Genomic DNA, 144,179 nt, shown 5'->3' on the forward strand with positions numbered 1-144,179 from the left:
TATTTTCATTAATAAACCATTTGATATTGTATTTTTTGTAGGTATATCATATCTGAATCTATTGTTCCTGTGATTTGCTTTTATAAAGGAAAAATGTTGAGGACAGAAACAGATATAAAGTATATTAGGGATGAAGCTGTAATTGTCCCTTTGGATGTGCCTGTTAGTTCAACCTACGAACACTTGTTATCTATGATATACTCGAGAACTGGCATTGACAAAAAACAATTTCAATTAGTCCTCAATTGTCGATATCCTTTAAAAAGAGAAAATAGGTTCCAACCTTGTCCAATATGGGATGATAATAGTTTATCTTAAATGTTGAAATTGGTTAACACATTTGGAATGGACGAAATTGAATTGTATATTGAACAAGTGCCAGTATAACCACGGGTGAGAGGGCAATTATTAGGTAACTTCACACAATTATTACTCAGACAAAATGATAATGTTGAGGAATTTGAGTATGGTTGTGGACCTAGTAGTGCCCCTGTTGCAATGACTTATGAGTGTAGAGCAGATGAAGATGAAGAAGAATGTGAATCCCAAGAAGGTGATGATCAAAGTGAGAGAGCAGAAGATATTCAACATGATGGCAATGGGGTGTTAGAATTTATTGATGAGGAAAACAATAATGTTAATGTTGTTTCATCTTTCTTAGCTCTTTACAAAGCAATGGAAGGTGAACAAGGGAGATATGTCTCTGTGGATGGGGAAGGTTGTGATATGTCAAATAACCCAGATCCTGAGGACCCAATAGAGTTTTCCCCTGTTCAGTATCACTCGGCACCATCATTGCAGTTTGAAAATTGAGAAAACATTGGTAAAGCAGTTTCAAGTGACTGGACGCCATGGGGGAACACTAATATTGGAAACTCAGGTGGAGAGTTCATGGTTGGCCAAGTTTTTAGTTCAAAAGCAGATTTACAACATGCTGCGAAGTTGTACTCTATTAGTGCACATCAAGAGTGCATTGTTGTTGAGTCAACTACAAAGTTGTTAGTCTTAAGATGCAAGAAGGCTAAGCAATCTCAATGTCCATGGAAACCCAATGTTATGGTTGTAAAAGGTACAACTTCATTTGCAATCAATAAATACAATGGTCCACACAAATGTGTAAATCCTTGCTTGAATCGAGTCCATCAACAATTAGATTCCAACTTGATTGCTGCTCATATCCAAGGAATGATTAAGGCACAATTCACATTGTCAGTGGCTGCTATTCAAGCAAGTATTGTGGAGAAATTCGGATACCAAATATCATACAAGAAGGCATCTAAAGCGAAGCTTAAAGCTCTTACAAACTTATTTGGTGATTTTTATAAGTCATATGCAAAGCTGCCACATTTTTTCATTGCCTTAGAGCAGGCAAATCCAGGATGTGTTGTTATTTCAAAAATATTTCCTGGTATTATGGAGAATACAGAGATATTTCAGCGAGTTTTTTAGACATTTCATCCATCTATTGAAGGATTCAAGCATTGTCGGCCTGTACTCAGTATTGATGGTACACATTTGTATGGTAAGTATAAAGGCACTTTAATGATTGCTATGGGTTGTGATGGAAATAATCAGTTATTCCCATTGGCTTTTGCCCTAACAGAGGGTGAGAATATTGATAGTTGGGGCTAGTTTTTGACATGTATTAGAACCAGAGTAACTCATAGGAGGGGACTTTGTGTTATATCAGATCAACATCCAAGCATTATGGCTGCAATGAGCGATGTTCATCTTGGTTGGTCTGAGCCATACGCATATCATAGGGTTTGTATGCGTCATCTTGCCAATAATTTTATGACTCGATTCAAGGATAAAATATTGAAAAATCTGATGTGCAGAGCAGCCTTAGCAACCAATATTGAAAAATTCAATAAACATATGAACACAATTGGGAGGATTAATGCAGCCGCACAACAATGGTTGGAAGCAATCCCTTTTGAGAAATGGGCGCTCTCTCATGACGGAGGTCGAAGGTATGGCATCATGACTAGAAACATGTCGGAGGTGTTCAATAGTGTGCTTAAAAGGGCTCGTAACTTACCTATAACTACTTTGGTTCAATTGACATTTTTTCGGCTAAATAGTTACTTTGTTGTGAGAAAGGAACAATGTGCTAATCGACTTGCTTCAAATGAGGAATACACTCCATGTGCCGATGCTAAGATTAAGGCAAATGTGGTTAAGGCGGGATCTCATGAGATTGTTTTATATGATCACATCCGAGGACAATTCCATGTGAAGACTGATAAGGGTACTAAGAGTAGCTCAATTCGTGGTCGAACATATCGCATCAACTTACAAGAGTATGCATGCACATGTGGTAAAACACTCATATATGGTTTTCCCATGTAACCATATTCTAGCAGCATGTCATTTTCGTTTAGTTGATTTTAGACCACTTGTTCAACACTACTACAGTACACAATCGTACTATAATTCTTGGGAACCCTTGTTCCATCCTATTTTCAATGTATATGAGTGGCCTCCTTATGATGGTCCGATTATCATGCCTTCTGAGTCAATGAAACGTGCATCAAGTGGACGACCTAAATCGAGTCATTTGCATAATGAAATGGATGTTAGAGAGGGCAAGACCTCTATTACATGTGGGTTATGCAAACAAAGTGGCCACAATCTTCGTTCTTGTCAAAACAGTAATAGAATTGATTAGACTATGTGATTTATGCATGTAATTTTCTTGGATATTGTGATGTAAGCTACTTTGATACTACCTTTATGCAATTATTGGCTTTGGTTTGATTATAAATATTGATGTTATTTGCATAATCAGGTTATTTGTATTTGGAATAATGTCCATATTATAGGGGATACTTTGTCAAAATTTTGAAATTTTCTATTAAAAATGTTAACAAAATGCTTAATTGTATTTGTATCTCTATTTTTAATTTAGACTAGTATGACTTGTTTATTGGTCATAAATAAATTGATGTACTTAAATTTATAAAATTGATATATACTTAATGTAGGAAAAACTCCATAAATTTTTAAAAATTTTCCGTTAGAAATAATTTTTTTTTTAAACGATAAGTATTGTTTATTTATCTTCACAATTTTGTTACAGATATGGAGTATAAAGGACATAGTTCTGATCCAGATCCATTAGATACGTCTGTTTTGGTTCTACAGGATAGACACAGGTCTCATTTAGTTAACTCTGGCCAGGTATGTATATGAAAACACATAATATCTCATTAAATAATGGAAAATTTTGCAGTTTATTATCTAACTGATATATTTGTATTTTTACAACTTGCTTCAGTCTTGACTTGTCGACATCATATATCTAGGTTTATGCAGGAGTGGGAGATGGATTCTCGTCTTTGACCTTATATTATTCGATCTGGATTTTATGGTGTATACCGTATTGGACACATTACACTAGATTGGGGATTGATCACTAGTCTAGTTGAGAGATGGCGTCTTGAGACACACATTTCACTTACCTGTTGGGGAGATGACCATTACTTTACAGGATGTTGCTGTCATATTAGGACTTCGTATTCATGGGCTTCCAATCACTGGCACATGTGACATAGATTGGTCACTGCTATGTTATGAACTTTTAGGAGTGACTCCCCCTACATCTGAGATTAGAGGATCAGCGATATCGACACGATGGCTATGTCACCAGTTCTCTCATCCACCAGTTGATTTAGATGATGCCACATTAGAGCAGTATGCACGAGCTTTCATATTAGGACTCATAGGTTCAGCGCTATTTACAGATAAGAAGGGTACCCACATCCATATGTGTTATCTCCCACTGCTTAGAGACTTGACTCAGACATCTATGTATAGTTGGGGCAGTGTAGTATTAGCACACTTATATAGGGAGTTGTGTCGAGCGAGTTTGGATGGTGCCACCGTTATTGCTAGATGTGTCACACTATTACAGGTATAATTAATTATTCACATTAGATTAAAATTTCTAGTTGCTTCAAGTTTATAATTTAAGTAAAATTTTAATGTTATATTTTTTTTCCAGTTGTGGTCTTGAGAGAGACTCCACGTGGGTCGCCCCGATTTTGGTCGACCACCAGCCCCTCCAACAGCCCAGCATTTAGAGCATGATGCAGCCGATGATTTACTAGATGAACAGTTAGACCACGGATTACAGGATGAGGCATTGTTACACAAGGGTTTACCAGCTGATCCGTTAGGATGTAGGTGGAGAGTACCTTTATCATGGGCTCAAAACCCATCACGTGTGTTAACATTTTATCGAGACCAGTTAGATGCACAGACCCATGACCAGGTACATATAAGATGTAATGTACTATTGTTAACCATATAAACCTGTACTCAGTATTAATGTCAAATGTTGATTTTAATAGGTTTTATGGGAGCCTTACATGGGAGACTTAGTTGTCCATCTTCTGGAGATATCTCTAGCAGACCAGGAGATTTGGCGGACGATGTCACCTCTTATTTGCTTTGACATTGTTGATTGGCATCGATCGGAGCGAGTGCTGCGACAGTTTGGCCTTCAACAAGGGATACCTCCATCTTGTTCCATAGAACTAGACCTTCATTTTGTGGATAGGCAAGGACAACATAAGTATGATTGGGGAGCATTCCATGCACAGTATATTACCTTATGGGGTAGTCGTGAGGAGCGTATTGCGACGGCACCACCTATGGTGGGTGTTATGCAGTTTCATGATCCATATATGGAGTGGTACCGACATATTACATGACGTTTGATCACACCCCCTCTCCATAGAGATCAGATGAGGTATCATAGTACAGTAGCAGCTAGTCAGTTATTGGTAAGATTTTTTAATTTATAAATGGTTTATTAAATTATAATTAATTAAAAATCATTTTTGTTTGTTTAACTATTTTTAATTTTTTTTATTTTAGATCACTGGTATGGTTGAGATTGCTAGTTGATCTGCTGGGCCTACTTCAGTTGCATTAGGCGACATTCATCGGATTGCTATTGATATTTTGCATGTTATTGGAGAAGAACATCGCATACATTCACTCCGTCAGTCGCCTACATCATCATACCCATCCATGAGCCCACCTGTGTCAGCCACTACAGTTAGGATGCAGCCTATTCAAGGCCGAGGGAGAGGTAGTAGACGAGGTGATGGGTGAGCTAGTCGACAGCCTCGACGATCTATGCATCCCCCTAAGACCATGTTAGCACCATCCACATCATCTACCCCATTTGCACCTGAGGCTTCCACACTTCCCCCTTCACCCCCACCATCACTTTCACCTAGACCTTCCCCCTTAGGGCATGTCGTATCAGATACCACTCTACCATCACCTGTATTTCCTACCACAGAGGCCACTATACCTAATGTCACTATACCAGAGACTACCCCACTATCTACTAGTCTGCCATCACCTCTACCTTCTCTCGAGGAGACTACTACACCACATGTCACCTCACCATCATCACTTATATCTCATCTGCTCGAGCCCACTATACCAGACGTTATTGCACCAGCTACCATTACAGCATATGTCATTCTTCCATCTCCTATATCACCTCTTCTAGATGCTACCATATCAGATATCATTGTACCTGAGATCACCCCACCATCTACCACTTTACCATCACCTACACGTCTTCCCATAGAGACTACCATGCATCATACCCTTACACATGTTACACAGTTAGATGTATGTCCACCTAGAAGACGTCGTGGTCCACGTAGACGTCGAGTCTTGCCTCCATCAGCTCCATCTCAACCTATACATACTGAGACATGGCAGATTGCACAAATAGATTCCATAGAGATGTCTCTTTTATCATAGGCGTCCGCAGAGAAAGAGGAAGACCCCATCATGTGGCACTCATTAAGGACCGTTTTTTAGTTTTTGTGTTTATTTTCATTTGCATTATATTGTTAACTTTTTTTTATTATTATGAACAAATTGTTATATATTTAAATGAAAATATGATAAATTTTAAACTTAAATTGAACTTATATATATATATATATATATATATATACCACTTACATATAGCAATCTAACAATCTAAAAAATTGGTTTTAGGTTTAAATTTAAACTAATTATATTTATAACTAATTAGTTACAACAACACTATATTGATATAGAAAAAATAATGTATTAAAAAAAATTTACAATCTAAACCTCCAATCAAAATAATTTTAAAAAAAATGAACATTCACATGATTTAAAATTTGAACTTAAAAAATTGGTTTTAGGTTTAAATTTAAAGTTATGATCACCAACTACTATTTTGACTATTTTAAAAAATAAAAAAATAAAAAATCATGATGACCAATTACAGTTTTGTGATGTGAATACCCACATGAATAAGACACACATCACATTGAAAATTATTTTGAGAATAAAATTATTTTATGAATTTTCTGTTTTAAAGAAATCATTTTTGTCCAAAACTCCAATTAGTATCCAATAAGAAACATTTTTCTTATTATCAATGAATTTACAAAAATATTCCAAAAGCATTTTCATCTATTTACCAAAACAATTAAACTAAATAGTGAATTGATTGGAAAAACAAAGGTATTTTCTTTCTACAATTCTATATTTTAAGAAGTGGAAAAACAAATTCTTTTAGGTTGGCATTTTAAGTTTAACATTTTAAGCCTTTCCATTCCATTTTGATCCCATTTTGAAAGGAGAAAAATGGGGAAAAAAATTATTTTTGTTGTATTTAAGTAATTTTCCAATTATTTACCCACTTGAAGTCATATTATATTTTGTACAAGTGCATAATTGCCTTTAATTTTTGCACAAAGTTACAAAATAATATAATATTCTTCATTATGAGGATATAAAATAGTATATTTATAACTAATTATATTTATATTGAGTGTAGTGCCAAATATTTTAATAAAATTATCAAAATATATTTTTATATCAAATTAAAGACATCAATTATTTAATTTCATATATTACTATTCTTTAAATAATGAGATCAATTAAAGTTAAATATTTTTATTACACTACTTACATATTTTTAATCAATATAAAATCAAAATAATATAATATTTTATTTAAAAAAAATAAAGTTAAATATATATATATATATATATATATATATATAAATATATATTTATATATAAAATTAAAGTTAAAGTCGTAGTTAGTGACTACGGCTTTGACTGTTTTTAAAAATAGTCAAAGTTGTAATCACCAACTACAGTTTTAAACTTAAAGTTAAAATCGTGGTTGGTAACTACGGTTTTGACTGTTTTTAAAAAGTAAAACCGTAGTTATCAACTACGGTTTTATGACATAGCAATTTACATGGCACAGACACATTAGATTGGGCATTATTTTGAAAATAGGGGTACTTTATGGATTTTTTTTTAAAAACATAGTATTTTGGGTCACAGCTCAACAACCAGCCTATAACCCAGCTTCATAAATCCTTAGTTACCTTGGAGAAAACAAGGCAAAATGCCAAGAAGGCTATGCCAATTCACAAACTAGGATCCGCTTGGTCTTCAACTTTTGCTGAAATCGGTACCATGAAAAAGGAATTAAAAATTAAAGAGGGTGAAGTTTGTTTCTTGCTGAAATAGGAAAATTGGAAAATTTCTTCTATTCTTTCAATTAAAAAGCTCCTGTAAACTTTTTTAGTATAGTCTATTAGATTTTAAGTATGATTTGCAGTTATGAATGAAACAAGGTTACAATTAAACTACTGTTCCATGCAATCAGCTTATTGAGATACATCCGCTTTGTTTCACTTAAACTTAGCAGGTGTTTAGTAAAACTTAATACTTATTACTTAATAACTTAAATTGATTTTTAAGTTAAATTATACTTATTACTTCAAATATCAAGGTTGTTTGATAAAATTAAATTAACATTTATTTTAAAATATTGAATTAACATATTTAATCCATTAGTTATAATTAATGTTTATTATGAAAAATTAGATTAATATTGATTTTCATTCATCTAAAGTAATAAATCTATTTTTAAACATCTATATTTAAAAGTATTATAAACTTATAAGATAACCTTAAAATATTTACTAGAAAAACGAGTTATTGATTTAGAGTCATGATTGTTAAATATATTATCATTAGACTTTGATAAATAAGACAAAAAAAATTAACTATTTCAAAATTATTTTTAACTTTAAATTGTAACATTAAATTATTTTATCAAACATACATAATCGATTTAATAACTTAAATTAATAAGTCATTTAAGTTGATTTACCAAACACCCTCTTACCCGCCGGTTTCTTCAATAAGATCAACCAATGACTCCAAAACAAATGAAACAATATTTTTAAAAAATAAATAAACAAGCAATAATTTACACTTCATATGTATTTCTTATCCTCCATCAAAACAGGTGGAACAATTGTTAATAAATAAATAAGCTTTCTAATTAATTATTTCTTACACTTTTCGTCTTTTCTTTTCCTTTTTCCCCTTTGATATGTAACATCATTCACTAAAAAAAATAATAATAATAATCATTAAAAAAAATGGGGACACCCTCAGAGTTGCCAAAAGTACTAATTACATAGGGTAAAAAATCATAAAGAAAAGGGAACAAAAGAAAAATAAAGGGAAAGCAGGAATTCAACTCTAGTTTTGGCACGTCTTAACCTGTTCTCAGTCCAAATACAGATGCTTCTCATCAGCTTCAACCACCAAATCGTGGTTCCCACATTTATTTAAATAAGAGTGTACATCATAGAAATGTTGGAAGATGCTTGGCCACACATCAATAAAACATGTTCAGAATGATAAGCAACTCTCATTAGTGGCATTAAAATACAAGGGATACAAGCTTAAAGCTGCTGCTTTCTACTATTTCATCAGCATCAGTTTTTTTAGACAACCTAATTACAGACAATGGCAGCCACTGAACAAAAATCTAAAATGCAACTGCAAGAAAGGAACATCTCTTAATACAATCCCATGAATAGCACGAAAGATCAACAAAACAAGTATAGAATGTACAGAAAATTAGTTGGTGAAGCAGGAATAATACGTGTATATCCCAGTAGAAAAAGGAAGATAACTTGAAAATAAACGGAGGAAAAAAAAATGTGAAAGTAGAGACTTAGGCATGGCGTACTAGTTTTATGTCTTCAGTCTCTTTTGTGATTGATCCGAGTCCTCGGCACTGCTTGCATCCCTATGATGTGCAATTATATGATTGCTAGGAGGGGGGTTCTCATGATCCTGGATCAAAATGAATTAAAGAAATAAATAAGAAAGATCCACAAGAGAGGAACTTTTGTTAGCTAACAAAGTCCACAAAACAGCTGTTAAACAAGAAAGCTGTTGAAACAAATCAGACATCTTTTCAGACCTAAAAAAAAAGGCCTGAAAATTTCTCCTGCTGGTTGCAGAATGTAAGAAAATAAAAACAGTTTGAAATGATAAAACGGTGCCATTAGGTGAATCCACATTTTCATTATCTTTCACTGTTTCTGGCAATGAAAAGAAGCATATAAGAAGTGTATCATCCAGAACCATCCTTCTGATATAAAATTCTATTTTTTGATATGCTTTTAGAGCATCTCCAATGCTTAAAGCTAAAATAGCAATGTCAAAGCTATTTTTTAGCATTCACAATTATTCTCTAATGCAAATGCTAAAATAGAAGTGCCAAATTGAGCACACCACTCCAACACAATGCTAAATCTAATGCTAGCGTTATTTTGGCATATGAAATGGCAATGACAAAAGTAATGCCAAATTTGGCACAAAAAATGGCATTGCCATTTTAGCACATGATATAGCACCACCCATTGGAGCAACAGCATTGAAGGCAAGTACTACATTTTGAGAATAGCATGCCTTTTTAGCATCCCATTGGAGGAGGCTCTTACCTTAGCAATGGAAGTCCCCGACGGCAGTCCTCTATTTGCCCGCTTTCCAAGATCAATCTGTACTGAGATACTGGCCTGTGACAGATCCACACCAGAACTCTGCAGTGCTTGTGTCAGAGTATTTAATAGCCTGTTCACCAAAAAATACCTCTAACTTCAGCACTTACCCTAGGAAATCCTTTCAAAGAAAAATGCTGTAAACATATGCCAGTAGGCACCAGTAAATATAGCTGTCCATTAACAAGAAAGTCTGAAGGCATCTGTTCAGCAAAGCTTTTTGATTGCCTAAAGCTCTTTTGACTATCAAAGAGCTTTACAGTATCTTTAGTCATACACTATGCCCCATTTGGTGCAGCTCTTTGACTGCCCAAAAGCACATTGTGACTGTTAAAGATCTTTAAAGCAGGTACACTAAAACATTTTAAAAGTAAAAGTTTGAGGCATAAAGCTCTTTTCAATAAAGTTACCGGCAAGATGCATTTGCAAGAGAGCTTATAGGACGAGGTTCCTATATATTAAATAGAAACTGTTATATAGAACTTTTCAAATAAGAATTTAACAAGTTATATAGCTGCCTCAAATAAGCCATCAAGCACTTTAAAGATCTTCAAGGCCTAAAAGCTCTTCTAAGTAAAAGTAGGGGTGAGATGCTTTAGCAAAAGAGCATGAAGAGCTTTATATAAAAAATCAGTTTCAACCAGGCATTTCACTAGAGAAGCTACAGTTGTAACAAAGGGGCCCTAACCTTAAACAAATAATCATGTTGGATCAGCTACCCCTAGTAGTTTCATGTTAGATCAAAGAATATAAGCATTTCAATAAATTTTTACCCCCATAAAAAAGGGAGAAAATTTTAGAAAAAAACTTAAATATGTGAAAAAGGAAAAGAAGGGAAGCAAAGAAGTATTAATGAAGAGGGGTGAAAAAACAACACCGAATTTAAACATATTTTATCAAGAAGTAACCACCAAAGACCTGAATTGCCTATGGCATCCGCTCGGGCATATGTTAGAATCATTGCTGTGAATGTTAGAACATCAATCCAATACTGCCTTAAAATAGGAAATAAGGAGAAACACATTACATGCCATCTAACCCTACTATTAAACTCTGTGGCAAACTGGTGGGGAATGTATGGTTCCAGAGGACCAGAGCAATGAAAGAGATGAAAACTGCCAAAGATTAGTGATTGTATAACTTTAAAGATAACGAAGGAACACAAAAAATTGAGCTCTCTGTCACAAAAATTGTATCACTTTCAATTCAGTCCTTTTCCACTTGAGTTGCAAGAACCACCTGACCCCTAGCATTTAAATTTAAATTGCTGTAAATGCGAAAACAAAAGGTACAGCTTGACACAAATTTCATACAGTTTGAACATTTTACTAAACAGATTGCTATATATCTAAGCTAAGGGGCTCAAATCAGCCTGTAGAAGATTATTCCTTTTTTTCTCCAATAGGAACTTTTTCTGGTGGTGTCACCTGGAATCAAAACTGAAACTTCCCTATCCCTGCCCTAATACCTTGTCACCTAAGCCATGCCTCAAAGGTTAAAAGATAATTAAAATTGATTTTCAAATATTATCTTAAGTTCTTCAATGTTTTCAGAACCAGACCGGTCATTGAATCAGAAAAGTTACCAGTTCACAGTTTAATGATTGGACTGATGGTCAAACCGCAGTCGAACCGATGATGTCATAAATATATCATTTATATATTATATAAAATAAAAATATGTATAATTAAATTTTTTAATAATATTTCAATTAAATCATAAAAGATAAATATAAATATATTAATATTTTAAATTTTATTAAATACAATGTGTATAATATTTAAGTTTGAATATATATATATATATAAGATAAAAATTATAATATTTAATTTTATTTCTATGTCTACTTATTTTATTAATTTAAAATTTTTAAAATGATTATTAATTAATTTATATTATTCTCATAATTATTATTATATAATTATAATAAAAATAAACATGATATATACAAGTATATTGTACAATCTTGGTTGAGCTGCCGCATTTCCACTTAAAGGACCTGCGCTCAAATCTCTTCCAGCTATTAATATACCTTGGAAGTAGGAACACAGCATGCCTTAAATTGGAAGTTGGAACACAGATCGCAAGGCAAGCTTATTAGTGGACTTGACATCATCAGACTTTTTTCTGTGACTGGTTCTTTAAAAACCAGGGGGTTTGTCTCGGTTGACAGTCCAACCGTCGTTTTAAGCGGTTCATGACCAGTCCAATCCATTAGTGGCCTAACTCAGTGAACCGGACCGGAAAGACGGCCAGTCCGGTTTTTAAAACAATGGTTCTCTTTCTCTAGCAATAGCACATATATAATACTGAATCTAGAACTCATGTGGATAGAATGTGCTGCGTTAAATCTAGAACTCACCCAACTCTGCCAAAGCTACTAATGGAATGGTATGTGACACATAGAATTCCTTGTAACTATAGTAACAAAAACCAAAGATTAAAACTAGTTCCATGGTTATTAAGAGGTGAAAGCCAAAATGAATGGATTTATGCAAATGAGTCAGACCTTAAAAAATTGCTGCACTAAATATTTCCAAAGATGAAGATGCGTCATAACTAGATTAAGAATATGCACAAAGCAAAACCATCAGCTAGACACATACCCCTGAGAATAAGCACTTGAGATGCTAATTGTGCCTCCTTCTATCATTAGCTCCTCTTTTTTACTAAGTGTCTCACTAGTGATGGGGCAGTCAGCCGATTGTGCATCAGAAACTGGTCCCTGAAGAGGATGCACAAGCCCACCCTCACTTTGGACAGGAGCAGACATGTTTGACTGTAAAGATATGGGCATGACGATTGCCTTGTTAAACTCAGATTGGTGATCCATTGCTTTGCAGGTGGCATCCCTGCTAAGGTCAGATTCTACTGGATTCTGTGCCTTCACAAGCATGGTTGAAGTAATATTGATGTTATTCTCATCAAACTTCCCAGAAAATGCCGAGCCAGGACCAGAACCATTATTTATGGCTTGAGGGTGACCAACAAAACTTTGAACACGCCAGTGACTGTTTCTCTGTTTCAAGCAAAAAAAGAGGGCACTCGATAGGTTAGCCTGAGGCGTCTTTCGAATGGGAAAATGAGCCCCTTTTGTGATGCATTCTCCAAATCTTCTTCACCAACAAAGAAACTAACATAGGACATACATCATACCACAATTCAACATGCCATGAGTCACAACCACAGCCTATTCCTCCCAAAATTCATAATTCACAGTCACACATACCTAAAAAGGAGTTAGTTTTTGGGAAAATGCAGAAGCAAAAGCCAACTGATCAGCAAGTGAAACCCAAGACAAACCCATGCAAACACAAACAATTAAAAAGAAAAAAAGAACAAGAAGGCCCTAAAATGGATTTAGTTTTTGGGAAAATGAAGAAGCAAAAGTGACTTCACCAATGGTTGCAAGTGAAACCCAAAGACAAGTCAATGAAACAACAAAACTAAGAATGGCAAGCATAAAGTAAAATGCTGAATAGAAATATTAAGCTCACATCAGGGAATCAGAATCTGAAAGAACTCTTCTTCAGATCTAATTCCATTTTGATTGCAAATAAAATTCAAGACAACTGAATGAGAACATAATGAAACAATAAATAGATAAGAATTAAGCACAAAGAAAATGCTGAATAGAAATGTTAAGGCTGACATCATGGAAATAGGACTTCAATGAACTCTAAGTCAGCAACTCCAAAACAACTTAAGGAATGCCAACATGAAAAAACTCAAAACAATGAGATTATGATGGAAGCATCATATTAAGCTACCGACTTCCTTAAAAGATTAAACTGTTATGATATGAGCCCACGATGTATACGAGGCTAACAACTTCTCTTACATGCAGCCTCATACCCACAAGTGGAGAGACAAATTAGCAGTTATGGATCATAGATAAATAAAATGGCAAATAAACAGTAGGCAAGACTTGAATTCAAGACCTCTAGTTAAGCATAGCCCAATACAATGTTAAGCTACCAAATTTCATAAATACTTAAGCTGTTAGGATATAGGCTCACAGTTTATACCAGAGCAACACCTTAAAATTACAATCTGCCTGAGCATTATAGTATAAATCATCCAAGAAACTGGGGAAAAAACAATCTCTAGATTGATTCCAAATGTTCACCATTTAGCAGATTCTTTTATAAATTATAAAGATCTACACCTTTTCATGAGGGAATTTACAGCTTTTACGTTAAATAATTTATATTGATTGTCCCATACCAAACTTAACATTTATAAATGTTTAGAAAATGTATAAAACTATTCATATTACCTGATTAGTATAATGTTTCATTAATAGCATCTTTATGCAGAGGCTGCTCCTGAAATTCCATCTTAGAATTCCAGGCTTCCCTTAAATTAGTAATATGTAGACCAATTCTTTTGAGGCAACAAAGACTATGTCTTCTGTGTATTCAACACCTAAGAATGGGGCATCCACACAAGCATGCAGGTGGATCCTATGCATTGACAATGTGTAAGGCCAAGTTCTAAAATCTTACCCATGGCATTAACTTTGTGGGCTCTGGAGTCAATCCTTGGTATGACCCTTCATACTTTTGTACCTTTTCCTGTAAATATTGAACATACTCAATAACCTGCACAAGCACATACAACTTCAGCCAAAAAATTTAAAGCATAGAAGAATTCTCAACTAATGGAATAAATATGTTATATTTTATCCCTAAATTGAATGATGTACCTCTAATAGGAATGACGCTGTATCCCTCTTTTGATCACTATGGGGTATGAGATCTCTCAATATCTGAAATCTGAATTGAAAAAAAAGGTTAACATTCATTGAGTACTGTCTATGACTGCCTCCATAGAAGTTAGAAACAAAGATTAACAACAAATTGAAACATCTGGAGACCTTTCCTATATCCATCCTTGACCTCTTGATCAAGCAATTCATAATACCAAGTACTGTTTATGAAATTCTGAACTTAAATCAGTTTGAAGTTTAACTGCTAGTTGACTTATTATTGTTGCACATTTGTAACATCTAGTCAGATAGTTGTTATACAGGTATTCAACAACAGCAAAAGGATGTACCACACAAAGAAGATACCATGAAAGCTCCATTGGTAGCATTTCTTTTGTCCATTTCTAGTCATATTATTCACACAATGGTTATGTTATAACAATATGTACAAGAAAGCTATTCACAGGAGATGAACAGTCAACAAGTGAGTGTTCAAATATTGAAGACAGTGATATTAAAGGAGGTAAAGGTTTTAGAGTGTTTTTGTGGAGGGGAGGAACATTCTGGAGGTAATCCTGGTTGCTAATGAATGTATTGATTTGCATCTCAAGAATGAAGAGGCTGGACAAGAAAAGATGATTCAAAGTATCGGCTAAGTTGTCTCCATGTTGACCATGGCCATGACGACGAGTCCAATATGCAAGTTGATAGCATGTGGTGTAGAAATAACTCAGTTTCAACTCAAATATGAATCACTTGACCAACTCATGGACAACTTTACTTATTTTCAAAACAATTATTTTTACCAATCACCTTTTATCATTTTCTTTTCAAGATATAGCGATTATTAAAAATTGATATTGGGTGTAGAAATGAGTACAGTAAAGTTCTAAAAAAAATTTAATTCTCAATGCTAATAAACCAATTCAAATGCATGCTTTCACGCCTATTTAGATAATATTAAATGTGATAGATGTTTTGTTATTAATTTGTTGAGTCCATCTAATTAATTATTTTTCTAAAACTTTTGTTAGTTGTTTTAGAGGTTTTTAAACCTTTTGAGCATATTGTTCGTAACACTTCATACAGGTCCAAGGTAACTCAAATCCTAATGAGTCAGCAACCTATACTGCAACTTTGAACGATGTGTGGAAAAGGTGAAATATCATGCTAATACATTGCCCTACATGTGTTTCGACAGAGATCAATGGGATGGATCAGAAGACGTATCACAACAACCAGATAATAGATTTTTGTAAATGAAGCTCTCTAACAAGCTTTCTTTAGCAGCTCTAGGTATCCGTGGCAGGAGGATCCATTATATCCATTCCAGTGTAGTGTCTTCATTGACGTGATCTTCAAACTGAGAGCTAAGGAAATAGAGGGTGGATTAATGTAGGGTTTTCAGGTGGGGATTAGAGCAGGGAGGGAGAAGTTGTATCTCATTTTCTTCACACAGATGAACTTTTTTACTTTACTGGACCAGTCCAGATACTCAGATACCTCATATGTAATTTCTTATGTTTTGAAATGGGTTCAGGACAAAAGGAAAACTTGGAAAAGAGTATAAAGAGAGGTGGAGGATGTCAATAGGTTGCAAACTTCTTTGGGATGCAAGGCTGGAGAAATAAGGTGAAGGCATTGTGAATCTTAGAGGAAAGATTTTCCAATCTTAATTTAGAATGCCAAAGATACTTTAAGTTCCCCTTGGAATCACCATAGTTAATTTAAGTTGAGTCTTTTGTTAAGATTCTAACTTACTTAACAATTTACCTTTTATCAAGTTTCTATTTCTTTTAGTCTTCTTGTTATATTAGGAAAGCACCTATTTCTTTTAATGTCATAAATAATATAGATTTTTCTTAATCTGTTCCTATTTTTGTAAGGGAAGATAATGACTTAGAAAAATTACCCTCTTAGGAAGAGAGTTAAAGAGTTCATATATACCTATGTAGTCTTTCAAAAAATAAAATAAAATAAATGAATTAATAACAGTGTATAGCATCTATTATGCTTCTTTTAAGGTATGAGTACTTTTTTCCTTAGTGAGATTGTTTAGGTACTCTGTGATTGCCAAGGATTCTCATTTTTTTGCTTTTCTTTTTGTTTTTTTCTTTTTTTTTTTTGACAGGAAACAAAGAAATATATTGATAGAATTAAGAAGTACAAATGAAGGATGAGAAATCCTCCCACAAAAGCAAACTAAACAACAAGAAAACAAGAACAAGAAGCTAAAAGGTAACAACAAACAAACTCTCTTAGCTAGACCACCCTGTTGGAGCTACACACTACTAGCCAATCTAGTTGCAACACATTAAGGAGAATACCCTTAAAACCCATAGAGCAAAAAGCCCAAAAAGCAAGGAAGTGAATGGAATCCCATATATTCTCTGAACTCCTAGCTTTATCCTCAAATATCCTAACATTTCTTTCCCGCCACACAATCCAAATTAAAGCAATACACGCAGTTTGCCACAAAACTATGCCTCTCTTGGATTTTCCAAAACCTTTATAACTGATGGTCATCATATCAGAAATGCTCCTCGGGGGGACCCAATCCATCTTAGCTATCTGAAATAATATGTGTCACAACCCCATCGTCAAAGAACAGTGTAAGAAAAGATGATATGTCGACTCTCCATGCTTCATACACAACTTATAGATGTCAGGACTAAGAGCTTTGTAGGGTCTTCTCAATTGTAGTAAGTCATTAATATTTACCTTCTTATATGCCACTAACCAGACAAAGGACTTGACCTTAAAAGAGACTTAAGAATTCCAAACAAAATTAGTAGGGAAAACTAGAGATAAATCATAAAGGTGGGACAAGGCTAGAAAAAAAGTTTTGACTGTAAATAACCCTGAAAAAGATAAAGATCAGGATCTCGCATCTGAAACCAATGGGGATAAGTGCAAACAATCAAATGAACGCATAAGGCTTTGTAAATCTTCTATTTCAACATCTAAAAGGTTACAACGGAAATTAAAGTTCAAAGAGAAAGGACGAGCAGAACTGAGAATTGAAGATATGAGAATATTTTTAGTTGTGACTACTCTAAATAGTTTTGAATATCGGAGTCCCAAAGGTTGGTCCCCCCACCACAAGTCTTCCCAAAAGCGAATTCTTTCTCCATCTCCTACCACAAGCCAAGTATACTTGGAAAAATCCTGGAAGACTTGTGCAATAGCCTTCTAAGGGCAACGATGTGACCATCTGACTGTAATGTTGGCATCCCAACCATTAGAATGTGTCCCATAAATGCTTAGAATGACCTAATGTCACAGAGTTGAACTCTCCCTAGGATACCTCCACAACCATTTCCCTAAAAGAGCGAGATTCCTAAGAGAAATCTTCCCAAACCCCAATCCCCCTTTTGCCTTCGGTTTACACACTACATCCCAACTAATAAGATAATCCCTTTTACATTCCCCAATCCCTGACCAAAGGAAATCCCTTTGCAATCTCTCAATTTTTGCAACCATTGAAGCGGGAATCTTAAACAAGGATAGAAAGTAGCTAGGAATGTGGGATAGGCATAAATGGATAAGAGTTATCCTACCTCCAAAAGATAAATAAACATTTTTCCACCCATCTAATCTCCGCGAGATTCTCTCAATCATTGGATTCCAAAAGCCACGAGCCTTTGGATTCCCTCCCAAAAGAAGACCCAAACACTAACAAAATAAACTTAAGAGTTTGCAGTTCTTCCACACATGTGCTAGAAAAGAAGACGGTATCATCTGCGAATTGCAAATGGGACACCCTTGTTCTATTCCTACTGTTGAATATAATGTATTTATAGTATATTATCTTTCCTTGTTAATATAGGTCACATGTATGGTAGTTAGGACTCCTAGCCTTGTATATATATCTCTCAATTGTAAGTAGACATTACATTAATGAGAATTAAGGTTTTTCTCCTTTCTCTCTCTCTCTTTCAACATGGTATCAGAGCCAAGGAAGAAAACCTAATTCTTTCCTGTTTCCCGTGTCATCAACTCCGGGAAACCTTCCGGTGACTGTGTTTCTTTCCGGTCACCCTCCCCATCTCCCAACACTTTCCGGTCAGTCGGATCATCGTTAGAAACCACTCACCGCCGACGAAATTTTCCGGCGAACTTTCCGGCGAACTTTTCCGGTGACCTATTTTTCCGACACTGACCATACCAGAAGGAGCGCCTAGAGGAGATCTCCAACTTTTGTGAAGGCACCGGCATCAAAAGAGGATCCACGCGCCGGCCACGCGCCATTTTCCGGTCGGCGACTGCATCTCATGCGCCGGCGCGTGAGGGCGCGTGAGGCCTTTTCCGGCGACGCGCCTCCTCCTCCAGCCTCGCCTGCAGCCGACCAGCATCCCTACCTACCTGGTTCTCCCATCCGAGCCCTGCACGTACCTCTTTTGGGGATTTTTGTCTCCGTCAGCCCTCCAAACAGCCTTTCCGGCGAAGTTCCGGCTACTTTCTCTCCACCCCAATCCCTGCACGTGCCTTGGGAAGTGTTCTTCTACCTTTCTGGTGGTACCACGTCGCGATCTGAGGCCGTCTCCCTTTTTCGGTGGTGCCACGCCGCAATCTAAAGCCGTATTAGGGCTCTCTTCGATCCAAATACGTGAATATGACCACCAAAAATCAGATCTTTACCTCTGTTATCTCTGGATCTCCTATGATTACCTCAGAGAAATTGGTTGGCAGTGAAAATTATCTTTCCTGGTCTGCCTCTGTTGAACTTTGGTTTATGGGTCAAGGATATGAGGATCACTTGGTTACCCAGGAGGCAGATATCCCTGAGGTTGACCGCGTACAGTGGAGGAAGATAGATGCACAGTTATGTAGTGTATTATGGCAATCGGTTGATCCCCGGATTCTTCTTCATCTTCAGGCCTATAAAACTTGTTTTAAATTTTGGACTCAGGCCAAAGGATTATACACGAATGATATCCAGCGTCTTTATAAGGTGGCTTCTGCTATTGTCCATCTCAGCCAACAGGACTTGGATCTATCTACTTATATTGGTCAGATTGCCTCTCTTAAGGAGCAGTTCTTGACTGTGATGCCTCTTACTCCTGATGTTGGGGCTCAACAAACACAGCTTGACAAGTTCTTCATGGTCCTTACTCTTATTGGCCTTCGTCCGGATCTTGAGCCTATTCGTGATCAGATTCTTGGTAGTTCATCAGTTCCGTCCTTGGATGATGTGTTTGCTCGCCTCCTCCGTATCTCGTCCACTCAGACTTTGCCATCTGATAGCGCTTCAGATTCTTCTGTGTTAGTTTCTCAAACTACCTCTCGAGGAGGACGCAGTGGTACCCGAGGTAGAGGCCAACGTCCTCATTGCACCTATTGCAATAAACTTGGCCACACTCGCGATCGTTGCTATCAGTTACATGGAAGACCTCCTCGCACTGCCCATATGGCCCAGTCCTCTGATTCTCCGCTGCCTCAGCCTCCGAGCTCCTCCGCATCTCAGACATCTCAGGCTTCTATTGCCTCTGTTGCCCAGCCTAGTAATGCCTCTGCCTGCCTTACCCACACATCTTCTCTTGGACCCTGGATTCTAGATTCTGGAGCATCTGATCACCTATCTGGTAATAAGGATCTTTTCTCCTCTATTACTACTACCTCTGATTTACCTACTGTTACCTTAGCTAATGGTTCTCAAACTGTGGCTAAAGGTATTGGTTTGGCCATTACTCTGCCTTCTCTACCTCTCACTTCTGTCCTTTATACTCCTGAATGTCCTTTTAATCTTATTTCCATCAGCAAAATCACTCGTACTCTTAATTGTTCTATTACCTTTTCTGATAAATTTGTGACCTTGCAGAACCGGAGTACGGGGAAGACGATTGGCATAGGACGTGAGTCTCAAGGCCTCTATCACCTCACCTCAGATTCATCTCCTGCAGTTTGCATTTCCACTAATGCTCCTCTCCTCATTCACAATCGTCTGGGCCACCCTAGTCTCTCCAAGTTCCAGAAGATGGTTCCTCGTTTTTCCACTTTGTCGTCGCTTCCGTGTGAGTCATGTCAGTTTGGGAAACATACTCGTGTCTCGTTCCCAAAGCGTTTGAATAATCGGGCAAAGTCTCCTTTTGAGCTTGTCCACACTGATGTTTGGGGTCCTTGTCGGACTGCGTCTACTTTAGGATTTCAGCATTTTGTCACTTTCATTGATGACTATTCTCGATGTACTTGGTTATTTTTAATGAAAAATCGAGCTGAGTTATTCTCTATTTTCCAGAAATTTTATACTGAAATCCAAACCCAGTTCAATATTTCTATTCGTGTGTTACGCAGTGACAATGCCAGGGAATATTTTTCAGCCCAATTTACTTCGTTTATGTCTCATCATGGGATTCTTCATCAGTCTTCTTGTGCTCATACTCCTCAACAAAATGGGGTAGCTGAACGCAAGAATCGACATCTTGTTGAGACAGCTCGTACTCTCCTCCTCCATAGTCACGTTCCTTTTCGTTTTTGGGGGGACGCTGTTCTTACCGCTTGTTATTTGATTAATCGTATGCCCTCCTCTGTCTTACACGATCAGATTCCTCACTCCCTTCTTTTCCCTGACCAACCACTTTATTTCCTTCCTCCTCGTGTCTTTGGTTGTACTTGCTTTGTTCATATTCTCACTCCTGGACAGGACAAGCTTTCCGCCAAAGCCATGAAGTGCCTCTTCTTGGGATATTCTAGACTTCAGAAGGGTTATCGTTGTTATTCCCTTGAGACTCATCGATACTTTATCTCCGCTGATGTCACCTTCTTTGAAGACTCACCATTCTTTTCCACCACTTCTGAGCCTCTTCCTGTTTCTGAAGTCTTGCCCATTCCCATTGTCTCCCCACCTGATGCTATGCCCCCTCGACCACTTCAGGTTTATCATCGTCGCCCTCGTGTCGTTGCTCCTCTCCCTTTTCCTGAGGCACCTGCTGACTCACTTCCTATTCCTTCGGCTTCACCTGCCCCGGCTCTGCCTTCTCCTAATGACTTACCCATTGCTGTTCGGAAAGGTACTCTCTCTACTCGTAATCCTCATCCTATTTACAATTTTTTGAGTTATCATCGATTATCTTCACCCTATTCTGCTTTTGTTTCTGCTATATCCTCTGTTTCTCTTCCAAAGAGCACCCATGAAGCTCTTTCCCATCCAGGCTGGCGACAGGCAATGGTGGATGAAATGGATGCTCTGCACTCTAATGGCACTTGGGATCTTGTTGTTTTACCCTCTGGTAAATCTACAGTTGGTTGTCGTTGGGTCTATGCAGTTAAGGTTGGTCCTAATGGTCAGGTTGATCGCCTTAAGGCCCGCTTAGTTGCTAAAGGCTATACTCAAGTTTATGGTTCTGATTATGGTGACACATTCTCACCTGTTGCCAAGATTGCTTCTGTCCGCTTGCTTCTCTCCATGGCTGCTATGTGTTCTTGGCCTCTTTATCAGTTGGATATTAAAAATGCCTTCCTTCATGGTGATCTTGCCGAGGAAGTTTATATGGAGCAACCTCCTGGTTTTGTTGCTCAGGGGGAGTCTAGTTTAGTGTGCAGGTTACGCGGTTCTCTATATGGCTTGAAACAATCTCCTCGAGTATGGTTTAGCCGTTTTAGTTCTGTTGTTCAAGAGTTTGGCATGCTTCGCAGTACAGCAGACCATTCAGTTTTTTATCATCATAACTCCTTGGGGCAGTGTATTTATCTGGTTGTTTATGTGGACGACATCGTCATTACAGGCAGTGATCAGGATGGTATTCAGAAACTAAAGCAACATCTTTTTACCCACTTTCAGACCAAAGACTTGGGGAAACTCAAGTATTTCTTGGGAATTGAGATAGCTCAATCCAGTTCTGGTGTGGTCCTTTCCCAAGGGAAGTATGCTTTAGACATCCTGGAAGAAACCGGTATGTTAGACTGTAAACCGGTAGACACACCTATGGATCCGAATGTCAAACTTGTACCAGGACAGGGGGAGCCTTTAGGAGACCCCGGGAGATATCGACGGCTCGTAGGTAAATTGAACTATCTCACCATTACTCGTCCAGACATTTCTTTTCCTGTGAGTGTTGTTAGTCAATTCCTACAGTCACCATGTGATAGCCATTGGGATGTCGTAATCCGTATTCTTCGATATATCAAAAGTACACCAGGCCAAGGTGTATTGTACGAGAACAGAGGTCATACTCTCAAGTTGTTGGTTACACAGATGCAGATTGGGCTGGCTCACCCACAGATAGACGTTCCACTTCAGGGTATTGTGTTTTTATTGGAGGTAATCTAATATCTTGGAAGAGTAAGAAACAAGATGTAGTGGCCAGATCTAGCGCTGAAGCCGAGTATCGAGCTATGGCTTTGGCAACATGTGAACTCATATGGTTGAGACATCTTCTTCAGGAGTTGAGATTTGGAAATGATGAACAGATGAAACTCATCTGTGATAACCAGGCCGCATTACATATTGCATCCAATCCAGTCTTTCATGAAAGGACCAAGCATATTGAAGTTGACTGTCATTTCATTAGAGAGAAGATCGCATCAGGATGTGTTGCTACAAGTTTTGTCAATTCAAATGATCAACTAGCAGACATCTTCACTAAATCTCTCAGAGGTCCTAGGATTAAATATATTTGTAACAAGCTTGGTGCATATGACGTATATGCTCCAGCTTGAGGGGGAGTGTTGAATATAATGTATTTATAGTATATTATCTTTCCTTGTTAATATAGGTCACATGTATGGTAGTTAGGACTCCTAGCCTTGTATATATATATCTCTCAATTGTAAGTAGACATTACATTAATGAGAATTAAGGTTTTTCTCCTTTCTCTCTATCTCTTTCAACACCTACCAACACCGAAGCCTTCCAACATACTTCTTTCCTCTGCTCTCAACATCATTCTACTCAACACATCAGCGATGATGGTAAACATAAAAGGGGATAGAGGATCACCTTGTCTTAATCCTCTAGTAGCCTTGACCCACCCTTTAGCATTTCCATTCACTAAAATTGCATAAGAAACAGATGACCAGCAACCTCTCATCCAGGACCTCCATCTAGGACTAAACCCCTTCCTATCCAACATATGATCCAAAAAATCCCAATCTACATGGTCATAAGCCTTTTCAAAGTCAATTTTGAAGACAACTCCTTCCTCCCCTGATCGTCTTTTCTCATCCACTATCTCATTGGCTATTAGAACTGCATCCAAAATTTGTCTTCCTTGAACAAAAGCACCTTGAGTAGAGTGGATAGTTTCATGAAGTACACCTTTTAATCGCCCTGATAAGACTTTGGCTATTATCTTGTAGAGACAAGTGATCAAGCTAATAGGTCTAAAGTTGAAATTTTTTTTTTGTCTACCTTTTTTCTTTTCTTTCTTTTGCCTTTTTTAAGCTCTCATCCAATTATATGATTTGAAAGCTTCTATAATGCTAGAAATCCAAAGATATCAAATCACCCTCTGTTAGGTGTAAGGAAAACTGTTAGATGAGGGTTGCAAGTATTTTACAGGTCAATTTCTTTACAGTCAGGGGGGTGGGTGTGGGGAGGGGTGGTGGCCACAGAGACTTGCGGTGATTGTCCACCTTGGGAGCTTCTTAGGCTTGTCCAAGTTGGTGGTAAGTAAAGATGCCACCACTATGAAGTATAAGGGAATGTCAACTATAAGGAACCACTAAAATCTAAAGTCTACTAAGAACTTCCATGATAGGGAATTTCAGATGGATGATTCATTTTTTAAGGCTATTTACAGAGTAGAGATATGGGTAAAAAGGGAGGGGTTGTTCACTCGAAAGCAAACAAAGGACAGTGAGCTTTTAGTGAAATCCTTGTTTAATTAGAAGCACCGGGAAATTAAAGAGAACTGTACCAAAAAAATAAATTGTCAATCATCTTCTAATACATTGGTTGATGGTCTAAGAATCGTAGTTGATGATTTCATACTTTTTGGATGTAAAGCGGATTATCCTAAAGGGGACAGTGAAATTATTGGCAAGGAAAATTTAAGCAAAGTAATAGGTTGTATTTGTGGAGGACACCCACCACACCCCTTCTTTGCATTGCTTGAAAAGGGTCTTTTAGGAGGCTCAAACTTGAGCATGGAAGCTTAAGGAGATTGTTCTTTTGGTATGATACATGTGGATTGTGGAAGCTATTGTGGGTCAAGTGTTGGGGTTGGATGAAAGTTGTCTTCTTCATGTGCTCTTTCGTTGTTAGGTGTAATGTGTATACTTACTGTGTACCTGCTCTTTGGATTGCTTTTTAATATAATTTGAATATATATAAGCACAAAACAAATTACATGAAGATCATAAACGTATTGTCTATTTAGTCCAAGCTAGTCTTGAAAATAGATGAATTACCAATAAGACTTAAGAAATCCCAAAACTTGGAAGCAAAAGGTGATCAAGACTTCTTATTAGGACAAAAACAAAAAGGTGAATTTCACCACCCACTTCAACTATAGGGGTTGGGAGATAAAATATGCTAATTTAGCACCATAACAAGTAGTTCTTTTTTATTTCCTTTCCAACCTCCACAAGATTAAAAGTTTTGGCAACCATTTTTTTCCTCTTTCTTCAAACTTTTTTTTTTTTTTTTTTTTTGATAGGAAATGACAAACGGATATATTGATAGAAAAAAGAAGTACAAGAGAAGGATGAGGAATCCTCCCACCAAAGAAAACTAAACTACAATAATACAAAAACAGGAAAATACAAATAAAAAACGAACAAACTCTCTAGATTAGACCAACCCATTGGAATTGCACACCGCTAGCCAATCAAGTTGTAACACGTTAAGGGGAATCCCCTTAAAAACCTTGGAACAAAAAGCCCAAAGAGAAGCAAGGAAATGAATAGAGTCCCAAAGATTCTCTCAATTCCTTGTTTTATCCTAAAAAATCCTTGCATTTCTTTCTCGCCACACAACCCAAATTAAAGCAATGCACGCAGCTTGCCACAAAACTATCCCTCTCTTAGATAAACTGAAACCATTATAATTGATGGACAGCATGTCGGAAATGCTCCTCGGGGGAACCCAATCCGTCTTGGCTAACTGAAATAATATGTGTCACAACCCCATCGTCAAAGAATAATGTAGGAAAAGATAATCTGCTGATTCTCCATACTTCATGCACAGTTTACAAATATCAGGACTAAGAGCTTTGTAGGGTCTCCTCAATTGTAGCAAGTCATTAGTATTTACCTTCTTGTGTGCCACTAACCAAACAAAGGACTTGACTTTGAAAGGAACTTGAGAATTCCAAACGAACTTAGTAGGGAAAACTAGAGTAGAACCACAAAATTAGGATAAGGCAAAAAAGAAAGATTTGACTGTAAAAAACTCTGAAGAAGATAAGGACCAAGATCTCGCATCTGAACCCGAAGGTGAAAAATGCAAATCATCAAGTGACCGCATGAGGCCTTCTAAATCTTTTATCTCAGAATCAGAACGGTTACGGCGGAAATTAAAGTTCCAAGAGAAGGGACGAATAGAACTGAGAATTGAAGAAATATGAATATTTTTATCCATGACTACTCTAAATAGTCTTGGATATTGGGATCCCAAAGGTTGGTCCCCCCACCAAAAGTCTTCCCATAACCGAATTCTTTCCCATCTCCTACCACAAACCGAGTAAACTTGGAAAACTCCTGAAAGACTTGTGCAATAGCCTTCCAAGGACAACGATGTGACTATCTGACTATAGTGTTGGCATCCCAATCATTAGAGTGTGATCCATAAATGCTTAAAATAACCTGATGTCATAGAGCTGAATCCTCTCTAAGGTACCTCCACAACCATTTCCCTAAGAGAGCGAGATTTCTTAGAGAAATCTTCCCAAATCCCAATCCCCCTTTTGCCTTCGGATTACACACTACATCCCAACTAACAAGATGATCTCTTTTACCTTCCCTAACCCCTGACCATAAAAAATCCCTTTGCAATCTCTCAATTTTTGTAGCCACTGAAGCGAGTATCTTAAATAAGGAAATGAAGTAGCAAGGCATGTGGGTGAGGCAAGATTGGATAAGGGTTATCCTACCTCCAAAAGATAAATAAGTATTTTGTCACCCATCTAATCTTCTCGAGATCCTCTCAATCGTTGGATCCCAAAAGCCACAAGTCTTGGGATTCCCTCCCAAAGGAAGACCCAGGTAAAGTATAGGCCACCCAAAAGCCTTGCAATCAAGCAACTCGGCTAACCTAGAAAGATGATTCTGTTCAAGATTGATGCCATAAATATTACTTTTGTCAAGGTTAACGTTACAAGATGATTCTTTCTTCAAACTTGAAAAAGCACATTTTGTCCTTACAAGATTAAGAGGAGAAAAAATAAATAAATCTATGAGATTGAAAGAGCAGTTTTAGAAACTCATAGAGAGGGTTGAGGAAAAAAGTGTCAATTTCAGAGTCTAGATGATTTTGAGATTGAAAAAGAGTAAGAAACTGCAATAGAACATTGAAAAAAAAATGTGCTAGTTTAAAATGTTGAGAATAGGTTTGAAACATTGGGAAATAAGGTGAAAAAAGAATGGAGAATTTGTTAAAAATAAAAAATATTAGAATTTTTAAAAAGAATTATTGGAATATTCCGGTGGGTTCCGACTATAGAAGAGGATTGTGATGGTAAATTTGTTGGTTTCTCAACTTAGTTAACCCCTCAATAATTGAATGAAAGGGTAGGTGGGCAAAGGGTAACTACACAATAGGTGAGGCGTACAAATTCTTGGCCATTTCAAGATCAGACCTTCTAGTTACTATCATTCAGCAGTTTATATAGGTAATATGATTCTCCCTATCAATCAAGAAAAAGGCTTGGAAAGTTGCCCCAGTTTGCATTTTTAGGTCAATTTGGAAGGAAGGGAATAGGAGAGCCTTTGAGGATAGGAAAAGCGTAGATCAAACAATTAAAAGTTTTTTTTTTTTGTATATCTTTTGGGATAGGTTAGAGTGTTCATAGGGGATAGTGTTACTTTTTTGATAGATTTTGTGGATTGGTTAGGCTCCCCTTAGGGTGCGGTGTGGTCGTTTTTTGTGCATTCTTGCCCCTATTGGTTTTTGTATATGTATACATCGTGTATACCTTTTTTAATACAATACTTCTTTTAACTATCAAAAAAAAAATGATTCCAGCTACCTCTCTCTTTGTATTTGATAATTTAATTACGGCAAGTGAATTCTTCCTCTTATCCTCTCAATCTATTTTGTTTCTTAGTTTTTTAATTCCATTCTCTTCCTTTCTAGTGACACTTGTATCAAGGTTTCTCAAGGAAATGACCAATTAGCTTTGGCTACCAACATAATCATATGAGAACAAACAATTTCATAAATACACGATAAACTAGTTATTAGAGTGTAAACTTTATGACATAGCGCACAATCATCATTAGTTTCTATTCATCTTTAGTTTTTATTTTAAGTTCATTATTAGTTTCTATTTTAAGTTCATCATTAGTTTCCTTTAGTTTATTTTAAGTTCATCATTAGTTTCCCTTCGTTTTTATTTTAAGTTCATCATTAGTTTATAATTTAAGTTCATCATTAGTCAGGAAAAAGGCTTGGAAAGTTGCCCCACTTTGCATTTTTTGGTCTATTTAGAAGGAAAGGAATAGAAGAGCCTTTAAGGAAAGGAAAAGCTTAGATCAAACAATTAAAAGTTCTTTTTTGTACATCTTTTAGGATTGGGTTAGAGTGTACATAGGGGATAGTGTTGCTTCTTTGATAGATTTTGTGAATTGGTTAAGCTCCCCATAGAGTGCGATCATTTTTGTGCGTTCTCGCCCCTTTTGGTTTTTGTATAAGTATACATCGTGTACACCTTTTTTAATACAATACTTCTTTTACCTATCAAAAAAAAAAAAATTTCCCCTACCTCTCTCTTTGCATTTGATAATTTAATCATGGCAAGTGAATTTTTCCTCTTCTCCTCTAAATATATTTTATTTCTTAGTTTTTTATTTCCATTCTCTTCCTCTTCAGTGACACTTGTATCAAGATTTCTTAACGAAAAGGCTTGTTAGCTTTGGCTGCCAACATAATCATATGAGAACAAACAATTTCATAAATACACGATAAACTGGTTATTAGAGTATAAACTCTATGATGTAGCACACGATCATCATTATTTTCTATTTTAAGTTCATTATTAGTTTCTATTTTAAGTTTAGCATTAGTAGTTTCTATTTTAAGTTCATCATTAGTTTCCTATTTCAGTTATTTCCTTTATTTTGCATTACAAACATTATTTAAAGGCTTATTGTAATTATTAGAATGAGTTCAATATAATTTTTTCAGATTTATTCCTTAATTTTCAGATCCTATTGTGATTTTTGTGTTTGTTCTTGAGTGTTTTTCCGTTTCGTTTCAAAACAAACCTTCCGCTGCACCAATGCACCACTTTATGAACATCCTTGAGATTTATATACCATTGGCACTAAGTTGACCGCATTACAAGCCCAATATACTAAAAATGAACAAAAGTCATTCAATATACCTCTCATTAATCTTGCTCCTTCGGCGTTGCTCTGTGACGGAATGTTTTGATCGCATGGCATTAGCTTTGTCATGGTTCTTCCCATCTGTTTTAATAATCAAATCCCAATTAAGATTTCAGAATGAACATAAAAGTAGTAATCAAATTTAACTCAACTCAGTATTCCATGTGTAATGGTCTAAATTTTCACATAAACCTCCAAAAACAGGGGGGAAATATAGAAATAACACTCTTTTTTTAACTGAACTCAGTATTCCATATGCAATGGTCTAAATTTTCACATAAACCTCTAAAAACAGGGGGAAAATATAGAAATAACACTCTTTTTTCTACCATCCTTTTATCTTAATAATAAATTGAAAAGATAAGCCAAAAAAGACGTATAATTGTACCAGACTCGGTTTATCAATCTTTTTAGTAATTATTTCCGGTCCCAAATGCCTAAAATTCTAAACATTTATATCTTTTGAATTCTTGTCGTTTCTCAGCAAAAATAATAATAACAATCATAATCGCCAAATGCCTAATCTTTTGAATTCTTGTAATTTCTCAACAAAAATAGAAGAAAGGAACAACTTAGAACAACAACAACAAAAACAGAATATCACAAGCAAGGAATAACTTAGAACACGGATTCAAAAGGGTCTCTCCAGTGTAGGAGAATATCATAAGAGGGTGGAGCAATGTGCACACCTTTCTTGGTGAGAGGACCCTCTTTCTTCATGCTCAACTCTTCTTCTTCTTCTTCCTCTTCCTCTTCCCGGTGACCCTTGTCTTGTTTCATCTAATATCCAGAAAATAAAATAAGATGAAATAAAATATAACTGGCCTTGAATTAAAATAGGAATTGGACAATTCACCAGGACAAATAAATAGTGTTAATATCTAAACAGAATAATTTTAAATGACACAGCATGCATGTGCAAACATAAAATAAAAGCAATACTGTAGCTTAAAGTTATTGACGATAAAAAAATATGGGTTATTTTTTTTTTTTTTATCAGTAAATGAAAGTAGTATTGAAAAACGTTAAAAAGAGGTGCATCAAAGTACACACGATGTATACAACAGCCACCATAAAGCGCCGAAAAAAGAAAGAGAAAACAAAAAACTACTACCTCCCTCAAAACAAGCCCAACCAATCAATAAAATCAACTATGGACATCGAGCTTTCGCCTATAAACAGTTTGGTCCAAGTTAACAAATTACTCAAAAATAAGAATTTCAGCCTATGGATAGACAGCTCCACATTTTCAAAAGATCTCCTATTCCTCTCTTTCCAAATTGTCCAGAAGAAACATAAGGGCACTACTCTCCAAACTTTTTTCCGCTTTCTTCCACCAAAGGAGGGCAAAGAAGAATAACCTTAATGAATAGTATAAAGTTTAATATTTGATAATAAATTTAATAACTTAGCTGAGAACATGGGAGAGTGACCTAATTTCAGGAAGGTGGGGACTGAAAAAAATTATGAGCCATTAGTCCCTAGTTAACAACACAGATAGTATCATTTAGTCATTAATAAACTTGATTGGTTTTGTCTAAACATGGACGACAAATATTTCCCAAAGGGAAAAAAATTTGATTTTGCTAACTTGTTCTTAATAAGTTGAATCCCATTTATAAGAATATGTTAGAAATGAGTGATTTCACAGGATAAATACCAAGAAAAGATTCACAAGGGGAAGACAAAGGAGGCGTACAGTAATACCTATGTTAACAATGACTCAAAAAATTAAGTTACTCAATAAACAGCATACTTTATTAAAAAGAAGAAAGATGAAGAGAGAGGATTGTCACCTAATTCCTCAACCAAAATCTGACAAAGAATTGATATAGATGGAATTCAACCTTTAGTTCCATATCAGACCACTTCTCTACACAGATCTCCAAATTCAAAAAAACATAAAAATAAAATAAATTAAAAAACATCCTTCATAGAAATCTCTTACTAAAACTGCTAATCTATCTTTTAGTATTCAAATTTTTTCAACTTCTTAACAAACATTCTCCAATTTATTTTTCAATACTGTGATATTGAGTGTATAACATTAATATGAACTTCACCAAGAAACAACGTGCAAACACAAGTTATTGCAAGGGCATAAACGTATCATCAAATTAATATAAAGTACACATAATGATATGTTGTCGTTGTGTAGATGTGTTGTCACCATCACTAATAGTTTTTTTGATAGGCCACCATTTCTTTTATCAAGGATAAGCCACCACAACTAATATGAATTATATGCATACATGAGCCACACATTAGAGGAAGACCAAATTACATAAAATTTGAGGGTAACCTTGATCATTAACAATCTTACACATCATTATAATTCTAGAGAATAAAAGCTTGCTTGTGGGATTATGTATAAAAAATTCAACATAGAGTTTAACTTAATGTGATAACATTAATATTTTAATGGAAAACAAGTTTCCTTAGATTGTGTAATGATGATGTCCCTTGGAAATAAATTCAGGCAAACAAATTGATATAAATAAAATGAATACAACATAAACATTGTGATAAGGATGAATCTCCAAGATATACATCAACAAAGGGAACTATTAGCTGCAATTAAAATATGATTAGTATTACTTGGAAAATTAGGATTGGTATTTGTTGGAGTTAAATTAGGAGTAGCTAATTAGGTTATAGGAGAATTAGAATTAGAGTCATAATAGGTTATTAGAATCCTAGTAGACTTTGAATTTCTTAGAGAGACCTATAAATTAGGCTAATTGTGTTTTTGATCCAAAAAAAAAAAAAAAAATCAGACTAATTGATGTAAACCAAAGTAATTAATTGACGTTAATAATATTTACGTTTTCTTTGCAAGTGTTACAATCCTTAATGGTGAGATTCCATTGATTTTCTTCTAGGTGAAACTCCTAAAAGGCCTTAGTGAGACTTTAACGTTTCTATCTCTTTTCTCCATATCTTCTTTCTCTATAATTTTTTTTTTTTCTCTACCATAATTTTATCCCTTGTTCCTCTCCTTAATCATAAGGAGTAAAAACCCTAGCCTAAAATATGATTAGTATTATTTGGAATTAAAGTAAAATTGATATTTGTTGTAGTTAAATTAGAAGTAGCTAATTAGGTTATAGGAGAATTAAAATTAAAGTCATAATAGGTCATTAGAATCCTAGTAAACTTTACCTATAAATAAGGCTAATTGATGTAAACCAAAGTAATGGATTGATAATTAATAATATCATGTTTTCTTGCATACTACGCAATTTTCAATTGTGAGACTTCATTGATTTTCTTTTAATTGAAACTCCTAGAAAGCCTTAGTGAGACTCAGATTTCTATCTCTTCTTCATCGTATCTTCTTTCTCTACATTTTTTATTTTATTTTTCTCCACCATAAACTTTATCTCTTATTCCTCTCCTTAAACCCTAATAAAAAAAATAAAAAAAACTCTAACCCACCTATTTGATTATAGGCAACCATCTTAAGGTTGTCCTATATCACACTAGTTTATTATTGCAATTGGGACACTTATTATACTTAGTAAAAGGTTTTCAAGCTTGTGGGACAACATGAACAACTAAGGAGTATTTTTTGCTATTTTTAAATATGGAAAACACAAATTATTTTTCTATTCGATTCATAGAAAATGAATAAAAAAAAAAAAAAGTTTGTTACCTATCATCAAAAATAAATAAATGATTTCAATTGTTGTAAACAAGAAGGATATGGCAACCAAATTTTTCTAGTTTTTAAAGAAAAACAAAAAAACAAAATAAAACAAAGGCGAAACAAAAAAAAAAACATCTAGTGATTACAAAAACACATGTTTCATTATCAAACTGGAATAGAAAAAATGTCTACTTCCATTATTAACCTCAAATAGGAAAAAAAAAAGTCCACAAAATTACGAAATATAATATAACACAATAAAACTATCACAATAATGTTTTAAGTCTCAATTTTTATGGTTGTTGAGTCACGGTTCCTCAAGTATAAAAATATGTCAAAACAAGAGGCATTCATTAATATGGCTTATGAAGAATCCTTCCCAAAATTTGCAAACTATGATCAAAACAAGAGGCATTCATTAATATGGCTTTAAAAGTACATGCAAAGGATGAAGAATCCTTCCCAAAATTTGAAAACTCTAATCAAAATAAGCGGTCGAGAAACTTTCTCCAATATACTAAGGAGAAGCATACATCATTAGAGAGTCATAAGAAACTTCAAAATAAAAGCATCTCCTTCCTTTGTTATCCAACGCCTTAGATCTACATAACACTTTCCAATCAAGTTGAATAACATTAAGAGGAGCACTCTTAAAAGTTGTAGCAGTAGAGATCCAAGAGGAGGAATAGAAATAAATTAGGTCATATATTATCTTCTTTCCCATCACACAATCTAAATCAATGTAAGGCAAGCAATTTGTCATAGAACTTTGCCTCTAATAGTACTCTCCAAACCTCTAAAGGAGATGATCATCATATCACTTATACTTCTACAAGGAACCCAATCTAGCATAGCTAGTCTGAACAATCTATATCAAAACCTCAAAGTCATCAAACAATGTTAAAAAAGGTGATAAATTGATTCTCCACTTCCCAAGCACATGGTGCAATGAACGAGACTAAGGGCTTTGAAAGGTCTTCTCACCTAAAGCAAATCAATTGTGTTGACCTTCTTATTGGCCACTAACCATCAAAATTCTTGACCTTTGATAAGACTAAAAAAATTTCATATAAATTTTGCTAGAGAGAAAGGAACTGGAGTTGGTTGCTTAGCTAGAGTTAGGAAGAAAGATTATAAATAAATAAGCTTGAAGAAGATACTAACCAGATTCTCACATTTGGGAAGAACAGTTAGAAGTTAACACAAGTGAAAGATGACATGAGTTTTTGAAGATCCTCCACCTCTAGGTCAATAAGGTTTTGACGAAAATTAAAGTTAAAAGAATATGGGCAAGAGACGCAAAGAATAGATGAGATTCAAGAATTTTTTATTATGACAACTCTAAATAGATTTGGAAATTGAGAGCTAAGAGGTTGATTCCCTCACCATAAATACTCCCAAAAATGAATCTATGTCTTTTTTTTTTTTTTTTTTTTTATAGGAAACAACAAAGGAATATTGATAAAAAGAATGTACAATTAGAAGGATGAGGAATCCTCCCAACAAAGAAAAACAAGACTACAAGAAATCAAATATAAGAAAGTACAAAAAGAGAAAAGTAGACACTCTAGTTACACACCGCTAACCAATCAAGTTGTAATATGTTAAGAGGAATCCCCTTAAAATCCTTAGAACAAAAAGCCCAAAAAGAAGCAAGAAAACAAATAGAATCCCAAAAATACTCAGAATTCCTTGCTTTATCCTCAAAAATCCTTGCATTTCTTTCCCCCCACACCACCCACATTAACGCGATGCACGCGTTTTGCCATAAAATAATCCCTCTCTTAGAAGATCCAAAACCATTAAAATTACTAGATAACATGTCAGAGATGCTCCTTGGGGAAACCCAATCCATCTTTGCTGATTGAAATAATCTGTGCCACAACCCCATCGTCAAAGAGCAATGAAGGAAAAGGTGATCTACTGTTTCTCCATGCTTCATGCACAACTTACATATGTCAGGACTAAGTGCTTTGTAGGGTCTTCTCAATTGTAGCAAGTCATTAGTATTAACCTTCTTGTGAGCCACCAACCAGACAAAGGACTTAACTTTGAAAGGGACTTGAGCATTCCAGACAAACTTGGTAGGGAAAACTGGAGGCAACTAGAATATTGGGATAAGGCCAGAAAGAAATATTTGACTGTAAAAAGACCTGAAGGAGATAAGGACCAGGATCTCTTATCTGGAACCGAAGGTGATATGTGTAGACGATCAAAAGACCGCATAAGACCCTCTAAATCTTCTATCTCATAATCAGAAAGATTTCGGCGAAAATTGAAATTCCAAGAGAAGGGGCGGGTATATCCAAGAATTGATGAAATAGGAGCATTTTTATCCGTGACTACGCTAAGTAATCTTGGATATTGGACTCCCAAAGGTTGTTCCCCCCACCACAAGTCATCCCAGAACCGAATTCTATCCCCATTACCTACCACAAACCGAGTAAACTTGGAAAAGTCTTGGAAGACTAGTGCAATAGCCTTCCAAGGACAACGATGAGACCATCTAACTATGTTGTTGACATCCCAGCCATTGGAGTGTGATCCATAAATGCTTAAAATAACCTGATGCCACAGAGCTGAACCCTCCCTAGGATATCTCCACAACCACTTTCCTAAAAGAGCGACATTCCTTATAGATATCTTTCCAAAACCCAATCCCCCTCTTGATTTCGGCTTACACACTACGTCCCAATTAACCAAATGGTCTCTTTTGCCTTCCCCTACGCCTGACCATAAAAAATCTCTTTGCATTCTCTCAATTTTTGCTGCCACAGAGGCGGGAATCTTAAACAAGGAGAGAAAGTAACATGGCATATGGGTGAGACAAGATTGAATGAGGGTTATTCTGCCTCCAAAAGATAAATATGCCTTCTGCCACCCATCTAATCTCCTTGATATCCTCTCAATCACAGGATCCCAATGAATCTATGTCTTATCTCCCACATAAAACCTAGTACGACCAGAGAAATCCTAAAAAACCTATACAATGGTTTTCCAAGGGCAACGATGCAACCACCTAACTAAAATATTAGTGTCCCAACCATTGGGATGTGTCCCATAAATGCTCAATATGAAATTGTGCCAAAGAGCAATACTTTCTCTAGCAAAACTCCAAAGCCACTTTCCTAAAAGGGCTCTATTCTTCCAAGAACTCCTCCTGAAACCTTAATCCCCTTCCTCCTTTGGCTTTCACACTTAATCCCATCTAATAACATGATCTCTCTTACCCTCTCTAAACCTTGACCAAGGAAAGTCCCTTTGCATTTTCTCAATCCTAATTGCTACTAATGTTAGGGCCTTATATACTGAGAGAAAGTAACTAGGGATGTGAGACAAACAAAACTGAAAATCATAGTCATTCTTCCTCTGAAGGACATACAAGCCTTTTCTAACCATCCAATCTCTGAGAAATTCTATAAATTATAGGTCCCAAAATACACTTGCCTCAAGGTTTCCCCTAGTGGAAGACCTAGTATGTCAAGGGCCACTCAGAAACTTCTACATTCTAGCATCGATGTCAATGTAGTGATTTGTTCCAACTTCATGTTATTTCCTAATAGAAATTTTCTTATCTAAATTTATCTTAAGCCTTGAAATATGCATTAAAACCATTAGGAAGAGCTTATGGCTGTGCAAATCTTCAATGCAGGCTTTTGAAAAAAAAAAAAAGATGGTATCAATTGTAATCAGCAAGTGTGAAACCTAGTTCTACTCCTCCCCACTAGGAAGCCTTCTAGAATACCACTCCCCTATACTCTCAATAGCATCCTACTTAAGACGTCGGTTGCTATTGTGAAAAGGAATAAGGAAGAAGATCTCCTTACCTTAAACCTCTGGTTACTTTAAACCATCATCTAGCACTTTCATTTACTAAGGCTGCAAAATTTGTCGAAGACATGGAGCCCCTCACCCAAGTCTTCCATCTTATGTTGAATCTTTTCCTTTCTAGAGTATGATCTAAAAAGCCCCAATTCACATGATCATAGGTCTTTTCAAAATCAATCTTAAAGGCTACTCCTTCCTTTCTTGATTATTCGTTTTCATCCACCATTTCATTAGCTATCAATACCACATCTAAAATTCCCTCTCACAAAGTTCCTTGTGAGATATGAATGGTTTCATGAAGGACTCTTGGATACAACCCATTAAAACTTTAGCTATTATCTTATACAAGCATGTGACTGAGCTAATAGGCCTAAAATCTATAATTTTGTTGGTGTGACTTTTTTTTTTCGCAAAAGCGCCATGAAAATGGCATCAATGCTTTGGTTTATTATTCCTCTATTTCGAAACTCCATAAACACACTTATAAATCCTTCTTTACGACATCCCAACACTCCTTAAACGAGTTATTGTGAAACCATTAGGCCCTTGAAACCCTTTCCTTGTCCAATTGCAAGACAACTTTACAAACCTCCTTTTTAGTAAAGGAACGATCCAAATTATTAGCATTCTCTTTTGTAATGGGAGACCCATCCAACCTTCTAACCTCCAAGAATCTTAAGGGGGTTTGGTATATAACTTTTCGAAAAAACTCACAATCACCTCTAAGAAGTTCTTAGTATTAGCTAAATTTATCCCTTCTTTATTCACCAAAGACTTGATGAGCTTCCTGTTTCTCCTTTTGTTATGGAAAAACTTAAAGTTGCAATCCCTTTCTTTTACCCATCTGACCCTAGCCTTTTACCTCCAATGCATCTCTTCCCTTAACAACAAATCCTTCATTCCCCTTTCCTTATGGCCTTGACAGTTAAAAGCTCAAGAGACAAATTCTCTTCTTGTTCATGAGCATCAATGATAGCTAAGTCTTTGAGAATATTCTTTTTAGTCTCCGTTAAGTCTCCCAAAGAGACCTTATAACATTCTTCCAACTTTGATTTGACATAGTGCAGTCTTTTCGTGAATCAATAACCTTTCCACCCACCCTTCAACCAAAAACTCTTTCCACCATAAGCTAAATTTTTCCTTGAAATCTAGAGGAAACAGCCACATGCTATCAAACCAAAATGGAGTCGGTCCCCACTTGAATGGATTGGTATCTTGGACAATCAACCAACGGTCAAAGACAAACCTAGCTAATGCTTCATGGAGACCATGGGGAAAACTTTGCTCCCATTCATTTGAAATAAAAATCTATCCAATCTCTTGCAAATCATGGGATTCTTGCAAATTGCACCATGCAAATAAAGCACTCCTAAGATAGGGATTGACCAACTCAACTTCTTTAATGAATTCATCAAAGTCTCTTATGCTAGGGGTTAATCTAGAGTCACCCATCTTCTCCAATATTCTCCTAACAATGTAAAAGTCCCACACCCCCTAAACACCTAAAAAAACCTTTCTAAGAGTAACATCATTAGGACCATTCATAGAGGTAATCCAAAAGACCCCTTCTCCATCTGAAACTAAGAAAGATCCTAACACGACTTCTAAACAGGTGTATATACTTGAATCTCATATTATTAAACCCCCTCTCAAAGCCCTACAAGCCAAAAGAGTAGCCCAATCTTTATTCTTGGCTATCAACAAACTTGCAACAAATCTCCTATCACACTCTTCTCTCTTTGTTTCCTAAAGCATCACCATGTCTAGAGACTCATGGTGAAGAAATTTCTTAATTACCCTTCTTTTTCTATCTACACCTTAAACCTCGAATATTCTAACTTATAATGCTCATACCACCACTTAGAAGCCCATTTACCTTTCAAAGAATCAAACTCTCTCCTAAGCACCATTATCTGAGACCATTGGTCCACACTTCCTCTTAAAGTGCACCTTATCCTTAGGCTTTACACTAATATGCCCTAGGGGACTACCATTTTCACTATACTTGACAAATGTGACATTCATAGCGGCCAAAGTAGAACTCAAAATTCCTATTTTGCAAGGGTGAGGCTTTCAATGTGAAAACCTTCTAAGAAGAAGTGACAGAGGTCTCATGTTTGTTCTTCCTCAAGGCAAAGAGCCTCTGTGGTGACACTAAGCGGTGATCTAAGGGATGTGAAACTGAAAGGGAGAGTTACACCCTTAAACACTTGGTCTAAAGGAACAACAGGATACTCTGGTTTAACATATTAGGCACTGCCAATGCTAGGAATCAGATATCACAATTAAGTTTGAGTAACATTTATATCAATAGTGCCATAAAACATGCTTTCTCGTTTCTGCCACATTTTTGCTACTAGATTGTACATGAATGTCTTCATTTTGATACTTCTCAAACATAGTATAACTACTAACATGCATTTTTATGATCAAACCACAAGCAATAATAGTGTGGCAAATGAAAACTAGTTAAAGGCCTTTTTTATAGAATTGGAAAACATGACTTTAACACTTCAAACTGCTACTTAACAACACTCCTCAATGATGGGTGCCTATAGTTGATAACCACATCAGAGCCTTGAGAGTGATGCCCTCTCCCCTTATAATCACATGCATGATACTAACTGGAAAGCTTATAAAATCTTTTAAAAATTAAACAAATATTAAAATTTAAAAATAAATAAATAAATAATCACATGCATGATACTCTTATCATGATACTAATTGGAAAGCTTATAAAAAAATTTCAAAAAATTTAAATTTAAAATTTTTAAAAATAAAAAATAAAATTCTTAGTGAGCTTTATGTAGACAACATCAAAATCATACTTTCATGTTACATATAGTCAAGAATGCAACCAAATTTCAATAAAGCAAACAACCACCAAAGCCTATAAAAAAGCACAACAATATAAATATAAAAAAAAAAATTAAAAATTCCTGTGATTCCATAAACTAGAGTGTTCATTGGATTACTATGAGTTAGGAGGAGCACCGGGGGGGGTTAGAGTGTTTTAGATGAAGCTTCAAATCCTGTCGTGGAATGTAAGAGGGGCAAATGATAGTGATAAGAGGAAATTGATAAAGGTCGTTATTAAATCTCAGAAGGTGGATTTAGTGTTCTTGTAGAAAACTAAAATTCTGGAGATAACCAATGGGATTGTGCAGAGTCTCAGAGTAGGAAGATGTTTAGAATGGGGGGCTATGAATTCAAGGGGAGTGGCAAGGGGGGTTGTGGTGTTTTGGGACAATAGGGTGTTACAGCTGGTGGAGTTGGAGGTGGGCAACTTTTCAATCTCTTGTCGTTTCAAGAATTGTGAGGACAGTTTTTGCTGAAGTTTTACAAGGGTTTATGGACCCATGCTGAAGATGGAATGGGAAGGCTTTTGGAGTGAGCTGGGGGCTACAAGAGGATTGTGGAGTGATCCTTGGTGTTTGGCAAGAGATTTCAACATGACTAGATTCCCTTTAAAGCGTAGTAGTGGAGGCAGATTGTCTTTAGCCATTAGAGGTCGTTAAGGACTTAGAATTGAGGGATCTGCCCTTTCAGGGGGTCTTTTCACTTGGACCGACGGATTAAATGATCGATCTAAGTCAAGAATTGATCATTTCCTTATTTTTGAAGATTGGAGAGTTCATTTTCTAGGAGCCGTTCAAACTGTTCTTACTAGGCCAATGTCAAACCACTTTCCAATTCTTCCAGATGGGGGAGGGCTGAGGAGAGGTCTCACTCCCTTTAGATTTGAAAATATGTGGTTGAAGGAGGGCTTTAAGATTGTGTTGAGAAAGTGGTGGGAGGGGATTCATGTTAGTGGGTTAGCTAGCTTCATCCTGGCAAAAAAGTTGAAGGCCTTGAAACCGATTCTAAGAAGTTGGAACAAAGAGGGTTTTGGCAAGATTGAAGTTCAGAAGGAGCTTGCATTGAATCTGGTGGACTTTTGGGATAAGGAGGAGAGTGCACACCCACTATCTCTAGAATAAGAGGAATCTAGGAAGGAAGCTAAAGAGACTTATAAAAGTGGGCTCTATTAGAAGAAGCGTCTTGGAAACAGAAATCAAGAGAAATTTGGCTAAAGGAGGGGGATAGAAACACAAGGTTCTTTCATCAAATGGTCAATGCTCATAGAAGGAAGAACTAGATGGCTAGAGTCAAAATCAATGGGATGTGGTTCACTAAGGACAATGAAATAAAAAAGGAAGTAAGCAAAGCTTTCTAGCTTTTGCTCTCAACTCTTAGTGGTTGGAAGCCCAGCATAAATGGGTTGAGTTTTGTGAGACTGGACAGGATTGAAGTGGAAAGGAGAAGCCTTTTACGAAGGAGGAGGTCTTTGGCGCATTGTCAGGGTTAAGTGGGGGGATAAAACTTCAAGCCCAAATGGGTTCTCCATGGCCTCCTGGCAGTTTTCATGGGCTTTGTGAAGGTTGAGGTGATGAATTTCTTCAAGGAATTTCATAATTCTGGTTGCTTTGTGCAGAGTTTGAATGCAACCTTTTTAGTGTTAATCCTGAAGAAAGGAAGGCAGAGGACTTGAAGGATTTCAAGCCAATCAGCTTAGTGGCGGGGGAGGGGGGGTTGTACAAGTGGTTGGCCAAGGTGATTTTAAAGGCCCAAAATGTGTTTGTAGGGTAGGCAAATTATGGATGCAATGATTATTGTTAATGAAGCCAAAGACTCAATCTTGAAAAGAGGGGTGATTTTGTGCAAACTAGACATTGAAAAAGCCTATGATAATGCGGAGTGGTCTTTTCTACTAGCAGTAATGGAGAATATGGGGTTTGGGGGAGAAGTGGCTAAGGTGGATTAAGTGATGTTTATCCACAAACAGGTTTTCTATTTTAGTAAATGGAACCCCTTCTGAGTTTTTTCAAAGCTCTAGGGGTTTAAGACAAGGAGATCTCCTTTCGCCTTATTTGTTTGTGATAGTGATGGAAGCCCTTAGTTGTCTTTTAAAGACAGCAGTTTGTGGAGGCTTTTTATCGCCACATAAGGTGCGGGGAAGAGGGGGTGAAGGGATTCAGGTCTCCCACCTATTGTTTGCTGATGATACTTTGATTTTTTGTGAGGCGTGGGAGGAGCAAATCATGTTTTTGCGATGGCTGTTAATGTGGTTTGAGGCAATCTTTGAGTTGAGAGTTAATTTGGATAAAAGTGAGTTGATCCCGATTAGAAGGGTGGAGGATGTGGAAGAGTTGGCTTTCGAGATTTGTTGTAACTTGTTAGGTGGGAAGGCTATCGTCCACTTACTTAGGGATGTCGTTGGGTGCTCCATTTAAATCTGCAACTGTTTGGGACGAAATTGAAGAGAGATTCCACAAGAGATTAGCTATGTGGAAGAGGCAATATATCTCTAAGGGGTGGAGAATCACCTTGATTCGAAGCACTTTGTCCAGCCTTCCAATTTATTTCATATCTATTCTTCAATTGCCAAAGGCGGTTAGAATGAGATTGGAGCAAATATAGAGGGATTTTCTGTGGGGTGGTGGGGCTCTTGGATGAAGACCTCACTTAGTAAGGTGGACGACTGTTTGTCTAGATAAAAGAAAAAGAGGGTTGGGGGTTAAGAGTCTTGCGACACTCAATAAGGCTTTCCTTAGAAAATGGAGTTGGCGCTTTGCAAATGAAAGAGAGGCTTTTTGGAACCAAGTGATTAGGGGGAAATATGGGGAGGAAAGAGGTGAGTGGAGCTCTTGCAAGGCTAAGGAGGGGTATGGAGTTGGGTTGTGGAAAGTAATTAGAAAGTTAGGGCACCTTGTGAGCTCCAGACTTGCCTTTGTGGTGGGTGATGGTCAGAGTTTTTAGAAGGATAAGTGGTGTGGAACTACTCCTTTGTGTGAATCTTTCCCTTCTTTATTTGCCCTAGCAGCATCCAAAGAGGCCTAGGTGAGTGATGTTTGGACTGTTTTAGCAAACGGGGAAAGGGAGGGAAGTTGAAGCCCTTGTTTCTCTAGGTCTTTCAATGATTGGGAGATGGATGAGGTGGAAAGGTTGTTGTTTTGTTTGGGTGGGAAGAAGGTGAATTTGGATGAGGAGGATAAGGTGAGGTGGTTGGAATCGAAGGATGGTAATTTCTCGGTAAAGTCCCTTTACAAAGCCTTAGAGTCGGATTCATCAGTTTCTTTCCTATGGAAGATTATTTGGAACTCTCGTGTGCAACCTAAAAATAAGCTTCTTTGCTTGGGAAGCATCATGGGGAAAAGTTCTAACTTTGGACCGAATTTAAAAGAGGGGATGGGTTTTAGCAAATAGATGTTATTTTTGCCAAGTGTATGAGGAGTCCATCAACCATCTTCTTCTCCATTGCGAAAAGACAAGGGAAGTGTGGATTTTGCTCTTTTCTTTGTTTGGAGTATCTTGGGTGTTTCCCTCTTCGGTAAGGGAAACCCTCTTAGGGTGGAATGGGTCTTTTGTGGGTAAAAAGCGTAAGGTTGTTTGGCAAGCGGGCCCGTTATGTTTGTTTTGGTCAGTTCGAAAGGCAAGAAATAGAATTGCCTTTGAAGATAGTGTGCTATCCATCCAAAGGTTGAAAGCTTCTTTTGTGTGATTACTTTGGTCGGAAACCAAATTATTTATAAAAGATGGTCCTTTGACCTTAATAGATTTTATCGATTGGGTGGGTACTCGATGAGGGAGGGGTTGTTTTTTGTATATCTCATTGGACTTTTTTGTTTCAGCTGTAAGGGAGAGAGTGTCTCTATCATGTACATCTTTAGGTCACTATTTTAGCACCTCATCGCAATACAATACTTTTACTTACTTATCAACAAAAATAATCCTCTTGGATGCACTTATAGCAAACTTTGGTCAACAAAATTGCAGTCAAAATTAGTAGTCCATCATAAGCATGTGAACAAGAAATAAGATATATTATCTAGAGAGGGAGGCCCAAAAGCTTAGCAAAAATTCATAGTTATCCCATCAATACAAGTTTTCACTTAAATAGAAGTATCTAGGTTTCAACAACTAAATTAAGGTGAAGATGAGGGAGCCAAGCTATGAATGTCAAGCCATAAGACCTTATCTGAAAGAAAAACACAACTAACTCAATTAACAGTTTTGGGGAGAAGTGGACTAGTTGGATAAATTAGTGTATTTCCACAGCAACGCTTTCTGTTTTGAGTAATGGCACTCCATCAGGATTCTTCAACAGCTCAAGGAGACTGCGTCAAGGAGATCCTCCTTTGCCCTACTTATTTGTGATCGAGATGGAGACTCTTAGTAGGCTCATCTTTAGAGCAATGAAGAGAGGGTATTTATCAAGCCGTAGGATAAAGGGAAGAAGTGGTGATAAGGTTCTTGTTGCTCATTTGTTGTTCGCTGACAATACGCTGGTCTTTTGCGAGGCCTCCCAAGATCAGATGGATTGTTTAAGTTGGTTGTTGATGTGGTTTGAAGTCATCTCAGGATTAAGAATCAATTTGGATAAGAGTGAAATTTTGCCAGTAGGGAAAGTAGAGAATCTAGAGGCTTTGGCTCTTGAGTTTGGTTGTAAGGTGGGGGTGGTCCCATCTACTTACTTGGGGCTTCCCTTGGATGCACAGCACAAATCCATGGTAGTTTGGGATGGGGTGGAAGAGAGATTTCGAAAAAGGCTTGCCATGTGGAAGAGGTAATTTATCTCTAAAAGAGGGAGAATCACTCTGATTTGGAGTACTTTGTCTAGTATGCTCATTTACTTTATGTCTTTATTGCGTATTCCAAGAGCGGTTAAATTGAGATTAGAGCAAATTCAAAGGGATTTTTTGTGGGGTGGGAGAGCTTTGGAGTGGAAGCCTCATCTTGTAAAGTGGGCTACTGTCTGTTCGGGCAAAATGAAGGGTGGTTTAGGAGTTAAATGTCTTTCTACTCTCAATAGGGCACTTTTGTATAAGTGGAACTAGCGCTTTGCAACTGAAAGGGAGACTCTTTGGAAGCAAGTTATTAATAAGAAGTTTGAGGAGGACAAACGGGGGTGGTGTACCCGGGAAGTGAGGGAGGGGTTTGGTGTGGGATTTTGGAAGGAAATCAGGAAGGAAGGGTCTTTATTGCAAAACAAAATTGTATTCTTTGTGGGGGATGGTAAAAGAGTGAGATTTTGGAAAGACAAATGGTGCAAGAATAATGCTCTTTGTGATTCTTTCCCCTCTTTGATTGCCTTAGCGGCTTCTAAAAAGGCTTGGTTAGTGGAATTGTGGGACTCAACGGGCGAAAAAGGGGATTGGAGTCCTAGGTTCTCTAAGTCCTTCAATGATTGGGAGGTGGATGAGGTGGAAAGGTTACTTGTGACAATACAAGGAAGGAGGCTTAATTTTAATTTGGAAGATTAGGTGTTGTGGAAAGAGACTAAGGACGGGATTTTTTCTGTTAAATCTCTTTATAGTGCTCTAGATTCTAGAAGTGCAGTTCAGTTTCCAAAGATCATCATTTGGAGTCCTTATGTTCCTACTAAAGTGGGTTTTTTGCTTGGGAAGCCTCTTGGGGTAAGGTGTTAACCTTGGATCAACTAAAAAAGAGAGGATGGTCTTTAGCTAATAGATGCTTCCTTTGTTGGATGGAAGAAGAGTCTATTGATCATATTCTAATTCATTGTACCAAGGCAAGAGTTTTATGGGAGTTATTGTTTTTGCTCTTTTTGGAGTGATGTGGATCCTTCCATATTCTGTTAGAGATACCCTTCTTGGTTGGCATGGTACCTTCATGGGCAAGAAGCATAGTAAGGTGTGGATGGCAACCCCCTTATATCTTTTTTAGGCAGTTTGGAAGGAAAGAAATAGAATTGCTTTTGAAAATGAGGAGCTTTCAATTTATAGGATGAAAAATTCTTTTGTATGTAATTTTTGGTCATGGACTAAGTCAGTTATAGATGAAGGAACTTTATCTTTAATCAACTTTTTTGATTGGTTGGGTTCTAGATAAGGGTTGGTGAATTTTTTGTATCCCCTCTTCTTTTTGTTCTTGCCTTTTGACACCTCTTGTATACTCCCTGTATGCTTTGGGTCCGCCTTTAGGCGCCCTTTTCTCTCTTCATATATATATATATATATATATCATTTTTCACGGTGTTTGCTTATCAAAAAAAAAAAAAAAAAAACCAGTTCCAACAGGCAAAAGAGATGAAAATTTTGAATTAATGGAAAGACATCAAAGCTACAGAAGCATTAATAAAATAAAGCACATATACAAAATTGGAACCGCCAAAAATGTCATTTTTGCTGCCACCTTCAACCATAAATGAATGAAGAAAAATAACATAAATTTCTACACCACCTCTGCACCAAGCTCAATCATAATCCCGAGCATTATTAAGAACATTAGAATAAGCTTTTTTACAATTAAAAGTGGAGTATCAGCTAGAACCAGAAATCCGGTTAATGCAATCTAATCAAAATGCACCCAAAGATCAATTACCATTAAGTGATGCAGTGGATTCCAGAAAAGCCTATTGCATTATACTTAAAGCACAAAAATCACTCATCATATTTTACAATGGCCCTCAAATTCATTAGCAATCAATTTTCAATAATAGAAACTTCCCCAACTTCTTGATTGCTTAAACAAGTCATTCCTTGCAGTAATTTCTGTTTCCTGTCATGACAAATGCTTCAAGTTTCCCCTGAAGTGTAGCTCACCGGTAATGCCCTCTAACAATGAACTAGAGGTGCTGAGTGTGAGCTTCCCTAGTAATTAAGTTATATAGGGTAGAGCCACAAGCTCATTATCACCCAAAGTTTGCTTCGAACAGTCACAGCAATTGCCCCATTCTCAGGATGGATTCCCCGTTATCAATAAATAAATAAATTCTCCAACTTATCATAGCTCCCATTATGTTTAGCACAAACAGGATAATAGCCCAATTAACATAGGAATACCCTAAAAGGATTCAAGCTGCACCTGCCAACCTTATTAGACAAACAAAACTACAAAACAGGACCTAACAAGAGCCAATGACAAAGACAATACTGGTTTACTTGATTGGCAACCTAGCAAGTGTTTTTTTTACCTGGCCAAACAAATGAATATATTTTCTCGATGTGTAATTCTATTCTTATTTGCTAGACAATACAATTTCTAGAATGGAAAATTAGGTACTTGTTCATGGGCAGTGGGCACCCAACAAAAAGACCTCCCCTAAATTCTCACCACCTGGGTTTCCAAGTAGCACCAGCAATCATACGCGAATCGCTAAATTGAATCGAAATTTAAGAAACAAGAGAGAGAATTACAAACTTATTGCAATGCAATTACTTGAAATAGATGAAATTTAATGAGTATCTCGACAAAATTGATCATTAAAAAGTAAAATCAGAAGTAACACACACATGCATTCTGACCCAATTTCATGGATTCTCGAAACAGAACAATTAAAAAACACCCAGATCTGATAGTTCCAAAAAATTCGAAACCAAGATTTTCCAAAATAAATCCCAAAAAATTCCAAACGGACAGAATTCCACCACAAGATGAACTTAAAAAGATAAATAAAAAAAAAAAGGAAAAACGAAAATCAAAATACAGAGAGATCCAAGGGTTTGAAGTAATTGAGGGGATGACACTGAGGATATGAAGGACAAACCTGATTAACAGGGGCGGAAGACGATGGTCCTAGAGAGCGCTTTCTGCTGCCTTGTTTTCTTCTTCACTAACTCCTCTCTCCCTTTACTTTCCCACTCTTCATCCTACTCATCCTATCTCTTCCTTTCTGTCGCAACTCACAAGGGAGCAGTGCAACCTCCACAGTTTTCTGTCATTTTAACCAGTCATCACCTACCATTAATTTCCAATTGTCCACTTTCATTATTTTTTATTTTTTTGCCCTTTTTAGACCAAATTATTTTCTTTTATTATAGAGAAAATTCTACAAAAATTAATTTAAAAAAATGTATCAAAATTAATTTTTTAATAACGGTTTCAAGATTTTATTTTTATAAACACAAAATAACAATTTAAAATAAAATAAAGCAATATCTTCCTTACACCTAAACACATCCCATGATTGTTTACTTAAAAAAGAAAAATTATAAAGTAAAAAAAGTATTTATATGCTACTTAAATATCTTAATTTCAACTCTAAATACAAAATGGCTCTTCCAATATAAATGCTTTACAAAAGTCTTTCATCATCACTTCGAGTTCATTTGACAATAATTTTAAAAAACGTTTTTAGTCTAAAAATGTTTTGAAAAAAAACTAGATGCTTAATAAATTTTAAAAAAAAACACTTTTAAAAATCTAAAAAATCATTTGTAGTGTTGAAAAATTATTAACGATGTTTTTCTAAAAAAATGATAGGTAATTCTCCTAAAAATAGAGAAAACGCTTTTACTAAAAATATTTCAAATAAAAACACTGTCAAATACACTCTTCCTCTTCAAAACCTTAATTCTAACATGCAATACATTCAAATTCGTAATTCATCTCCACTTCAAAACTTTTGATTGATGTTTCTAACTATGTTTTATTTTATATGTTATTTGATTTGGGTTTTAATGTATTAAGGAACTTCCTAATGGTCTTGATTACATTCACAAGAACACAAGATTAAGCATAGAGTTTGGGCATAACTATACAATGACAATAGCATAGTCATCATAAACCTAAAATATGATATGTTAAACACACTACATGATAATAAGAAATTATTTAAAAAACATTTATGTTGGCAGATCGGAAGGTTGGCCACGTCCATCAACTCCCCTTGTGTTCGTTGTGGGCACTTGGGTGAATGCACTATAAGGCTAAGGAATGCGTCTTTCCTAACAGCAATTACTTTTAGGAGAGTGAGTAATGTCTGAGGTCCTACAATTTATGTTTTAAAGTAGCCTAAATTGAAGTGATCAAACAATGAAGCAACATAGTTTAAAGGCCCTAAAAGGTAGATGTTGGAATTCTAATTTTAAAAAGGTCATAATGCAATAATTAGATCATGTATGCATTCATTGAATTATTTTTTTTTCTATTATCTATTAATTTTCCCTCCTTGCATTCAATATGGTTGAGTTTTAGTAGGTTTTGATTAATTATGAATTGATATTTGATTAATGTCTTGTAGAGGGGTATAGAAGATTTAATATATGAAATAGATTATTGTTTGTCATTGGTGCAATTTTTTTATTTAGTGTCCTTGAGCTTCTAAGGTTTTTATTTTCTTATTTATTCATTAGTGTTATAAAATGAGAATAAACAAAATATAAAGAAAAGTAAATAGAAATATATATGCTCTCAATAATATATGATAGGGAGGAGGGAATTAGAGAAGAAAATTTCTTCTAAGATGAGTAAATGAAAGCTTTTATTCCCTTGCTAATACATGTGGTGATCATTCACCATTCTTTATTAAGCATTTACAAGACTCTCCCTTGAACATCTACCAAACTAAAGAATGTTTTATTAAAATCTTACTAGTAAAAAACCCTATGGAAAAAACCTAACGAAGGAAAAAAAAAATACAATATTCTTATAATTCTTTAGGCTGCTCTTGGTCTATTAGGACTATCTTATTAAAAACCTTGTCAATAAAACCCAATGAGATAAAACCTAGACAAAGGGAAAAAGAGTATAACACACTAACATCCTTTTATAAGCATACTTCCTCCCCTCATATCGATATCCTTGAGTTGATGCATTCCAATCTTATATATTAACTTCTTGAATGTTGAGGTTGACAATGACTTTGTGAATAAATCTGCTAGATTTTCACTTGAACGGATTTGTTGAATATCAATTTCACCATTCTTCTAGAGTTCATGTGTATAAAAGAATTTTGGGGAAATGTGTTTGGTTCTATTTCTTTTAATATAACCCTCTTTTATCTATGTAATGCATGCAACATTATCTTCAAATAATATTGTCGAGTTACCTTTGATGGAGGAGAGTCCACATAATTCATGAATATGTTGGATCATAAATCTTAGTCATATACATTTATGACTTGCTTTATGAATTGCAAGTATTTTTGAATGATTAGATGATGTGACCACCATTGTTTGTTTAACAAATCTCCATAAAATAGTAGGACCATTACAATTACATGCATACCTTGTTTGTGACCTAGCTTTATATAGATCCGAAAGATATCTTGTATTTGCATATCCAAACAATTGTAGTTTTGATTCTCTTAAGTAAAATAGATCCATATCAATAGTTCCGTGAAGATAACCCAATATATGTTTGATACCATTTCAATGTCTTTAAGTTGGAGTAGAACTGTATCTTGCTAATAAATTAATAGAAAAAGCAATGTATGGACGTGTATAATTGACAAGATATATAAGTGCACCAATAGTACTAAGATAGGGTACTTCAAGACCAAATAATTCTTCGCAATGAGAAAATTGGTCATTTTTCACGTCAAGTGATTGAACAACCATAGGAGAACTTAAAGGATGCATTTTATCCATATAAAAACGCTTTAAATTTTTCTTAATAAATGTTGATTGATATACTACATTTTCATTTGGAAAGTGTTTAATCTAAGGGCCAAGACGAAATTTTGTTTTTCCAAAATCTTTCATTTCAAATTCCTTTTTCAAATAATTTGTTGTTCTTATATGCTCTTCAAGAGTTCCAACAAGATTTAAGTCATCAACATACGCTACAATAATTGAAAATCTAATTTATTATTTCTTAATAAAAATACATGGACATATGAGGTTATTTACATACCCTTCTTTTAACAAGTATTCTCTAAGGCGATTGTATCACATGCATTCGGATTGCTTTAATCTATACAAGGATTGTTGTAACTTGATTGAGTACATGGTACAAGGCTTTGTACTATTTGCTTTAGGGAATTTAAATCCTTTAGGGATTTTCATGTATATATAATTATTCATGAATACATGAGACTCATATCAAGTCATTCTAATACTGTTAAGTTAATTAAAAAATGAAATGTGATTGTGTCCATGATAGGAGAGTATGTTTCATTGTAGTTAATATCAGGTCTCTATGAGAAACCTTGTGCTACTAATCACACTTTATATCTTATGATCTCATTATTCTTATTGCGCTTTCATATAAATACCTATTTGTATCCAATAGGCTTTGCATCTTCAGGCATTTGGAATATAGGTCTAAAAACTTCTCGTTTTGTTAACGAGTTTAACTCTACCTACGTAGCTTTTTTCCATCTTAGCCAATCATTTTTAAGTCAATAATCTTCCACATTTCATGATTTGGGATGTTCATCATTCTTATGATATCAAAGGCCACTTGGAAAGTGAAAATATTGTAAAAACATTATTATTTCGATCTCGTTTTTCTCCTGTGTGTGCATAGCTTACTGAGATCTCACAAATTTCAAGTACTTAAGCCTTTTCAAGGGCAATATGTGTATCTTTAGGGGCTTCTTGTTCAATATGTCTCTGTTAGGGCTTTTTGCTTTATTTATGCCCCTTCAGGGACTATAGATTTATCAGTTTTAAATTGATAAGTCATTGTGATGGTCTTTTTTAGAGTGTCAAGTTTTCCTTGTGTTCTCTTCTTCCAGAGAGTTACATCCTTTTGAGCTGATAGGTATACCATGTTTCGAGCGTATCTTAAATCCATTTGTTAACTGTTATATAGGGACATCAATCCATGTTGGAGTATTTACAACTAGGATATGTGATTTTGTCACTTTTTTTGTATCAATGAATGCATCTTGTAATTGGTTTGTAAGATTTTGTAAATGAATAATCCTCTAAACTTCTAGTTCACATTGATTTGTATAAGGATAAGATAAGACATGGTAAATGCATTCTAAGTAATTTCTTGTTGTTTTTTTGGAATTGGCCTTTTTTCCCCTAATGGCAGAAAAGCACTCTTATTAAAATGATAATTTGTAAAGCGAACTGTAAAAAAATCTCCTATCAAGGGGTTTAAGATATCTTAGATAGATGGATAATCAAAATCTACATAAATCCTAAGTCTTCATTGGAGACCCATTTGAATGCGTTGTGTAGGTGCAAGTGGTACATATATTGCACAATCAAAGATTTGTAAGTGGGAGATATTTGGTTGTTTTCCAAGTATGGGTTATGAAGAGGAGTATTCATGGTAAGTTATAGGTTGAATATAAACTAAAGTTGTAGCATGCATAATAGCATTTCCCTAGGCACAACTAGGTAATTTGGTTTTCATTAGTAATGGTCGGACTATTAATTGGAGACGTTTGATGAAGGATTCTACTAAACCATTTTGGGTATGAGTATGATTAACATGATGCTCAATATTTATCATAATTGACATGTTGTAATCAATGAATGTTTTGAAAAGTAAATTCACTAGTATTATCAAGACATATTGTCTTGATTAAATAATCTAGAAATTGTGCTCGTAATGTAATCATTTGTGCAAGGAGCCTCACAAATGCAACATTACATGTATAAAGGAAACAAACATGTGATCACCTAGTAAAGACATTTACTAAGATAATAAAATAACGCAATGGTCCATATGATGGATGAATATACCCACATATGTCCCTATGTATTATTTCTAAAAAAAACTAGTGACTCGAAGATGACTTTAGTAAAAGATGGCCTAACTATCAATTTACCATGTGAGCAAGCAACACACGAGTATTCATTGGGCAAAAGAATCTTTTGATTCTTTAGTGGATGTCCATGTGAGTATTCTATTGAAGACTCTGGGTGACCTAGTTTGTCATGCCAAAGGATAATAATTTTGGATTGTTAAACTTCTAAATCACAACAACATATGATTCAATAGGCTTTATAGTTGTATGATTCAACCCAAATGAGAAAGTTGAGAGTTTTTCCTTTATAAGTTTTTTTACCAAAAATAATAGAAGTAATGTAAAGATATTCTACATTACCTTCATTCACAGTTTTAATATGATATCCATTTTTGCAGATATCTTTAAACATGAGCAAATTTCTTCTAGATTTGCTAGAATATAAAACATCATCTATATGGAACCTAGTTCCATTTGATGGCATTATGTTTGCTTTTTCAGAACCTTCAACCAAGTTTGTAGTACCAGATATGATACTTACATTAGCTTTTGTTGATGTCAATTCAAGGAAGTATCTTTTATCGTAAAGAATTGTGTGCGTAGTTGCACAATCAATGAGGCATACATAATCCATATTCATCTTGAAACTCAATAACGCATAGATCTTAGATATGACTAATATTTAAAAAAAATAATGCATAATGTAAATAATAATGAAATAACACAATGTACATATAAGACATAATGATATATAAAGTAACATCAATCAATGCTAGTATTTTCATCATTTATTAAATGGTTAGTTTTTTCACTAAGACCTCTAAAGAAAGCAATGTCATAGTAGCTAGGTTCGATCCAATCCATCACGACAGGTGAAGTTCATCTCTATCTCTATCTCTTGGTAAAGGTCGGTCAAATGTTTGTTGTATGATAGGTACGTGCCCAATGCCCTTTCATACCACTTCTACAATAATTATTCTTATGGTTCTTAAGAGATTTATCTCGTATACACTTCCCATTTTCTTGTTTTACCTCAATATTGCTCCACTTTTGGTGGTGTAATGAGACTTTTTTTTCTGAGAATTCGAGGAATTACTACCATAAGCACCATGGTATTAGGAATTCCTTCCACATCCATAACCATGTCCTTGTCTACATCCACAAGTTTGGGATGATATTGCATTCACTTCAAGGAATGGTTCAGACCCAATTGAACGAGACTTGTGATTTGTCATCAAAAGCTCTTTATTTTGTTCAGCAACAAGAAGACATGATATTAATTTGAAGTATTTTGTAAATCTTCGTTCTCGATACTACAACTATAGGAACACATTTAAGGCATGAAATGTAGTAAAAAAATTTCATGACATGTCTTTTTCTGTGATATTTTTCTCCACATAACTTTAATTGATAGCTAATTTTGAACAATGTGGAGTCATATTCACTAACAGTTTTAAAATCTTACAACCTCAAGTGCATCAAGTCATATCGAACTTTTGGGTGAATCATAATTTTTTGATGATCATATCTTTCTTTCAAATCACTCCATAGAGTAAAATGATCTTTTACCATAAGATACTCATTTTTAAATCTTCATAACGATGATAATGAAGGAAAATTAGCACTTTTGTGTGATCCTATAGAGATACTTGATTTCCTTCTTTGATCGTAGCTCCAAGATTCATTGAATCAAGATGTATTTTAGCATTAAAGATCCAAGATAGATAGTTCTTTCTTGAAATATCAAGTGTCACAAATTCAAGTTTTGTGAGATTTGACATAGTCAAAGAACTTTAAAGCAATTCATGCTGATAACGTGTTATAAACCAAGAATAAATGCAATATAAAGAAAAGTAGAGAGAAATATATATAACTCTCAATAATATATAATGAGGAGAAGGGAATCAAAGAACATAATTTCTTCTTGCTTGGGATGGTTTCCTTTTTACTCTGAAAGGCCTTTTATAGGCCTACAAAATTGCTTTTATTTAATAGTCATCTTTAAGATGAGTAAATGAAAGCTTTATTCCCTTGTTAATACATGTGGTGGCCATTCATCATTTACCATTCACCATTCTTTATTAAGCATTTACAACAATTAGGTTTTTTTATTGTATAGTTTTATTATTTTTCATTTCTTTTGATGATGAGAAAGTGTGGAAAAAGTTTGGTACGAAAATATGTAAAAGTCAAAGCTAAAAAGTGATATTCGATTAATGGGTAGTCGTAAATTTCGATATGTAACAATTTTATCCTCTAAGTATCTCTTGAGATGTTATAGACTCTCATGAAGAAGTCCAAGGTGAATCCACAATTTCAACAAGTCTAAAAAGTTAAACAATCTAATAAAAAATATTCACTAAAATATATGATCAATGTCTCATCTACAAACACTTTTTAATTTCTATTTTTAAAAACTAAATATGATAGTAACTTCAATATATATAATAACTCACTAAGACTTATCTTTAAATGATATTGTTTTTTAAAAACCATTTAAACAAAACAGATTTTTTTTAAAAAAATTACTGCCTTAAAATTTTAAAATAAGTTTAAAAACAGAAAATAAGTCTATAGATTTTATATAAGAGTTATTATATTTTCTATAGATGCTACTACTATTTTCTACTTAAAAAAAATGTATATGCAGAAATGAGTGAACCAATTGTCCAATAATTATAAGAGGTAAATAAATGAATAAATATTAAGATAGAGCTCTTAAAAGTATAACATAATGTAACAAAGTAAGATTTCATTAATATATTTATTTGTCATACTTCCAATTTCCACTATTCTATCCATGTTTGCATTAATATTTATGTGAGCATTCAAGCATACTCATGAGTTTCTTGCAAGTAGATGGGCTGTTTTCAACTAATTCATGAACTTAGGCAATTCATCTAAGGTTATAGTGAGTAAATCTCCTAATTAGAGGGATAACTTATCTTAGTCATCATGATGGGTTTCTTATTGTAAGTACACTAGTGTATATGATTGCACATTGAATAAGACCTATAGTGAATCATGATATAAGCTATCGAGTAGTCATGATTTCACCAAACTGCTATTTTTGCATAAACTCTCAATCTTAAGAGAATATTGAGTAAATGTTAAGGCTTTTAGTGACTTTGACTTAAGAGTGAGACCCTAAGGTGGTTATATATTCGTTACGGATTAGGTAACTGTCGATTAAGGCAAGTGACCACAAGTATTCTCAATAGAACTATGATATCTTATAAGTTTAAGGCAATGTGTCCCCTTGAGTGATTCTAATGACTTGTGATCATGAAATTTGTGGCATCATAGTAATTCCTTAAGTGAGAGTTGACATATGTCCTTTGTAAACTAAAGTATGTCAATTGATAATAAAATACGAGAATCTAAGTCTCAAGGATGATAAAGATAATATTGAGAGGTTAATAGTTTCTACATCATTAAATTATGAACAATTTATAGGGACTCTACATACAGTACTTGAGAAATTAATTAAATTGGATTTAATTAATTTTACATATGATATTGAAGTGTAGTTAACTCTTTTTGATGGAATATTAGTCAACTTTAATATTCAATTATGAAGGAGTCAATTTTTCCTTTGGGTCCCAATGCTCTCCCCTTAAGCTTATATCTTAGTTAGCATAAAGTTTTAATGGAAATTGGAGACTTAATCATGTGTGTGTATGAGAGCATTTTGGTAAAAGTATAAAGTTGCACAAGTGCTTATGATTATTTATTTTAAGGTTTTATGGAGAATTAATCATTTATGTACATACGAGCTTATGAAGCTGCATTTTTCATGTGTGTCCATACTCAATGACAAGACTCGCTTTTTATTATGAAAATTTGATTTTGAAAAAGTTGGAGTTGTGGCTTCTTTGCATCCTCATCTTCTCTATTTCCATCTTAGATTTAATTCTTCAACATTCCCCCTCCAATTGTCAAATCCTCCTCTACCCTTAGATTTTTGCTTGCATAAGAAAATTTTGACTTTCCATCCCATATTCTACCATGCCTAATTCACCTGTAACTAACTCTTGCTAGCACACCTTCCTAAAAACTAAGAACAATGTCTTTAGTTACTTTAGATGTCACGTGGATATCTAGGGTTAGTGCATCTTGGTGTTCATGTGCCATGTGGCACACTTGGAGGTACCCACATGCCTTGAAGTAAGCGCCCTAGAAATTGCTCAAGGACTAGGCCAAGTTTGCTCAAGGACCTTTGCATAAGATTGTGGTGCCTTTAGACTTGATGAAACTTGTGCAGGCATGCTTGCTTAAGGAGCCTGCACAAGTTTGTGATGCTTTCTTTGTAGTAAAACTCTCATAGGGAATTTAGCTAAAGAAACCAAGTTACTTAGACTATGTTGTGTAGGAATGCCTATGTAGATTTAAATGACGCTCAGGGCTATATAAACTGCTTAAGCATAACTTGCGTGTGTTCATATTGCCAAAACTTACCCAACATTGCTTGGGCCTTCTTTAAGCCAATTCCTCACAAAGGCCTAGTCAACTTGCTGGTGAATTTTTTTTTCATTTCCCAAGCTTGAGCCTTTTTAGCTCGTTGCTGCCTTGCAACCCTCTTTATAACTTTCTTAAGTTTTGAATATTCACTCCACTAAAATCGGAGCTTAGATTGCAATTGAAAATCAACACAGCAAATATAAAACTATCAAATGTAAATAGCTAAGGTACTAACAACAAGAATTGCAATGGATGAGATTTAAACACCTCGAATCCACTAAAACATAACTATTTCAATGAATGCTTGTGTACTATATTTGATTCATTGACAATAGATCTTGATTAGTTATATGCAAAATTAGAGCCGAATTTCAAGATGAATCTGAGTAATTTTTTTATAATTGAAAAAAAGTATAAGTGTTTTGCTGTGTTGACTGAGATTTAGTTCTTATTTTTATAATTTAGTAGTTGAACTAATTTGATCATCAAATCTAAGTTTATCTTAACAATGTCTTTGATCTCAAATGAAAAGATACCTTGTCTATCAAGTGATTGACTCAACATATATACATTTGATTTGATATTTTGTTTTAGAATTTGTTTTTGCTATATTTATTTTGAGATTTAATCTCAACTTTTTATTCATAATCTATACTCTTTCTTGACTCTTAAGATTTTCTCAAGACCATATCACAATTGTGTACCCTAATTCATATCCCGAGGATGATATCTAAACTACTATCTACATAGTTGTTTATTTCATCGTTTTTTTTTTGGTTGAGGGCAATAGTTCAAGGCAATTGTTCAATAAGTTGATATGTTAAGATTCATAGTGAGAGCTTCACCATCAACTCAATCCAAATTACATGTATTTTATTTAAAAAAATACATAATAACACAAATCTATCTCACAAATGATTTCTCATTTAAACCCAATACCATTGCATTTGATACTTGGAAATAAATATGGAAAAAAAAAGTAAATTTTAATCCCATGTTAAAAAAAAAACCAAAAAAAATAAAAAATTAAGGCTATGTTTGATTGGTCGATATTATATCCTATCCCATGTTTGATCGATAATAGGATATGATAAATTATCCTATCACTTCTCTTATCTGATGTTTAACCAGATATAAGATATGATAATTGATGTAATATTTTGTCCATCATCCCATGTTTGATCGGTAATAGGATATGATAAATTATCTTATTTGATATTTAACCAAATATAAAATATGATAAGTGATGTAATATATTGTCCATCAGGATTTTTTTTTCTACATGTAATATGTTAATCCCATAGATATGAAATATGTATATTCCATGTATCATAAATTTATTTTTTATCAACATTTTTATTTTTTTATATCCTCAATTTGTAAAATAATTTTTTTATTATAAATTAAATTTTTTATAGTTAAATAAGAAAAACTAAAAAAATATTTATAAAATAATATTAATATATGATATATAAATTATTTTTATATATTAAATAATATAATATAAAAGTTTTTTATTTGTAAAATTTAAATATTTTAATCATGAATATTATTAAATATAAAAGAAATTTTATTTTTTAAAATAAAAAATATTAGAATGTGGTATAATTTTTATTTTAAATATTAAAATAAAATATAAACATATGATACATTAAAATATCATATTCATAAGATATAAAATACGTAAATCCAAGGATATCATATAGAGTTTTGACCCAAAATGCAACATTTAAAAAAAAAAATTCCATAAAGTAAACCAATTTTGAAAATAATGTCTAATCTAGTGCGTCTGTGCCATGTAGATTGTCATATCATAAAACTGTAGTCACCAATTACAGTTTTGAATTTTTTTAAATAAGTTAAAATCGTAGTTGGTAACTACGGTTTTGAATCCTTTATCTTTTTCCATTCATTTCCCAGTTAGGTTTCTTCCTTTTCCAGTTAGGTTTCTTCCTTTTCCCAATTAGGTTTCTTCCTTTCCCTATTAGGTTTCTTACCTTTAGGGTTTCGTCCTTCCTTTTGCATTCTTGGCTCAAATTCAAAATTTGGAAGTCATTAGACATGTAAGATTTATGAGTTTTTCAGTTTACGTAAATTTTAATTTTTTTTTATAAATCTGTTTGGTTTTCACGTTGTTGTTGTAGATGTGTTTGATTTCTGTTTGGTAAAGATGTGTTTGATTTTTTATTTTTTATTTTGATTGTGAGCTTAGCAAAAAGAAAAATGTTTTTTTGGTAAAGAAAACGGATATGGAATGGGGGGTCAGCATGGATTTTTTTGTTAAAGATACCAAAACTGGAGGGGACCACTATAAAAAACTCCAAAAATGAATGGGATGAACGGTGATTTTTGTTATAGGAATTGAAAAAAATAGGAGTACTCCACTTTTCAAGGGCCAGATTTATCTTAAGCTAGGAGATTAAAGGTGTGGGGTCGGTTTCTACATCATTCTCCAAATTCTGGGAATGTTTAGTTGCCCAGAAAATAGAGGAAAGTAATGCTAAAACCTGTCATTTGGAAATGGTAGAACTCCAGAAATTAGAGAAAAGTAATTCTCCAAATTTTTATCTTGTGATAGATTTTCTTCTTGTTCAAATCCTATGCTCTAGTTTTGTCTATTGTCTCTGTTCCCAAAATTTACCACAAAGCTATTGATCACCCTAGTTCCATCCTAACGAATGTATTTGGTTGTGAATTTGGGTTGCAAAGTGTTTTTTTTTACAGTAGGCAAAGATAAAATATGTTGGCCTCATAGAACTTTAGAACATCATTTTTAAATTGAAGATGAGGCATCTCAAAACAGGCCCCTGTACCTTCCACCTTAAAGTCCTTAATGAAACCTCCTCTCATTGCCCTTGACATAAAATAGCTCAATTGCTCCATCACTAGAATGGGTAGATAGGGCGTTAGTGGATCTCCATGTCTCAAACCTTTTGAGCCCTGAAAACAAATATTGGGATTCCCATTAACCAATGTTAGAAAGCTAACTACAAAGATAAAAAATCTAATCCTACCAACCAATTTTTGCCCCAAACCTATATTGCTTGCTGAAAGCAATAAAACTCTGAATTTCATGGTGGTGCACTTTCTAAATATCCATATTGTGTACAAGGGCTTGAGCTTTTGATCTAGATTCTATGGCTTTAGTGGCTATAAAATTTTGTATCCATAATTCATCTCTTCTCTATGAAAGCACATGAAACTTTTGGACCACCTTTGTTAATGACTTTTTTAAGTCTCTTTGCCAGATTTTCTCCAGAAGCTTATATGAATTCACACCCCCACTCCCAAATTAATGGGCCTAAAGTTTTTCATATCCTCCACATCATCTTTTTAGAAGTTAGCACAAATTATGTAGTATTCAAAGTCATTCTAGGAGATTTAATTGAGCAAAAATCCTGCATGAAACCCATTGCTTCACTGTGAACAAAATCCTAATTGTGATGCCAAAAAGCCATTTGACACCATTTGGATCCAAGGGTTTATTTTATTCTTACCCAAATAAGAAATTGCAGCCAAAACCTCATCTTTACTAAAACCTTTTCCATATCTTCACTGGGTTGCCATAAATCTGGCTGAAAACCAAAGTCTTAGTCCCAAGATGACAAATCCTCAAATAAAAAAATGTTGTTGAAAGAAACTAGAGATTCCATTCCTCACACCATACTGACTATTTCAATCTGACCCCTCCATGAAGGAAATTCTTAAATAAATTAGCAACCAAAAGACAACATGGTTTGCTTTTGTTTGTGAAATTTGGGTTAAGAGATCCCTTTGTATTTTTTTTTTCTTGATGAAAAGTGATGAATCTTAAAAATGAGAGATACGGATAGAGAGAGTTGAGAAAGCAATGGATTAAAATAAAAAATTTTATGCAATCTTTTCATATGAGCAACATACTGTGTTATGACTTTATACGTAAGAATTCAAGAGAGAAAATAAGTCAATGCAAGGGTGATAAATCAATCAAGTCCAAAGAATTTGTTTTGTTCCTTTTACAAATAGGGAAGCCTTTAGCTATGGTACAAATTTGTATTTGTTTTCAATAGTTTGCCATGAATTGTGGGATCTCCGAACTGTTTGAAATCAAATGGTACTATACTTTTGACTTTTTGTTTTTGTTTTCTATCGTGATCTTCATTATTAATGCCATGATCTCCATTATTTTTTGTAAGTGAATCATAGATTTATCTTAATGCCATGATCTCCATTATTTTTACCAGCTGAGCATTTAGACTAGGGATTACAAGATGAGGCATTGTTAGACGAGGGTTTACCAACTGATTTGTTAGGATGTAGGTGGAGAGTACCTTTATCATGGGCTCAAAACCCATCACGTGTGTTGACATTTTATCGAGACCAATTAGATGCACAGACCCATGACCAGGTACATATAAGATGTAATGTGTTATTGTTAATGATATAAATATTAACATTATTAATGTCAAATGTTGATTTTAACAGGTTTTATGGGAGACTTAGTTGCCCATCTTCCGACGATATCTCTAGCAGACCAGGAGATTTAGCGGACGATGTCACCTCTTATCTGCTTTGACATTGTCGAGTGGCATCGACCGGAGCAAGTGCTACGAAAGTTTGGCCTCCAACAAGGGATACCTCCATCTTGTTCCATAGAACAAGACCTCTATTACGTGGATAGGCGAGGACGACATAAGTATGATTGGGGAGCATTCCATGCACAATATATTACCTTATGGGCTAGTCGTGTGGAGCGTATTGTGACGGCACCACCTATGGTGGGTGCTATGCAATTTCATGATCCATATATGGAGTAGTATCGACATATTACACGACGTTTGATCACACTCCCTCTCCATAGAGACAAGATGAGGTATCATAATACAACAACAACTACTCAGTTGTTGGTAAGATTTTTTAATTTATAAATGGTTTATTATATTATAATTAATTAAAAATCATCTTCGTCTATTTAACTTTTTTTTTTTTTTAGATCACCGGTATGGTTGAGATTGCTAGTCGATCTGCTGGGACTACTTCAAGTGCATTAGGCGACATTCATCGGATTGTTATTGATATTTTGCATGTTGTTGGAGAGGAGCATCGCATACATTTAGTTCGTTAGTCACCTACATCATCATACCCATCCATGAGACCACCTGTGTCAGCCACTATAGTTAGGATGCAGCCTATTCGAGGCCGAGGGAGAAGTAGTAGGCTAGATGGTGGGCGAGTTGGTCGACAGCCTCAACGATCTCGGCATCCACCTGAGACCATGTTAGCACCATCCACATCATCTACCCCATTTGCACTTGAGGCTTCCACACTTCCCCCTTCACCCCTACCATCATCTTCACTTAGACCTTCTCTCTTAGAGCATGTCGTATCAGATACCATTCTACCATCACCTGTATTTCCTCCCACAAAGGCCACTATACCTAATGTCACTACACTAGAAACTACCCCACTATCTACTAATCTACAGTCACCTCTACCTTATTTCGAGGAGACCACTACACCACATGTCACCTCACTATCACCACTTATATCTTCTCTTATCGAGCCCACTATATCAGATGTTATTGCACCAGCTACCACTACAGCAGATGTCATTCTTCCATCTCCTATATCACCTTTCTTAGATGCTACCATATTAGATATCATTGTACTTGAGATCGCCCCACCATCTACCACCTTACCATCACCTACACCTCTTCCCATAGAGACTACCATGCATCATACCCTTACACATGTTACACAGTTAGATGTATGTCCTCCTAGGAGACGTCGTGGTCCACGTAGACGTCGAGTCTTGCCTCTATCAGCTCCATCTCAACCTATACATACTGAGACATGATAGATTACACAGATAGATTCCACAAAGATGTCTTTGTATCATAGGCGTCCGTAGAGAAAGAGGAAGACCCCATCATGTGGCACTCATTGAGGACTGTTTTTTAGTTTTTGTGTTTACTTTCATTTGCATTATATTATTAATTTCTTTTTTATTATGAACAAATTATTGTATATTTAAATGAAAATATGATAAATTTTAAACTTAAATTAAACTTATATATATATATATATATATATATATATATATACCACTTACATATAGCAATCTAACAATCTAAAAAATTGGTTTTAGGTTTAAATTTAAACTAATTATATTTATAACTAATTAGTTACAACAACACTATATTGATATAGAAAAAACAATTCATTAAAAAAAAATTACAATCTAAACGTCCAATCAAAATAATTCTTAAAAAATTGAATATTTGCATGATTTAAAATTTGAAGTTAAAAAATTGGTTTTAGGTTTAAATTTAAAGTTATGATCACCAGCTACTATTTTTAAAAAAAAATTCAAAAACCGTGATTACCAATTATAGTTTTGTGATGTGAATACCCACATGAATAAGACACACATTACATTGAAAATTATTTTGAGAATAAATTAATTTATGAATTTTTTGTTTTAAAGAAATCATTTTTGCCCAAAACTCCGGTTAGTACCTAATAAGGAACATTTTTCTTATTCTCAATGAATTTACAAAAATATTCCAAAAGCATTTTCATCTATTTACCAAAACAATTAAACTAAATAGTGAATTAATTGGAAAAACAAATGTATTTTCTTTCTACAATTCTATATTTTAAGAAGTGGAAAAACAAATTCTATTAGGTTGGCATTTTAAGTTTAAAATTTTAAGCCTTTCCATTCCATTTTAATCCCATTTTGAAAGGATTTTTTTTTTTTTTTTTTTTTGTTGTTGTTGTATTTAAGTAATTTTCCAATTATTTACCTACTTTATGTCATATTATATTTTGTACAAATGCATAATTGACTTTAATTTTTGCACAAAGTTACAAAATAATATAATATTCTTCATGATGAGGGTATAAAATAGTATATTTATAACTAATTATATTTATATTGAGTATAGTGCCAAATATTTTAATAAAATTAAACAAAAATATTTTTACATCAAATTAAAGATATCAATTATTTAATTTCATATATTACTATTATTTAAATAATGAGATAAATTAAAGTTAAATATTTTTATTAAACCACTCACATATTTTTAATCAATATAAAATCAAAATAATATAATATTTTTATTTAAAAAAAATTAAAGTTAAATATATATTTATATAAAATTAAAGTTAAAGTTGTAGTTAGTGATTATGACTTTGACTATTTTTAAAACAGTCAAAACTGTAGTTACCAACTACGATTTTAGAATTAAAGTTAAAGTCGTAGTTAGTGAATACGGTTTTGACTACTTTTAAAAACAGTCAAAACTGTCGTCACCAACTACAGTTTTAAACTTAAAGTTAAAACTGTGGTTAGTGACTATGATTTTGACTGTTTTAAAAAAATAAAACTGTAGTTATCAACTACGGTTTTATAATGTGACAATGTATGTGAAGAGACGCATTAGATTGAGTATTATTTTGAAAATTGGTTTACTTTATGGATTTTTTTTTTAAAATGTTGTATTTTGGGTAAAAGCTCTATCATATACCACTTTTTCAATGGATATGACATCATTCATATATCTATCCTATGCCATCTTACCAACCAAACGCACCTGAAAACAAATTATAGGCTGTCAAGCATGACACTGTATGACAAAAAAATACTAGGAAAGTTCACAGCCTGAATACTGATCGGCGAAACCTAATGAGGTTTTATACTTGCCTCCGCCGCTTTCATTTAGTTAAAAGCCCTGAGCGGGAGAGGGAGATTTGTATATGGCTTCACATCTTCTGCGATGCCCCACAAGGTCCTCGTCATCGCTAACATTAGGCTTACTCCCCAAATTTAAAGTAGTCTGTTCTCTTTTCTCTTCTCTATGCAGAAGAAAACCATCACCCTTCTCAGCTCCAAGAGACGCCCCTCCAGTCCCAAAGAAAGTTCCCTTCACAGTCTCAGCTCATGGCACATCGTGGCAAGATCCCTACCATTGGATGTCCAACACCGCTGACCCCGACCTCTCCGCATACCTTCGCCACGAAAACTCATATGCTGAAGCTTTCATGGCTGACACCCTTAACCTCCAGCGGACACTCTTTTCTGAGATGAATTCTAGAATGCCCACTAATATTTCCACTCCCACTGAACGCTGGGGGCCATGGTTTGTCCATTCCCGTTCTTCCCATTTCCTATATGAATTGCAAATTTTCTGTTTTTCTTGCTTCTTCTGTGAACCCTTATCGTTTGTGTTGAAATTGAAGTTTTTTCTCAATTAACATCATTTCTGTTAGCTAGGTTTAGAGGATGAATGATTGTGTCGACACAAATTTTGCTTTAAAATTTGCATTTTGCCACTCTCTATGTTTTTAAGTATGAATGTTGATTAAGTTGAGGGGTTGCTCTATTCTATCGCAATCCTGGCCCAAAGTCATCTCTATGTACAACTTACGAGATAGGATGCCAGCAACTTAGCAGAATGATTACCAATTATCTATTCTGCGGGCATAAGCTGTGCGCTTTCTTGTTTGGGAGATGCCTGTTTTCAATTGAAAGTTCTTTGTGGGGCTGGTGTGTTTGTTTTAGTGAGGTGAAGTACTGGTGGTTGGTTTTGAATGACCGCCTTCTTAAGCCTCTGTTTGTCTAATGATCAGTCTCTTCGGGAGCAGTGGCCCTTTGTATCCTTGATTTTATTAATAGAGTTTGGTTGTGTTACAGGATGTTGTTTTGGTCTTTCAGTTAGTCCTTTGCTTATGTCCCTGTCTTAGCCGTGGGATCATCTGTCTATATCCTCATGTAATTGGGTTTTCCCCTTTTCTAGCACTAGTTTGTACACCATATTTGCTTATCAAAGAAAAAGGAAAAGAAAGAACAAAGGAAGAAAACTTTTTTTTTTTGTATGATCAATGAAAATGCATTTGAGGTTAATGAATTGAAGTTGAGTTTTGCTTGAGCAGGTTATACTACCAATACATTCCGGAGGGGAAGGAATACCCTGTACTTTGTCGGAAATTAGCAACTCAGACAAATGGTTGGGCAAAGTCTTTTCTTAATAACGTGATAGGAGAATTTGGAAGGGAGAAAGTTCTCCTGGACTGGAATGAAATTGCAGAAGAATATGGCAAGTTACTTGTTACCTCCTTACCTGGAAAGAATGCATGCCCTTTTTTAAATTGGGTTTTGGTAAATATTTGGATCATCTCAGTTATCTTTATGAATTAAATGAAGCCCAGGTGCGATGTTATATATTGAGGTTACTAATTAGGAAGTGATATAATTTTCTTTGAATTGCTTTGTATTATGGAAGTTGGTCTTTTATCTTTTAGGCACCATTTTAAATGAGTGTGATATATATCCTTGTTTTGAGTGTGATATATATTCTTGTTTTGTTGGGTTCTATCTAGAAAGTTTGAAACGTAAAAGAGAATGTATTTTTTAGGAGATGAGAAAAAAATGGAAGGGTTTCTATGCTTGCATGGCACTGATGAAAAGTAAATTCAAACTTTAAAGAATTGGGTTTGTATGTGATATTCCATATCGGATAGGGGAGAAAGTTCTTGACGCTATATAAGTATGAACTTCTCTTAACTTTGTAGACGTGTTTTAAAAGTCGTGAGAGCTCTTTTGGGTCTAAGGCGGATGATATCTACATGGTTGGGTGTGGGTCATTACAAAATGGTATTAAAGCTGATCCTCGACTTTGGTGTAGGGGTTTGTTTGGCCCTGTTTGTTTGACCCTACAATCCCATGGGATACAACATGGACGATGTGTCTGCATGTGGGGGTGATTGTGATATTACACATCGGATAAGGGAGAAAGTTCTTGATGCTATATAAGTATGAGCTTCTCTTAACCTTATAGATGCGTTTTAAAAGCCGTGAGGGCCTCTTTGAGCCTGGAGTGAACAATATCTATACAATTGGGTACAAGTCGTTACATTATATCTGTGGAATTGATTTTTATTTCCATTGGCATTCAGATTCATTTAGATATTTAATGTTGTAGGTTATGTTCATGTTGGTACATGTCGAGTTTCTCCAGATCACAACTTTCTTGCATACACACTTGATATAACTGGGAGTGAACGGTTCATGCTTCAAATTAAGGATCTCCATAGTGGCTGTATTCTTCCAGACTTGAGGGTTGATGGGGTTGTTAGCTTGGCATGGGCTCAAGATGGTTGTACTTTATTCTATACAACAACAGATGAAAACCAACGGCCTTACAGGCAAACTTGCTTTTGTCTTCTTGAGTCTTTCATTCAGGAGTTGGATATTTTCTTACCTATTTCTTTGTTGGCAGGGTGCAATGCATTAAACTGGGATCAGATGCTGTGAATGATGTCCCAGTATTTACAGAAAGTGATCCCAGCTTCTGTGTGGACATCACGAGTACAAAGGATGGCAAGTTTATAACCGTGAATTCTAATTCAAGGAGTTCATCTGAGGAAGGAACTCGCCTATAAAATTTCCTTTTCTTCATTGACATTTGTAAATAAGCAGCCTTCTTTGTTGAGGCTTATTTCCTGTTGCTCTGCAGGTTTTCGTGATAAATGCAACCAATCCAGAAGAGGGCTTGCGAAGAATGAATAAGCGTGTCCCTGGTGTACAGTATTTTTTGGAACATCACCATGGTTTTTTCTATATTCTCACAAATGCTCCTTTAACCGATAAGGAATTGTCTGTTGGAGATTATTATTTGGCCAGATGCCAGGTTGACGATGTACAGTTGGCTAATTGGCAGGTAAATCTTGTCCTCTTTGTATCTTAATTGCATGTTGCACCTGGTGTTCTATTCTTGTATATTCAAAGGCATATGTGAATACCACTTCATGAAGAATTGAAGGGTTTTTTACATGGGTTAAATTACTTTATCTGTAAAAAACCCTTCTAAGAGAGAAGAGTCAAGAGAATTATGCTCATGGACACTGAAAAAATTAGACAATTTTCTTGTGGAGAATGAAAAGATATAATGGAGCGTTATATTTTATATACTTGTTTATTTCGAAAAACTATAAACTTAATTTTGGTGCAAGTTTATCTCGATAACTTCTCATTTGGTGCATGGAAATAGTTAGACGCCACTTAGAAATTGAATTGTTGGAACTGTTTGGCTGTGGCACAGCACCCCTTACTTATAGGTCCAGTATCAAGATAATATAACATATAGTAAACTATTATACTAAACTATGAATCCTGGCATGCTGGCTTACTTCTGTGATGTTGTTCACTGGTAGGTTGATATATTGAAGCAGTTGAAGCTAAGGTAAATTTTAGAAGATTTCACTAGTTATCATGGGATTTGAAGGTATCTTGAAATATCGGTGGGTAGATTTCTTTTGGGGGCATACACATTTTAGCCTCACCATAGGATTTCTTATGGATTGTAGGCAAATCTAGCATTATTTCTCAGACACATAAAAGCTGAATTTGAATCTATTTGCTGGCTGCCATTGTATTTTAGAATTTGATCCTCTTACTTACATTTCATTGATATATCACAATAAATGATAAAAAGGAGAAAGGAGACCTACCTGAAGCTTCATATATTGGATCCTTATCACAACATTGCCTACTTATTGAAGTGGTGAAAGTAACCTTGTCCATTTTGGCTTTGAGTGGATTCTGATATTGTTAGCTGGAACCTTAAAGATTTGGAGGCCAGAAAGGAAGTGGTATGAGGCTGTAAAGAAGAAAAAATAATACGTGAACAACAAAAAATCAGGTCCTGGACAAGAGCAGACTTAGCCAAAAAAGGTTTCATGTGACCTCAGCTATATTAAAACTTATTTGAGTTGAGTTGAGTTGAAGAGCATATTGCTAGAAAATACGTGTGATTGTATTTTTGGGATTGGATACACTTTGTAAATTAGTTTATTTTCTTTTTCTTTGTATCTGTTTACTTCTTGAGTAAGCCTTGCATAAGTTACCTGTACCTCGGCTATACTTCCTTTTGGCATCTTCTGATGGATTGTTCTACTCATAAAAATTAAAGCATCATACTTCTTGTCAATGGGGGTGTGCTGCTATAATCGGACAGGCTACTTGACTTAGCTGTTATAACATGTAATTTGATCAAGCCTACTTCTACAATTTGCAGCATGGAGACAATTCTTGTTCTTGTTTTGTTTTGGTGTGTGCTTGTGTTTTCTTTTCTTTTTCCCTTTTTTTTGCTTGGCTATTTCCTTGTGATATATTCATCTTTTAATTGGTTCCATGTGCTCTTCTTTATTATTTTTTGGCAATGTGGATTCATACTATTGCTTTTACATTTGTTGTTTGTTGGCAATGTTTTGTCTTAAAAGTTAAACTCTCTCTCTCTCTCTCTCTCTCTCTCTATCTATCTATCTATCTATCTATCTATCTAGCTATCTATTGAATGTTATGAGTGATGCACATAAAGCTATTACATTAATATTTTCTTTCACAAAAAAATATGTAGGAACATTGTCAAAATTTTCCTTTTTCATTGAGTTTTATATCATCAAATGCTCCCTGGTTTGTTTTTAAATTGAAAATTATAAATAAATATGATGCATAAAAATTATATCATTGAATATTTCCATTCATGTAAAAACAAAGTTAATTTTGATGATATATTTGACTGGAAATTTAGGAAAAACATAGAAATTTGAGTATGTGCCTATAGATACATTATATACTACCTGAGCTAGTGAGCAATAACACCTGACCTTTGATCTAAACTATATTATGATTGCTTTGCAGCTTTGACTAAACATGAAATCTCTCATTAAGTAGTGTTCATATGCATAGTGCACGCACTACACTTCATACATATTGTACTTAATCCCTACTGAAATTATATTGTACTGTTGCAATTAAACAGTGAAGAGGTGAGATATTTGGGGAAGTAATTTAAACCTATTGGAACTTAACCAACTCATTGTGTCTGACATAACATTTGAAAACACAACTTGATATGACCACCACAATTTTCAAGAAATGCATTGGAGATATAGAATTCTATAAAAATACAATTTGCTTGATTGCATTCCTGTGTAAGCCCAGAAGATATATTCAATTTAATGCAATATTCAAACACAGTATTAAAGCAAACCTATTGGAGTATAATGGGATAGAACAAAAATAACCCACTGAAAAGCCCATGAACCAAGCATGATATTGATGCCCAAACTCAAGCCAAAAATGAAGTAAAACAGAATGAAATCAAAGCAAACAAAGGATTCCCAAAAATTAATTTGAATGAACAAATAGAACTTATAGAATTCAAACTTTATAAGCTAGTGCCACCAACACCACGCCACCATTCCTGTTGCAGCACTGCAGCTGTGGATAATCATACCCCGCATAGTCATCGTCAACAAGTTCTCCTGAACTATCCAGTAAATTATCATGCAATGCAACTAGTTTCCTAGCTTTCCCCATATCCTTCTTGAATAAAAAGAAAAAGAGAAGAAATGTGTTGGATCTCTGGATAAGAGGTAATCTAGAACAGGTTTAAATATCTAAACAAGTTAACACAAATAATGAGAATCCTATTTTTACTAAGAATTCCACTTCGATCAGATACTAAGGAATTCTTTTAGGAATTTACAAGACACACTTTCTTATTAAATTTAATTAGTATTAAATTGAAAAATCAAAAGGATTTTCTTCTAAGTGTGGATGTTCATACTATATTCAGTTGGAGCAAGCTCTTATTACAAACATCTTGATTGTGGTGAGGAATGGTAAAGCTACCAACCAATTTCATGTGCAGATAACCTAAAATCTTGGGAATTAGTAAACTGTCTTTATGCTTTACAATACATAGATAAGTACCCATGGCTTTGGACAACATGTTAATTAAGTACAGTTTGAAAGCCTTCACCTGCAAGACCTGAAGTTATTGCTATATCTGCAACTGACAACCTATAACCAACCACATAGTTTTGCCTCAACGACAATCCATCTACACAGCTGCATGCATTCTCAAATTCAGAACCGGATGAAAAGATAGGATCATATTTTAGCCATTCATCAATCTGAAAAATGAAAAATAGAATAATTTTGTGAATCATTAACAGATTTGGATATGAAAAGGAAAAAAAAAAATGTAAGGAAACAAAATTTGACAATTTAAAAAGAAGAAAAGTTCAGTGGTCAAGAGAATCTCCTACCAAGATTCAAAGGCAGATCCATCCTGCCTGTAGAAAGGAATAATAAACAGATATAAAATTAATATTAATGTTTATGAACAAAATATTGAATGATGAAGAAATTAATTTAATCTAGACCATTACAATCAAATAATAGTAAAGAGATGAATTTAATATGGACAGTTACAAGCAAATAATGTAGATGTGAGATGTGAATGAAAATAAGTGATATAATAGAGGAATTTTGGGAAGAAAAAAGTCTACAAAACCTTCATATGTTTATATATAGCATATTTTTTTTTTTTTTGTTTCCTAACCAAACATATATTCATATGCCGTTGTTTTCTTTTAGAACATCATCCTCCCAGGTGAAGATATTAGCATACAAGATATGGACATTTTTCATGGACATTTGGTGCTTTTCCTCAATAGCAAAGGTTGCTCTATGATATGCTCCATCAATATGCCAATTGATGTTAATTATAAGGTATTGAAATTTTTGCTAATATTACAAGCTGATTTATCGATAAAATTTATTGAAACTAGAATATCATATTTGTCTTTTTATTTAATTTTTTCTGTATAACATTGAAGGTTATTGTAATAGAATTGGAGTGAATATTAAGCTGTACGATAGAAACGAAAGATAAAACCAGAAAAAGTTATTTTTGTTTTGATAAGCAAGCACAATTCATTAAAAGAAGGCTAAAAAGCCCCAAAGTATACAGGGCGTATACAAGGCAATAAAGGCCTTACAAGCAAAAAGGCCAAAAACAAACCACCCCTTAACTGGAGGCAAGCCACTCCAGGAAACCTAAAAGGGAATGCGGCTTCTATTCCATATACAATTTAGCCCAACCCCAAATATTACATACAAAAGAATATTTAAACCTCTGAATTGCTAATTCCCCCCCCCCCCCCCCCCCCCCCCTAAATGCTAGTCTATTCCTTTCCTCTCAAACCGTCCAAAAAATAAATAACGGAATGGAATTCCAAAACTTTTTCCTTTTTTTCCCCACAAAAGCACCCCCCCAGCTAAATAATACCTCCTTTACAGTATTAGGGAACACCCACTTGACCCCAACTAAACCCAACACTAAATCCCATAGCACTCTGGCCACTATACAATGAATAAGAATGTGATTCACACTTTCCGCTTCGCAAGCACACAAAAAACACCGATTAGGGAGCCGCCATCCTCTCTTTTGGAGTCTATCAAGAGTCAAAATCTTTCCCCAAGTCGCTTCCCACGCAAAAAACATGATTTTAGTTGGGACTCTTTCCATCCAAATTTTGTTTTTCAGGAAGATGATATCCATAGGCCTATCCAACCAGCTATACGTATCTTTCACTCTAAACTGCCCACTTCCCCCTCCCTTCCAAGAAACCGAGTCTTCCTCCCAAGTAATCCTAAAGCCTCTCAACGCTTGGAGCAACTCACCTACCATCTCCACCTCCCAATCATTAAAATCCCTAATAAATCTCAAGTTCCAGCCTCCTTCTCCAACATTCTGGTCCCACATGTCTTCAACTAACGCATTCCTATGGGCTGCCAAGATGTAGAGATGTGGGAACCTTTGGGACAACGCTGAATCCCCACACCACATGTCAGTCCAGAACCTGATTTTATTGCCTTTCCCCACATTGAACACCATTTTATCCCAGCACTAGCCAGCTTCCTTTAAAATCTCCTTCCACACCCCCACCCCACATGCACCCACAACCTTTTTGGTCCTCCAGCCATGATCCTCTTGACCATACTTTGCCATCAGCACTTGCTTCCAAAGGGCCTCCTTATCAGAAGCGAATCTCCAAGTCCATTTACCAAGTAACACTTTATTCATAAGGGTAAACTTCCTAATTCCAAGCCCCCCTTTCTCCTTATCCCCACACACCACTTCCCGTTTAACAAGATGAACTTTCCTCTCCATGTGAACCCCCCCCCACAAGAAGTCTCTTTGCAATTTTTCTAATTTTCTTGCCACAGAAATGGCCATTCGAAATAAAGACATCTGATACACTGGCATGCTAACCATTGTACTCTTAATTAGTGTAATTCTCTCGCCCTTTGAGATATATTGACTCTTCCACAGGGCAAGCCTCCTTCTCATTTTCTCTTCTACCCCATCCCACCCATAGACAGCCTTAGTAGGCACCCCCAGAGGTAGCCCTAAATACACTGTTGGCAGCTGCCCCACTCTACACCCTAACTCCACAACCAACTCCTCTATCCCTTCCACCTCCCCTACTGGAATGATCTCACTCTTAGCCAAATTAATTCTTAACCCTGAAGCGGCTTCAAACCAGAACAAAATCCAACTCAAGTTCGTTAAGTACTCCTTCTTAGCCTCACAAAAGACAATAGTGTCATCGGCAAAGAGAAGATGGACAACGTGGGCAGCCCGCCCTCTACCACGCTGAATTTTGCACCCTGAGATAAAGCCCCCCTCCATAGTCCTTCTGATAAGAACGCTTAACACTTCCATCCCCATGACAAAAAGGTAAGGGGACAGGGGGTTCCCTTGCCGCAATCCTTTTGAGCTTGAAAAGAAACCAACTGGTGTTCCATTCACCATAATTGAGAATTTGGCTGTGGAAATACACCACTACATCCACCTCAGCCACTTAGAGCCAAACCCTATTTTTTTCATGACCTTCAAAAGGAACTGCCAATTAATACTATCATAGGCCTTCTCTATATCTAACTTGCAGATAACCCCATTATCCCCCCTCTTATTCCAGGCGTCGATCACTTCATTTGCTATTAGAGAGGCGTCAAGAATTTCTCTTCCCGTGACAAACGCGTTCTGATCAGGGGAGACTACTTTTCCTATCACTTTCTTAAGCCTGTTGGCCAGCACCTTTGCCAACAGCTTATAGAGACCCCCAAAAGGCTGATGGGTCTAAAGTCCCCTATATCCTCGACCCCTCCTTTCTTAGGAATCAGCACCAGAAATATATTGTTAATACTCTTGAGGAACATATTATGGTTATGAAACTCCTTAAACATCTCCAAGATTTCCTCTTTAACGAAGTCCCAGCAACATTGCCAGAAGAATAAAGAGAACCCATCAGGGCCTGGGGCTTTATCCCCATTCATTTCCATCAAGGCCGTCTGGACCTCACCCTCAGTGAAGGGAAGCTCCAACGTCTCCGCTTCTTGCAAGCAAATTTGATTAAAAGGAAGGCTTCCAATGTCTGCCTTCCACCCCGAACTTTCTAAGAATTGCTGCTGAAAAGCATTCGCTACCCCTTCTTTAATTTCACGCTCCTCTGTCAGCCTAATCCCATTAATCTTAATTCTGTCCATGTAGTTGACTCTTCTATGGGCAGAAGCCATACGGTGGAAATATCCCGTGTTTCTATCCCCTGCCTTTAACCATAATTCCCTTGACACCTGCCTCCAGTGAGTTTCTTCCAGATCTACCCACTTGGCATAACCCTCCTTAGCTTCCTTCTTACAAGCTAATTCCTCCATTGTCAAGCTTCTCTCATCCTCCACTCTGTCCTAGTACTCCACTTGATGAAGCGCAGCCTCCTTGTTACATTCTAGATTTTCGAACACCTCCCTATTCCAAGCTTTAAGCTTCTGCCTCAACTCCTTCAATTTCGTAGACAATCTAAAACTGGCGCTGCCACTGACCTCAATCCCCCGCCACCAATTACGGATTAAATCCTTGAACCCCTCAACTTTGAACCACATGTTTTCGAATCTGAAAGGGGTAGGCCCTCTCCTCAAGCTACCCCCCTCAAGTAATATTGGAAAGTGGTCCGAAGTCGGCCTAGGAAGCCTTCGCTGACTCACCCTACCAAACTGATCAAGCCAGTAGGGAGAGACTAGGAATCTATCTAGTCTAGCCCTTGAAAGACTTTTCATGCCCCCACTCCACGTGAAGGCTCCCCCATGCAGCTGTAAGTCCACAAGACCTAGCTCGTCTACTACTTCCGCAACCTCCTCATAGCTGAGGTTATTCTCCCTTGCTTGCTTCTTTCACATTGAGCCAGGGTGATGTTGAAATCACCTCCTAGACATCAAGGTCCCTCCCAAATTCCTCTGATCGCCCCTACTTCTTCCCACAAACACTCCCTCTCAAATCTAGTGAACGGGCCATATACACCCCTAAAAGCCCAAATCACCCCATTCTCCACTATCCTGAATCTGCAGGATAAAGAGAACTGACCCTCCTCCCACTCCAACAAATCCAGAGCTCTTTTATCCCAACAAATCAGGATACCACCAGCCGAGCCACATGCATTCAGGGCCTTCCAATCTAAAAATCTACCCGACCCTAAACTTCTCACCACCCTGTCAGTCATAACCTGAATTTTTGTCTCTTGAATGCAGAAGAGATCCACCTTCTGCTTCCTAATTACCGATTTAATTACTTTCCTTTTCGTGCTCTCGTTCACCCCCCTCACATTCCAGCTTAACAACTTGAGATTCATTAAACAATCACAGTCTGCACCCCTCTGCCCTGGATAGGACATTTCTTTCAGCCATCCCCCTCATAGTTGACTAAGCATTCCAACCTCTTTAACTCCCTTTCAAACCTCGATTTTTCCAATAATCCTTTACTGTGGATCTTTTCCCTCATTTTCCTGATTTTGACCAAAAAATTTAAAATATCCTTTTCCAGACCATCAGTCGAAAAACCCAGGAATTGGTTGAACCTTGCTAGACTACTTTCTTGCCAGTCCAGGTCCCCTTCCCCCCTTTCTTCTTGTAGCTCATACTGTGATGATCCCCCCTCCAGTTCCCTTGCCGTTGATATGGGGCCTTTAAACTCAACCAATTCCCAGCATACATTACCAAGTACCAGCTGCACCTTGCCCATTTGACTCATTGCCATTCTGGCAAGCCTCCCTTATCACCCCAGAATGATCAAAGAACTCCCCCTCTGGAGTCCGACCAAGCGAAAGCAAAGAAGAATGAGAAGAATTCCCCGAGTCCCATAAACCCCGTAAAGTTGAGAAAGCCTCATACCTCAAAGCTTCATCCTCTAGAGCACTGTCTGCCAACACATAGAGAGGATTAGCCTTCTGATCACTCTCAGTTTCCTTCTCCCGCATTCTTAGAAACTCCAGCTCAAAGTTGGCTTCACCAGAGAGCCCAGGTTGAGCTAAAGCCTCCATCGGGCCTATATTAGGCTGATACTCCGCCGGGCCTTTTTTCTTCTTGACTGAAGGCCCACCAGGCTGCGCCCCAAACTCCTTCAAACAACTCGATGACGGCCTGCTGCACTTACTTTGGTCCAAAAATGGCCCAAAACGCGGCCTAGGCTCCTCCTCTAATACCTTCTCCTTACCTTTTGGACCTTTCGTCCTGCCCATCGGCCCAAGCCCACCACCTCCGACCTCTTTTGCCATTACTACTTCAAAAGTTGATTGCGAACTAGGCTCCCCATCCCTCCTTAGGCCCAAATTGGATTCATTAAGCCCATCCAAGGACGACCCATCTTCAACCCCACCCGCTGAAGCCCGGAGCATCGACCCGAATTGGATCCGGCCCCCCGACGAGACCCTACCCGTCCCGTCCAACTGCCCTTCCATCCCATCGTTTGACCGTAGCAGTACCTCGAGACCTACGCTGCCCCACTCCTCCACTCGCCGGCCAGCACGTGCACCTCCGTTGCGCCTTTTCTCTCCTCTGCCACGATCTGTTGAGCCCCGGCAGTCCTCCGACTTCTTTCTAATCGACGGCAAGACTCCCCACCATAGCGGGAGATGATAAATAGTCTCTTCGATTCCAATTTCTATCGAGCTTGGCAGCTTGCCCCTCTACGTCTTCACCAGGATCCTCGCCCATCAGAGATTTTCCATTTTTTCCGTCGGATCGTCCATGGCTACAAAGCCCCCACACTCATCTCCCACCCTTCGCAAAATATTAGGAACCCAAAGCGACAGAGGCAAGCCTTTAATCTTCACCCAAGCTTCCTCTTCTATTTCCCCTTCTTCCAGACACCCATAACTCGAACTCCATAGCTCCAGATCAACATGAATCCCCCCCACCAACCTTTTCCCGATGGCGAATACTTTCCTGGCTTCTACCACCTTTTCAAACTCCAATAGGGCCTGACCCTTTTCCATCCAGGCCAACCCTAGCTTCCCTTTTATCCCCTAAACACTCGCCATCAGCCACACCATCCTCGCCAGATCCTCTCCTCCTGCTACCTTAGGGTTCCATTTTCCCACCAAGCATTGTCCCAATCTATCCACATTTCTGCAAATGTCCTCTCCCTTTATCTCCATCCTGGCCGAGATGCTATTCCTATTCCCCCATCTCTTTACCATTTCAGCTTTCACTCTTTCAGGGGTCGGCTCGTCCTTTTTTTCCTCTCTTCTATCAATCATTGTATACAAGTTCCGCACCGCTTCCGCCATAACTGACCATCCCTTTCTTCCCCCTCTGCCTCTCGAGATGCAAATGCTGTACCTTTTCTCTTCCGCATCTACGACCCCTAACCGGATAAAGCTCCCCGCCTTACTAACTTCACGCACCATGGAGTACCTTCTCCCATTTGTCGTCTTTTCCATCCTTAATGCACTGGTCCAACCCTTCCAGAAAAATCCCAACGCTTGCTGGCCCCAGTCTAACCCATGAGGACACTCCTCTTTTACTTTTCACAATGAAGAGTAGGGTTTTACCTCTTCTCTTCTCCACCTCTACTACAAAGATTTTCGATTCCACCCCGAAGCTCTTTCTTCTCCGTTTCGATTCCACCTCGCCGTCGTCGCCCTCACCCTCGCTCTCGCACTCTCTCACTCTCTTTCTTAACATCACATTTCCTTATTAGTCCAAGTGTTCCAATCCAGAAAAAAAAAAAAAAAGAAGTTGTTTTGCATACTGGATTAATATATTATGAAGTGCTTAGGAGTACAAAACATAAAAATGTTGTTGAAAGAAAAGGGAAGAAAAAAAAGAGAAAGAATGCTTGAAATTTGAGCTGAATACAATGTCAACAACAGCAGCAGCAACAACAACAACAATGACAATAGAAGTAACCATAATTATAACAACAACAAAAATAATAAAAAGTAATAATGAGAATAACATTAACTAGAATAATAGCAATAACAATGACAATATTAAAAATTAATAATAATAAATTGCACATATATATCAATATCAATAATAGCAACAAAAACATCAAAGACAATAATAATAGTAAAAAACAATAACAATAATTATAAGAATAACAATAATAGCAATAATTACAACAAAAATGAAAATGTTAAGAATAAGAACAAAAACAACAATTAATAATAATAAATTGCATATATATATATCAATATTTGGGCAATCCTGCCTGTACTTTTATTAGTATCTGTAGATGTGAAATAATCTATGTTGGTGCTTCTGCATCAATGAAAATATTTTAATAAGTAATTTTCTTGTTCTTGCCACAAAATAGCTACTTCATGTTGCATGCTACACATGAAATGATGATAAACTCGATCTTTGGTGAATTCCTATGAAGATATATTTAGAATAAGTTATTTAAAAATAGTTGTAATGGATTAAAAAAATGGCAAAAAAATTAGGAGAATTGTGCACATATGTTGTTTACTTTTTTCTTAGGGTGGTTGCAGACAATTAATCACTCACACTGTAGGAACAAGATACCCTTCTCCAACTAGTTGGGATTAAGGTCCTATTCAGTTGAGTGAGCTAATTTGAATCTCATCCTAAGTTCTCATTGTTGTGTGGGTGGTTACTCTTTGTTTATATTTTCAGATTCTGATAATGTACAAGGATTATTTATTGCATATGCCAGTCTGAAATGTGTCCAGATGCAGGCTTGAGTGAAGTGAGATGCAACCTAAAGTGGATATGCAATTTAATATCATTTGACGTGCAGTTGTATAGGAACAATCATTTCAAAAATTTGAACATGTAATTGTGTAACTCATCAACTAGTGAGCAGAAGAAACTAAAGCATGGTGTGTGTCCACCAACGCTTATGGAAGTGTTGAGAGAGAATGAATTGATTAACACTCAAAACGGAGTTATTTTCATACTTAACCTGAGGATTAATAATGCATTTTGATTTTTAATCAATTATTTTTAACTTGAATGTGTGCTAAGTCCAAATTTGAAAGCTAATGTGTGAATCTGGGTGGGTGAAGAATGCAACAAAGAAGAGGAAAAGGGCTTAACTTAGGTGAATCCCAAAGATAAGGATGGCACAAGGTTGCTGAAAGCAAAGGTAAGAGCAAAGCAAGAGACTCAGATCTTTAATGAAGTGAAGGGAAGCAAAAAGACCATGAAATTGAAATACAAAGGTCATTTCAATTTGAGAGCATCAGGAATCGATTTTGGAGGAGTTAGAACTGAGAAGATGGTTGCTACAAGTGAAAATTTCAATTTGAGAACAAGAGGAATTGACATTTTCGATTTGGAGGGAAGAGCAAAAATGGTTTTGATTTCATATTTGATTTGCTTTTATTTTCACAAGGGTGAAGATAGAAGTTGAAATTGGAATTTCCAATTTCATTCAGTGCAAAATTGATTTCAAAATTGGAGCAAATGGGGGAAGCAGTATCTCAAATCAGAAATTCTGGTTTGAGACTTGTGAAATCGAAAATTGTGATTTCAGAAAACAAAGAAAGTAGGAATTGCTTTGGAATTGATTTCAAAATTGGTTTGTGCACTGCAAGGGAATCCAAATAGCGGAAATAAAAAAATTTGATTTGAACCTTTTGAAATTGATTTTTCCCAAAGAAGGAGGTCGGATGGTGATTTTTCTTCATACTTGAAACTGAAATTTCACACCAAGACCTAGTTGGAATCAAAATTTTTTATTTCAAGGATATTTTGATTTGTAACATTATGAGAATCAGTTTCCATGACTTTTTTTATTGGACTTTGTAATATCTTAGGACATTGCCGTGTAGGATTAGAGTTAGGATATGTATGTATTCTCATTGTTAGTGTTTTGATATGGATGGATAGATATATAATAAGAGAGATTTGGAGACTTTACTTCATCATTTTTTTAGTTTAATAAAGATTTTAATTTTCTTTTGTTTTTCTTAAAATCTCAGTGTTTATTATTGATCTTGAGGTGAGAGAGAGACTTTATGCTTCTCCAGTCATGAGCAACCAAGGGGATCATCTGATCATGGAGGGGTCTTCAGTATTTAAAGCTGCTTATGCTTTTTTTTTTTTTTTTTTAATAATATTTTTTGTCTTTTCTTTTACTCTCTTTGAGACAATGGACGAATCTGGGTCTGGGTGCGTGTCTTTGAAGGACTCACACTGACCTGGTAGAGGGTCTTCAAGCACCATGATAGCCAAGGTCAGCCACTGCCCATGGTTGGCAACAGCCCAAGGTGATCCCCCTGACACAAACACCTCTAGCTGCGACCTTCTGCACCAATCAGCACCCTGCACTGCCATAGTCCTTGTCCTTACTGCCTTCATAACCAATCAAATCCTTTAATGCCGTTGCTGCCACTTTTTGGAGCCACCATCATATTTGCCAGTCGCTTCTGTTCTGAAAAGCCACCATTGAAGCCCTATAAAAAGGGGGGGATCTTGTGTACCATTCTAAATTCATCTCTCATTGTGTAGATGATGGTGCCCAAAATGTTATTCAGGTTACAGTTGAAGACAAGAGAGATCAATAAGCTGGCACAGAAGGAAGTTTTGGTAGGCTGTGTTTGGATGTGAGAGATAGTATTGATACAATATTCTAGCATAAGTGGCTCTTTATCTGGGGATTTAGTTTGAGACAGATATTTATGTGCCAGGGCATTGCTTGGTAGCTCACATTTAGGATGCCTTATGCTTTTGAGTGTAAGCATATTATGGGCCATTTTTGCTTTTCAGATTATTTATTTATTTTTAACATGCTACAATCTTTGATCATATGTTTGCATTAGAAAATATTTGTGAGCGATTTATTTTGCTATTCCTACAATATTTTATCACAGCCCATGGGTATTTCTGTGGTCTTTAATTTGTGTTTTAACGAGAGAAGGCTATGCTGTTCAGCAGAACATCTTAACTAATGTACAACTCATTTTTAGAATGATTCTTTTCTTTTCTTATTTTTTAAGAGGGCATTCAGTAATGCCTTTGCAGAAAGGCAGGCCTTCGATGCACCTGCCTTTTTGGAAGGGTACACGGATGCCTGGCGAAAGGCGTCTCTCTGATCCAGAGCCAGACAGCTCACCTACATGTAGCACTTTCAAAACCATAGTTAAATAAACATGCTTGTTGCTTACTGGTAATTTTTCTCGAGTTTTTTTTACAGCAGCAAATGGAGATTGGTGATCTTAGTCCATGGTTCTTCCCTCTGCCTTCGGGTTTATGTAAAGTTGTTCCATGTTCAAATCATGACTTCATGAACTTCGTCTATCGTGTGGTTGTTTCATCTCCAGTGGTATAACTTCTATAAGCTTAACAATGAGATATAAATCCTGAATGTTGATGCTTTGTAGTTTAATTCCTTCATTTCTCTTTCTTCTTTTGTCTTACAACATAGGATATCTGTAGCATTTAAATGCTGCTTTTTTTTTTTCTTTTTTTTTTTTTGTAATTTTTTTTTTCAATTTCAAATATTTTTCGACTAAAATTTTTTTTGTCTTTGAAAAACTTTCATACACTTAAAGCATGGCGATAATTCTCCAAGTTCTTGAACTTTGATGTTTTTTCTTTGTAGAGTGGTTGTGGTCCTTGATGTTTGGCTTTTCTATTTATAGAGACATTTGTTTATATAATTGGAATGCCAAATGAGAATGTATAATATTAATATGGATGTACCCTCAGAGTTTGGTGGCTTCCAATCATTTTCCTGCCATGTATTACATGGCTTTGATATTACATTTGTGGTTGAAGTAGTGGATCATTTTATGCCTAGCACAACATTGTGAGACCAAATGCAAAGGCTCTATGCCATTTGAAGACATTTATACTCTCAAGTCTCACTTTCAATTTATTAAGCATAGCCAAAGTCCTAATTTGGGGTGTAAATGAAGTTCCTTTTGTTGAATGATTAGCTTCATTTCTTTCTGAAAATCAATAACTTGATGGAGGCCTTACTCTCTTTAAACTTTTCTCAAGTACAATTGCATAATCAAATTGTATGAATATGATATCATTCCAATTTTGAGTTACATAACCTCATCCGGTTTTTACTTTTAGGAGTTGCATCTGAATTTCTCCCTCTTTCCTTTTTTTTTTTCTTTTTGGAAAATGCAGATGCCTGATATGATCATTGATTATGACATGCGGCAACGGGTATTCTCCATAGTGCAGCAAGAGGAGGTACTAGGTGTTTTTGGTAATAGTGGATCGTTCTCACAGACTCATGACCTAAATACTAACAAACTGTTGGATGCCCAAAATGGTGAGAACAAACATGCCCAGATTACTGAAGTTCAGAGATGGAAGGACTTTTCTGATGCATACTGTTGTGAAAGAAAGGAGGTTATTTCCCATGATGGTGTTGAGGTTCCTCTGACTATTTTGTACTCACGAGAAGCATGGAAGAAGGGTCTGTCTCCTGGCCTTCTACAAGGCTATGGAGCATATGGGGAAGTTCTAGATAAAGCCTGGTGTTCAGATCGTCTGAGTTTGCTTGATCGTGGCTGGGTGGTGGCATTCGCTGATGTGAGGTTAGTTCTATCTGTCTGACTTTTGCTTTGCCAATTATGGCTGCATAGTTTTTCGTAAGTGGGCATTGGTTGGCATTTGAATTGGTTAAACCACCATATTTGCCAAGGTATTTTTGGAAGTTATGCATTCTCATAGTTGATTCAATGTGTTAAAAAAACATGCTATGGTTAAATTCATGGTGGACAGTGTGGGCATTTCAATTGCAGGTTAAACCACCTAATTTGCAAAGCTATTTTTGGAAGTTATGCATTCTCATAGTTGATTCAATGTGTTCAAGAAACATCTATGGTTTGATTTGGGTCGAGTCAATATCTAGTTGAACCTCTGCTCTGTTTTTCCTGTTTTTTTAATGCTGAGTGTGAGATTCAAATAAAGCATATTAATTACTATTTACTACCAATATGACTTGACATTGGGATACTGAGTGCTAACTATATTAATTGCAGTCTGATGGTTAGATTCATGGTTGAAACTAAATGTGTATGTTTTTACCTGTGATTCTGTTATATTGTACTCAATTTGACATATTTTATGTGGGAAGGGGTGGTGGAGGTCCGGATTCTTCATGGCACAAATGTGGCAGTGGATTGAACAAGCTAAACTCTATTTATGACTTTGTTTTATGCGGCAAATACCTGGTTAATGAGGGCTATGTTCATGAAGACCAGCTTGGTGCTATTGGATTTAGTGCAGGAGGTCTTCTTGTAGGGGCAGCTATCAATATGTGTCCTGATATGTTTCGTGCTGCTATTTTGAAGGTAATAACATATGAAACTACTTGGCATTTTGTTTTTGATATTCTGATTGGATTGAAATCAGTTTATCATGATTTTGGTAATCTATATCACTTGCTCTGCATGGTTGCTAAGAAGACAGCAGAAGGAAGATCATTATGTATATAACACAAAAACTTTTTTTTTTACTGATTTTTACGGAAACCCAAAGAAGATTCAGCGCTGCTTCTTCAACAGTCTTTGCTAACCAGGACAAGGTGCGTTTTGGGGATCAGGGTGTGGGGTGGGAATGGGGTGTAAAAGTGGGAACGCACTCTGGTAAAGTAGTAAACATATAATATTAGAATATCATGTCTTCACTGTCATTTTCTGTTGCAAAAAGAAAAAAAATATAATCTATTTGATGATCTTGATTTCTACTTCATCCTATGGGAAAAGAGGGAGAGAACTTTTGTCTTGTAACTCTTAAATTTGTACATTTTCTCTCATATGAAGAGTTCTTCTAGTTTGCATGTTCCATTGTTTTAATCATAAGCACAGGCTTTATTGGAAGGATGATCTTTTTGAAATATTTGTCAGGTTCCATTTCTTGACATTTGCAACACATTGTTAGATCCCAATTTGCCTCTCACTTTATTGGACTACGAAGAATTTGGAAATCCTCGAGTACAATCCCAATTTGAGTCCATTTTAAGTTATTCTCCATATGATAATATTTCTCAAGGAAGCTGTCATCCTTCAGTGCTTGTTACGGCATCATTCTATGACTCAAGGCAAATTCTTAGCTCATACCTTCTTCATCTACAGTTTCATACCTGTATACATTTTTGCATGCACTTATTCTGTATTTCTTATATATGTATGTACGATACATTGCATCCATTGGCTCATATTGGTAGCTTTTTCAACTTGCACCTTCATCTACATTTACATACGCATGCACATTTGCACATAAACTTAGATGGGTGGCATTTAAAAGTTACAACCATTCTCAGGGTGGGAGTTTGGGAAGCTGCCAAATGGGTAGCCAAAGTACGTGATAGCACTTGTTCAAGTTGTTCCAGTGGGGTCATCCTGAAGACGAATATGAATGGAGGCCATTTTGGTGAAGGAGGCCGTCATGGTCACTGTGAGGAAACAGCGTATGAATATGCTTTTCTAATGAAAGTTATGGGGATTTCATGCGATACCACATGATAAGTGTTCTTTTGAATCAACACAAGTGACGATATGAGGAAAGTTTGTATTCAAAATCTTTGGTGAGTGTGATCTAGTATTTGTCTCTTAAAAGGATTTATGATTTCCCATTGGCTCTTTGTTATTTGTGAAGGCGACCTGAAGCAGTTGGGGCACTCAAGCTCTGAATGCTTTTTAAGATACAGAATTACTTATTTTTTCACTCAATACATGGGGCTAGTTTGAAAATGACTAGGGTATCAAGTAATTATCTAGGTTGATGTTTGGATATACTTCCCATTTTTTGTTTTTAATAATAGAAAGACATACAAAATGCAAAAATTCTTATGCAAAAAGTAGGTATATACCCTGTGTAATTAAGGACACTTTGTATAATTTTCATTTTCTTAAATTTTGAAAATTTGAAAAATATCGTTATGATTAGTAAGGGTATGTTTGGTAATCATTTTTAAGAACAATTTTTTTTTTGTTTTTTAGAATAAAAAGATTGGAAAACATGTTTGGCAACAAGAAATTTGTTTTCTATTTTATGTTTTCAAGAATAAAAAATATGATATTTTTAAAGAATATATTTTAGTCGGTTTTTAATATTTTTAATTATTTTTTAAAACATAATTATATAAATATGTATAATGATTAAAAATAAATTTCTAGACGTAAAAATCATTTTTAAAATATATTAAAAATAGATTAAAAATATTTCAAATTTTCAATACGTTTTTAAAAACTAATTTTTAAAACTATTTTAAAAAATAGTTTACCAAACGGGGCCTAAACTTTTGTTTTTGAATATGAATTTTTATCTTTAAAAACAAAAATAGAAAATATATCCAAATGGGCTTAAATTTTTTAAAATTGATTTTTTAAACTTCATTAAAATATAAGGACCTGTTTGGTCATTTTTTTTAAAAATTTGTTTTTAAAAACTGTTTTTTTATTCTTTAACTTAAAACAATTTTTAAAAAAAAAGTTTCAGAAAATATGATCAAACAGTTCATGTTTTTCTTTTCTTTTTATAAATTGGTAAAAACAATTCCCACTTATCTAAAAATTGTCTTTGTTTTATTTTGTATTTAAAAATTATTTTTAGAGAACAACGATAAAGCAATGTTAAAATTTTTTAAAAACAATTTTCTTTTTTTAAAAAACATAAAACTATTTTTAAATCATATAGCCAAATAAGCTCTAAATGTTATTAAGAAAATATTTTCAATTATTATAAAAAAAACTTTAACTCCCTGGAATTACTTCTAAGTGATTTTTTTTTTATCCACACCTGTTGTCATTACAAATGCCTTTTGAATTTTGTTAATTATCGTATTTGTTATCTGCCAATGGTATGTAGATTTAATTCCATTAGGAACACATTTAAAAGAAAATATAAACTAAAAAAAGTAATTGTATAGTATTTATGATAATATATTATATTACAGAAAAAAATTTCAAAAAGTCAGTTATTAAGAGTCCATTTGATAGTGATTTTAAAAAACATTTATAATCTTTTTTGAAATTTTTTTATCTTTCAAGAATTAGAAAGATTAGAAATACTTTCTAAAATCACTATTAAATGTACTTTAATAATGCATTTGGTAGTGATTTTAAAAAGTGTTTATAGTATTTTTTTAATTCTTGAAAAAGAAAAATTTTTAAGCATTAAAAAGATTGGAAGAGTTTTTTTATAATCATTATCAAACACACTTTAAGAATTGTAAAAAATGATTAAGAGCACATTTGACAGTGATTTTTATAAAAGTGTTTTTAATTTGCAATTTGTATTGTTTCTATGAACAAACACATAATTAATGAACAGTGATTTTGAGTTTTTTTTTTTGTTTTTATATAATATCTTACCTAACAACAAAAACACTTAATATTTATAAATTACCAAAGAGAAGATAAAAGTTAATAACAAAAAGGAAAAAAATGTAGTTAACTAGTAATTATTTCATGATAAAAGAATATATAAACATGTATGATAAATGAATATATAAATATTCATATTATTAAAAAATAAAACATAATAATTTTTTATCACTACAAGAAAATTTTGAAAGTTACGAAAAGATCTAGAAGACAACAAGCATTGATCATAGGATAATAATTTTTTAAATAAGTGGAAAGTATGCAATCAGATGTGAGCTTAGTCTATCTAAAAAAACTTTATTAATAAAAATCATTTGGATCGTCTCCTCAAGGAATTAGTAGTTTAATGTAGTTGCATGAATTCATTTAGATCTAGTCAATGTTAACCTATTTTATTAATGATGAAGCAATCAAATGAATAGATTGGATTGAATTGTGGAAGATGAAAATAGGGTATAAAATGGATAGAAATAAACTCATATTTGGAAGAAGGACATCTTTAGATTTAATTGAGTCGAAATTGGACTCCCACTAACAAGAATTTAGATGTACCTCATTGAATTCAGAATTACATACAAGTTTAATCCAAATTTATTCCTAGATTTCGTATAAATCTAGACATACATGATCTATCAATAAAAATGAATCAAATATGCAAAGAACATTTATTATATTCCTTAGCATCAAATATGTGAAATCTATACAAACATTCAAAAGAATTTAATCATTTATACTAAAAATCATGATCTAAGAGATAGGAGTTGAGATTTACTATTGAGAATCACTTGATCTTCAATTCATAGTGACTCTTTTCTTGATATTGAAAGATTTGCCTTCTAATCATGAAGAATTTGACCTTCATTCCCATGTTAGGTTGTTAAGAAAGTGATGTAAAATGATATAGAAAATAAAGGTAAAAATAAAATTCAAATTCTAAGTAAAATTGAGTCAAAATGATCCAAGAGAATATCTATTTTGTAACGACTTGCACCCAATCGTGTAGATATTGTCCGCTCTAGAACCCAAATGGGCTCTCACAGCTTTAAAACGCGTTTACAAGGTTAAAAGGATCCCATACATATATAACTCCGATAACTTTCTTCATATCCAATGTGGGATGTCACATACACTCCCTCATGTAGAAACAACGTCCTTGTTGTGTCTCATGGGGTTGTGGGGCTAAACAGATAGATAACCCTTCATGAGGTCAAACAAACCCCTACATCAGGGGGGTCAACTTTGATACCATTTGTGACGATCTGCACCCAACTGTGTAAATATCGTCCGCTTTGAAACCAAAAGGGGCCCTTAAGGCTTTAAAACGCATCTAAATAGTTAAGGGGGGACTCATACTTATATAGTGTCAGAAACTTTCTCCCTTATGCGATGTGGGATATCACAAACAACCCTCCATGCAAACACAGTGTCCTTGTTGTGTCCTAGGGGATTACAAGGCCAAACAAAAAAACACCCCTCATGGGGCCAAACAAACCCTCACATTGGAGTCGGGTTCAACTTTGATACCATTTGTAACATCCCACACACAATCATGTAGATATTATCTACTTTAGGATTCAAAGGGGCCTTCACGACTTTAAAACCTATTTACATGGTTAAGAGGAACACATACTTATATTGCGCTATGAACCTTCTTTCTTATCTGATATGGGATATCACATAACTAGTCTTAGTATCATAAGCACAAAGCTGACATACAATATAAGATTGAACACTTGAATTGATTACCTTGGTAAATAATTAAGAAAATAAAAAAGGAAAAAGAAAAAAAAAATCAAAGAAGAAACAAAAAAAAAAAAAAGAGAAAAAAAAAAAGAAAAAAAAAAGAAAAAAAAAAGGAGAATAAAAAACAACATAAAAAGGATTCTAGTATCAATGAGTTAAGAAAGAACTTAATAGCATCAAATCTATAAAGTAGTCCAACTAGGATAAGAAAAAGGTATGGAAGAACTTAAAGGTGCTCTAAGCTAGATCTATGAAAATTTAAAGTATTTCTTTGTAGGAAACCCTAGGTTACTTTGTTCCTTGGTCCTAAATCTCATAAGGTGCATGCTATCTAGTCCTAGGCTTCTCTAGATCTAATGTAACAGAAAACATGACATTGGAAACCAATAATAAACATAGATATAAAGATTGTAAATCTATACCATGATTTTCCTAGGTCAAATCTAATTTGAAGATGTCAAATCTATGGTTGTTGTCGTACATCTCGTCTATCTAACAAACTTTCATATTATCTCTCCCTTCATGGACCTTAGCACAAGAGAAGGATGGGCTTTTCTTTCTCTTTTGATGGTGACTAGGTGTGTTTTTTTTTTTCTCTGGATTAAAATAAACTAGCCTTTGTTGGAATCGAGCATTGGAAAGCAAGACATGATGTAACAGATTAAGATTCATTTATAAATTTATTTATTTTTGTTACTTGGTTTCCCTTAAATATCTTATTTGTATTAATTGGTATTTGAGCATACACATTCTACATCACTTACATTGTACATGACTTGGATGCGTTAGGAGTTGTATAAAAGATCCAAGTCACGGGTTCCTTGTAGAGTGATGAGTTGTCCACAGTTGGTTCATGAATTTGGGCTATCCATGTAATACTATAGTACACTACCTCCTAATTGGAGCGATAGTTTGTCTTGACTATCGGGATGATTTTCCCATGGTGAGTATATTAGTACATGTGATGAGCATTGGATAGGACCTACGATGAATCATGACATAAGGCTATCAATTGTCTTGATTCACCAAGCTACTATATTGCATGGACTCTCAACCTTGAGAGGATATTGAGCTTGTGCTAAAGTTAACAAGAGGCTTTGACCTATGGGTGAGACCCTAAAATGGTCATATATCCGTATGGATTAGGTCACTATTTATGGAGGTTGGTGGCAATAGGTATTCTCAATAGACTCACCATTATATCTCATGGATTGAGATAGTGTGTCCTCTTGGGTGATCTAAAGGACATGTGATCTAGAAGACTATGGCCATAACATTTTCTTTAGTGGAAATTTGACATATGCTCATTTGAGCTAGAGTATGTAAATTGATCACATAATAAGTGGGATCTGTAACACAAAGATTAGAGAGGTAATCTTGATAGGTGATAACACTACCTTGTTAGATTACAAACACTAGTTCATGAGGAGTTTACATATAGTGGATAGTAGGTCATAAACCTCAAGCTTCGTCTCGTTGTTATTTATATAGAATACCGAAGTGAAGTTGATTCTCTTTAGGGAAATGTTGAATCAACTTTAGAATTGGATTTTGAGGGTGCTAGTACTCTTATGGGTCTTAGTGGTCATCGCTCTAAGCTCATATACCATGATAACACCGTTTATGAGGGTTGAATTGACTCTTGGTTCATTCTTGTGCATAAAGATGTTTTGGTAACTACGCAAGGTTGTATAAGGGATAGTGGACAAGTTATCTGGATTGGTCTAGATTAAGTGACCCAAGCCTTGGAGGGCTCAAGTCACTTAAGCCCAGTAGGGGAACCTTATAAATACCCTCATAAGGGCTAGGGTTTTCATAACTTTTTAAGAGACTTTGTCTTTCATCTCCAAAGAAAAAGAGAGATAGTGAGAGCCAAGAGATCATTCTTTCCAAAGTTCACACTTTGGAGTGTTAAGATTGTGGTTTGAGTCATTGGGTGGAAGATCTTGGGTGTACGAGACTTCCAGATTCATTGTTCTTCATCTTATTCGAGTGGAATTGATTTGGGAACATCCAAATCAAATGTAAAGTTCTCTAATGACTTTCCTCTTGATCCTAGAATTAAAAAAAAAAAATTGATTTTTAACTTTTGTTGCATAGGATCTAGAGACTTAGGGTAGTTTTACATGCACCTATACAATTTAGGGTAAGAGAAATGAGAAATCTAAGGTTCCCAACAGCCTTAACCCTTATGAGGGTTTAAATCGACTTCCTTGTGGGTTTAAGTGACTTAAGCCCAACTTGGGCTTAGGTAGTTAATCCAACCCACTTAGGTCATAAGCAATTAATTAATTAATCATATTTGCCCTATTAATTAATTAGCCTAATCCAGAAAGACCATTAATATAATTCATTACAACCTTGCATTTTTACTAAAACATGTTTATGCATTCTTATGAATTACATTCTCATGATACCCTCAAGAACTGTGCTACCATGAAATAGGAGCTTGAGCAGGGGCTATTGGGACCATAGGAAAATACTGGCTTCCTTATAAGCTAATTGTGAAGTTGATTCAATACCCTACTAAAGAGAGTCAACTAAACTCCAATATCTTTTGAAATTACAACGAGACAAAGCTTGGGTATGTGATCTACTATCCATTGCATACAAACTCCCTATATCTAATAAGGTAAAAACTATCATCCTCTTAAGATTGCCTCCCAATCCTTGAGTTATAGGTCCTCCTATTATGTGATTAATTGACATACTCTAACTCATAAAGAGTATATATCAAATTTCACTTAAAGGATTACTATGACCACAAATTTCATGATCACTTGTCCTTAGAATTACCCAAGGGGACATGCTACCTCAATCTCATGAGATATCATGGTACCTTTTTTGAGAATACTTATTGCGACTAACCTCCATCAACAATGATCCAATTCTTAGGGATATATAATCGCATTAGGGTCTTACCCATACGTCAAAGCCTCTTATTGATTTCAACATAGCTTTAATATCCTTTAAAGGTTAAGAGTCTATGCAATATAGTAGCTTGGTGAATCATGACTCCTTCATAACCAATGTCATGATTCAACATATGTCTTGTCCAATGTGTAACCATACACACTAGTGCACTCACCATGGTAAAATCATCTCAATGACCAAGAGCAATCATCCCTCAAATAAGGAGGTAGTGCATTACAACATCATATGGATTGCCTTAGTCCATGAATCAGTTATGAACAACTCATCAATCTTACAAGGAACCTATGACTTGGATCTTCTGTGTGATTCCTAATGCACCTAAGTCATGTATAATGCAAGTGATACAAACTTGAATACTCAAATTAATATCAATGCGTAAAAGGATAGTAAAGTAGAAAGTCGAGTCTAACTTTGTTACATAATGTCTTACCTCTAAGTGCTTTATCTCTACACTCTTGAACTTAGTTTTGAAATTTCATAGGGGCATCTAATGGACATTCTATTAGTGGGGATAAGTACCCTTAGATGAGGCTTTGAAGCTAACTTATACACCCATGCCAAGAAATTTAAGTTAGCTAGTCCTATTATTAAGCTTAGTTTGAGCCCCTTTCTTTTTGTTTCACTTTTAGTTGCTAAGGGATAAGCTATAAGCTAGTGGAGGATGGTGATAAAGACCCCAAAAAAAAAAAAAAAACACTTTAATGGGGTTATTTAAGCTTATCTTAGTGTGTTTATCGTGCCTATAACTCATCCATTGCCTATGTTTGTAGCTAGGTGTTTTTTTTTTTTTTTTTTTGTATTTGATGTGCTTGCTTTATATTTGTAGGCATTTTTTTAGGGCAATTTCATGTGATGAAATTGGGAATGAGGCACCCAGAAGGTGAATAAGTAGCTTGAATAAGGGAAGCTTGAGAAAACTTAGAGAAGCTTTATAGGTCTAAGGGATTAACCATTGTTTGCATATTTATGCGCACACATATCAACTTGTGTACACACAATCTACTAAGGTATAATCCCCATCTATGCATTCACCCATAAGGTTTGCTCATGCTCAAGCCTCTACGCACATGCTCAACCTTGCGGACACTCCGCTAGGTATACTAGTCCACACTCAAGCTTAAGCCTTTGCACAAAAGTGAACTCATGAACACTATGCCTATCCCTTGCACTCAAGTGAAGACTTAAACCACCTTTCTCCACTTTGCATGTGCAGAAATGTAGTTTCTTAAAGCAGAGATCTACACGCACCCAGACAACACTAAAATCAAGGCATAATGCCTTTCCAACAACTACCACATGACATGAAAAGCATTTTCCACACCCCAAGACAACATCTCAACATATCAATTATAGTTTAGAATCATTATACCATAGCCAATTAACTGCCATTGAGGGTACTATCCCCTGCTAATATGTTAGATCTGATATGGGAAGCTTTTTGAGGAATAATCAACAATCATTACTTCATGATTTACACACATGAAGAGTGGGTCTTGCATATGACAACTATTGGAGTTTAAGAATAGTTTTGGGATATTCTTTTCCATCATTCTTTCTACTTTCATTTTTGTTTTGGGATATTCTTTTCCATCATTCTTTTCATTTTCATTTTATAGTTTTTTTAGTAATATTAGTGTTTCCATTTGTAGTTAGTGAACAATCTTTCTTTTTTAGTTTTGTTTATGCAATCTTTTAGCTGTAGCAATTTGGATTTTTCTCATACTACTGAAATTTCAATTTTATTTAAGCTTTTGAGTCTACTTGTGGTTTTCAGTTTCTGCAATTTCAATTTAGTTTCCATGCCTTTACTTTGCTTCAATTTTGTTGTTCTACTACTCTTTATAGTTTTAGGGATGAGTAACTAGATTTTTAGAGCATCAAGTGGCGTGTGAAAGTGGGATAAACCCTACCTCAGCTCGGTCCTCTAATGGTATAGCTAAGTGTGAAGATTAAGGGGGCTTAGGTTGTAGTAAATGCTTACTACAATGATTATGAAGCCAAAAGTCAAGTAACCTAGGGAGCAAGTTTGATCATGTTAAAATAACCTTAACATGAGCTAGGCACAACCTATTTGGTGTAGATTCATGGTTTGAATTGTAGCCAAAAGTACTGGTTCAAAACCATTGTTTATATCTCAACCGTGGGCAAAACCATATGCTTGAGGAAAATGATTTGGGCTAAGAATAGTTTCCTCTATGGATCCCTATCTTTGGTGCTTGTGTATTTGTCTTTATTTATTTTTAATGCTTTACAATTCTATTTTGATCCATTACTCGACTTTTGCAAAATTTTTGAGTTGCCTATTTCATTGAACTCATTCACCAAAATCCAACCATTTTCCATACCTTGACCACTAAAATATCTAGATCCATGTGAGTTCAACCCTAATACTCTTGAGATAGTATTTTGAAAGTTATTATACTTGGGAGCAAAGTGTACTTTTATTCCTCGAGCTAAAGCCCCATCACAATATCAAACCAATTTTCTAACTGCCAATTGAAGCAAGTGGTCAATTAGTTTTAGTAAACTTTGTAATTAGTTAGGAGAGCTAACATCTTTCTATTATAGAAATTTCTTTATGCTTCCAAAATTATTTAGTTACATCCATGTCTATGTATAAAACTCAAGAAGATTAGAAGTTAAAAGTGTTATTGTTACTCATACAGAGAAAACTCTTTGAAATCGTTTTTCTTGGTTCATTAATCAAACATAGTATCATGGCTAAAATGACTTGTGTTTATGGCTTAAGCTACTGCAATGAATACTAGTCTCTCTTCGTTAAGCATTTCTTATACAAGTGGAACAACATTGATGGTAGCCCCATCACTAACATTCTCATCTACCATTCCTCAACTATATTTGAAATTCACAATAAACAACTACAAATTATGGCATTCATAAGTTCTTTTGATTGTTCGAGCACTTGATCTTGAAGGATATTTGCTTGGAACAAAAGTGTCTCCCCCTCGTTTCATCTCAAATGTGGATGAAAATTCTTCAATAATCAACTAGAAATTTTTAATCTGGAACATAACAGACTAATTCATCTTGAGTTGGATTCTTTTTATTTTTCAGAGCCAATGTTTTGCCATACTGTTTGATGTAAAACTATTGTTGAAGAGTGAGTGATTTTGATTGATTGTTCTTCATTAACTCCAAATATTAAGTGCAACATCTTTAAAGTGCAACATCTTTAAAATAAGTTACAAGAAGCTTCAAAAGGCTCTTTTAGTATTACTGATTATTTTTTTCAAATGAAAGAAATTGCAGATACTCTGCCCACAATTGGTGAGCATATCACTAATGATAAATTGTTGATGCACATTTTTGGTGGTTTAAGTCATGAATTTGATGTTGTAATTGTAATATTTAGTTAAGGAAAGATTCTATTTCTCTTGAAGAAGCTCAATTCCTCCTTCAAAATTAAGAGATAAGACTTCAAAAACTCAACCCTATTTCAAATATCCATATTGATCGTTCTACAAATCTTGTTGCTAAACAAGGCCATAGAAGAAACAACTATCAATTATCTAGGGCTTTTAAAAATAGTTCTTTTTATGGTGGTTGAGGAAGAGAAATCCAAAACAAGCTTATCTATTAGTTATAGGGCAAAACTGGTCACATTGCATTGAAATGTTATCATTGTTTCAACATTAACTTTATAGGGCCACAACAAAAACCACAATATGCAAATTCTGCTTCACCATAAGGCATTCATTTACAAGAAAATGCTCAAGCTTACTTTGCCATGTCAGTCATTGTAAATAATACTAACCGATACATGGATATAGGAGCCACAAATGACATTATTGCTAATCTCAATAAGTTGATTCTTAAGACAAGCTACAAAGGTAAGGAACAACTTGTTCTTCGAAATGGTAATTCTCTAAAGATTTGTGATATTGGTTCTTCAACAATATCATCTAAATTTTTATCACAACCATTATATCTTAATGATATCTTTCATGTGCTTGCAATTATAAAAAATTTATTAAGCATATTTAAATTCACCAAGGACAACAATGTCGTTGTTGAATTCTATGATGATTGTTGTCTTGTTAAGGAAAAGAACATGAGGAAGATTTTGATGTTGGGCAAGCTTAAAGGGGGGCTTTATCAACTTGATGTTCTAGCGTTCTTAGGAAGTTTAAAATATATCTCAAATTCTGGTTCTAGTTTTCCTTTAGTTTCTCTAGCATAGGTCAAATTTAATGAGGCTTGTACTAAAATTATGAACACTTGGCATGGCAGGCTTGGTCATCCTCATGCTTAAGTGTTAAATAAAGTACTTAGAAATTTAAATGTCTCTAAGAACTAAGTACCTTCAATTTTGTGATGCTTGTCACCATAAAAACGTTTGTCAAACAAATTTTTTGAACTCATTGAATAAAACTTTTGCTCCTTTAGAAATAGTATATTATGACATTTGGGGACCTTCACCTATTTTGTCTACAAAAGGGTATTGATATTACATTCACTTTGAGGATGATTTTACTCACTATACGTGGATATTTCCAATGAAGTTAAAATCTGAAACCAAAGGTATTTTTTCTGCATTTTCAAAGTTTGGTAGAAAGATAATTCAATAGAAAATTAAAATGTCTTCAAACTGATTAGGGAGGGTGAATACAAGCCTCTTTTACCTATTCTAGCTCAACAAGGTATAGTTTTCAAACATCCATGATCTTATATTCAGTAGAAAAATAGAATAGTAGAATGAAAACATAGACACATAGTTAGGGTTGGATTAACACTCTTGGCATAAGCACACATGCCAATAAATAGGTTACCTACCCAAGTTCTTAATTATACTTCTAGTTTTGAGTCTCTTTATCATAGAAAACCAGATTATAAGCTTCTAAGGTTTTTGGTTGTGCTTGCTTTCTTTATCTAAGGTCCTACAATAAACACAAGTTTGCCTTTCATAATACCAAGTGTGTCTTCCTTGGTTACAACTTGGTGCATAAAGGATATCGTTGTCTAAGTTCTTCAGGTCTGATTTACACAACCAAGAGTGTCTCATTTGATGAAGATTGTTTCCCATTTGCTGCCAATTTTCAAGTTAAAAGGTTTGGTGCTACAAATTTTGTTTCTATTGCCACAAATGAACCCAATATTTTTGATATGTGGCATGTTCTCTCACCAAATGATTCTTTAACTTCTACTACATCTATTTTACTTGAAACAATAGTTCATCATCGTCTTTGGCTAGAGCACCTGTTGAAAAAAAAAGCATTACAACCTGTTGAAACTAATACTATTGAGGATCCTAATATTTTACTATGAGAATCAATATGTTAAGTCTAATTCTTCATCTATTCAGAATACTTATCCTATGCAAACGAGATCCAAGTCTGGAATTTTCAAACCAAAGGTCTTCTTTGCCAAACAGAAAATAAATACTTTAGTTATTGAGCCTACAAGTGTGGAACAAGCTCTATTGGATACAAACTGGAAAAAAGCAATAGAAGATGAGTACAATGCACCTTTGTCTAATAACACATGGAGCTTAGTACCTTATATAGAGGACATAAAACCTGTGGACAACAAATGGATTTTTCAAGTAAAATATAATCTTGATAGTTCTATACAAATATATAAGGCATGACTTGTTGCTAAGGGTTTTTAGCAAACAACAAGGCTTGATTACTTTGATACTTTTAGTTCTGTTATAAGTCATTAACCATTTGTGTAGTGCTTACTATTGTTGTTACAAAAGGTTGGGATATTCAACAGATTGATATAAACAATGCATTTTTAAATGAAGGCCTACAAGAAATTGTGTACATGACTTAACCAATTGGTTTTATTGATCAAAGTGCTCCACATCATGTTTGCAAGCTACACAAGGCTCTATATGGTCTAAAACAAGTGCCAAGGGCTTGGTTTGACAAGCTTAAAACTACTCTATTACACTGGAGTTTTGAAAATTCAAAATTTGATACCAGTCTCTTCATACATAAGTCTGCAAGCAAATTACTACTCTTGTTGGTCTATGTAGATGACATTTTGATAATTGGTGATGATACTGATTTGATTCAGTAGGTAATGAAGGATTTAAATGAAAAGTTTACATTAAAGACTTTAGGTTCCATGAATTGTTTTCTTGGCTTTGAGGCATGTAGAGATCAATCTGGTCTTTACTTAACCCTAACAAGTATACTTTGGATATTTTGGAAAAGGCTAAGATGACAAGAGCTAATCTAAGTTCAACACCTCTTTCGATTGGGGTTAAGTTACACTCAAATGACAACAAATTATTTGAGCAACCCTTCTTATATTGAAGTATCATTGGGAGACTTTAATATTTGACTATGACTTGACTTAATATATCCTTTGTTGTAAACAAACTTAGTCAATTTATTCATGCACCAACAGTGGAAAGCCTGAAAAAGTATCGAGGTATCCAAGAGGCACAATTGGATATAGCTTGAAGTTTCAACTAGCAAAAGCTTTGGTCCTTGAAGGATTCACCGTTTCAGATTGAGCTAGTAACATTGATGATAGGAGGTCTACTAGTGGTTATTGTATTTTTCTTGGAGGAAATTTGATTCAATGGAGTTCTCGAAAGCAAGGTTGTAGGAAGGTCAAGTATTGAGAGTAAGTATCAAACTTTAGCTCAAGCTACTATTGAAATAGTTTGGCTACAAAGCTTGTTTGCTGAACTCAAAACTATGCATAGTCTTACATTGTGGTATGACAACATTGGAGCAGGATCCTTAGCTTCAAATCCTATGTTTCATGCAAGAATAAAACACGTAGAGATTGACATTCCTTTGGTGAGAGAAAGAGTTATTGCAAAGGAGCTAGATGTAAGGTTTTGCCAACTGAAGAAAAACTTGTAGATCTATTGACAAAGCCCTTAACCACTACTCGGTTTGAACTAATTTGTGACAAGTTCATCTTTTCCAAGGCATAGCATTGCTTGAGGGGGCAAGTTGAAGCAAGTGGTTAATTAATTTCAGCAAACTCTGTAATTAGTTAGCAGAGCTAACAACTTTTTGTTACAGAAAGTTCCCTATGCTTCCAAAATTCTCTAGTTACATCCACGTCTATGTATAAAACTCAAGAAGATCAGAAGTTAAAAGTGCTGTTGTTACTCATACAGAGAAAACTCTCTGGAATTGTTTTTCTTGGTTCATCAATCAAACAACCAGAGAGAGACACCATCTATATACAACCGTGTGTGCATACTCTTCTTTTTGTGCACACTCTCTTCTATGTGTGTACAATTCTCCTGTCCGTATGCTGGTCTGCGCATGCCTCTTTGCACCCAAATTTTATTTTATTTTATTTTTTATTTTATTTATTTATTTATTTATTTATTTTTTTCCCTTTTTGCACTTCAACTTCTTCTCCCTCCCATTTGTTTTAAGTTAGCAATGTAAGTAATGGAATGCCACTAGGGTGAATTCAATAAAAATACTCTAAAGTAATTTTCTAATAAATCAAAAAATATCTTTAGTTTTGGTTATAAATTAGCCTATTCATATACTTTTCTTACATTTCACACTTCAGGTTCTGAAATCATAAGCTGGAAGTTTCAAAGTTGTTGGATAAATCCATGGTTCCAGACCTTAGGGTGTGACAAATCAAGCTTGATCTAAGACCAACCAGCAGACTAAATGAAAACATTCCAACAAGCGCCCAGAAGACATTCCCCATGTCAACGGAGGATTGAATATCATAATTGACCACAACAAAATTTATATTTAGCCTTTGCTTAGTTGTCTTTAAAAACTCAGCAAAAACAAACATAGATTGTTAACAAAGGCTCTTATGTTTCTCATACATAAAACCTAATTTCAAATGCTAACTAGTTGCATGGGGCCCAGAAGAGGATTATAATTTCTCTCGGAAATTTAAGTTGGTATCTTTATCTATATTAGATTCAGCACTCCTAACTCCCAACTACATACCTAACAAACTAAGAAGTAAAAATGTTTACCTTTCTAGAAATCACCAACCAAAAGTATTTAACATATGAAATGATCTTATCTAAGGGTCAAGTGGCTGCCTTGATTAAAATGTTGAAATCTCTCTAGGCAAGGATCAAAATTTTGGTAGAGCCAATAGTTGCGACATTAATTCAAGGGTGTTTCGTGGATGGAAAAGCCCGATTCATGAGATTACATGTGCAAGTGTGCGGGAAAACATATGGTATTGGACATATTTGAGGATGATGGGCACCCACTTCCATTACATCTATATCTCAATTTGTTTACTACAATCGATTACGTACAAGAGACTTGTAATTTGTGAGAGCTCATTACGAAATATTGGGGTTTGGTACCAATCTTTGACCACTTCGGGTTCATAAAACAAAAAGTGAAATCACACAACCTGATAGTGTTCTAGCTTGTCTCATATCTATATAGGATTCATACTCCATGGTGTCGGTCAACAAAACTTGAATAGATCGAACACTCTCCCCATTTCCCTAATTAAATACCATTACTTTATTTAGTAGTGTATTAAAAAAGTTTGTTTTGTACTCTGGAAATGAAATCTGATATGTCCATGTTTCAAGGACCAACCGGCACAGACTTGTTATGTATGGGTCGTCGTCTTCTCACGTGGGAATAATCCATAGTAAAGAACTGAGACATGTCGGCCCCCTCCATCCATTCCTTCATTGTTCCACCTCTTCCACGCCTCAGGCCCGGTTCTTTGTCATATGGCTTACCTAGACAAGTCACATTAACAATCAGACATGAATATCTAAATAGATAAATAACAATATAAACCAACTTTAAGAAAGATTGCTTGGTCGTTTCAAATTTATCGCATTACACTTCTCTGAAGGTTTCTAGATTGTTTTATATACATTTAACAAATGATCTTCTAGTTTCACTTTTAGGCCTCTAATAAATGCTCCACAAATTAGAAAAGGATCTACCTTTGAAGGTTGACACTAAGCTATTCAGCTAAACTTGTACGTGTATGCTCTATTAATGTCAGGAAAATAAAATTAAGAATAAAATAAAATCAGTATCATACGAGCCATTAGAAGTCGGTTTTGAAGAGGTGAAAGAACTGCAGGCTACTATTACTCCTATCGCAAAGAACTGGTATTATAAGCACTAAGATTTATCAGTTTGGACTGCTGTCAATTCAACTAAATAACAAAAACTACAATTGTTAACTACTGCATGCTAGTGTTACTGCTATGAACTCTTAATTCTGACAAGAAATGAAACTTTGTGGGTGGTATCTGAAGGGCCTGGAACTAGGTAGCAATGATCAGAATTTGCTATTTTATTGCTCTAGAAGTTCAGAATGAGGAGAAATGAAAAAAGAAAATAGTTGATGTTGAAAGAATATTCATGTCCTGGACAGTAAGGATATCCTCACAACCCACATAATCAATGTGTGAGACACAATGTTGTGCATTCAGAACACTTAAATGGCTTAGGACATGTTTGACAACACAATGTGGTTCAGTTTCCAGGTTCAACATTGAAAGTTATCCAGGCCATTTTTTAAGTGGGGGAGATGCATGCAATTTTGACCATGTAATCATGGCTCAGCCTGTGGCTTGGATTGAAATGAAATATGCTACTTAGACTACATGAAGGAGTTGATTAAGTTTTCAAGCTAGCTTTTCGTTGATAGGGTGGGATTCTTGTAACATGTATAATTTTGATCAGTGGTCACCTGAAAAATCTGCCTTTTTCTTGTGGTGCTGAGACATGGAATCTTTTTCTCCATCTCTTTTCACCTGTTCTCCAGGAAAATGAAGAAAACTAGAATCAAAGAAAAGGAAAAACTGAAAATGTTCTTTTTTTATATTTTTTTTTTCAGGTCCATTGTAGACTGTTTTCAGTTTGCAACAGAATCTTACAGTTGCTACCTGAATGAGTCTGAGCTTCCTTGACATTTTAGAGAAAGAATGCTGCTGCAGATCATAGGCATCTCCAAGGTGCAGAGAAATAAGATCATCATGGGCTGCTTGAACAGGCAAAGAAATAAGATCATCAACATGAATATGTGTTTGTGTGTGTGTGTGTACACGTGTGTGTGTGAGAGAGAGAGAGAGATTACCTTGCCCGTGCCATGGTTGCAGCTGAATTTGGAGAGAAGCACAGGGAGTCAGCAAAATTAGGAGGCCAATACATAGCATAGTGATGACTATCAGTTCCATTGCTTCCTTCCTAGGAGACTTACATGAGAGATTTTCTTCTGTGGGCTTCGGTTCGATTTTATATCAAGCAAAGAGGAGGAGGGGAACAACCCTAAAGCTAGCTATGAGAAAGACAGCAAGCATACACAAAGCACAAAAAACAGAATTCCAAAACATTTGTACGGATAAATCTATATTTAACTTCCTTTTTAGGAGCCTTCACGCTATTTGGGTTGGTTTTGTCACGTTCTAGTAGATGGGGCCCCTGTTCTGTATTTTATTACCATGTCTGCACATATCTCCATCAATACGTACAGTATATATGTTAATATCATTTAAGGAAGAACAACTGCCCAACTACTCCAATGGAAAAAGATAATACTGGATAATCTCATCATGATGTTCCTCATTGGCATTATCGTCACAGGACCCATGTTTTCCTTAGCTTTGAACATGCAATCCAGCATATTAACTATGGAATAATTCAATTGGTCAGTTATGTTCTTCCTGCTTAAGTGAGCTTATATTCCACATTCCTATTGCCCATCAAGGAAACATTTTTTCGTAGGCACCCAGCCTCGAGGTCGGTTGCTGAATTTTTGTGCGAAGCCACAAAGTTAACATCAAGATCCATGGTCTTTGACGACTAATCAAATTTAAAATTAGAAATTAACAACAGGCAGGAGTGCTAGCTTGTAAGAGAGACACGCTGTTTTTCACCAACTGATGCAAATTGAAAAGCATAAATAAATAAATAAATAATCAAAGAAGCAGGTGTTAATGTATTACATTAGATTGACAATTAACTTTAAAGATTATTAATTCGAGACTACTTTATTACATGAATCTTACACTGAAATGTTCATAATGAAGATAGAATTTATAAAATCAGATAAGTAGGTTTTGAGTTCGAAATTAGAACATAATAATCACATTAAATACATGATGCAGTCATATTTGGGCTTTAATAGGTGAGCTATGAACACTTGAAAACAACCAGAAGTGATGGTGCCCTCAAAAGCATAGGAAGGTGGGAAAACAGTTTGGAAGTTTGAACATCCATCAACAAAACAGTTAAGCATTTTCCTTCGGAAAATCTTAAAAAATGTTAAAATTTTTCTATTTTTTTCTAGAATATAATTGGGTATGCATAAAGACCTATGGTTTGGGTATAAAAGGATTTGAAAAACCTCATTTTGTTTGTGTGAAATAAGAAAAACCATTGAAAATCTATAGGCAAGTATTCTGCACTAGTTCTGAAAACTCCAAAATTAAGATCGTGTTTGAAGTATCTTGAAAGCCCTTTCAAGAAAAAATAAATAAATAAATAAATAGAGGTTACGGTTTTGAGGTGATTCACTAAGGAGCATGGAGGTGTGCTACCTCACAAATGCGAAGAATATGTATAGGTGGGGGTCAATATGATACTCATGAGATAGATGCATCTAGACCAGATAAAACCATGTATGATTCCTTTTAGGTTTTGGTAATTATTACTATGATCAATAATAGACCTATGGTTTCTGCATCTTTAGAAGTTAAGGCAATATCTGTAGGTCATTAATTTCTATCTATATCTAATGTTTTATGTTTAATTGAAATATTTTTGGATTATCAGGACATATTAATTTTCTCATGGCTAATCTAAACAACATAACTAAATCATTTTAATTAATTTGAGATAGGCCTAAAAATGATTAATTTGAGATATTCCATTTGGGCATAAATTTTGAGGACTACCTTTTCAAACCCCTTATGGGTAGTTTCATGGTCAAGTATACAACTTTAAAAGTAGTATATGAGCAAATTAAATTTTTCAAAAGTAACAATTAACCTCATTGGAACCATTGAGAGTGGGATCATTTATAAATTGTTCACTTTTCTTTGATTTTAATAATTATCCTCATTGGAAAGTTTGTATTGAATTCCTACTTAAAATGTAAGACAAAGGAGTTTGGAATGCAATGGAATTTGGGTAGTTATCAATAGTCCTTGTGGAACAAAATGGTAGATCTACAACTCAAATTAAGCCCAAACAAGAATGGAATGGTAGATCTAACATTTTTCTCCACATCTAGTGCAAAACACTTTATTTTCAATTAAGCCCAAACAACAAATTCAGACATTATTCAAGTTAAGCCAGTGCCAAACCCTTTACTTTATTTTCAATGGTGTGAGACTTGATTAGTTTCAAAGAATAGCAAGGTGTAAATATGCTAAAGAGGATTGGGATATTTTAGCTATTACTCATGAGGACACTTTTACTCTAAAATTATCCAAAATTGAAATATTGACCTCTAGGTTTAAAAGCAAAAGAGTTGTCACACCCTAAGGTCTAAAACCGTAGTTTAACTTAATACATACACAAAAACAATCCATGATTATTGAACTTGAAGTGTGAACTATAGAAAATGTTATTGTGTTTATATTAACAAAGTTTGTATTCAAGGCTCATTACGTTTCGAGTTGTCATTTCTTTAGGTACTAATGATTCAACCCTAGTCTATAGTGAGCTAAGAGGAAGTCTTAAAGTTTCAAGATCCACGGAGCTTATTATCATGATTCAACCCTAGTGTATACTGAGTCAAGATAAAGTCTTAAAGTTTCAAGTCCTTCAGAGCTTATTACTAGATATCAATAAATCATCCCTTATAATGAATGATTTCAATCCAAGTGAAGATTCAATTACCTCCTTCAAATACTCTTGTAATGGAGCTTTATGAGTTTAAGAACCCCAAGTGTACCTTCTATGTTGACCTAGTAAACCAGATTTTTCACTAAGTGAAAATGAGCCAATTTAGAGAGTGACTCAAACTTGAAAACTTTTTATTAGATTGGGGTTTTAACATTTGTTTACCACATTAAAGTTTATGAAGAAGAAAGAATTTGAATTGCCCTTGTCATTTGAAATTTTAATTTTTGTTATTTTTATAACTAAAATTAGAAAATCATATTTTGATTTACTTAAAATTGAATTTTGTAAGCATTTTTTTTTTAAAATTCAAATGGTGTTATTTCCTTATACAGTAAACTTAAAGCAAGTAAAAGGTTTACAATAAATAAGTTGGTGATAAGAACTCTAACTTAGTGCCTTTATGGGGACTTTTTCCGCTCATTTGAGTGTGTTTGAGTACTTAAAACTAATCCATTGTCCACATTATTTACTAACCCTCAATATTTTGGATTTAATCATAATTGTTTGGGAGTAAATTGAAAAAGTTAGTTTAAAAAAAAGCTCAAGGGATAGCACTAGAGCAAGCATGTAGTGATTGGATGGAGGAATTTTCAAAGAGTTGAACAACAATCAAATTCATTTGTAAGTAGAGAGGAGTCACATATGCGAAATTGCATTTCACACAAATGAAATCATGAAGAAGGACAAGTACACATAAGCAAAAAGAAAATGGGGCAATATGAGTAAGCATGTTTACTCATGCGAAAGTGAAATGCACTACACATAAGCAAAGTCATCTGAACAAAGGAAGAAAAACCTAATTTATGCACGAAGATGTGTACAGAAAATGTAGCTTTGTGCACACATTGAGAAAACTCTAAGAACTATCACACAAAGTTGAAATTCCATGTACACAACTTCAATCTATGGACAAAATGATTAAAGAGTGACCTTGGTTACGCACATGTATCACACCTTCTTATGTGAACCGGAGAAATCCCTAGGCACACGCTAAGGAGATTCATATTTGATCACATGACTAAAGTTCTTAAGGATTCTCCATCTCAAATTCTCTCACAAAAAGAAATAGTTAGAACTGCAATTGTCACACATAAGCTAATTAGAAAAATGGTTTTGGGTAGCGTATGGTGGAAACTAAGGGGAAGTATTTTAAGAGAGCTTTTAGGAGAGAAATAAAGGGTCTATTTGTAAGGTGTATCCAAAAACCGTTTTCTATTCTTGAGAATAAAAAACACTCAAAAATATGTGTGACAATTATTCTTCGTGTTCTCAAAGTTATTCTCTGTGTTTTCAAATTGATATTTTTGGAGAACAATTGGAAGATGTTTTCTTTGTTTTATACATTGTTAACTAAAAAAAAAAACATAGAGAACACAAAACATTGAACCAAATCCACAAACCCACAAACCCTTAAAATCTCAAATCAAACAAATTGAGCCAAATCCCAAATCCACATAGAAAAGAAAGCCACAAACCCTCAAATCCGTGTTCTCAATTTTTTTTTCCTGTTTTTTTTTTCTCCAAAAGAGAGAATAGACTAACAACAATACTGGTCAGGGAGGATGGTGGCAGCATTGTGATATGAACTTCACATAGATGGAGCAACGAGAGGTGGGTATGATTGTGGACTATGTTTAGATGAGAAAATATGTAGGAGTAGAGAAATGGAGATGACATGAAGAGAGGAGTGTGGAAGTAGAGGTGATGAGAAGAGAGGGGGAGAGAGAGACCGCGAGAAGGATCTAAGAGGGAAGAAAAAAGGTCTAGAAGATCTATTTCATTAGATATATATATATATATATATATATATTAAAATGTTCATTTTTTTAATTCTTATTTATTTAAAATTAAGGTTTTATTTGTCCCTACAAATAATTAATCTTTTAAACAAAAACAACAAAATACATTAGTGTTGATTCTAGAGGATGACAACATGGATACTACAAAGAGTAGTAATATTAGGTTTTAGTATTTATCACAATAAATATTTACAATCAATTTTATAAAACAAGGTTCAATTTGCTAGTGTTGTACTTCCATAAGCGAAACTAATTTTTAATTAATGAAATGAAAAAAGTGTCAATAGCTAATAATCATATAGTTTTGAGCATCAAGACATGAAGACACAAGCCTACCACGCCCTCAAGACACTAACTCAAGATTTTAAATCAAATTTTGTACACACTCTCTCTCTCTCTATTAAGTGTGGGCTCATTAGCCTCTTTTTAAGTCTCTCTCTTCTGTCACTTCCAAATAACTTCTCTCTAAATAAGGGAATTAGTTATCAATCCATGTAGAACAAGGATATGGTATATTGTGCTTAGTGTGTGGTATCAGTCTTACGTACAAAGGTTAAAAAATAAAAATAAAAATAAAAATCCAAGGCATCTTAAGATGTCAATCTAATTAGTTTAGCACCTTAGCATAGAAGAACAAGGTAAATAAACTATAAAGATCTCTATAATGTCATTCCCTTAAATGTAAAAAAAATGTGGCTAAGGTCATACAATTTGTGTAAGAATATAATAATGCTAAAACACAAATCAAGAAAGATAAAATAGGCATCCAATAAAGAGAGATTGAATATAAGAGTTTTAGATATTAGCACGTGGAGAGAGAATGGAAGAGAAATAAGAATCTTGTTCATGAACCTTATTTACATTTTATATTTTTTTTTAAATTATTATTTTTGTTCAAATTTGACTCAATTTATTTATTTATTTATTTTTAGGAAAGTCAATATTTATAAAGTTTGTGTTTTGGTAAGTTATCTTTTTAAGTTTGACAAGGATTAGAAAACTATTGGTTTAAGATTAATCCATAAGACTATAAATATGTGATTTTATATTAGATTTATAGGAGGGAAAGAGAAGAAAAAGTGAGAAAAGAGTGAAGAAAGATAGACAAAGGGTGTGTTGGGTTTTGGGTAGAGAAAGGTTAAGAGAGACTTGAAGTGTATATTCTTGAAGTTTATAATCATTTTGATCTCTCTTTTCTATGGACATAAGTGATTACACAAAACCACGTAAATATTTTGTCTTCTTTATTTCATTTTATTTTTCCTATTATGTTTGGGAATTGTGATTTTTCTTGACAATTGGTATCAAAGTTTTTATTTCCTCATATTTTGTCTTCTTTATTTCATTTTACTTTTCCTATTGTGTTTGGGAATTGTGATTTTTCCTAACAATTGGTATCAAAGTTTTCATTTTCTAAATAATTGGTATTAGAGCCATAGTGAGAAAATTATGGGGAAAATAATTTTGAAGATGATGTCAAGCCTAAATTTTTTATATTAAGCCCTTTGATAGAAAAAATAATTTCACTATGTCACAAAGTACTATTAAAGATATTTTGGTGTAATAAGGACTTCTCAAAGCATTACAAGGCAAGAAATTAGGGAACAAGATGAATGAAGAATGGGAAAAAGCAAGACTTCTAAGTACTATTCATTTAAGTCTGACTCTTGGAATAAGTATAGTATTTTGAATGAGAAGTTTTTTTCTAATTTGTGAGAGAAGTTAGAAAAAATGTATATGTCAAAACCCCTAACAAATAAGCTACATTTGAAGAAATAACTATTTGAGTTAAAGATAGATGAAAGAATGGTTGTTAGGGATTGTATAAATAAAATTAATAAATGTGTCACCCAATTATTAGGTGTAGAGGTTTAGATTGATGAGGAATACCAAACCATTATTTTATTAGCATCCCTACCAAACTCAAACTCATATCAGATAGTGGTGACTACACTCTTATTGGAAAGACAATGTTGATAATGGATAAGGTGTCAACTAATCTTTTAAAAACTGAAAATATTAAGCAGCTAAGTAATTTGTTTCATATTAGATAAACTTTTACAATGAATTCTAAACCAAACCTTGGTAGGAATAAATTGCAAGGGAAGTATTATGATAGGACAGATGGTTGTTCCTAATCACGCTTCTAGAGGGATGCGAAGTGTTATTACTGCCACAAAAAGAGATATATTGATGAGAACTCAAAATATACACTAGGATGGCTCTAAAAAAAGCTTATTTTAGTGTATTTGAGACACTCATAACATGCTCAACTCTTCAATTTGTTGTTAAACCCTTAGGAAATTCGTTTTGACATGTTTTGTGAGATTTTTACAAAATTAAGTTATGCTTGGCAAACTTCCAACACTTCATGGACAAGAGATAATCTAAGTAAAAGATGCTATCACTAATAGTGCACTAAGAAGAACTCAATGTAGATAATGCAACTTCAGAGCATCAATCCAAATTATGCACTTGGAAAAGCACACTTAAATTGTGCATCTTTAAGTAGTGGCTTAGATTGTGCATTTAGGGAGCCAAACCTACATTGCACACTAAAGAGGCACATTTTAAGTTGCGCTTTGGTGAATAGTTTACTCTCCTTAAGCACTCTAACAATTGCGCATTGAATGAACACCTTTTAGATTGCGCACTTCTTTGAAGGTGTATCATCTGTCACACACCACTCAAGCACACCAAGAAGGAAGTGCACCATACCACCTCAACTTGTGTAACGCTCACAAAAACTAACATCATAAGTGCATTATTAAGCAATAAGTCAAGCTCACAATAACAACCTTCAGTGTGCAATTTTAATAAATAAACAACACACTTTCCCTTAATAAAGTATGCTCTCCTCTCTGGCTATGAAGCGTACCCCATACAACTTTCATTTCAGTGCATTACCTCAATCACTCCACCTTGCGCTTGTGCTACATCTTCCCATTTTTGCACACTCATTAAGGTTGCATAACAAACAACATTCCTATTGCTCTTATTGATCCATTTACACCACCATGTTGTCACATTGAAAGGATAGAAAGTGTAGTTGACCACTCCACATCAATATTTCTTGATTGATGGTTGTGCCGCTAGATCAACAACATGGGTAAGAGGCATAACAAACTAAGGATAGCTTTGGAGCACAGGGGAAGAGAGAGATTTTGTCGCCTACAAATATGAGAACTGTAAATAGTGAAAGAAGAGGAGAATTTAATGAGGAAATAAGTTAGTTTGTTGAGTTGTTTTTCTTTCTTTTCTATAATGTGTGTTGTTTTTAATAAAATTTATCTTTCAGTTTTATGTTTCTAATTTTTATGTTTTTGTTTTTTTTTGTTTTTATGTTTCTTTTTTCATATTTGTTGTCTATTCCAAAGGTAACTAAGGGTTGAGATCTCAACATCTTAGTTCAATTCATCATTGGTTTAGCCGTCGATGGTTGAAAGTGGCTTCTCTTAAAAAGGGTGGCTACAAAGACCAAAAGTAAGGGTCTCCAAAAAGCCCACGGCTCGTGGCCTGGCCCGAGCCCATTTCTGGATGGGCCGCCTGCCCGTAGGCCCGTCCATAGGCCCGCCAACTCACTTTTATTTTTTTTCAAAAATCATACAACATTTCTAATATATATATAACTAATGCAAAATAGTTACACAAAAAAAGGCTAGCTCAGTTGGTGGTTGGCTCCCTTGTGGTTCCATAAGGGAAGGGGTTTGAATCCCCTTCCCTTCAAAATTGAAAATTATTTAAATTTTTACCCCGGCCCGCCAGCCTAGCTAGTCAGGCCCGCCCGCCCAGCTTGAGGGCCCACGGGCCTTAGATATACCAAGGCCCGGCCCGGCCCGACCCTTGACCAAAAGAACCTAGGGAAAAAAAAAGGTGTATGCAATTCTGGTTGTGAGGGTCGTAAGTCAAATAACCATTGCTTCATACTTGTACTTCTCCACCAAAAGCCTAATAAACCAAAAACAAGTCTTTTGACATAATTATAAACTCATTTAATTATGGGGCCCAAAAAGAAGCAATTAGATTGAGTCAATATTTTGTCGAGGTGATTGATACTCATGTCAACTAGAAACCCTTCTTGGTGTAAACCCTTAGTTTGAGCCAAAAACCACAAACATTGGTTTAGGCCCTTGTGAGTGAGTTGAGCTTAGGAGAAGGAACTTTAGTGACTTTCCTCCCTTGAAGCCCATTTTCTTTTATTTTTAGTTTCTAGGTTCATTTCTCCTCCCAAAAATTTATATATATATATATATATATATATATATATATATATATATATATATATATATATATATATATATATATATATATATATATATATTTTCCAACGTATACTCACACCCAAAATCCCTGCCTTTAGGATAGTTAAACATAAGTTCCTTGTGGAGACGACCTAACCATTATACATTTGTTAGTTCTTTTTATGTATTTTTGGTTCAAGAGCTAAGAGTTTCAATGACTACTATGATTTAAATTTGTTATTGTAAACCTTTATTGAAAAATTACTTCTAGATTTTGTTTTAAAAATATATCAAAAGGTATTGTGAAGAATTAACAAAACACTTAAAAGAAAGGAAAAATCTTGAATCCCTAAGAGACTTCAAATTCTATTAATATTGTCGATGATGAGTTTGATAAGAATGTTCTTTCTATTATAGTTGATAAAATTTTTGTTAACTCTTTGATTTTATATTTTGGATGTTCATTTCATATGTGCCCATATAAGGAGTGGTTTGATACCTACAAGGAATGTGATGCTAGTATTGCTTGAATAGGCAATTATTCAAGCTCTAAAGTCTTTGGGATTGGCTCTGTAAAAGGTGAGGATGTTTGATGGTGTTGTGAGATCATTGAGTAATGTTAAGCATGTTCCAAAGTTGAAAAAAAGCTTAATTTTTTTAAGGGCTTTGGGCAATTTGGGCTTTGATTTTTTTTTTTTTTTTTTTTGCAAAGAACAATATTATGAAGATCAAAGGTGCTTTGATAGCTATGAAAAGGAAAAGGGTGAAAAATTTATTCACTTTGATTGAGAAGACAATTTTAGGTGGAGCTATGAAAGTGGAGCTACCTCATGAAAAATTCTTTACTAATATTAAAGAAATTGTCAAAGCAGAAGAGCGCGACAAGATGATCACGACTCGGTTTTTGGCTAAGATTACTCATTGACACAAGGATGAGAGTAATTGTAAAAACAATAGAGTTATAAAAATCGACAAAGATGATTTTTCAAGTTAAGTTTGACGAGAATTTGAACTTGACATATGTTTATTCTCATTAATTATATAGGATTTAGAGAATTTGAATCAACATGGAGATTGTTAGGATTTGACTCAAATTATTTATTTATCTTTTTTTTTTTAGAAAAGTCAATATTTATGGACTTTGTATTTTGATAAATTACCTTTTTAAGTTTGACTAGAATTATGGAACTATTGGCTTAGGATAAATCCACATGGAGATAAGTAAATGGTGTATTGGACTTTAAATAAAGAAAGATTGAATTGAAGTGTGTATCATTGAAGTTTATAATAAATTTGATTTCTTTCCCATGGACATAAGTAATTACATTAAACTAGGTAAATATTTTTTCTTCTCGTCTTCTCTATTTCATTTTATTTTCAAAGCTGAAAAAATGTTTTTCTTTTAAAAAAAAAAATTACAAGTAAAGCAAAACAAAAACTTTTTTATATTTGCTACTGAGGTTGGTAACCTTTTTAACCCATCATCCTCCATAATAAAAGGGGAAAACCGTCAATAAAAAAAATTAAAATTTAAAAAGCAAATAAAAGACATAAATACAGAGATGTTAAACAAAGTCTTTATTCTAGATTATTATATGATTGAAGTTGTGCATCTTAACATGATCAATACTGTTGTCATTTATTTTATTTTGGGTTTTCTACTCCTGAGGATTGAGACAACTCAAATTCTTTACAAAAACCGCCTAAGAGTAGCAATAATACCGGCCTAAGAATGGTCAAAGAACAAGTTGCGTGCTATGGCGTGAATGTATTGTATAAGATGTCCATATCCAATGGATACCAAGAATTGAAATCGATTTTGACAGCACATTCATGAATCCAACTGTAGTATTCACAAGATTGAAAAACTGGGCAAATAAAATAGTCAATAAAAATAAAAAATGGTTACCGAATCTGGATGTGACCCAAAATGCATCAAACTGTAGACATACTGCACATTACACGCACACCAGATAGATGTTGCTAGATGGACCATAAAAGTAAACTTTTGTATCATCTGTATATTTAACTTAAAAAAAGATCTATTTATATAATGTCAGAAGCATTCAGAATCTACAGCAAAGAATGCCCCGCCTCCAACTTCTGTGCTTCCGCAAGTGTCGCCGCTCTGCTTTCGCCATTCTTACTGGACTGCTATTCCACTCCGTCTGTAATCTGTACACATAGAAAAGCAGTGTGCAACTGTGAGCTTTGGGTTTTTGATATATCAAGAATAAAAATAGATAGCTTGCCAGGGATTTACACGGGGAAGGCAAAGGAACGGGTGCTGGTGGTGCTGCTGTCTGATCTCAGAGAGATGTTACCAGAATGTGTTATCTGCCCAGAGTAACTGATCAAAGCTGATGAAGGACCTGCTGCAGAGAAACTTGACTCCCCGAGCCCTCTTTGAATTTGGCCGGAAAATGGCAGAGATTCAGAACCATCTTCAAGCTTGGACAGGTTTTGAGACTCCAGAGGAGGTTCACAGCCATCATTTTGAGGGCTCACCTCTCTCCCGCTATCCATTGATGTAGTAGAAGACCCAAAATCAAATGTGATGGTTCCACTCTCCAACTTGCTGTTGTAAGATAACTCATTGGGGAAACTGTTTTTATCTGATTCTTCGGCTTCGGAAACCAGAGCAGGGTTCTCCAAGACTGCTTCTCCATTTGGATTCTGTACCAAAACCATTACATCTACATCATATTCAAAATGAGATGGAAGACTAAAGCAACCAATAAGATGGAAAGCTTCTCCGCTTGGATTCTGTACCAAAACCATTACATCTAAGTCATATTATAAATGAGATGGAAGACTAAAGCAACCAATAACATGGAAAAATAAAGGAACCGATAGATATTGACTGAAATATAATTATTGTAACCAGGGAAATCAACAGGTGGCAAATACATGTACTTGGAAGAAAAACCATACCCCACAAACAGCAGAAGTGTATTGTCATTCAAAACAATCAAATAAATTCCAAGTGAATTTTTCTGCAGCTTAGCAATAAGCTAGACCCATGGTCACATTTGTTTCATTCCATAAATACATTTGAACGCTCCTCTAGCAAGATAACAGAAGAAAAAGTGCACTTCTGGATTCTCAGAGTAGGAAACCAGAATAACATAGCTATCTAACTTATCACATCCTTATGGATGGTGAATGCAACTGGTTCACACACTAGGTGAATACAATTTTGAAACTAATGGAATATTTTATTCACATTCTTAAACCTATGATTATTGGGTTCTTACAAGGGGCAGTTGTGTCAAGGAAACTCCAAAAAGGAAATTATATAGCACGGTCCAAGTAGTCAGAAGGGATAATTTCTTCTGATTTGAAGTGGATCCAAGAACGCCGTAAAAGAAGGATATTACTACTATCTCAAAATGAAGGGGAACAAATAAAATAATTATAAAAACTACCATAGCAAACATTGTGAGAGCTGTCCAGGGGAACATTTCATCTCATTTAAAATTGAATCCATGTTACTTCTAAAACATATTTTGGCTAAGATATATGCACCTGGATACACTGGTGTTCTATTTCCATGCCATTAAACTCTGAGGACTCAGGCATGGAATTTGCTTTGCTCAACTCTGGAATCAAAAAAATATCTTCAGGCACAATCTTCTCTTCAGATGTATCACTGATAATTTTGTCTCTAGCATCATAGTTTTCTTCTTCCTGCATCAAATCCTTGCCACAATCATTTTCTGCCGAAGCTTTTTGTCCATCTGGAAGGGGCAATTCTTTATCAGCTGTCTCTTTGGTTGGATCAACATTTTTATCTGTATCAGGTGGCAGGAAGGGGCAAAAACCCTCATGCTCCTCCTTACCATTTTCAACCAAAATTTTTTCTGGGGAAAGCATTCCCTCATCAATGCAGATGTCCTTAACAGCATGATAAGTACTCTCTTCACAACAAACTGGCAGTTCATGTTTGGTAACACTTTTATCTGTGCACATATCTCCATCCTTTTCAAAGGATTCTAACTTTTCAGAAGAAACAACACATGTTGCAACAGAATTTCTGACTTCATTACCACAAGCATTTGCTATATCATCCACATTTATAGAACAATCACGCTCTGATGTGTTCCAGAATCTATCTTCACCATCCAACGGATCTGCATCTCTCTCATGACCCTTTAAATCACATGAGATCACTTTCTGATTTTCCTTCACGATCTCATTGCCTGACTTTGGTACAGCAGTATCCAGAGAATAATCATTGTATTCAAAAGGTTTAGAATCAGACTTGTGCACCAAAGTTGAATGGCAAAATACAGGTTCACTATCTGGAATACCATAGAAATTTTCAGTGAGTTCTAACCTTTGAAATTTGACAAAAGAATCATCTATTAAATTCTTTTACATTGCAGTGCAACATAAATAGTATCAATCAAATAGAAGTTGGAAAGATGAACCCTATAATTGTCTGAATGAGCTCTCCTACAAGACACAAAGCAAATGCCCCTAATTTTGCAAAAACCTAAAATGCTCCAACATATTTGAAAGGCTCATTTGAAAATACAAATACATAAACATATACAAACATACAAAAGTGAGACTACAAGAATATTCACAACCTGGTAAATCCAAATAACTTAACAAATCATGTTGAGGATCATATTTTTTTGACCTTTGACAAATGGAATAAACAAATCCGGCATTGAGAATTAGATTCTCAACAGTGGACTGATTGTTCAGAAAAAAAAGGACCAAAAGATAATTAGTTAAATATAACAATTGAATAAACACGTCTTGCAGCAATAATTTCTAAACCCTTGATTTATAGGCCAAAAGATTAAAAATATCCAGTGCATCATTAGGAAGATGTACTAAATCAAGATTCTAAAAGCAGATGAATTTCAAAATAAATATCATAATTACCAAGTTTCATGGTTCACATAGGTCTGGAAAGGCAGGAGAGATCTTGGCAGCTGCTACCAGTGATTGTAAAAGCATTTACTAGTCGTATAGATTGATCTACTCATGGACACTGGAGGACAAAATGAACAACACATCAAGATGATAATAAATTGCAATTACCCACACTTGCTCAGCTATTTTCATATTTGATGACAAAATAAGTAGACTTGCTCAGCTGTTTTCAAATAAGATGACAAAATAAGTATAGTAAGTGGCTAAGCCCAACAATGAATAAGCAGATTTCAATTGGGTAAAAGGAACCATAAGGAAATATAGAGAGAATTTCAATGGAAGCTTCACAAATCATCACCCCAAATTGCACCAATGGCAAGTTTCAAGTTTTCAGTCATAAACTTCAAGGAGCAACATGATTAAAAGGGGATAGTAAACTGAATATAATGAAAAGGAGAACAGAAAAGCAAGGCCTAGAAAATCCAAGGGATAAGCGACAAACATATTCAATGCCCTACATAAGCTCCCACTTTCTTTCCTGTTTTTGACCTCTTCTGAGGCAATTCTACTACGAGGTTCCCTACAAAGGTAAGTGACACACGCCTAAACCAGATTCCTGTTAGAGGGTACAAGGTTTGTGCATCAAAGAGAGAATAATGGAATACAAGTATACTAGAAAATTTGAGGGCAAACCATCAAATATATTCAATTCCCTTCATGAGCTCCCATTTTCTTTCCGCTTTTTTGACTTTTTCTACAAGGCTCCTAAAGGTAGAGGGACAAGCATCCAACAGGGATTGTGCTTAGAGGGGTATCACCATGCAACTGAGGGCCATACTTGAAAGAGCTGAAGGGACTTGGGAATTCTTTCCTGCATTCCAGCAATTCCTCATATCTGTGACTTGGACCATTCAAATTAATCCAATTCCTTATAAACTAGCAAACTAAGGTCTAATCAGAGTGCAGCCATAAAATTGTCCATGAGGAAAAAAAAAATTAAAAAAAATGAATAAATAAATAAAAAATAAATAAAGGAAAAAAAGACGAGAAAAGTTTTCACTTTTTGAAAGCTTCCATACACCTCCAACAGCTGAACTATGACACATCTTTTTATAAAATCCAAAACCTACACGGCCCTCCTTTTTCAACAATCCCACCACCTTTTGTCTGCTACCTCTGATCAGATCTACCCCATTAAATATTAAAAACCAGGATTCTAGCCATCTGGTGAGAAAACCCTCAAATGGGTCTCATGAGAAAATCGAGTGAAACAGAAAATAAGCAAATCAGATGACTCTGAATTAGAACCCAACACTTAAAAAAATCTAAAAGAACTAATAAAAATATCGGATCCAACAGAAGAAAAATGTTATATATTAAAAGGAACAGCAAAATACCTCTATGATCAGTCGAATTCTGAGCTCAGACAGGACAATCCACCCGCATTTCAACTGTGGAAAAGAATCAAACATAAAAACAAACAATTAGTAAAAGCCATAAGGAAATCTTGTGAGGACGAACAAATCACAAAATCAAGATTTTCTTAATAATATTGCAATTTCGATAAATAAAACTTGCGACTGTTTGCGAGGAAAAAAGTAAATCACAAACCCAAAATCTTCAGAAACAAAAAGAAAAGGGAAAAAAAAAATCGGAAAACAACCCATAATCCCAGATCAACAATCAGAGTTCTTCTATAAAGCAGGAAAAAGGGAAATCAAATACATACATGAATGGATACACAGAGAGTCAGAGAGACGAAAGAGAAGGAGGGTTAGCTTCGGAAGGAGCAGAGAGGAGAAAACATAGGGAGTTGAAGTGAAGTGAAAAGAAGATGAAATGAAAGCAGAGGCGGAGCGTGGAGAGGCAGAGAAAGTAGAGAGAGAAGAATTAATTGGAGAGCGCTTAAAAGGTCAACTGCAGCTACGCACCCACCACCACCCCACTCTCTCTATTGTAATTAATTTCTCAGAGAGGAACGGCTCTCCATCAGAATCACCCATTTAAGACCCACAATTAATATCAACCCCAATACACCCCAACACAAACAAATAAATAAATAAATAAATAAATAAATAGCAATATTTCAAAAATAATAATAACAATAACAACCTTGTTTTTCCTTTTACACCTCACTACGTCTCCTTCCTTACCTGTAAACTTTCCTTTCAATTTTCCCCGCTTTCTTTCTCTTTCCCGGGAAGTGATCTCCACCAAATATTTCGGCAAATTCATATGTTTCAGTGAGTTGTAGCATTCTCATTCGTCCTTCATAACCAATAACAAATGAAACGTCTGTGGATGATGATACCGGAGAATCTCCATCTCTCATCTGACGCTTGGTGAAAAGAAAAGAAAAGATTAAAAAAAAAAAAAAAAAAGTCAACCGCTATCTGTTCTCTTCGCCGGTAAAAGAAACAGCAATTCCACCAGGAAATGTTAACACTTTACCTGCTGATCTGGCCTCTCTCTCTCTCTCTTCTGTACTCTCGTCCTCTTCACTTCATGTTTCCGAACTGAATGATTCTCCAAGTGCTCGAGATTGCTGCTTTCCACGTTGTAATTTAGTTGGGCGCACCGGATCTCAAGTCCTTAGAAGTTAGAACAAGCGTGAAACGCTCTTGATTTCAATGATCTTAGGTTTGATTGGTTGACACGTGCAATTAGGAATGATGATGACGAAGGCTTGGATGTTAAGGTGAAGCTTGGACTAGCGTACTATTTTGTGTTACCCATGACAGAGAGGGAGCTTGCAGTAATCCCCCACCAAACGCGATTCGAGTATTCCATTTGTACTTTCTAGTGAATATTGTGTGGAGAAAGAACCGGATCCTGACCCAAAAAACAAAACATTGTTTGAACTTGTGTTATCCCCCTTTTTCTCTCTCTCTCTCATTAATATTAAAATGACTTTTCACTGTTCATAAATAGAACGACTTCAAAATGGAATCCAAAATGACAGTATACATCCAACCTATTGACATTTTTCCATTAATGTAAAACTACATAGTAGGAATCAATTTTCCACTTCGGAATGTCTTTGTTAGTGTTTTGTATATTTGTTGCCATGTCTTTGTCCTTGCAAAGCCCCGAGCATGGCCACGTGGGCATGTAGCATGCAAGTAGAAGGAACTATTTTTTTTTTTTTTTTACAATAATTTGCTCTAGATGTTTAAGTCTGATCTATTAAGGTAGCGTTCATGAACATATCTTCTTTTTGCTTTGATAGAGGCTTATCAATGCAGGGTTGGATGATCCTAATGCACACATCAGAGTTGTAATTGGTGTGTGCATGTGCAAGTACAAATAGAAGAATGGAGGAAAGTTTCCTACATTTTTCACTCGCATGTGTAATTACAAGTGTGTAACATATTTTTAGCCACAAATCAAGATAGCAATGGCATTGTATGGAATGATTCATATAGTTGGAGAGAATGAAGTGTTAGCATGTTATTGGCTCACAAGATTGAATGGTGGATGAGTATTCATTCATAATATGCTCCCACAAAATGGTCGACCTCTTATTAGAGATACCAATCTTGGACCACAACAAATGAAATTGAATAAATCAGCCCATGATCATAGGTAGAGACATGAGGTGTGTAAATTTAAGCTTCAGGCATATCATGATTTTTATTACTATTAGAGTAGAGACCCTCTCTAATAAATCAACCTATTTCAAACCTTAAGAAGTTATCATAAGATAATGATTAACATATATTTTTTAATTTAATCCTTAACTCATGGAATTGGGAGCAGTGTAGGTGATTTTACCATTTTGTCTAAGTCATGTTATAAGTTTTATGTTTAAGATTGGTTACTCCCATTACAAACATATATAGTCTTATCCATAAAGAATGGTTCATATCTCTTGATTCCTTGTATCACCTTATCTTCAGGATGGTAATGTACCTAAAATTAAGATGGACCCTCCAAATTAATCTTTTGAATTAAATAATAGATTTTTTTTTTTAAAAAAAAAAACTTCAGTAATTATCTTAATGAATAAATTATTTTCTTTGATAATTTCAAAAAATATTTATTAATTAAAAATCTTGTGTAATAGGAGAATGTCCTTATGAAAAAATTTAAAATTTCCATAACTGTATTTTATTCAACTTTTAATAAAATGTCCATTCTCAAATTTTAAAATTCATTTTTACAAAAATTATCCTCTTCAGACAATTCCAATTAATAAATGTTTTATCTAGGAAATATTTTCAAAATATTTATTTCCATCAAATTACTAAGTATCTTTTGGTAAATAACATTTAATGATAAATTATTTCTAATGAAAATTTTCATAAAATATTTATTATCAAAATTTGAAACTCTAGTGTAATAAGGAAACCTCCAATTTATAAAATTTTGAAAACTTGAGAGCACCTTATCCAATTAGGAAAGATTTAATTCTAAAAAAAAAATTCAAAAAAAAATTAAAGAAAAATAGTTTTAAATCTTTAAGAATAAATTTAGAAATGAACTTTAGCTCTCATATTCAAAATTCTTCTTAATATTATTTTCCTTTTTCCTACACCTTTCCAATTTATTAAATATTTTTAAATCTGAAATCTAATTTTCATAATAATATATTTCATTAAAATTACTAAAATTAAAACTTTTAGTAATTCCTTTAATGATAAATTATCCATTTGAAAATTTCCAAAAATTATTTACTCTTCAAATTTGGAATTAGTATAATAAGAAAATTTTCAAAAACTTGAAAAATAAAAACTAGAGAGCACTTTATCGAAAAGAGAAACTTTTATTCTATAAGGATTCTCATCAAAATAATTTTAAAGATAAATAGTTTAGAATCATTTGGAATCATTTTGAAAAGAAAACTTTGCTTTCTAATTTATTTTCACAAGTTTTATTTTTTTAATCTATTGTGAACTACATGCATTCCTACTTGACGACGAAACTAGTTTTTATTTGTAAAAAATTAATTTTCGAAAAAATTGGAGTCGCCACTTATTTTAGTTTATTTTTAGAAGGAAAAACAAAATAAGAAATAAAACTCTAATGTGACTTCTTATTTTTTAGGAAAAGACATGTCTGTAAAAATTGAGTTGAAATTCGAGGATTAGGTAACCTATTTAAAAGGTATAGTGATAAGTTGTAGCACATTTTTAAGCTCATATACCTATAGTCTCTACTAAATTAATTTAGAGAACTATGACAAATAATTAATTGATCATGGGTACCACAATTAAGGATACAAATCATTATATAGGAAATTAGTGATAAAAGCAAATAAGAAAGAATGTATAAGATTTGTTAGCCCAAGGGTTCTCCTAATCGGGTTTTGATGATAACAAACCATGGTTAAGTAACTAATTGGTTTAATGTTTAAGAATCTTAGGTATAAACTCGAAAATTCATCAAATGACCAAATGGATATAAGATCGAGACGCTTGGAAGACTTGAGATCATAGGAAACTAATATAAGATGAATGCATGAGTGCACTTAGGATTTTCATATGTTTTCATGCATCTTAGAAAACTCAGTTTATTCTTTAAAACGTCGACTTCATTAAAACCCGAGTTTTTAACTAATTTACCTTAGACAAAATGTTTCAAAATTGGCTTAATAATTTACCTAAAGACATTGCCTAAGTGTTAGAAAAGAAAGGAATAAAAAAATAGGTTTTTCGGGGCCAAAAGGCTCAACCGGTCGAGGCTATGGCCAACCGGTCAACCGGTTGAGGAACCGGTCGAGGACCGATCGAGGAAGGTCAAAAACCTTCTCTCTCTCCCAGTAGCCTTCTCTTCCCGGTCGAGGTGATTCCTTTACCGGTCGACGTCCGGTTGAGGCAACAGTAACCTGTCATGCATTAAATGCTCCAACGGCTAGTGAACAGATCGACCCCTAGCTCGACCGGACGAGGTTGCCTTTTGCTGATTTTGACTCCCGAGCTTAGAAACCTATAAATTGAGAGCTCCACTTCATTTATTGATAAGAGAACAATTGCATTTAAAGCCTACCTACCTGTTCTTGATCAAAAAGCTCTCATTTCCTTCATTGTGCATTAAATCACCACTTGCATATCCTTTAGTGCACTCTTGTTTGTCATCCTAGCCTTGTCTTGTATTTGAGCCATCTTTAAGCTAGGTTGAGTGATTATATCTTGTAACAATCTGAGTGTTAAAGCCTTCAGGAGGGTTGAATCTTGAAGAGGTTGTGTAAGAGCCCATTGGAGCCGGAATCCAAGTGTAAGAAGATTGGAAGCTTGGTTGAACCTTCAAGTTAGTGGAACCCTCACTTGGTTAGGAGGTTGAGAAGAGTGGACGTAGGCAAGGAAGTGCCAAACTACTACAAACCCGAGTTTGAATTCTCTCAACTCTATCTCTTTACTTTGCTTATCTTTTGTTTAATTTTGTTGTGATTGAAAAGATTTAAAAAAAACCCAATTCACCCCCCCCCCTCCTTTTGGGTGTTTTTCTTAACTAAACATAGCCTTTGTTTTCTCAAGATTAATGACAAGAGAATTATGCAAATTGATTATAAAAAAATGTATTTAAAAACAAATTACTTTCTCATGAGATTCCAAAGGAATTTAGTAAAAACAATTTCAAATTAACGATTTCAATTCACTTATTTACAAAAAACAAAAAAAAAAGTTTCAATTCATATTCAATAAGTGATTTGATTCAAATTAATTTGCATTCAATTTTTATTTTCAAGAAAGTTATTTACATTTATTTTATCAAAAGAATTTATTACAAAATTTTAATTTTAAAAAATGATTTGTACTTTCTTTTATTAGGAAAATAATGATTTTTTATAATTTTATTTATAAAAGTATAATTTTTATAATGTATGAAGCTGATAAATATAAGAGCAAGGGATTGCCTAGTGTAAGAGGTACTAAGACTGGAGGGGAAAGCAAATAGTCCTTAATCATCTCAAAAGTTTGTTGGAAATCTACATCCCAAACTGTAGGTTGACTCTTCCTCAAAAGTTGGAAAATAGGCTCACAAATATTGGTCAATTTGGCAATAAATATGTTAATGTACTGCAATTTGCCTAAAAAGCCTTGGATCTCTTTCTTAGTTCTCGGAGCAAACATGTCTAAAATAGCTTAGATCTTGTTAGGATTCACCTCTATATTGGGATCTTAGATCTAAGCAACGAAAGTAATGCTAATTTTAAAAAAAATAATCTTTTAGGGTTAAAGTACTAACCTTTAGGTTTGGATGTTCCCAAACCTTAAATTCCAAGTGTTGAAAACGATCTTGAAGTTGTTGGAAGTCTCGTAAACCCACGATCTTCTACTCGATAACTCAACCTTGTTCTTGGCATACTTCCGATGGAGAGGAAAGGAGGGTGGAGACTATGATTCTCTTTCTCTCTAGATAGTGAAAGATAAAAGTTATGGCAACTGTAACCCCTAGGGGGCATTTATTGGGATCCTAATTAGGCTAAAGTGACTTGAACCCATATGGGCTTGGATCACTTAATCTAGCCCAAAATGGGTCTTAATTGATTACTTAACCTAATAGGGCCTACTAATTAATCAATTAACCCAATCCAGAAACCTTGTTTACATACCCTTGTGCAACCTTTCATAATTAGCAAAACATCTTTATGCACAAAAATGAACCTAGAGCCAATCTGACCCTCATAATCTATGTCGAAAAGGTATATGAGCTTAGAGCGGGGACCACTAGGACCCATAAGAGTATTGGCTCTCCCTTAGAATCCAATTCCGAAGTCGATTCAACATCCTACTATAAAGAATCAACTAAACTCCAATATCCTATGTAAATAATAACGAGACACTAAGTGTTGGTATCCACTGCATACAAACTCCCCATGAATTGGTATCCATAATCTAACAAGGTAGTGTTATCACCTATCAAGATTACCTCTCAAATCCTTGAGTTACAAATCTCACTTATTATGTGATCAATTGACATACTCTAACTCTAAGGAGCATATGTCAAATTTCACTAATGAATTATCATGACCACAAATTTCATGATCACATGTCCTTTGGATCACACAATGAGACACACTATCTCAATCCCATAAGATATCATGGTGCCTATATGAAGAATACATATTGCCACCAGCCTCCATCAACAGTGACCCAATCCATAGAGATATATGACTATTTTAGGGTCTTACCCAAAAGTTAAAGTCTCCTATTGATTTTGACACAAACTCAATATCCTCTTAAGGTTGAGAGTCCATGTAATATAGTAGTTTGGAGAATCATGACAATTGATAGCCTTGCATCATGATTCACTGTAGGTTCTATCTAGTGCGCATCACATACACTAGTGCACTCACCATAGGAAACCCGTCTCAACGACTTAAATAAGTCATCCCTCTAGTTAGGAGGTGGTGCACCACAATCTATATTGGATGACCCAAATCCATGAACCAACTATGGATAACTTATCTACTTACAAGAAACCCATGACTTGTATCTTCTATGCAACTCCTAATATACCCAAGTCTTGTACAATGTAAGAAACATAGACTAAATGCTCAAATCAATGTCAATATACCAAAAAGATAGTAAGAGGATGGTTAAGTCTAACCTTGTTACATTATGTCTTACTTTTAGGGGCTCAATCCCAACACTTTATACCTCTTTTGCTAACTATGTAACCTAATAGCTTTCCAAAAGTCTCATCGAATGTGCACTTCTTAGGATTCAATCTCAATTTGTATCTCCTGATCATCTCAAAGAAGCACCCTAAAGTAGCTAGATGATCTCCTCTATCTCGGGACTTCACTATCATGTCATAAACATACACCTCGACATCCCAATGCATCATGTCATGGAGCAATGTGGTTGTAGCTTGCTGGTAGATGGCTCCTACATTCTTCAACCCAAATGGCATCACTTTACAGCAGTAAAGTCCTCACTTAATAATAAAAGAGGTCTTCTCCATATCCTCTAGAGCCATCAGGATCTTATTATAGCCAGAAAAACCATCCATGAAAGATAACATTGAATGACTCGCAGTACTATTAACTAGCATGTCAATATGAGGAAGATGAAAGTCATCCTTAAGATTGGTCTTATTAAGGTCTCAAAAGTCACACAAAATCTAACTCTATTGTCTTTTTTTAGGAACATGGATGACATTGGCCAACCACTTAGGATACTCAACCACTAATAAGAATTTGATATTGAGTTGCTTTTGAATCTCCTCTTTTAGCTATAATTGAGGGTGTAGTCTCCTCAATCTCTACTTAACTTTAGCATGGAAAAGCAAATGTAGGCGGTGTTGTACAATGGAAGGATCCAACGTTGGCATATCCTCATATAACCATGCAAACACATCTAAATAGGCTTTGGGCAACTAAATAAATCCAGCTCTCTTATCTACAGACAATGAAGTACCAACCTGAAGCTCTTAAGGTTGATCCTCAATACCAAAATCAATAGTCTCAAAATCTTCATCAACGGGCTCATCTTCATGATATGAATGACTAGAAGGGGTATTTGAATCTGAATTAGGTGACTAAGACTCATCATCTATATAAAAAAAACATCTGAAGTTGTTGGACAAGTTAAAAAAAGAATAAAAAACATAGAAAAATACTCAAAATAACTCATATTCGTAGATGAAATAGTAGATACATCATAAAAAATACAGAAGACAAATCCCAACATGGCATCAAAAGAAACATCCTACCTAATAGATATATTATAAGGTTTTATTTTACTTTCTAAAGGTTGTACAAGGCTTTCTAAATTTAAAGGGGTTTTCTTAGGTTGATTTTCTTCTTTTTCAATGATCATAAAAAAAATTTCTTTTTTAGTTTCACTATCATCTATACTATATAAACTTGAATTTTCACTTTCAAAATCTAGTTCACTAATGAGTTGTTCTTCTTCACTATCTACGTGATACTCATTTATTAGGTTTATTTTAACTTGGGTGTTTCTACTTCGTTCGTTTAATGGTTTTTTAAGCTCAGGACATTCAAGTCTTATATGGCCTTCTTGACCAAACAAATAACATTTACACTGCCTTTTTCTTTCTATAGTTCTTTTTCTTTTTATCTAAAACTTTCCAGGTTTTTTATATCTCGTTTGATATGGTCATTTTTTATAAAAGGTTCTTGACTTTCTTCTTAAAAAATTATTATGTTTCTTGGGTTTTCTAAACTTATATTCTCTACATCCCATGTCTAAATTTTCTCCTATATGTAATTTTCTACAAGATTATTGATTTATGTCTTGTTTCTTTATTTACACATTCTTTTTCTCACCAATTTTTTACAAATTCTATTCTAGCACCTATATAAGGAGAGTTTTTATATTTGGATGTTGTAAATTCATTCCATAGTCTAAGCCCTACAGGTCCTTATATTTTTAATATATATTTATTTAAATATTCAGGGGTTCTATATACTCTAGCAATGATTGCATATTTCCTAAATTTTTGTTCATATTCCCTTATATATGAAAGGCTACATAACTTCAATTATTCTAACTTATGGAGATATATTACGGGTTCTTTTACATCTTCTTGAGTTGTTCCTAAAAATATAATTTTACTAAATTTATAAATACAAATATGCTAAAATTATTTCTAATTTCTTGAAAATAGCTATTGTTTTCTTGTTCCATGTTTATGAAGAATTGTAATACAATTCCTTTAAGGGTACTTTTATAAAATTCATAAATTTCTTATTGGTTTTCAAAGGATACTACTACACCTGCTTAATTTAAGGATTGTTCCCAATTTTCTATGGTTTTCCTAAGATCTTGTGTATTATCTATATCTAATATTGTTCCATATTCATATATTGGTTGTAAAGAACTAGAAGGTTCTGTTTTAGTTTTCCATTGAGGTCCTTTTGGCTTACCGTATTACTTATTATACCTTACTATTTCATTTTTTACACTTACAAATTCTTTTTCTTCATTTATTTTATTTACTGACTCATTTGAGAATATTTCTATGTTTTCTTTAACTTTTGGTTGAATAGTAAATTGATTTATTGTTTCTATATCTATAAGTTTTTTTTATTAAATTGGTTTTATAGAGTTGTTCTATTATTTGCTCATCTGTATAGTTTTTGCACATTATATCAACAAAGTTTTCTTGATCTACTTGTTCGTCTAGTAATGTTGGATTATTGAATTCTTCTAACATTATATTAACTAACTCTGAGTTTTTGTATAGGTTTTCTACTGTCTCAATGTTTAGTAAAATATCTTCTTGTATAACATTTGCAGTTTCTTTCTCACTATCTGACTCTACCTCTATATTTACAGTTTTATAATTTCCAAAGGTTATACTTGCACTTCCATCTTGGTTTTGATATAAACTACTAGATGTTGGATATTTTATTACTGGTTTATTTATTTGAGGTAATTCCCACTCTTGTCCTAATAAATAATCTATATTATATATACCAGGATGATAAGGAATAAAAGACATCAATTCATATCAAATAAGCAGACTAAATAAATATGCAGAATAAATCAAGCAAATATTATCAGACTTTTAATGGGGTAAGATAGTTCGGTACTCTGAAAATTAATTTGAATCAACAGTCTCCTTTCCTAATTAATATACTACAATACACAGAGAAGCTCTGATACCAACTTTTCCTATCAGTATCAGTTTCAACAATAGTTTGCTATTGACACAGTCAAGGTAATGGCAGGGGTTTTGAAATCTCTGTTCAAAATGAAAGTTTTAAATTCAATTAAAGTGTGAATGCATTTATTATCCTCTTTATTTTAATATAAACATTTTCCAAATACTTATTATTTTAATATAAACATTTCAAACACTTATTATTTTAATATATTTTTAACATAAAGCTCTCAGATTATAGTATGAAACCATTTAATGCATAAAAGTTAAGTTTTTGAAATAAGATATCTAAAAAATTTAGGTAATAAAAATAAAAAATTTAAAACATCACTTCGTGTTAAGGTAATACCCCCCTTCTGACCAGACATAGTCTCTCTAACATGCCAATTTTTTCGGCAAAAATGGGTCATAGGTCAAGAGTTAAGACTAAAGACTCTAGTTTTTAAACCTGATTTTATACCCAAAATTTTCTAAATAACCCGATTTTTTTTTTTTTTTTTTAAAGTATCAAGTGGAGCAATCATCTATATCTTTAGTCTTGTAAATTTATCAGCAATAAGAAAGTAAGAATTTTTTGTTAAATTTTTGCTTTCATTTAGAATTTATATTATTTTGTGTATTTTTCTTATCCTTAGGGGATAAAAGGGGTAAAAAAGTAAAGTAGGGAAATGAAAATTATTTGAATTATTTTCCAGTTTGTTATTTTTAATTGTGTTTCTACTAAAATTTTAACTATTTTATCTCTTGGGTTTGTAGATGAGGATTCATTAGTTTTTAATATTTCCTGATGGAATGAACTAGCATATAAATTATCAATATAATATTTTATAATTTTTTTAATTATAGTTTCTATAGCAAAAAGTTCGTCAAAAGTTTCTTGTATAGCTACTTCGTATTCGTTTAAATATTTAAGGGAGGTTAGGTTTTTTATATCAGTGGTTAAATCTTTTACAGTAGTTCTTAAATTATGCCATTTATCACAAGTTCCCTAAATTCTTTACGTTGAGCATACAACCTATTATTAAGTTCTTTTACACGATCATAATCTATATTACATATACCAGGAGGATAAGGAATAAAAGACATCAATTCATATCAAATAAGCAGACTAAATAAATATGCAGAATAAATCAAGCAAATATTATCAGACTTTTAATGGGGTAAGATAGTTCGATACTTTGAAAATTAATTTGAATCAACAGTCTCTTTTCCTAATTAATATACTGCAATACACAGAGAAGCTCTGATAGCAACTTTTCCCATTAGCATTAGTTTCAACAACACTGATTACTACTCAAAACATGCTATTTTGTAGCTTGTAATTAGCTCTTTTAAACACCATTGAGTAGTAATTATTACCTTTTAACCCAATTAACATGTTAGGAGCCCTTGCAATCGTTTCTAACAATTGTGTTAAGTTTTGGTGCTTTTTGATAGCTTTATGCTCACCAAAGCAATTTAAGAATGAGGGAGAGCTATTTATAGTTCAGGGCAAAGCTTTTGAAAGCTTAAATTTATGAAGAAATCAAGCTATGGAGCCTCATAATCCTTTGCCTTAATCGTTCAAAGTTTACAAGGGAGAAACAATGGAGAAGAAGAAAACAGGGGATGAAAACAGGGGACACAGCTGCAGTCTTTTAGTGCACTTTTGGAGCACTTCCCAAAGTCCATTCTTTACATTCTATATACCATTTCGAAGCTCAGAAAGTCAAGAATCCAATGGTTCAAACCACGTATGATTTGGAGCTGAAATGAGGAAGATATGGACTTCGGAAGACAACTGCATCAAGCTGAGGGACAATTTCGCACACCACTGTTTAAGGTGCGAAATCCTCAGTCCACTGTGCGAAATTTTCGCACACCTCAAACCAACATGCGAAATTGGAACTCAGCGTGCGAAAATTGGATATTTTTGCCGACTTTTTTTCTTCTGATATTTTTGTGTTTAAATTTCCATTTTCTCCTTGTATTCAACCAACCATGTAATTCCTTAGCTAGGAAGTATCCAAGGAAGGGTAAAACTACCTTCCTATATAAATTCTCTTGTAATAACTGAATATATATCTTTTCGGGGAGCTTTCTCCAGGAGACCAACTTTTGTAAATTTGTTACTTAGTGAAATACAGAGATCTCTTTTGCTTTTATTTTCTCTCTTCTATTTTCTATTCTCTTGCAAGCCAAACACCCTCTGAGGATGTTTTCCCAGAGGATGAGAGGCTAAACAACAGTTTCTTGGATTAAAGGAAGCTAGGTGAAAAGTCCAGATTAAAAGGTGGAAAGTTTCCGTGCATTAAATTCAGGTAGTTGGAGTCCATAAATGGCTTTTAAAGCCAAGGTTTTGCCTTAAATCCCTTCGAATCACTTTGACTGGCCAATACATGGTAAGCTTAAGGTCTCTGTGGATGCTTATTGCTAGATCCATATCAGTCCATTAGTTATCATGTACGAGCCATTGGAAAGTGATTCAAGGTGATAGCCCATAGTGTCTTAAGCCATTAATGGACCTTGACTACCATCTCTAGTGACTTTTTATGGATTAAAACTTCATTGTCAAACCTATACCGGTTCGGGAAATAACTATAGGTTAAATCCCCAATGCGAGGAGAAAAATCCGGAATTTTCCACTTTGCATCTGGAACTTGAACCTAGCAACCTTTATCTCCGAGAGACTTTCTTTCTTCCACTTTTTACTTAGTTCTATGTGAGTTTAGTTTAAATCACCACTTTCAAAACAATTTTAATTTCTTTTAAATTTCAAGTTTGTGCTAAAGGAAATCATCAGAATCAATTTCTAATTTAGAGTCTATCATTGGTAGAGTGAAAACCCATCCCTGAGTTCGACCCTAGAGCTGCTATACTACAGTAGCTTTGCTACGCCAGTATAAGGTCATAGGTTTTATAAATGTTTTTGATTAAAAGATCCGGCTGGGGAAGTCAAGCTTAAAGAATCAAATGGCGCCGTTGCCGGGGATGGTGCCACAATACAGTGATACAACCTTTTAGAGGCTACTTGTGATTTTTATCACAAGTTAGGTGAATTCCTTTTTCATTAATTTCATTTTCTTTCATTTCCCTGTTGTTAATTTTATTTTCATTTTCTTCCTAACTTTAACCTTTTTTCTAGATTCCTTTTGTTTTTGTTGTTTTTGTCTTATTTCAGGTATTGTAACTTGTGCATGCCCTATTGGATTAGGGACCAAGAGGGAAGATTAGTAAGGATTGAGAATCCTCAAGACACAGAGTTGGATATCTGTGTAAATATCATGGACCCTCCACCAGAGGATCAGAATTCTCAACAAGGTCAAGGGGGTAATCCTAATGCATACCTATCCATGAGGGATAGAATGCATCCCCCAAGGATGAGTGCACCCTCATGCATCCTGCCCCCTCTTGAGCAGTTAGTTATAAGACCCCATATTGTACCCCTCCTACCAACTTTCCATGGAATGGAGAGTGAGAATCCATATGCTCACATTAAGGAGTTTGAGGAGGTATGTAATACTTTTAGAGAGGGAGGAGCTTCAATAGACTTGATGAGACTCAAGCTATTCCCTTTTACTTTGAAGGATAAGGCAAAAATATGGCTTAATTCTTTAAGGCCAAGGAGCATAAGGAATTGGGTTGATCTTCAAGCTGAATTTCTGAAGAAATATTTCCCCACCCATAGGACTAATGGGTTGAAGAGACAAATCTCAAACTTTTCTGCAAAAGAAAATGAGAAGTTCCATGAGTGTTGGGAAAGGTATATGGAGGCTATCAATGCTTGTCCTCATCATGGTTTTGATACATGGCTCTTAGTGAGCTATTTTTATGATGTAATGTCTTCTTCCATGAAGCAAATTCTTGAGACCATGTGTGGGGGAGATTTTATGAGTAAGAATCCTGATGAAGCCATGGACTTTTTAAGTTATGTGGCTGAGGTGTCAAAAGGATGGGATGAGCCCAACTCAAGAGAGAAAGGAAAATTCCCCTCTCAACAAACCCAAAATCCAAAGGCTGGAATGTACATGTTGAGTGAAGATGTGGACATGAAAGCTAAGGTGGCAACAATAGCAAGGAGGTTGGAAGAACTTGAGTTGAAAAAGATGCATGACGTCCAAGCTATTTCCGAAACTCAAGCCCATGCCATGCCATGCACCATTTGCCAATCATGTGATCATGTGGTAGATGAGTGCCCAACCATGCCAGCCGTGAGAGAAATGTTAGGTGATCAAGCCAATGTTGTGGGGCAATTTAGGCCTAACACCAATGCACCCTATGGTAACACCTATAATTCAAGCTGGAGAAACCACCCAAATTTTTCTTGGAAACCAAGACCACCTCCATACCAACCACAAGGCCAAACCCAAGCACCTCAACAACCATCTTCAGTGGAGCAAGCCATTGCAAACCTAAGTAAAGTCATGAATGACTTTGTGGGTGAACAAAGGGCAATCAACTCCCAATTGCACCAAAAGATAGAGAATGTTGAGAGTTCTCTAAATAAGAGAATGGATGGGATGCAAAATGATCTATATCATAAGATAGATAATATTCAGTACTCCATCTCTAGACTTACCAACCTCAACACAGTGAATGAGAAAGGAAAATTCCCCTCTCAACCAAACCAAAATCCTAAGGGTGTTCATGAAGTTGAAACCCAAGAGGGGGATTCTTCAAAGTTGAGGGAGGTCAAAGCTGTGATAACCTTGAGGAGTGGAAAGGAGGTTGATCAACCCTTGCCTAACTTGGGGCCTGATGAAGAACTCAGATCAAAGGGGCCCTTGATTAAAGAGGGCAAAAACCAAGAAGAGCAGAGTGGGAAGAAAAGTGCATCCAAATCAAGCATTGAGGAAGAACCAAGGATAGTGATTAAGGAGGATATGATGAAGAAACATATGCCTCCCCCTTTTCCTCAAGCTTTACATGGAAAGAAAGAAGTTAAGAATTCATCAGAAATTCTTGAAGTGCTGAGGCAAGTGAAGGTGAATATACCTTTACTTGATATGATCAAGCAAGTCCCCACATATGCAAAGTTTCTAAAGGACTTGTGCACAGTCAAGAGAGGTTTACAGGTGACAAAGAATGCATTCCTCACTGAGCAAGTGAGTGCTATCATCCAGAGTAAGTCCCCAGTTAAGTATAAAGACCCGGGATGTCCCACCATATCAGTCAACATTGGAGGGACACATGTGGAAAAAGCTTTATTAGATTTGGGAGCAAGTGTGAATTTGCTCCCATACTCTATTTATAAACAACTGGGACTTGGAGGATTAAAGCCTACAGCCATGACCCTCTCTTTAGCTGATAGGTCAGTCAAAATCCCAAGGGGTGTGATAGAGGATGTTCTAGTTCAAGTGGACAAATTCTACTATCCTGTGGATTTTGTGGTGCTTGATACTGATTCCTCTGTCAAAGAAGAAAATTATGTGCCAATCATCCTAGGGAGGCCTTTTCTAGCTACCTCAAATGCCATCGTTAACTTTAGGAATGGGGTGATGCAGCTCACATTTGGAAACATGACTTTGGAAGTAAACATATTCCACTTATGTAAGAGGCATCTTTACCCTGAAGAGGAAGAAGGATTTGAGGAAGTATGCTTGATCAACACTTTGGTTGAAGAGCACTGTGACAAGAGTTTAGAGGAGAGCTTGAATGAAAACCTGGAAGTCCTTGAAGATGGGTTCCCTGAACCCTCTGATGTGCTAGCCATTATGTCTCCTTGGAGGAGACGGGAAGAGATCTTACCACTGTTCAACCAGGAAGACTCACAAGGAGTTGCTGTGGAGGACCCTCCAAAGCTTATTTTAAAGCCACTTCCTGTGGAGTTGAAGTATGCATACTTGGAGGATGATGAAAAATGTCCAGTAGTGGTTGCCTCAACCCTCACTAGTGATCAAGAGGATAGTCTTTTAGGAGTCCTCAGAAAATGTAAGAAAGCCATTGGATGGCAAATTTCTGATCTGAAAGGGATTAGCCCTTTGGTTTGCACCCATCATATTTATATGGAGGATGATGCAAAACCAGTGAGGCAACCCCAAAGGAGACTGAATCCTCACATGCAAGAGGTGGTGAGGAGTGAAGTTTTGAAGCTACTTCAAGCTGGGATCATCTATCCCATTTCAGACAGCTTGTGGGTGAGTCCCACCCAAGTAGTCCCAAAGAAATCTGGAATCACTGTGATCCAGAATGAGAAAGGGGAAGAAGTCTCTACACGTCCTACTTCAGGATGGAGGGTGTGTATAGACTATAGGAGGTTGAATTCAGTAACTAGGAAGGACCATTTTCCACTGCCTTTCATGGACCAAGTCCTTGAGAGAGTCTCAGGACATCCTTTCTATTGTTTTCTAGATGGTTATTCAGGGTACTTCCAAATAGAAATTGATTTGGAAGATCAAGAGAAAACAACCTTCACTTGTCCCTTTGGTACTTTTGCATATAGGAGAATGCCCTTTGGTCTATGTAATGCTCCTGCAACTTTCCAAAGATGCATGCTAAGCATCTTCAGTGACATGGTCGAACGCATCATGGAAGTTTTCATGGATGACATCACTGTATATGGAAGTTCTTATGGGGAGTGTTTGATGCATTTAGAAGCTGTTCTCCATAGATGTATTGAGAAAGACCTAGTGCTAAATTGGGAGAAGTGCCATTTTATGGTACAAAAAGGAATTGTCTTAGGACATATCATCTCCAAAAATGGCATTGAGGTAGATAAGGCAAAGGTGGAACTTATTGTTAAGTTGCCACCTCCCACAAATGTTAAAGGAATTAGGCAATTCCTTGGACATGCAGGATTCTACAGGAGGTTTATTAAGGATTTCTCAAAAATCTCAAAACCTCTGTGTGAGCTTTTGGTAAAGGATGCCAAGTTTGTGTGGGATGAGAAGTGTCAGAGAAGTTTTGAGGAATTGAAGCAATTCCTCACAACTGCACCAATAGTGAGAGCCCCAAATTGGAAATTACCTTTCGAGGTAATGTGTGATTCAAGTGATCTTGCTATGGGGGCTGTTTTAGGGCAAAGAGAAGATGGAAAGCCCTATGTGATCTATTATGCAAGCAGAACTTTGAATGAGGCTCAAAAGAACTACACAACTACTGAGAAGGAGTTGTTGGCTGTAGTTTTTGCCTTGGATAAGTTTCGTGCTTATTTGGTAGGGTCCTCTATAGTAGTGTTCACTGACCATTCTGCTTTGAAGTACTTGCTAACCAAGCAGGATGCCAAGGCAAGATTGATAAGATGGATTCTTTTGCTCCAAGAATTCAATCTCCAAATCAGGGATAAAAAGGGGGTAGAAAATGTGGTAGCTGACCACTTGTCCAGACTAGTGATATCACATGACTCACATGGTCTACCTATCAATGATGACTTCCCTGAGGAGTCTCTCATGTCAGTAGATGTAGCTCCATGGTATTCTCACATTGCAAACTTTTTGGTTACTGGAGAAGTACCAAGTGAGTGGAGTGCTCAAGACAAGAGGCATTTCTTGGCTAAGATCCATGCCTATTATTGGGAGGAACCTTTTCTTTTCAAATATTGTGCAGATCAAATTATAAGGAAATGTGTTCCTGAGCAAGAGCAATCGGGAATTCTCTCCCATTGCCATGACAGTGCTTGTGGAGGTCATTTTGCCTCTCAGAAAACAGCAATGAAAGTGATCCAATCAGGCTTCTGGTGGCCCTCTCTTTTCAAGGATGCCCATACTATGTGTAAGGCATGTGATCGGTGTCAAAGGCTTGGTAAGCTAACACGCCGAAATATGATGCCCTTGAACCCCATCTTAATAGTGGATATCTTTGATGTCTGGGGTATAGACTTTATGGGACCATTTCCAACGTCATTTGGACATTCCTACATCTTGGTAGGAGTGGATTATGTCTCTAAGTGGGTAGAAGCAATCCCATGTAGGAGCAATGATCATAAGGTGGTACTTAAATTCCTCAAGGACAACATCTTTGCAAGATTTGGAGTGCCAAAGGCCATTATAAGTGACGGGGGAACCCACTTTTGCAATAAACCTTTTGAGACTCTTCTAGCCAAATATGGGGTTAAGCACAAGGTAGCTACACCTTATCACCCTCAAACTAGTGGCCAAGTTGAGTTAGCCAACCGTGAGATCAAGAATATATTGATGAAGGTGGTCAATGTGAATAGGAAGGATTGGTCTATCAAGCTCCTGGATTCCTTATGGGCTTATAGGACCGCTTACAAGACCATTCTAGGAATGTCTCCCTATCGCCTTGTTTATGGCAAAGCGTGTCACCTTCCAGTGGAAATTGAGTATAAAGCATGGTGGGCAATCAAAAAGCTCAACATGGATTTGTCAAGAGCCGGGTTAAAGAGATGTTTAGATTTGAATGAATTAGAGGAATTGAGGAATGATGCATTCCTCAATTCAAAAATTGCAAAAGCAAGATTGAAAAAATGGCATGATCAGTTGGTAAATCAGAAGAATTTTACCAAAGGACAAAAAGTTTTGCTTTATGACTCTAAACTTCATCTCTTTCCAGGTAAATTGAAATCAAGGTGGACGGGTCCTTTCATAATTCATGAAGTGCATCCCAACGGAGTGGTGGAAATATTCAATCCCACAGGCAATCAAACCTTCAAAGTCAATGGCCATCGTCTCAAGCCATTTATAGAGCCTTACAATACAGACAAGGAGGAGATCAACCTCCTTGAACCACCACAACTTTGAGGAAAAGCAGGGTATCATGGGCTAAAGAAGTCCATGAATTTTTTGTTATAGTTTTATAGTTATATTAGTATTTTTATTTCTTTATATTTTAATTTTTCTTTAATCTTAGTTTATTTTGTCTTAATTCAAGTCAATTTTCATGATAAATTTCAGAAAAAAATCATGAAAGGTGAGGAGAGCTCTTCAAAAGCAGAACAGGGGAGTAAAACCAAGGAAGCAGAGCACCCAATTTCAAGGTGCCAAAATTTTCGCACACCTGATTTCAAGGTGCGAAAATTTCGCACACCCCAAAACCAAGGTGCGAAATCCTTGGGCCAAAAGAAGCCATTTTCGCACACCCCTACCTCAAGGTGCGAAATCAATTTCAAGGTGCGAAATCCCTTTTCAAGGTGCGAATTTCCTAAAAACCAATTTCGCACACCACTGTGGAAGGTGCGAAAATTTTCGCACTGTGCGAAATCCTCTCCTGGCACACGTGTGCCAATTTCGCACACCTCAAGCTGATTTTCGCACTGTGCGAAATAGTGTGCGAAAATTTCGCACACCACTATTCAAGGTGCGAAAATTTCGCACACCTCCTTTTAACGTGCGAAATCATCAGCCAGAAGGGTGCCATTTTCGCACACCCAATTCCAAGGTGCGAAATTTGCAGGCCAAGGTGCGAAAATTTCGCACGGTAAAATTTTAACTTCGAAAAATTTAAAACCGACTTTTAAATTAAAATTTTACCCCCGAAATTGTGCCTAACGTCCAAAAACGACTTTTCGGTTGCCTTGGAAAATTTTAAAAGATCAGAAACCCCTTCAACCTCATTCCTATATAAACCCCTGAAGTCCAGAAGCTCAAAGGACTCTCCTAAGCACCAGCTGAAAAACCTCTGGAATCCCGAACACCCATCTCCCTTCATTTCGGCCATGACGAAGACCAGAGGAGGCCTTTCCGCCTCCCCATCCTCACCGACACCTCGGCCACAGCGAGCCGCCATGGGAGCCGCACCTTCACCTCCCGTTCAGGCCCCGGCCATTCCCCCATCTAAGGGGGAAGCTCCTTCTCAGCGCCGATACCCCACCCGGAGGCCACCCGCAGACCCTGTGCCACCAGTCGAACAGGCCACGAGCCCTGTTTCTCGGCCCCCTGCGAAAAGGTCAAGGTTCTCGGATCCTGGAGAGCCATCCCACGCACCTCAGCCACAACCAGCTACAGAGGAACCTCGGATTCCAGTCGACATGCCTCCCGAGGCCATTATCAGGCGTCCCATGATAGCTGGACCGCCGATTGAGGGTAACCTGGATTGCAGAGATCGACCCTTCCATTCTGAGACCTATTTTGATATAGAGGCCCTCAGACAGCAGCCAGAGCTCAGAGATTCATTCCGACTGCTGCAGAGGTATCACATGGAGTCTTTTCTCACTCCTAGGCAATTCTACTATCCCAGAGTAGTTATAGATTTTTATCAATCTATGACTACTCGAGGTCTCCGCAATCCTACCCTCATCCAGTTTACTATAGACGGACGTCAGGGTGCCATTGGAGCTCGTCACATTGCTGAGGCCCTCCATATACCTTATGAGCCTGTATTTCAGGCAGATTTCAGGGAGTGGTCCTCATTCTCTCAGAGTGACATGGTCCGCATTTTGTCCAGGGGGACTTCTACAGCCTCGGTATTGACCAGGAGAGAGCTTCCATCTGGGATGCTCCTCATTGATGTGCTCCTGCGTGCCAACCTATTCCCCCTTCAGCATAAGGTTCAGAGGAGAGGAGCTATACTTGAGGCATTATTCAGGATTTCTGAGGGCTATTTCTTCGGCCCTCATCATTTGATTATGACTTCTCTTCTTCATTTTGAAGAGAAAGTCCATCGGAAGAAGCTTCAAAGGGCAGATGGCATCCCATTACTATTTCCGAGGCTCCTCTGCCAGATTTTAGAGCACTTGGGCTATCCTGAAGAGCCCCGTCTTGAGAGGCGCCGCCATTGCCGAGAGGACTTCTCTCTCGACAAATGGCATCACTTGGTAGCCTACTTTGCACCTTAGGGAGCCCCAGCTGTACATGCACCTCCAGAGCTACCCCGAGTTGAGCAGATACCTCAGGCCCAGCAGGATGAGATTCTCACAGAGACACCACCTCCTACCCCAGCAGCACACCCCTCAGTGCACATGCCCGAGGCTATACATTCTACCTCCCCTATCACTCAGGGTGCTCCACCAACAGCGCCAGCTACCCCAGCACCTCCTCCTCCATCTGAGCCCACTGTCACCATTTCTCTTACAGAATTCAGAGGCTTAGAGCGTTCATTGCGGACACTGAGCACTGCTCAGGATTCTATTATCCACCAGATGGCCACTATTCAGGCACACCAGGATCAGATCATCGCTACTCAGGCCCAGCATACCACGATCCTTCATCAGATTCAGCAGCATCTGAGTATGCAGACCCCTCTTGGGCATGATAGGTCTGCACCATCCGAGCCTCTAGTCCCAAATGAGGAGAGCTTGCCAGCTGAGCAGCCTATACCAGAGGAGGAGATCAGAGTAGAGCCATCACATGACCCCACTCATATCTGATCTTTTTATGTTTTACTTTTTATTTTAGACTTGTAAATCCCATCTTTTGCATGTGTTATAAATTGGGATTGGAAATAGTACTTGAAATCATACATTGTATATTTCTTTTTCAAGTTATATATATATATATATATATATATATATATATATATATATATATATATATATATATATATATATATATATATATATATATCCTTTTTGATTATATTCCCTTTTCTCATTACTCTTTTGTCTTTGGAATATGTGGTTTAAGGTACTCCATACCTCTTTTATACTCAGACTTTGTCTCACTCAGGAGGTACCACTTCCTCCCTTTATTTTTAATCGCTTTTGAAACATTGGGGACAATGTTCAACTTGGTTGGGGGGGAGAATTGAGAAAGGAAGTTTTGTTGTCAATATTAAGTTATTTTGGTATTTTAGTTAATTTTTGCTTAAATTTTAAATTTTTTTTAAGTTTTTTGAATCATTCTCTCTGGTTGTTAAAGATAATTCTTCAAAAATAAAATAGGATAAGTCGAGTTTTAACTTAATTATTTAAGTCTTAGAGTTTGTTTTATGCTTTCAAAGTTGATAATCTATTGAAGCCTCTTTGATTTTGAACTTTCTTCTTCCATTTCGAGCTTTACACACACTGTGCACATTAGATCCCGGATTTAAGATGTAAAACTTTCTCACTTTCTAAGCTTAGGAAAATTTTGACTTGGTTTATTACTTAACCTCTTTTTAATAGTGTTGGGACACCTCATAAAGACCAATGAGTCTTAGAAAAAGACCAATGAGTCTTAGAAAAAGAAAAAGAGAATAAGCTTCTATTCTTTCCTTGAAACCTAAGTATGATCCGAAGGGGTGGCGAAAGCCTTTAAAACCCGATGCCCTAAACCTTAATTGGTTGGGAGTCATCGATCCTCTGCTTGCTACATGGGTGAATTGGTTAAGTTTAGTAAGTAAAAAGAATTGCGAATAAGAAGGTGCGTTCTTAACCTATTAAGAGTTGGTTAATGTTACCAATATCCGAGAAAAGCTTAGGTTGGAGGGTGAGGATAGTTGTATATACTATATCCGGAAGCTAATTTCATTAACACTTAGCTTATTATGGAAGAGTTTGATTTGAAACCTTGAGAGTAGAGATTCTTTTGATACTTAATTGCATAATCTCCACTCTTTGTACTTTTTGTTTAAGTTTAAGCTTTGATAACTCCTATTGCATTTTGAATCTTCATATCTTTAGTTCACCAGGTGAGATGTGTTTGGATATCAGTCATGCCACTCAATTATTTTTTGGAATGAATTGCATGACCTCTTTTATATATATTATTACGTTTGCTTAGTTTTTCTCTCCTTAATTGCTAAGGGACTAGCAATATGTCGGTTGGGGGGAGTGATTACTACTCAAAACATGCTATTTTGTAGCTTGTAATTAGCTCTTTTAAACACCATTGAGTAGTAATTATTACCTTTTAACCCAATTAACATGTTAGGAGCCCTTGCAATCGTTTCTAACAATTGTGTTAAGTTTTGGTGCTTTTTGATAGCTTTATGCTCACCAAAGCAATTTAAGAATGAGGGAGAGCTATTTATAGTTCAGGGCAAAGCTTTTGAAAGCTTAAATTTATGAAGAAATCAAGCTATGGAGCCTCATAATCCTTTGCCTTAATCGTTCAAAGTTTACAAGGGAGAAACAATGGAGAAGAAGAAAACAGGGGATGAAAACAGGGGACACAGCTGCAGTCTTTTAGTGCACTTTTGGAGCACTTCCCAAAGTCCATTCTTTACATTCTATATACCATTTCGAAGCTCAGAAAGTCAAGAATCCAATGGTTCAAACCACGTATGATTTGGAGCTGAAATGAGGAAGATATGGACTTCGGAAGACAACTGCATCAAGCTGAGGGACAATTTCGCACACCACTGTTTAAGGTGCGAAATCCTCAGTCCACTGTGCGAAATTTTCGCACACCTCAAACCAACATGCGAAATTGGAACTCAGCGTGCGAAAATTGGATATTTTTGCCGACTTTTTTTCTTCTGATATTTTTGTGTTTAAATTTCCATTTTCTCCTTGTATTCAACCAACCATGTAATTCCTTAGCTAGGAAGTATCCAAGGAAGGGTAAAACTACCTTCCTATATAAATTCTCTTGTAATCACTGAATATATATCTTTTCGGGGAGCTTTCTCCAGGAGACCAACTTTTGTAAATTTGTTACTTAGTGAAATACAGAGATCTCTTTTGCTTTTATTTTCTCTCTTCTATTTTCTATTCTCTTGCAAGCCAAACACCCTCTGAGGATGTTTTCCCAGAGGATGAGAGGCTAAACAACAGTTTCTTGGATTAAAGGAAGCTAGGTGAAAAGTCCAGATTAAAAGGTGGAAAGTTTCCGTGCATTAAATTCAGGTAGTTGGAGTCCATAAATGGCTTTTAAAGCCAAGGTTTTGCCTTAAATCCCTTCGAATCACTTTGACTGGCCAATACATGGTAAGCTTAAGGTCTCTGTGGATGCTTATTGCTAGATCCATATCAGTCCATTAGTTATCATGTACGAGCCATTGGAAAGTGATTCAAGGTGATAGCCCATAGTGTCTTAAGCCATTAATGGACCTTGACTACCATCTCTAGTGACTTTTTATGGATTAAAACTTCATTGTCAAACCTATACCGGTTCGGGAAATAACTATAGGTTAAATCCCCAATGCGAGGAGAAAAATCCGGAATTTTCCACTTTGCATCTGGAACTTGAACCTAGCAACCTTTATCTCCGAGAGACTTTCTTTCTTCCACTTTTTACTTAGTTCTATGTGAGTTTAGTTTAAATCACCACTTTCAAAACAATTTTAATTTCTTTTAAATTTCAAGTTTGTGCTAAAGGAAATCATCAGAATCAATTTCTAATTTAGAGTCTATCATTGGTAGAGTGAAAACCCATCCCTGAGTTCGACCCTAGAGCTGCTATACTACAGTAGCTTTGCTACGCCAGTATAAGGTCATAGGTTTTATAAATGTTTTTGATTAAAAGATCCGGCTGGGGAAGTCAAGCTTAAAGAATCAAACACTTTTCCCATCAACATCAGTTTCAATAACAGTTTGCTATTGACACATAGTCAAGTTGCTATTGATACCAACTTTTCCCATCAGCATCAGTTTCAACAACACTTTTCCCATCAGCATCAGTTTCAACAACAGTTTGCTATTGACACACAGTCAAGGTAATGGTAAGGGTTTTGAAATCTCTGTTCAAAATGAAAGTTTAAAATTCAATTAGAGTGTGAATGCATTTATTATCTTCATTATTTTAATATAAACATTTCCAAATACTTATTATTTTAATATAAACAATTCAAACACTTATTATTTTAATGTAAACATTTCAAACACTTATTATTTTAATATATTTTTAACATAAAGCTTTCAAATTATAGTATGAAATCATTTAATGCATAAAAGTTAAGTTTTTGAAATAAGATATCTAAAAAATCCAGTAATAAAAATCAAAATTTTAAAACATCACTTTGTGTCAAGGTAATACCCCTATTTTGACCAGACAGAGTCTCCCTAACACGCCAATTTTTTCGGCAAAAATGGGTCATAGGTCAAGGGTTAAGACTAAAGACTTTAGTTTTAAAACCTGATTTTACACCCAAAATTTTCTAAATAATCCGATTTTTTTTTTATGTTGACGGGAACATTATATATAAAAAGGATCCATGTATATTATAGATATTAACTAGTAAAGAAAACTAGAAAATAATTCAAATAATTTTCATTTCCCTACTTTACCTTTTTACCCCTTTTACCCCCTAAGGGTAAGAAAAATACATAAAATAAAATAAATTCTAAATGAAAGCAGAAATTTAATAGAAAATTCTTACTTTCTTATTGCTGATAAATGTACAAGACTGAAGATACAAGTGATTGCTCCACTTGATACTTTGCTCTCACTTTTCACACACTTTTTTCCACACTCCTTCGGAGACACTGTTTTTTCTTCTACTACAACTAATTTATAGACAAAGCATTTACAAGTGACAGGTGAAAATTAATTCAAGTGGTTGGATGGTAGGAAAAATATTTACAGGTTTGGTTAATAATAAATACAAGGATGGTAAAGTCATTATGAGGTTTGACTTTTGGTTTTTCTTTAAACATCCGTCTGATACTTCTTCCACTTTCTCCTTGTCTTTTTTTTTCTATCACTTGCCAAATACGTGGCTTGTACATGGATTTCTTTCTGAACTTCTACTGCTTTATTAAATTTTTGTAGTTGGAGGCGCATTTACTGCTTCATTGTCGTCATTGCTGACATCATCCTTCTATTGCATTTTGCATATTATGATAACTTTCATCATCCAGGTTTTCCCAAAATAATGCGTCATCGCTGAGGTAGGAAGAGGGTTCTGGTATATCTACACTAAGTTCGGTTATAAAATTCTGTTATTCAGAAGTAATAAAAGGTTTTGGAACAATGATGTGTTCTAATGGTTTGTTTTTCCATATAGACATGGTTTTTGTTTCACCAATGAGATGAAATAACTTGTTTCGGGTTGGTCTATGATCATAAATCTGAAAAGCTCTAAAGTGAGTAAAAAATTATGGAAATTCATTCGAACGGGTCATTTCCCATTTGGGTTCTTATTGAGGGATGAGTGGTTCTTTATTGTGTTTTATATATACATGGTGATAGGTTGGTACTACCGATCCATCGGTTTGAAATAAAGGTGGAATGGTTTCAAAAGAAATGTCTATTTGTTTTTTGGTTTTAAAAAGATAAGTTAAAATATCTTTCAATTTTTCTAGGAAATTTTCAGGGATTTGAGATATATGGTTCATAAAAACATTTTTAAAAATTCCCTGATCCATGAGCTGGGATACTAAATCAAAGATTTCTTTATTTACAATACACATATTTGCATAAGCTAAATATATCACAAAGAAAAATTGAGGGTCATGATACGCCATATACCCTGTTTTTATCCCGACATTTTTGGTTTTAAAATGTTTATACAAAAGTTCTTGATTTTTAAACACTTTGTTATATTGGGTTTGCAGAAAGAAGGTTTCAACTAAAGAATAGTTATCAGCCCCGATTAGGTTTTTAACAAGAAGTTTTTCATATTGTTTAGACAGAAGAGCTAATTTCATAATTAAACTAAGCATTTTAGGTTAACTATTTGAACAACTGGTTTGACTAGTTGACATTGTATTTGTTTTCAAATCATTTATCAGTTTTTCCTAATTTTCTTGGATTTGGAGGTTTTGAAATTTTTGGGTTTCTAAAGCAATCAGTTGGTTTTGAAGATTTTGCAAATGTTGGGCTAAAGCTGACACAGTTTTTCCATAAGCATATTTTGAATTTTGGTTTGGAAAACTCTGTGGTTTTAGAGACCAAAAGTTATCTACAATAACCTTATGTTCTTCAAAATGGTTTTGAGAAAATAAAGAGTTAAACCTCAGATTTAGATTCAACACTTCATTCAGACATATGATTTCATATTGAAAGGTTCTAGCTTTAGTAGGATTTCTTTGAGCCATGTTGTAATCATAAAATCAATCATTAGTATTATCAACATTATTAACTATTTGTCTACTTAACCAATCTGCTAATATATTATCTTTTCCTTTAATATGTTCAAATTTAGGTTTGAAACCAATTAAAGAGTTTTGAAACTTTATCCATCTTTTGGTGGATAGTTTTGAAGAATTTTTGTTTTTAAAGAATTTTTTAATATTCTCACAGTCGGTTCTTAAAGTAAATTGTTCTTGGTTTAAAAATAATTGGAATTTTTTAAGACTAATATTATTGCTTCTATTTCTAAGTCTGTAGAACTAAGGTTCTTTTGATAATCTTTAAAAGTTCCACTATAATATCTACAAAGTTTTTCTTCTCCTATATTACTTACTGCTAAAAGTATACTTCCCCATCCTGTTTGACTAGCATCAGTTTGAACTAATTTATACTCACTTTCTAAGGGTAAATGTAAGGTTGGGAGATGCTTCACAAGTTTTTTTATTTTCTGTACAAGTTTAATATCTTCTTGGTTAAAATATCTTTGCCCTATGTTTTTTGTTTTACTATAAATGTGTCTAGCTAATCTACTAAGGTTTTTAATATATGGCTTAGCATAATTTAATAATCCTAAAAAACTTGAAGGGTTTTTAAGTCTTTTGAGTTTATTTGGAAATTTTTTTTTTTTTTGTACTATATGATCTTGCAATTTTATTTGTCCATTTTCTAATTCTAATCCTAAAAATTCTATTTGAGTTTTAAATAATTTCAATTTCTTTTTACTTACTATTCATCCATGACTAATTAGTTTTTCAAAAATAAATTCTAAATGCTTTATGTGTTCCTGAAGAGTATACGAAAAAACAAGAATATGATCAATATATACAAGAACAAAATAATATTTACCAAAAATATTATCCATCATTCATTGGAATATCTGAGGAGCATTTTTTTTAGTTTAAATGGCATTACATTCCATTCATATAATCCACAAAGACATGAAAACATTGTTCATGGTTTACTATCTTCGTCTAATCTAATTTGCCAAAATCCACTTTAACAATCTAACTGAGAAAAATATTTACATCCTTGAATAGAATTAATTAAAGAATCATTATTTGAAATTTTGTAGGCATCATCATATGTATTATCATTTAATCTTTTATAATTAATAACCATCCTAGCTTTTCCTCATTTTTCTTCATTATGGTTTCTAACTAAAAAAGTTGAGGATCTATGGGGACTAAAACTTGGTTTTATGAGGTTATTCTATAATAATTCTTCTATTTGAATTTTAAATTCCTTTGTATCTATAAGGTTACATGCTATGTCTGCCGTTTTTATTGTTAAATCTGGATTTTTAATTGGTATTTTACAGGTTTTTTTGTTTTTATTCCAATGTTTTTGTGGATCTTCTCCTATAATTCCTATTTTTTCTGCTTCTAATATAAGGTTTTTTA

General features: G+C 35.1%; 5 protein-coding genes across 18 annotated transcripts; 2 read left to right on the forward strand and 3 right to left on the reverse strand.

The window, feature by feature from the left end:
* Nucleotides 1-8,637: 8,637 nt before the first annotated feature.
* Nucleotides 8,638-47,310, reverse strand: LOC100246122 (transcription factor BIM2). 6 transcript variants are annotated; one of them, XM_019221241.2, is made up of 9 exons: nt 47,123-47,310; nt 29,786-29,876; nt 29,093-29,177; nt 14,607-14,676; nt 14,407-14,502; nt 12,505-12,917; nt 9,842-9,971; nt 9,082-9,188; nt 8,638-8,888 (listed from the first exon to the last, which is right to left on the reverse strand). In XM_019221241.2, the coding sequence occupies exons 2-8, from the start codon at nt 29,874-29,876 to the stop codon at nt 9,087-9,089; spliced, it is 987 nt and encodes a 328-aa protein (XP_019076786.1). In that variant the 5' UTR covers nt 47,123-47,310; the 3' UTR covers nt 8,638-8,888; nt 9,082-9,086. The 6 variants fall into 6 exon arrangements, with proteins under 6 accessions (XP_019076786.1, XP_059592515.1, XP_019076781.1 ...); XM_059736532.1 differs by having other exon boundaries at nt 14,407-14,475; nt 47,123-47,306; XM_019221236.2 differs by adding an exon at nt 30,893-30,969 and having other exon boundaries at nt 8,638-9,188; nt 47,123-47,303.
* Nucleotides 47,311-64,079: 16,769 nt separating this feature from the next.
* Nucleotides 64,080-84,331, forward strand: LOC100258143 (uncharacterized). Of its 5 annotated transcripts, XM_059736612.1 has the most exons (12): nt 64,481-64,593; nt 65,148-65,225; nt 65,387-65,550; nt 66,436-66,658; nt 66,733-66,875; nt 66,968-67,173; nt 70,902-71,036; nt 80,809-80,937; nt 81,756-82,171; nt 82,714-82,930; nt 83,486-83,679; nt 83,902-84,331. In XM_059736612.1, coding segments are annotated over exons 2-12 (2,031 nt in total). In that variant the 5' UTR covers nt 64,481-64,593; nt 65,148-65,223; the 3' UTR covers nt 84,104-84,331. The 5 variants fall into 5 exon arrangements, 4 of the variants coding, with proteins under 4 accessions (XP_059592582.1, XP_059592538.1, XP_059592555.1 ...); XM_059736555.1 differs by lacking the exon at nt 65,148-65,225 and having other exon boundaries at nt 64,082-64,593; XM_059736572.1 differs by lacking the exon at nt 65,148-65,225 and having other exon boundaries at nt 64,082-64,593; nt 80,812-80,937.
* Nucleotides 84,332-99,095: 14,764 nt separating this feature from the next.
* Nucleotides 99,096-100,951, reverse strand: LOC104880641 (uncharacterized). Its single transcript, XM_059736877.1, has 3 exons — nt 100,497-100,951; nt 100,301-100,364; nt 99,096-99,329 (listed from the first exon to the last, which is right to left on the reverse strand). Exons 1-3 carry the CDS (start codon nt 100,785-100,787, stop codon nt 99,169-99,171), a joined length of 516 nt encoding a protein of 171 aa, XP_059592860.1. The 5' UTR covers nt 100,788-100,951; the 3' UTR covers nt 99,096-99,168.
* Nucleotides 100,952-111,331: 10,380 nt separating this feature from the next.
* LOC100247891 (uncharacterized) lies at nt 111,332-117,228 on the reverse strand. Of its 5 annotated transcripts, XM_019221287.2 has the most exons (8): nt 116,843-117,228; nt 116,545-116,723; nt 115,789-115,842; nt 115,085-115,262; nt 114,401-114,509; nt 113,030-113,805; nt 111,765-112,177; nt 111,332-111,676 (listed from the first exon to the last, which is right to left on the reverse strand). In XM_019221287.2, exons 5-8 carry the CDS (start codon nt 114,408-114,410, stop codon nt 111,568-111,570), a joined length of 1,308 nt encoding a protein of 435 aa, XP_019076832.1. In that variant the 5' UTR covers nt 114,411-114,509; nt 115,085-115,262; nt 115,789-115,842; nt 116,545-116,723; nt 116,843-117,228; the 3' UTR covers nt 111,332-111,567. The 5 variants fall into 5 exon arrangements, with proteins under 5 accessions (XP_019076832.1, XP_010654079.1, XP_019076825.1 ...); XM_010655777.3 differs by lacking the exon at nt 115,085-115,262; XM_019221280.2 differs by lacking the exon at nt 115,085-115,262 and having other exon boundaries at nt 116,545-116,729.
* Nucleotides 117,229-135,563: 18,335 nt separating this feature from the next.
* LOC132253797 (vegetative cell wall protein gp1-like) lies at nt 135,564-142,280 on the forward strand. The gene is made up of 4 exons (XM_059736878.1): nt 135,564-135,930; nt 136,711-136,938; nt 141,478-141,566; nt 142,263-142,280. The coding sequence occupies exons 1-4, from the start codon at nt 135,564-135,566 to the stop codon at nt 142,278-142,280; spliced, it is 702 nt and encodes a 233-aa protein (XP_059592861.1).
* Nucleotides 142,281-144,179: the final 1,899 nt, after the last annotated feature.

The sequence above is a fragment of the Vitis vinifera genome, chromosome 1, assembly GCF_030704535.1.
Source record: "Vitis vinifera cultivar Pinot Noir 40024 chromosome 1, ASM3070453v1".
NCBI classification, from domain to species: domain Eukaryota; kingdom Viridiplantae; phylum Streptophyta; class Magnoliopsida; order Vitales; family Vitaceae; genus Vitis; species Vitis vinifera.

Bases quoted from the DNA above. Each gene is read 5' to 3' on its own strand.
- LOC100258143 (XM_059736555.1), top strand. From the start codon at position 64,211: ATGGCTTCACATCTTCTGCGATGCCCCACAAGGTCCTCGTCATCGCTA. The intron at 64,594-65,386 runs GTTTGTCCATTC...TTGCTTGAGCAG, and splicing joins ACTGAACGCTGGGGGCCATG to GTTATACTACCAATACATTC. The intron at 80,938-81,755 runs GTATAACTTCTA...TGGAAAATGCAG, and splicing joins TGGTTGTTTCATCTCCAGTG to ATGCCTGATATGATCATTGA.
- LOC100246122 (XM_019221241.2), bottom strand. From the start codon at position 29,876: ATGAAACAAGACAAGGGTCACCGGGAAGAGGAAGAGGAAGAAGAAGAA. The intron at 14,503-14,606 runs GTACATCATTCA...GTGCTTGTGCAG, and splicing joins CAGCGTCATTCCTATTAGAG to GTTATTGAGTATGTTCAATA. The intron at 9,189-9,841 runs GTAAGAGCCTCC...ATTTTGATCCAG, and splicing joins CGGGGACTTCCATTGCTAAG to GATCATGAGAACCCCCCTCC.
- LOC132253797 (XM_059736878.1), top strand. From the start codon at position 135,564: ATGACGAAGACCAGAGGAGGCCTTTCCGCCTCCCCATCCTCACCGACA. The intron at 135,931-136,710 runs GTAACCTGGATT...ATGCACCTCCAG, and splicing joins AGCTGGACCGCCGATTGAGG to AGCTACCCCGAGTTGAGCAG. The intron at 136,939-141,477 runs GTTCATTGCGGA...AAATTTTTGTAG, and splicing joins AGAATTCAGAGGCTTAGAGC to TTGGAGGCGCATTTACTGCT.
- LOC104880641 (XM_059736877.1), bottom strand. From the start codon at position 100,787: ATGGAACTGATAGTCATCACTATGCTATGTATTGGCCTCCTAATTTTG. The intron at 100,365-100,496 runs GTAGCAACTGTA...CCTGGAGAACAG, and splicing joins GGAAGCTCAGACTCATTCAG to GTGAAAAGAGATGGAGAAAA. The intron at 99,330-100,300 runs GTGACCACTGAT...TGACTTGTCTAG, and splicing joins GAAAAAGGCAGATTTTTCAG to GTAAGCCATATGACAAAGAA.
- LOC100247891 (XM_010655777.3), bottom strand. The intron at 112,178-113,029 runs GTGCATATATCT...GTTTTGGTACAG, and splicing joins TAGAACACCAGTGTATCCAG to AATCCAAATGGAGAAGCAGT. The intron at 111,677-111,764 runs GTAAATCCCTGG...CTATGTGTACAG, and splicing joins CGTTCCTTTGCCTTCCCCGT to ATTACAGACGGAGTGGAATA.